This window comes from Leptosomus discolor, chromosome Z (genome assembly GCF_034619465.1).
Source record: "Leptosomus discolor isolate bLepDis1 chromosome Z, bLepDis1.hap2, whole genome shotgun sequence".
NCBI classification, from domain to species: domain Eukaryota; kingdom Metazoa; phylum Chordata; class Aves; order Leptosomiformes; family Leptosomidae; genus Leptosomus; species Leptosomus discolor.
In genome coordinates this window covers 50967592-51111770 of record NC_141419.1, presented here as the reverse complement: position 1 = coordinate 51111770, position 144179 = coordinate 50967592, and the positions used below count along the sequence as shown (strand labels likewise).

The following is a 144179-nucleotide window of genomic DNA, read 5'->3' as shown; positions in this document are numbered from 1 at the left end:
GACATCAACAGATTTTTTTTCAATCATGGCAAGGGACAGATGATTCAATGGAGCAGGAAGTTCCCTTGAGATATATATCGAGCCCATTTGTATGTTACTGTAAGAAAAATGTCATGCTTAATTTCAGCAACCCCTCTTTTACTGCCACGAAGCACAACTAGATTATTTTGATTAGTTTAGCTTGGATATGTAAATCTAATCGTATCACTTGCAGTACTTACTGTCTTTCTTGGGCTCTGATCAATCTGGACCATATTTCTTTGGAAATAATATTTTTAATCTGGTGGGAAAAAACTGCAGAGGCAGAATTAACTGAGAAGGCCAACAGAAGTCAGAATCAAAAAAGGACGCTAGAAGCCTATGCCTTCTCTTTAAAGTATTCATTCTGTGCTCGCATGTCTCTTTTAAAGTAAATGAGGGAAAGAAGAATCAAAAGGGGTTGGTTAATTTGGTTTTCAGGCAACACTCATTAGATATCTGAGCAGCCGAAGAAGAAAATGAGCTAGAGGGACAGAATGTGAATATATATGCCCTATTATCCCTGCAAAGAAAATGTATTTACTGTAATTTACACACAATCCTTACAGGTTGAGTGTTTCCACTGCATTTGCCTTTTTTTTTACATCTTTTTGGGAAAAAAAAAAAGTATTGTGGGAAACCGCAAACTTTTCATCTAGTCTGCAAGCAGAGAAAGAAAGACTAAAGTATGAGGGCGACTAACTAAAAATCATTTACCTTGCCTCAGAAAATCCAATTCCATCAGAGGGGGAAAGAGGAAAAAAAAAGTTTCTGAAGATGCAATCATGAGAAATTGGAGCACTGCAAAAGTCATTGCTAGATAGCAAAGTGCTCTTAATTCCCCTGACCAACTAGATGCTAGACAGTATTAGGTTAAAACTAGCTTTATCTTACCTTGGACACACTGTGACAAACCACAGAAATTAAAAACATGATGTGATTTCTCTGGTGCTGGGAGAAGACCGATACTCACACTTTGATAATTTTTCACAGCAGCATCCACCGAGCTTGTTGCAGTCTGCTTTATTGCTTGAGCAAATTCTGCCAAGTCCTTCAGGATAGCCTATGTGCAAAGCAGAAGCAGAAGAAAACACACTCAGAATGCAATGTGCAGGAAATTTACTTTGATCACTGTTACCTGCTCCCATTCTGTTATCATTTAAAGGAATTGTGGCTGAAAAGTTTAACATAAGTCATAAAAATTAAACACAAAACTGTAGTAAATAAATTTAAGCTGAAAGAGCTGCTAAATACTTAAATCAAGCAAGTAATTTATGTCCATCACTCTTAATCATAGATAAAACCTCAAGATGAACACACATTTTCTCAGTATTTGTTACATTCTCTATTTCAAAATCTTAGTAAATCATGGCAAGGCATTTTATTATCCCAGACATCTTTAACATTTTTCTATCTGTCTATCTATCTATCTATCTACTTATCTAATCCATGCCAACTCAAAAAGAGTTTCAGCTTTCAGAAAAGTCCACAATGGTTACTTTCTGGAAGGAAAAATTCAAATAATTCAAATAAATATGTAGTGTTTCTGCACTGTTATGGTTCAATATTTTGCCATGAGGGTTGGCATAGGAGGAATAATATACAGAGCAAGAAGATTTGCCAAATTTTGGGAAGTAGAGACGATCAATGAAAGATTTGGATTAGTTCCATCAAGGAAGTAAACCGCTGTGTATTTCTTTCTCTTTCTAGCTGCATTCCTTTGGTCCCCAAAACGTCACTTATCGATTATTTATACCAACATATTTTTTATGGGTAGGTATTTGCTGCTTGGATTATAGAGTGAATATACTTTGTGGAGAAAAGGATGTTTGTTTGCACTGCAGACAAAAATATTGATATTAAAAGTCAGTTTACATCTCAGCAGAAGAGTCTGTCGTTGTTCAGTTGTACTGGCAGGGGCTAAGCTTAGATATGAATTAAATATGGATAGTGTTTATTTCTGCCACTGTTAGTAAGTTGGCTGAGAGCCAATACACTACAATCACAATCCTAAAATAAGTTTTGAATGTCAGACTATATTGGTATGATCACATTATAAATCATACTGGTAATTTTTAAAATGTTTTGATGTAACAAGATCTGTGTTAAAATGAGTTTGAAGTATGAGATATCTCAATTTTGTGCTCAGCTGCAAAATGAAAGAACTACATAAATTACAGAGCTGAAGTTTTGTTTGCTATGTTACAATTTAATAGCAACTTGACTGTGAAGCTAATTTTCAAAGTCACCATGCTCCATAATATATAATTAGAATCAATGAACCATAGAATCATAAAATAACTTAGGCCAGAAGGGACCCTCAGAGCTCTTGTATTTCAACCTCCTGCTCAAAGCAGGACAAATCAAATTAGGTTTCTTGTCCAGTTGTGAAGGACAGTCTGAATTTTTGCCTTAAACAAACTGTTTCGCAGTTTTTATGTATATGTCTTGAACAAACCTGTTTTACAGCACAAGTTTTATGTATTGGCCCTAAAACCAGTCTGCTTTGCAGTACAGCCTGCTCCAGGGAAGGAACAAGCCCTGCAAAGGTGAAGCAGTGCTCCGTCCTCGGAGATAAAGAGGGTGGAGAGGTCTCCTTCCTTCAGAAACTTCAGTTGGGGTGATTGATAAAGGGGGGTTTCAGTTGGAGTGGCTACCCAACCTCCCCTACCCAAACGGAAAAGCCCTGCAGAAGAGGGGTGTTTCTGGACTTGGAGAGGTCCATTCCCTTATCTATAGTGGACAAGCCCCCCCCCTGAAGCCCCAAAATGTTGTATACTGCACCTGCGTCCTAATTAACATGAAAAGCAAGAAGAGGAGGGGATAACGTGAACAGGACTCATGAATATTAATAGCAAGGGACAACTAAAATACCAATAATCAAAACACAGGCGTCCACTCACCATCAGACTCATAGATCAGACCAGACCTGCGAGACATCGCTGGACCCCAGGAGTGGTGATATTTCTTTCTTTCTCCTTTCCTCCCTTCCTTCCACTTTTGTTTGTTTGTTTGTTTTCTTCTCTCTCCTTATTATTAGATAGAATTAGGGAAAGCCATACCTTTATCCGATCTGTGAAATATTATTTTATCCGATCGATGAAATACTCTTTTCGCTGAACTGTGAACTATTACTACTATTAAAGTGCGTTGCTGCTGCCATCTACTGACCAAAGAGGGTTATTAACTCGCTATCTTTGCCGAGAAAAGGGTCTCTGCCGTGCAGAGGAAAACCTCTTTTAAAAGGAAGGATACAAAAGATTCACTTACCCCGAAACTCACCGAGTGGGACAGGACACCAGTAGAGCACTTGTATCTACTTGTTCAGTAGGGTGTTGAGCACCTCCAAGGATGGAGACTCAACAATCTCTATGAACAAACTATTCCAGTATATGCTCAGTCACGTGGTAAAAAAAAAAAAAACCACAACAAACCCCAAACAAAACTTTATATCCCCAGTCTTCTCTTCTCCAGGCTAAACAAACAAACAAACAAAAAAATCCTGTTCTCTCAGCCTCTGTTAACATGTCAAGTGTCCCAGCTCCCTGACTATCTTGGTAGCCTTCCACAGGACCTAACTCTAGTATCTGAAAATCTGTGGCAGAAAGTATTTCAAAATGCTGCCATTCAAATAAAGAAATAATTAGGAAAGCAATTACCTCTTCTCCAATTTTTATTCAATAATCTCTTGTGTTCTTGATGATGTCTGAGCAGAGAAAATTAGATAAATTGGCATATAGCCTGTTTATCTTGAATTTGTTTTAGCAGTCCCATTGCAACTACAGATATCAGAAAGAAATGTAAAATATATGTATTTCCAGCTGTGTATAATTTCCTGCATCTGTTTTATGCTTCGCTATGCAATAATGTACACAGTTCAATTAAATAATTCAAAGGGATGGAAGAAGTGAAACAGATGCCAAGTCTTCCTTCTGCTTTCCAGTTCACCTTGCAACAGGCTGTTATGCTACTCCTCTTGACTTCCAGACAGACATAGCAGCACAAACAAATGTATCCAGCATACTTCACATTGCACCTGCAATGCCTGTTGCTTAGGAACAATGAATTACTATATAAACTCAGCAACTTTGTATTACCAAACCACATATTCCGGAGGAAATAAAGCTGAGAAATATCTATAGAATAATTTGTTCCATGTGTATTTTCTTCTTAAAACTAAATCGAGTTTGCTTCCTATATTTACTTTATAATTTTTTATTCTTGACGTATCCTAAAATCATGTTTGGCCACACTATGCCCAGGCCTTTATCTTGAACAGACAGTCAAGCTAATACAGGGCAAGATGCACAAACAGAGAAAATCATTGTCCGTGACAGCACTGCTTTGCCTGTGCCAACCTTGCATTTCTTCTGCCATGAAGTTACGCTTTCCTAGGAGTTGTAAACAGTTTTAAACTCCTGATTACCACTCTCTGACATACTTTTCTTATTCTATCCTCCGTAATTTTACTATCCAGAAAACCAGACAACTATCTTCTCTTCAACTTTTAAGATCGCTAATTAACATTTTAAAGATCAATGCCTGATAATTTTGAACAACTCCACTGTTAAACAAATGCTCTGTGCTATACTTTTTAGATTCACAGCAAGTTTCCACCAAATACAGATTTATTCACATATCACTTAACATATAAATAGCCCTAAGATAAACATCAGATGGAACTCACTGTGCCAAAAAGAAATCTGGCTACTAGAAACCAGTCTGCTGGAGTACAGGGAGTGAAGGATCACAACTATGTATGTATTCCTGGGAAGTCTCAGAGAGCATAATGAATGCACAGCTGGCACCCGGCTCCCCCGAATATCAAGTCAGCAGAAGAAAGATTTCTGTGCAGGATTCACTGATGGCTCTTAAGGTGTCCCCTGAAGGCTGCTGTACCCTATGACTTGTTTTTTCCCCTATTTCCCTATTATCATCATTGTTGAGACTAGTACTGTTAGGCTTTGCCACTAAGATAGGTGAGGTGAAGATTAGGCTAGGAGTCCTGGTTGTGAGTGTGGAACAGATAATGAACACTTCTGTACTGCTAGGATTTGGGCAGCAGCTGTTTCAGTGCTCAAAAACTCTAACACACATCAGCAGACCTTCCTAGAGCTATGAGATAATCTGAGCAGTGTTTTGAAACAAAAGAAAGCAATATGTCCTAGGGAAGAGGTGCATCCCAGAGGGGTATAAGGATCCAGAAAAGTATCATGTATTTTACTTATGGGAGGAATCACCATTCTCGTGTTACAGCAGCTGTCTAGCAATACAAGGACGTGCAAGTGTAGAATGAGTTAAGGTTAATTAAGTGTAGAATGAGTTAAGGTTAATTATAAAGTGATTGCACAGCAGGTGAATGTTCTCAAAAAGAAAAAAAAAATGAGCGCAGAAGTATCCTTATATGCTACTGCTCTGCATTTTGATTAATCACTCGACACCTGAAATGTGAAGTTACAAACGTTGACATAAACTATGCCTTCATAAATTGATAGCTGTATAGGTGAAAGTGAATATACATCATACAACCAATAAAGAAGGCTATGAGGCTTAAAATCTAACATAAGACCTCTAATGACTACCCGAGACACAGTATTTCAGTAAGAAAATATTACTTTTCCTGTCATTTCTGCATTCAAAATTATTTATTTCACCTCCCAGAGTTCTGCTCCACTGAGTCACTGGGTTTTTTTACTTTGGCTTCAAACTTTGCCTCAAACAGTTGTCTCATAAATATATCAATATCATTCCAGTAGCATTCAGTTTAATTTCCACCCACTGACCATGAGAGGCAGAAAACAAAAGTCAGGCAGATAATGGTATGTAATTTTGAGTGCTTCAGTGAGGAATAAATATTGGTTAAAAAGTATTTTGTACAGCATTTTTCTGGAGAGTACAAAGGTCCAGCTGTCATGAATGAGGTGAACTACTTCCAATTAACTACAAGGCAAGTATGTTAAGCAAATCATCAAAGCCCAGGTCAAATGAAAACAAAAGGGAAAATAAGCCACTTAAGACTTCCCCTGAATATCTCAAGCAAAATTGCATAAATTGGCATATGGATTAGCTCAGCAAGGTACACTTGGTTCCCCTGATGCATTGGAGGGATTACGCAGAACTAAGAGCCTGCCTGGAGTGATGTTTTAAAATCTACACAAACCAACCATTTGAAATTGATAAATTGCTTTACTTGTCCTATAACCATCCTTCTTGCATTTGAAGGATAGTAATTGTAATTATAGTCTACCCTCAGATGGTAAAATCAATAGGGGAGGGTTGCTCTGAAACGAAAACATAACACAGCAGGCAAAGGAAACAGCTTTTCCACTGTAGGTCTCAAAGAAATGGAAGCTTCTGTTGGGTCCTCCCCTGCAGCATGATGATTTCCCCTCCACTGCCACGAAAGGACACCACCACCAGGTACTGCAATCATTCCTGTATCACAATTTCCTTTGCAGGAACATTTAGGGAGTTGCAAGAGCTGAAGTTTCAAGCACCTTTGACTAACTTCTTCTGGCACTAAAACAGTGGGACATGCTATTTAAGACGGCCATGCAGGGTGGCCAGGTGAGTGCAAAAGCTGAAATCACATCTGATCTAAGGAGTCACAACTAATATTTCTTCATGTGACAGTTTTTTGAAATTTTTTATCTGTCTGAAACTGAGCTCACAATATATAAAGTAAGGTCCTCAGAAAATGAGAAATTATTTCTATTTCTGTTAAATGTGATTTGGCCACCAGTTTTAAGAAGGAAATTGGCAAGGTAGCAACAGAATCCGATCCTTCACAGGCACAGACAAGAGGTTTAATCATTTCTGCATCAGTGTTTTCTTTACACCTACTACATGCCTTTCAGGTACTAAACTGAACTATGTACAATCATTCCAAGTATCTGTTTTGTTTCCAAAATAAACCTGATGCTTTTATGAACACAGCAGACCTTCAAATCAGATTAAATCAATTAAGGATTTTGTGAGGTAATACACAGTGATGATGAAATGCACAAGCAAATGTGGTCAAAATTAAGTAACAAAACTAATTCAGTCGTTTATTATATTTTCAGAGTTTGCTAGACCTCTCAATCTCTTTTACATGTTTTTGTATGCAAGATGGGTTTTTTTGTGTGGTTTTAAAATAAAATGGAAAAAAATCAAGTGCAATTCTGAAATTTGTCACTTTAGGCAGCATACTAATAAGTTGCAGCCAGCAGTAAAATACTTAGTCTTGTAAAGCAGCCAACACATGCGTGACTGCCAAGCTCCAAATTACTTACGTATGAGTTCAGCTTGGTGGACAATACTGTCAAGCACTCAGACAGGTGCAGAAAATTTATTATGATACTAAGAGTCAAAGCAGATATACATCAGAAAGCTCCACCTACGCCCTCAATCTGTTCCTCCTGAGGGAGGAAGGACAGGTATTTCTTCCCTTAACAAGACAAGCATGCCACAAACATTAACAAGAGAAGTGAATGACATTCAATTATTAAGATCCAATCAATAAAAGGGATAAAAAGTCATCTTGCCCCCTACTGCACTTTCTCCTAAATAAAAAGATACTGTGATTTAAAAAAAAAAAAAAAAAAAAAAAAGGGAGTGGGAGCTGCCTTGTATGCATAAGCAGTTTTTAGAAAATTGCAATGTGAATAGTTTGCACCATATTTTTTTAATAGGCAGCAAAACAACACTTCCCTGGCACAGACCTGTATCCATATGCTGAATTTCAAAATTCTGATCCAAAGTAATAAATCTGGTGCCGAAAAAAATGCTGGAGAAGTATCCAACGTTCCTAAAAGTATTTATTTTTTTACAATTATTTTTTTTTAATTTCCTGAAATAATAAAAAAGATATCAAAATCCAAACTTGGAAAAAACAAAGACCAAAAGGACTGGATGGATTTTCTCAAAGTTACCATGAATGGAAAACAATGCCAGACAGGGTACTATGATACAAAAATGTAACTCTCTTCCTATCAAACAAGCTAAACTATGACACAAGTTAAACTAAATTTAGGTAACAGTTGTAGTACTGGTTTACTATGGTAACATTTATCGCATGATTATGCAATAAGAAAAAAAGTATTACATTAAAAAATATGCCTGGACAATAGTGCATCATCTGCAAGAAACTTTTTTAAGTTAGTGTCTCTTAAAGCCCTTATTAAAATCATGGCTTCATTTGGATCTGGATTTTCTCTCTTGAGTGATCTAAAGAAATAGAACAAAAAATAATGAACAAAGATGATTTAATTTTACTTAATTGTTTAGATTTACCTACATTATTATTCATAAATATTTAATAGATTACTTACCTAGTGAATGGATTGAATGTCAAAATTATTGTTTATTTGGATTTTATTTGATTTGATCTTATTTTATTCACATCCTTACATAATAATGTTATAAACAGTTAGAAAACTACTTACTTTTTCCAAATTCCCATATTTTACTGGCTTGTGTTTGTCTATTATTTGTTTCCTAATAGTACTGAAAAAAGAAACAAATCAATGCTACCTAACAGAGTTCCGAGAGATCCATTAAGGTAAATACTATTCATCTTCCCCTTGGCATCTAAATGTCCTCTTCTTTTGTATTGCGGAAAATTGTAGCTTTTAAAAAAATAATCAGTGGCTGAATTGAAACTTTTTCAGAGATTTTCTTAAGGTTATGTAACCTGCACTGTATGGAGAGATTTACTTGGCCATTGTTAATACAGCTGCTGTCATTCCAAAGTCATAGTGATCTTGCTGAGAAAGTGGTTCACTGCAGAGTTTGTACATTTAAGTCATCTTTGTAAGAGGTTTGCTAGATTCAAACTCTTCAGACTAGAATATCACCTGGGGGGGGGGGGGGGGGGGGCGGGGGGGGGCGGGGCAGGGCAGGGCAGAAAGGAAGACACGGATAATTCTGATTATATTTGAAAGATTTTGTAGATATAGACTTTGTCCATTTACAGAATTTACCCTAAAGGGAATAAAACCTCACATAAGACAGATGTACGTTCTCTAAATACTAGGGTCAAAAAAGAAAACGTATTTAATATTTTCTGAAAAAAAACCCTGATTAATACTTAAACTTGCAAGTCAGTATAAGAAGATATGTGCGCATTTTGGGTTATCATAACTAAAAATCCTGGGTGTCTGAATTGTCAAAAATAGAAGTGAATGTTTCAAAATGCAGCTGTAGAAGACAGTATAGAAAAGGTACAATTAAAATTCAACACAGGACAAAGAAATTTAGACTTCTGGATTTGTATATCTAAATGATATTTACTATATTTTGTGTCCACAGAAAAATGCATTCTCTGAAGAATTAAACCAGTTTATTTTAATAAGTACTTTTAACTTTCAAGAAAATAGTTTAAAAATATATCTAGGAATACTTATAAATTCTCTGACAGCAATACTAAATGTATAAAATTATACATGGAGAAGCGGGAACTAGTTTCAAAACTTCTTGTAATTCATTAATACCATACAACAACATAAACCAATCTTGTTTCCTTTCTGTTTCCTATAGGGCGGCACCCTAGTACTCTGGCATGGAACATGCAGGATGAAGATAGACTACAGCAAAGTATCTGGAATCTTTGAAATGTGAAGATGCATCCACTTAGCGAAAGTGAATGAAAAGCTTGTAGTGAGGGATGTGCTGGATAATGGCATCCTTAACCATACGCAAGCTGTCTGGAAGCTGCAAAGACACTTCTCATGCACTGGTGGTCGAAGTCACACACACTGGGGCATCATTACCCACACGAGTATGCTGTATGTTCATGTTAATGTGATGTGTACACAAACACTCACCATGACAATTTGCACTGCACAATTTGATGATATGTAGACAGGTTGTAGCTTCATATCACAGGGATGTTTAGGGGTACAAGTAAGATTTATCAGACTCTGTAAAACATCTTTAAAAGTAGGAAATTGTAAGACTTCAGAACCTACAAACAAAGTATCAATTAACTAAAACCAATGACAGAAAGTTACTCCCTTTGCCATAAAATCTGGTTGATTTCAATTCAGCACCAAGAAAGGTGCCATGACAGGTGAAATTCTGGAAACAGCAACCACTCTATCTTTCCTCCAGTCCAGCTATTCTTGGCTGCAGTATGTGCATTAGTAATAGCATGACTCCTACTTCCAAATGATATGTCAAAATAAAGAAAAAGTTGACTTTCTTATTCCTTGAGGGAAGGACTGTTCAAGGACTAAATGCTGCTAAAACAGCCAAATGCTTGTTTCTTGAACGGACTGCTTTCCCTCGCAGTAACAATCTCCAGATGAGAAAAGGGTGAGGACAAAACTCATGTGTGGTCCTCACTTGTGTACAACCCACAGGAAATCAGAAGCTTTCTGCTGTGATGATTCCCAACGAAATGAGGCTCAGATACTCCTGGTTATGGCATAATTCTACAGATTTCTTCAGGCCTGTAAGAAGGGATAAAAGATAATATCTACAAAGTTCAGTGAGTAAGATCCTTAATTACAAACAATTAATGCTTATATTGATAAACTCATAATAAAACATAAGGACTAAATGAATACAGAAACTGGAGATTCAGGCCCTCAGGATTGTGGCTTTGTTGTGGATGACAGCACTTCCCTGATGCTCCCCATGTGACATTTACTTTTTGGCTAAATAATAAAAAAAAAAACGGTTTACAGTGGTATCAGCAACCCTGATAATCTTCCAAGTATGAAATTTAGGACGTACATAACTACTTATTTGTTTTAATAGGAAACAGAAAATGAATCCACCTTTTTAACTTCAGTATTCCTAAAGATAATCAGGTGCTGTGCATTCACAGAAATAGCAGTTAAATTCATCAAAGCAGCACTATACCCCAGATTGAGCCAAGCTATTGAAGAAACATCCCATTATCTAAGAACAAGCGCTTTCAGACTGGAAAAGAGAAGGCTCCAGGGACACCTTATAGTGGCCTTCCAGTACCTGAAGGGGTCCTACAAGAAGGCTGAGGAGAGACTTTTTACAAAGGCATGTAGTGGTAGGATGGTTGGAAGCTGGGAAGAGGGCAGGTTTAGACTAAATATAAGGAAAAAGTTCTTCACCCTGGGGTGGCGAGACACTGGAACAGGTTGCCTAAGGAAGTTGTGGATGCTCCATTCCTGGCATTATTCAAGACCAGGTTGGATGGAGCCTTGAGAAACCTGGTGTAGTGGGAGATGTCCCTGCCATGGCAGGAGGGTTGGAATTAGATCATCTTTGAGGTCCCTTCCAACTCAAATCATTCTATGATTCTATGATTCTATGACTTATTTAGGAACTTAGTCAGATTTCTCAATGGCTTTACAGTAGGAACTCAATCAGTTTCAGAAAAAGAAAGCAGAAAAAACTTGGCAGATATGACAGATTTCCTTACTCTCCCAGCAAGTCCAAAACAAAAGCTTGGCTTCTACAGATTTCCCACAATTTTGCAGCCATAGATGGATACCTTGCCACAAAAGATAGCATATTGCTGTGTAATTAAATTATCGGATTTAAAATTGGAGAGCCAGCCATAGACATTGCACTTGAGAACTATTACCATACACAGGGTAGCAGGGAGGAAAGTTTTACAGCTAGGTACTTTATTGCCATAGGTATTATATCAAAATGCTTATATGGAGAACCAGGTTATTCCACTGAGTGAATTCCACTATTTCTGACACTACGGACTTCTCCTATTAAAGAATACACTAACTTTCCCAAAGAATGACAAACTTGCAAAACCTATGGACAGGTGTGTGTACTCATAGTCTAAACAGGACTGCCATTTTCTGGGAAAAACAAACAAAAAAACCCCACTACATTGAAGCAGGTCCCAATCTGTCAGTTAAGGGATGCCTATCAATTTGAGTTTGCAATCCCTATTTCATTCCTTCTGTGTTGTTCAAGAAATTAAGAATGTCAATGATCTGGTCATCATCAAGAATTTCTTCAGTGAAAAGGGAACTAAAATGTTGAGCTGGCCTAGCAGTTACACATGCAAAATCACAGGAATGGCATGCACAGGGGTTCACACAGGTATGGAGCATATGTATATCTGAGAATAGTTCTATACTGAAAACCATCTTCAACTTGAATTTAAATGCCCATATGTACAAACATGACATGACATTTCTTACTCTACATGAGGCTAGTTTTAACAATGCAGTTAACAGACTAGTTAATCTGAAGGTATTTATAAGTTGTTCACCTAATATGACAATGATGCAGGTATCAAAGACTGGACAGATTACATACCTCTATGTAAGTTTAGGACATTTTACATTATTTACTTAAAGGTACAGCTAGCAAAAGTTAGCAGCTGCAATCTCACAGTCTTTGATTACCCTACACAGTTATCACACCTTGTTCATGCCACAAGTCTATGTCATACTAATGGGAACAAACAAACTAAATGGGTACAAGCAGTTACAAACTATAAACAGAAAATATCTACAGCTGTAGCAAATAAAAATTCAACACTGCATTAACTGAACAATAACAAAAATTATAACTAGATCATACAGTATCTAGGGTTATAACCAAACCCATTCTAATGCCATGATTATCCAGACCCAGGTCCCAGTAGTAATGTGGCCACTTTTGCCATTCAAAACTGTTGATGAAGTCCACCTACAGAAATGAAACACCCTGTTATCATGGGAAGGTTTGTACAAGAAAAAACACAATACCTTTTCTGTGAAAAGCCCAGTAATAACACTTCTGGAATGCTTGTCAATAATTATTAGTGCTGTTATACTATCTCTGTGTTATTTAGGAAGATTACTAAGAACGAATCCAGACAGTACATCTCTGGAAATGAAGAAATACATCTTAAGGTAATTTTCTTACTGAATGTAAAATACAGCTTTCTTAAGGTTACCCAAGTTTCAACAGATACAGTCAACCAGAAACATTTGCTGAGTTCATGATTAAAAAATAAAACTGACACATTTCCAATGATATCATAAAACTTACAGAGAATAGTAAAACAAAGCTGCTTGCAATTTTCGTATATTTGGAATGTATAGAAAAAGTATAGAAAAGTAAAAACTGCACATCTAAATATAGTCCCTATAAAGTATATAATAACTGTAAGAAACAGGAGAAAACCAAATAGGCTATTATTATGCAGAGATAGTTCTTTAATAATGTCCTTATTTGGAAGCAAATATCCAGTGCTATAAGAAAACAATTAACTTTGAACATCTGAGCACTTTTTTGTGATGCTCACACACTTTACAAGCCCTTCCCTTACAACAGCTTATACATAATTACATATCCATAGTTGTGGCCTAAACAAAGTTCAGATTACTGATTTTGAGTAATGCTCGCCATTAGAGGCATTAACCACAGTCTCAGGCTTGGCATTGTCAAGACCCATTCCTTTTAGCTCTTCTTTGAAGACCAGCTATGGCAGAAAAATCTGTGGGTTTCAGTGGAGTAAATGCAACTAGAGCAAAAGTTTTTTTTTAAAGCATTTCTATCACATTCTTGGCAAAGCCACACAGAAGAATAACTAGTTCTGATTTTCCTGGAAAAGGTCAAATATTTGAAGACTTTCTGTAGAACTGCCTTTCCAAAATCCACATCAACTTGCAATGGGTTGACCCTGGCTGGACGCCAGGTGCCCACCAAAGCTGCTCTATCACTCCCCCTCCTCTACTGGACAGCAGAGAGAAAAATGTAAGGAAAGGTTCATGGGTCAAGACAAGAACAGGGAGATCACTTAGCAATTACTGTCATAGGCAAATTCAACTTGGGGAGATTAGCTTTATTTATTACCAATCAAATCAAAGCAGGATAATGAGAAATAAAGACAAATCTTAAAAAGACCCTGCCCCCACCCCTCCTTTCTTCCCAGGCTCAACTTCGTCCACGATTTTCTCTACCTCTTCCCCCCACAGTGGTGCAGTGAAACAGGGAATTAGGGTTGCGGTTAGCTCATCACACATTGTCTCTGCTGCTACCTCTTCCCCAGAAGGTAGAACTCCTCACACTCTTCCCCTGCTCCAGGGTGGAGTCTGTCCCATGGGAGACAGTTCTTCATGAACTGCTCCAGTGTGGGTCCTTTCCACATGGTGCACTCCTTCAGGAACATACTGCTGCAGTGTGGGTCCCTCACAGAGTCACAAGTCCTGCTAGCAGATCTCTCCAGTGTGGGCTTCTCCTTCCATGGGTCCACATATCCTGCCAGAAGCCTGCTCCAGCATAGGCTTCTCACAAGATCACAGCCTCCTTTGGGTATCCACCTGCTCCAGCATGGGGTCCTTCATGTGCTGCAGCTGGGTATCTGCTCCACTGTTAACCTCTGTGGGCTGCAGGGAGACAAACTGCATCATCAGGGTCCTCACAATGAGCTGCAGGGGAATCTCTGCTCCAGCACCTGGAGCACCTCCTCCCCCTCCTTCTTCACTGACCTTGCTGTCTGCAAAATTTTTTTCTCACTTATTCTCACTCCTCTCCTCCAGCTGCAATTGCTGCTGTGCAGCTGTCATGATTTGAGCCCACTCGGCCAGCAACAAAGCACCACACAGCCACTTGCTTACCCCTATCCCCTCCTCGGTGGGACAAGGACAAGAAAATATAACTAAAAGTCTTGATGGTCAAAACAAAGGACAGGGAGGGCTCACTCAGAAATTATGGTCATGGGCAAAAACCAGACTTGACTTGGGGATAACAACAGCAATTTAATTTAAACACCACCATCATCAAGGATAATCAGAAATACAACCAGGTCTTAAAAACACTTCCTCCCTAGCAGCAAAGGGGGGCAGGGAATGGGAGTTGCAGTCAGTTCATCACACTGTTGTTTCTGCTGCTCCTTCCTCCTCAATGAGAGGGGTCCTCACACTCCTGCCCTGCTCCAGCACGGGATCACTCCCACGGGCTGCAGTCCTCCCAGTGATACACTGCTCCAGTGCGGACTTCCTCAGAGTCATGGCCTTCTTCAGGTGCAGACATCTGCTCCAGCATGGAGTCCTCCAGGGCTGCAGGTGGGCATCTGCTCCACTGTTAACCGCCATGGGCTGCAGGGGGGTCAGCCTGCCTGCCATCTCACCATGGGCTGCAGGGGAATCTTTGCCCCAGCGCACCTCCTCCCCCTCCTTCTTCACTGACCTGGGTGTCTGCATGGTTGTTTCTCTTGCATCCTTCTCCTCTTCTCTGGTCCAAACAAAGACTCACAAACAAAACTCACAAACAAAAGAACTTGCCTGACAGATGTTCACATATTAAATAGGGTTACTTGCAGAGGCACTGATTGTCTTGGCCTTTGCCAGAGGAGGGTCCAAATTTGAGCCAGGGGGCTTCTAGAAGCCTCTTACAGAAGCCACCTCTGTAGCCTCTTCCGCCGCTACAAGACCTGACCAGACACAAAACCAACACAACAGCTTTTTTTTCCCCCTGCTTAAATATGTTATACCAGAATCGCTACCTCCATCACTGATTGGCTTAGCCTTGGCCAGCAGCAGGTCCACCTTGGAGCTGGATGGCATTCTCTCCATCAGACATAGGGGAAGCTTCTAGCATCTTCTCATAGAAGCCACCCCTGTAGCCCACTGCTACCAAAACTTTACTATGCAAACCAAATACACAAATCTTGCCATCACCTGGAATCAAAGCAGCTCAAGAGCTTTCATATAATGGTGCAACTAAGAATTTCCATAGTGGAGTAAACCCAGAGATATGCTGATATGTGAATATCAGCAGCCTCACAACAAACCAGATCTATATTCTAATATACCTAAATGGAAATATGACTGCCTTCTTTCTAAAAATTAATCTGGAGCTGAAGCATGACACAACACCAAAATTTTAGAAGTTAGAAAAAGCTTATGAAATCAATACATCAAGAATATTTTTTCAAATTCTATCAAATCCTGTAAATGACCACGTGTATCTTCTGAACACTGAGTAAAATCATGATATCACAAGCAGTGTGAGATAGTCAGTATACTTGGTATGAAAGAAGTACAAAAAGAATGATACATCTAAGAAGTTTTTGATACTGGGCTATTTGTATGTCACTGTCCAGTTCTGCATTAAACTGCTACAAACCACCTGCTGAAAACAACATCCACCAAATTTCACTCTGACTCTACTGTGCAGATCCTCTCACACAGACGTATTTTCCTGTTCAATGAATCCTACCCCTACCTAATCTCTTCCTCTTGTTTCCTTGCATTAATTTTTGGTGGGCGGGGGTTTGAGCTGTTTGTTCCTAGTTCAAAAGCCTAATTCCAGGTATGTAAACAGAGTAAGTATTACAATGCCACTTAGGGAGAGTGCCATTTAAAAACAGGTTACAATATTGCAAGCAATGCAGAACTTTACATTCAATTGCTGGCATGCTTAAAACTCTTATGCAAGTTCTTGAAGGACCAAAGACTATGTTCACAATGTAAAAGAAAATGTTGAATAGAAAAAAAAAGTCAGATCTTACCTGAGATGGGTGTCCATGAACAAACCATTCCATCGTTCTGGTCTGATACTCAGCAACAGTACCATTTGTCAGGCATGCAGGAGAACTGTACATTGCTTCTTCCACTTCAGTGAGACAGTTTTCCACATTTTCTTGGGCCTGTAGTCCTTTGCCTAAGTTAACTTAAAATTAAGTTCCAAGTTAGTTAAAAAGAGACATATTTCTGCCTACTTAATACCTTGCGAATGTTGTGCCTTGTTTATTCACTAAAAATAAAAAGTATTAACAACAAAGCCAAATACAATGAACTTCACTGATAAAAAATATTATTCCAAGAGGGTCATAGCGGCCTAAAGACAGAACGCTTCAGTGATAATCTGGAAGTTTGTATTTTACACGTTTGTCACGTTAAGAGTAAGGATGTGACGTTTGCCTGTCAGAGCCCTCTCAGGGACTTTCACTGAAATAGTTTCACAAAGTTGCAAATACAGGTAATTTATTAAGGCGACAGATATAACAAGTACAGAATTGCTGTTGATAAACGCACTTACTGCAATAGCACTAATGTACTATAATAATGCTGGCCAAGTTTTCCTGGATATTCTTTGCCAGGGGTGAAGGCTCAATCCTTAGCAAGAAGGCAGCCCTATCTTGGGTGGAGGAAGAGGAGCACAGCCTGTTGACTGTCCCTTCTAGATCTTCAGTCCCTTTCTCCCGATTTTTACCCCTTATTCTCCTGTTTTTATTCTTTGATTCTTTGTTTCCCCTCCCATGGGCTAATATAGCATGATTTAGGCGGACAGTTGAGTGACATAGTAGTATATGCATAGAATTACACAGGGGTGTTAAATATAATATTAATTTTCTAGATAATTAAGCAAAAGTTTCACTCCAGAGCATCATAGCCTTCAGAGTTTTGTGCTGAAACAGTTTTTCTGCACTCTTTAGCCAAAACAGAGACATATTGCCGTTGCAAGGCTCCCTCTTTCAGCTATTATCTCCCTTCGCAAGATTTGCAGAAGGGAGAAGCAGATACCAGCATTCTTAACCTTTTGCTGTTTTTTTGCCAGATGAACAACTTGCTAAGCTCTTGTCCTTGTTCTGTCCAGGGCATCATAACTTTACAAGCCTAGGATTTCTCCACAACATTTCCAATAGTTTGTCTGTAACTTTCCTTTGTGTTACAATATATGAAGACAGTTTTTATTTTGTTAATATTAACAAATTAACATATTAAAAAGTAAAGCATTCACTTTTAAATTTTTTTTTTTAACCTGAGGTGACATCATTTCAAAAATATCATTCATATTAACTTTCTCCCGCTTTCCTACAGTTTATAGTGCAAATACCAGTCTTGCAATTGAATCTGGACTGCTTGGGGATTAGGAGTTTCCATTAAAATTTCCAGGAGTTCATCATTCAATTAAATATAAGATCTCATTGGTAAATGACAATAATAATAAACATCAGATTAAAAATATAGTGAGATAGAACATTCTCATACTATTTTAAAATGCCACATTTGGAGTAGATTTCAAAATACAATTGTATTCAGTAGTATATTCACGAAGTACTTTTAAACTGCAAATACTGCGTTATACCGAATCACAGTAAGACGTGTGATGCACTACATTTTCCATCTACTGTTGTCAACCAGCAGGTCTTCAGTGTAGTTTTTCACTAGCCTGGAGAAGATGGTGCTCTCACATTGCACATGATCTTTCACCACCGCTACAAAAGCCAATTTGGGAACCCATGAGTAGTCCAGAAGACACTGAGAGGAAATGACGGAAAATGCAAGGGAAACCCAATTTCATGTTCCTGATATTGTACATCAACTCACCATAACCTGCAGGAGCACTGGAAGCAGAGGAAAGATGTCAAAAATACACAGTGTAGAAAGAAAATCAATGGCAATGAGTATAAGGCAAGAAAGAGATGAGACCTGAATATGCATGCAGTCATGCAGGAGCAACCAGAAAGAAGAGGGAAAAAATCAAAATACCATTCGGAAAAGGAACTACATAATGAGATGTGAGATGAGTGAAGTATAGCAAGTCAAATTTTAAAAACAAAGTAGCCAAAAAGATGATTGAAGATGCCTGGTAACCAAATAGAAGTAACAATGAACAGGATATTCTCAGTTGGAAAAAGAACTGTCACAAAAAAAATGCTCTCTGGATTTTTCATCTCTGATTGGCTCAGTCTGAAAGCTTTTACATTTTGTAAAGATAAAAACAGCTGACAATACGTAATATATCTACTGGTATTGATCTGTGAAAGAACTCTGCAATCCAAGTTGATTGTGAAGCAGGTATGTTTATTACAGCTCTGCAGCGCTGGGTGCAGCGAGTGTCAGGTGCCCTAAGGATCCTTGCACCCCGAACTGCTAATTGCCTCCAATTTAAAGCAAAAAAACTTACATACTCACAAGATTGCATCATTGCCTAGTACATATTTATCACTCTGTCCCGCTTCGGATGCAAATTAGATCTCCCCACCCTTGCGCAGGCGCAGTCTTCCTGTGTGATGCACCCATATGTCTGGTATACGCGTATTTGAACATCTTTGCTGATTTTGGTTTACATATGTGTGCGTGATGTACTCATATGTCTGGTATATGCATAATTGAAAATATTTGATCATCTTACATCGACGTTTGTTATCTGAGGGATATTAGTTGTTATTTTATCTATATTGTTAGTGGTGTGTAGTGTTGGTGACCCAGTCCCTGTCTTTGTGTCGCAACTGTAGTAGTGATTGTTAGCTGTGTGTGGTGTTGGTGCCTTAGTTCCTGTCTTTGTGTTGTGTAAATCTTAGAATGGGGAACCGACAAAAAGGAGTTTTGAAAAAGAGCTCTTTGGGCTGCATTTTAGCTTACTGGAAAGATATCGGAGGACCACCTGGAGGGAGTGTGGCTCGTAAAACCTTGATAAAATATTATAATCAGTGGTGGCCTTTATATAAGCTAGATGATGGAGAAAAATGGCCTTTTAATGGAACTTTGAAATATAATACTTTGTCGCAACTCACGTTATTTCTACGCCGAGAAGGAAAATGGGATGAAGTGGTTTATGCAGACATGTTTTTCATTCTGTGAGATCACCCTGAATGGCAAAAGGAATGTGGAATCAATCTAGCACCCCAGGATCCTATGGTTCTGGTGATAGAAAAAGAAAAAAATAAGCAAAATGGAAAATTAAAGAGGTGCTGTTCGGCATGTAGCATTGGACAGAGGTGTTTAAAAATTGGCTTGCAGAATGAAAGACTGGAGGACTATTTGCCTCCGACAGAGAGAGAAAATGATAAGGAAGGAGACACGGGCTCTGCAGGGGGTGAAGGACCAGAGGCGGGGGTCAGAGAAGAAAGTAATATTAAATTTTCTCCCATCGTTACCAGAACTCAGAGTAAAATGGAACCTATTATGCAGGCTCCGTTGAGGCAGCTGATGGGAGTGGAAGGACCTGTCAGAATTAAAGTACCCTTTACTATGGCAGACTTAGACGGATGGTGAATTACTGCTGGGAATTATCGGGATGATCCTGAAAAGTTCGCTAAAGGATTTGAATTGATTATGAAAACCCAGGACCCTGACTGGGAGGATGTGGATGCAATGTTGGATGTGATATTTAGTGAATCAGAGAAACAAATGGTCATGAGGGCAGCTAGAGCTCAAGTATAGGCTCTAATTTTGGCTGGGACTCTGCCGGGAACAGTTACTAATTCCGGCTGGGACCCCAACCAAACGGAAGCCAGGGATTTATTAGTATGATACAGGGAATGGATTGCTTACAGAATAAGAAATGCTGTCCCAAAATCAGTAAATTGGTCTAAATTGTACGAGATAAAACAAGATAAAAAGGAGTCACCCACTGACTTCTTGAATTGGCTAAAGGAAGGAATGCAAAAATACACTCCTTTAGACCCTACCTCTCAAGAGGGCAAAGGTCACTTGATACTTCTCTTTTTGGGACAGCCGGCAGATGATATCCGGAGAAAGTTACAGAAAGTGCAAGGAACAGATGCAAGAGATTTAGAAAAATTGCTGGAGACTGCTTGGCAAGTATATTGGAATAGAGATAGTCAGAAAGAGAGAATAATGAGCAAAACAATTGCTCATGCTACAGTAGCTGCATTACTAACCACAGGAGGTCAGAAACCCCCTTTGAATAACAAAGGAAGAGGAGTTATAAGAAGTGGTGCAAATTCCCCAGCTAGAGCAAATCAACCCCTCTTAAAGGAACAGTGTGCTTATTGTAAGCAAATGGGGCATTGGAAAAAGGAATGCCCAAAATTGGGTAAATCAGTGACTGTTGCCAACATGGAAGATTGATGGGAACCAGGGGAATCCTTCCTAGCGGAACCCTTGGTAAAAATTCAGCTACGGAAAGAAGAGAAACCTGTAGAATTTTTAATAGATACACGTGTCACATTTTCAGTATTAAATCAGACTTTATTACCTGTGAGTAGGCAAACTGTTAATATTGTGGGAGCAACCGGGCAGGTTGAAAAGGCTTTCTTTTTGAAACCACTAAAATTCAAAATTGGGAAAAGTGTAGGGTTTCATAAATTCCTCTACCTGCCTGAAGCCCCTAAATCACTTTTGGGAAGGGACTTACTAGAGCAATTGAATGCTGAAATAAAATTTAATAATGGAGAAATTGAATTTAAAATACCAGAAGAAAACCACATTGAAATCTGAAGTTTGGCTCTCACTGTACCCCAAATTAGAGAAGAAGAAATTATACAAGAAATAAAAGAGCAGGTATACCCAGGAGTATGGGCCTTGGGAATACCTGGAAAGGCTAAAAATGCAGAATTGGTTGTTGTTAAACTCAAAGAAGGAGCACGACCCACAAGAATAAAACAATATCCTTTGAAATTGGAAGACAGACGAGGAGTGAAAAGTATTATAGGAGAATTTGTAAAATTTGGATTATTAATTGAATGCTCCTCAGAGTATAACACTCCTATTCTGCCTGTCAAGAAGCCTGATGGCAAAACCTATCAACTAGTGCAAGACCTGCAGGCAATAAATCAGATAGTTGAAGATTTGCACCTGGTAGTGGCAAACCCATACACCTTATTGACTAATTTAAAAGAAACCTATGAATGGTTCACAGTATTAGATCTGAAAGATGCATTCTTTTGCCTCACCTTGGCCTCCGAAAGCCGCAATTTATTTGCCTTTGAATGGGTAAACCCTGATTCAGGGAGAAAAACCCAATTAACCTGGACAATGTTACTTCAAGAATTTAAAAACAGCCCCACGATCTTTGGAAATCAGCTAGCTAAAGAATTAGAGGCCTAGGAAAGACCTCCAGGAAATGGCATCCTTTTGCAGTATGTAGATGATATTTTGATAGCTATAGAAAAGGATGAAGAATGTAAGGAATGGACTGTGAATTTGATAAATTTCCTTGGACTAAGTGGTTATTGAGTATCGTTGCCCAGATCTTGAAGAAAGAAGTAATCTACCTGGGATTTGTGATTTCTAAAGGACAGAGACAGCTCGGGAATGACCGAAAGGAAGCCATCTGCAGGACCCCAGAACCAACCACGGTAAAAGAGCTACGAACCTTTTTGGGAATGACAGGTTGGTGCCGATTATGGATTTATAATGATGGACTTCTAGTTAAACCCTTGTATGAGCTTTTGAAAAATAGTCAGACAGAGTTAACATGGACAGATGAAGCCAAAAGGTCCTTCAAAGAATTAAAACTAGAATTAATGAGGGCTCCAGCTTTGGGCCTGCCAAACATAACAAAGCCCTTCTGGTTATTTTCATATGAGAGACAAGGAGTAGCTTTGGGAATTTTGGCCCAGAGGCTGGGTCCTTATAAACGAGCAGTAGTGTACTTTTCTAAACAATTGGATGAAGTCAGTAAAGGATGGCCAGGATGCCTTCGGGCAGTGGCCTCCGTGGTTTTGATCATTCAAGAAGCCTGAAAATTTACCTTGGGACAGAAGATGATTGTGCACATTTCCCATGCTGTAACTTCCATTTTGGAACAAAAGGGAGGACACTGGCTCTCGCCATCAAGGTTCCTGAAATATCAAGCAGTCCTGATGGAGTAAGATGATGTAGAAATTGTCACATCTACCATTATTAACCCTGCTTCTTTCCTAAGTGATAAGCAGGAGATGGAGACTGTTGTGCATGACTGCATAGAGACCATCAAGACCGTGTATGCAAGCAGACCTGATTTGAAGGAGGAGCCACTGGAGGAAACTGACCACACTTGGTATACTGACGGAAGTAGTTTTATAAAGAATGGAGTTTGGATGGCGGGGTATGCTGTGACCACCACAGACCAAGTGGTAGAAGCAAAGTTGCTCCCTAAGGGCACATCTGCACAGCAAGCTGAAATAATCGCTCCAGTAAGAGCACTAGAGCTTGCTGAAGGATTCCAGATAAATATTTGGACAGATTCAAAATATGCCTTTGGTGTAGTTCATGCCCATGGAGCTATCTGGAAGGAACGTGGACTTTTGACAGCCCAAGAAAAACATATTAAACATGCTGACCTGATCTTAAGACTTCTGAATGCAGTGCAATTGCCTTTGGAGGCTGCAATTATGCACTGCAAGGGGCATCAAAAGCGTAACACTGCCCAGGAGATGGGCAATAAATTGGCAAATTATGAGGTAACAAGAGTGGCGGAACAAGGTGAGGTATTGAGTTTGATTCCTGAAAAAGCTTTGCCACTACCAGAGTTGGTTGATTACGATGAAAAGGATCTTAGATTAATTAAAGACTTGAAGGCAGAGATTGACTCATCAGGTTGGGCAAAATTAAAAGAGAATAGAATAGTAGTTCCCTTTACGATATTATGGAAACTAGTAAAGACAGAACATGACAAGACTCATTGGGGAGCAGAAGCTTTGTATAATTCCCTTATGAAGCAAATAGTAGCAAGAAATTTGTTTCAAACTGTAAAAACCATGGTTAATAGATGTGAAATATGCTTGAAAAATAATCCAAAGGTAGAAAACCAGGTAAGATTTGGAAGTATTGATAAAGGGAATGTCCCAGGTCAAAACTGGCAGATAGACTTCTCAGAACTCCCTAGAAAAGGGGGGTATAAGTATTTATTAGTATTGTACTGTACAGTACAGTAACTGATACTTTTTCTGCATGGCCTGAAGCTTTCCCTTGCAGAACAAATAAAGCCCAGGAGGTAACAAAAACTCTATTAAAAGAAATTATTCCTAGATTTGGAGTGCCAGAAGTGATCTCCTCTGATAGAGGACCACACTTTGTGTCACAAATAGTTCAACAAGTCAGTAAATTTCTGGAAATTAATTGGAAATTGCATACCGCTTATCGCCCACAAGCAAGTGGACAGGTGGAAAAGATGAATCACTTAATAAAGACACAATTGAGTAAGATTTGCCAGGAAACAAATTTAAGATGGGATCAAGCCCTCCCTATTACATTACTTAGGCTCCGAGTCAAACCAAGAACTAAGGCAAAACTAAGTCCTTTTGAAATTCTATATGGAAGACCATTTCAAACTAGATATCAAGGGCAAGATCTCACCCAAGTAGGAGAGATTAATCTACAACAATATCTGATTGCATTAGGAAAACAATTAGAAAAAGTAAATGGATTAGTAATATCCACCAGAGCATGGGGTTTAGATTCCCCAGTGCATTAGTTTAAACCTGGGGATTGGATTTATGTCAAAAATATTTCAGGTGATCCTCTCGCAGAGAAGTGGAGTGGCCCTTTCCAAGTTCTGCTCACGATCTACACTTCAGTCAAGCTCGAGAAGCACGCTGCCTGGATCCAGTATTCAAGAATTAAAAAGGCACCTGGTGGATCATGGAAGTCGCAACCCACAGGACCCACATCCGTAAGACTGGTCTGAAACAAATATTAATGTTACTGTGCTTTAGTCTTGGGCTGATAAGTGCTTTTACTCCCAGCTGGCCCTTGTGAAGAGAAAGTGACTCTGTTGATGGTCTCAGGTGGATTTGGGGGAGCCACACCGAGATGTCAATTTCTTTTTTTGATAATTGTTCTTTATGGAAACCCTATACTAGAAGTAGTAAATTGACGGGATGGCACGGAATGTCCTTTGCATTATGTTACATTCTGCTAACAATTGCAAATGGACAATCCTGTCTCCCCATGTGTTTGAAATGTTTGTAAAGGTTAATGCTAGATATGTGTGCTTAGTAACTAACAATCAATCAGTAGTCAAAGAATACAACGTAACCACCCCATTCATAGAATGTCTTAAAAATATACGCATCTAACTTGGCATGGACAAACATATTCATTTTTTGCATATACAGAGGAACAAGTAGCAGTGTTTTGGCATTAGGAGAACTTAAAATTGAGTCATGTAAGTTTATCTCTGAGAAAACTGAATGAGATCTTAAATCAATCCCAGGAACTTCAAGAACACATAAAAAAGCGAAATAAAACATTAGCTGAGTCTATCATTAGAACAGTGATAGCTGGGGACAGACTTGTTGGACTATCTAGTCAAATTAAATCCGACACTGCCCATTATTAGTGGGACATCTTTTCAGGATACTCACCCTCTGCAGAAAAGGCATTGAATGTTTTAATTCACCCACTTTTAATATTGCTAGTGTTTGTCATTGTACTAACTGTTGTCACTTGCTTTTTGTGGTGTAAGCTAAAGAGATTGGCTACGAGAGTTTGGGCTTTACCTAAGGTAATGAAGTATGAAAACTTAGAACCTTTGTAAAGGAATTTACAAAGTTTAAAGAAAAGGGTGGAATGAAAGAGCTAAACTCTGACAGTCTCTGGCTTAGGCCTCACTGTGATCTATTTAGTTTTACTTGTGTTTTTGTTTTCCTGAGTTTTTCTTCCCCCACAAGGATGGTTTTAGCGATTTGCTGAGCAAAGTTGGTAAATAGATAACATCTTGCCTGACACCAAGGAGACAAAGCTATCTACAGGTGCCAGACATTAAGGAAACTCCCAGCAAACATCTACATGGCGGCTTGTTACAAGAGGAGGTTGCATCAGAAAAGGGGCCCTGGCTTGTGCTCAAGAAGGAAGATTCAACTAGCATGAGGAAGACTATGAGCAACCACCAGAAGATGAAAAGACCCTAACCCTAAATTTACTGCGCATGCTTGGACCATGTAGATGAATTCCGGGAACTCATCACCATAAGACTGTCCTTCTCAGGAAATCTAATGAATATGTATGATTTTTGTGTATATGAACCGGTGTGTTTTGCTAACCTGTTGGAGCACTCATGGTGGAGCATCCCCAGTGCTGCCCAGCGCTGCAATAAAGAATGCCTGCTTAATAACACTCTGTTGTCATTGAGTTTTCATCTCAGAATCCTTACCCAGCCGCACCTAGCCTCCCACCTCGGTGAGGAGTGTTAGAAAGCAAGCGGGTTTGGAAGCTCCGAATTTTGAATCAGTAATTGAAAAGAGAACCTGATTTTTTTAATTTCTACTATAAAGTGTAAGTTCTATGCCATATTTCTGACAGCTTGATAACTAATACTGGTGGGAGAGTTTATAGTTTAAAAATATTTGCATTTTCCTACATTTTATTATATAGGAAATTTTAGTACCTTTTCCAGTATTTATTCTGTTACTTTTATTTCCAATTGGAGTAAAGGGTGTTGCAAAATTCAGATTACACAGAATCACAGAATGCTAGGGGTTGGAATGGACCTCGAAAGATCATCTACTCCAACCCCCCTGCCAGAGCAGGACCACCTACAGTAGATCACACAGGAACGCATCCAGGCAGGTTTTGAATGTCCCCAGAGAAGAAGACTCTACAACCTCTCTGGGCAGCCTGTTCCAGGGCTCTGTCACCCTCACAGTGAACAAGTTTTTCCTTATGTTAATGTGGAACCTCCTACACTCCAGCTCGCACCTGTTGCCCCTTGTCCTATCATTGGACATCACCGAGAAGAGCCTGGCTCCATCCTCCTGACACTCGCCCTTTATGTATTGATAAACATTAATGAGATTACGCCCAAGTCTCCTCTTCTCCAAGCTAGAGAGACCAAGCTCCCTCAGCCTTTCATCATAAGTGAGATGTTCCACCCCATTAATCATCTATTTTTCACAAAATTGTTTTATTATTCTGAACATAAAGTCTTCGTATGCTTTCCTGTTTGAGGAATTATCTTGCAGAACAGAATATTTTTCTATCTCCAGATGTCTCACGTCACCACTCTCCTATAAAGCACACATTCAAACCACTTACTTTCCAAGAATGCTACACTTGAGAAGCATCTGTACCACAAAGTATTTAGGTCTTCATAATATGAAGTATTTCATACAATCCAGATATCAACCACTGGTGCATTAAGACACTGGATACTTAAAATACTTAGATACTGTAAATAACTAAGCAGGCAAACCTACCTATCAATTCCAACATCTGAAAAGACAACTGCACAATATTTCTGTGCCTCTACAATCAGCACATAGGACAAGTTTCCAGAGCCATTTGCTTGCCAGGTAAGAATCCTTCTTAAGATAAAATTTAAACATGAATAATCCCATCATTATTTCATATAAAGCCAAGAACATGCTTTAAATGATGATTTACTTTCCCCAGATGAATGGGTTTCTTATGACATAGAGCCTAGCTGCAGAACAATATCAGAAAAGACAGTACTCTCTTTTCAGTTATTTCAATCCAGTTGAATTCATGAACTAAGATGAACCCAAGAGCACAAACCTTTTTTTTTTCTTTTCCTGGTAATTTGCTACTCACTGGTGATTGAAAAACAAGAAGAGTTGTTTCTGCCATTCATCTACATGTGTTTTAAGAGGACACATATATCTTGAGGAAGCTATAGTTGCTATTTGAATTGTGCTGTCATCAAGAGCAACCTCAAGAAAGCAGTAAACAGTTCTCAGTTTCATTCCAAGATCCTCAGCCTGTATCAGAAACCAACAAGAAGGAGAAACAGGCCTTTGAATGCTGCTTCCAGGCCTTTGAATGACTCTGCCCAGATGGAAGGAAGTGCCTACAGGTGGCCTGTGCCAGGGTCAGTATGTTCAGGATCGAACTCAGCTTTCTCACACAGGGCTCCTAGCCAGCACACTGCTGCTTCTTTCTTTTAGTGCAAATGTTCCATGCTAGTCACTGCGTTTCTGTTTAATGGAGAAAAATGTCAGATCGTGATAAGCACCATAACTGTTAATGAAACAGTGGGACAACTATGAAAATAAGTTTTGCCTTAAGAAAATATTTTGTCATCATATGGTTATGAGGATCTCCATGAATTTAAATTTTGTATGTGACATTTTTTGTATAAGAAAATTTTTGGTAATGTGTTGTTACTGGATTATGCTATCATGTTATAATTACTGCTGTTACTTTCATCTGTCCTACTTCGAATGACGTTTTTAAGTAAAGCATTTATATACTTGAATATTGTCTGTGGTACCAAAGATAAATACATCTGAAGAATGATAGTGAGGAAGAATAATAAATTCTGCTGCTTTCCAAGAGAATGTTCCACCTAGTTGAGAAAATTATAGGATATCTAAATCTAGTTATAATCTTGAAAAGTTTAGGTTTTACAGATTATATATAAGTAACAAAATCTTTTGATGACTGAAATACTCCCTTTTAATCTAAACTGACACTGAAAAGATTGCTTTTTTTTCCCATTTTCTTTTGTCAGAACACACAGTGGAAAATTACAGCTACTTTTGTTCTCTTTAACTAAGCACCACATTGTTTTCTCATTTGCAAAGCACAGAAATTGCATGTGTCTTGCTTTTGTCCCCTTGCAATAATGTCAATTCACATACAAACTTCTCAATCCAAAACACAACTGTGACTTAGACGTATTATAGGTATTCTGTTGCTCTAGGAAGTGCAAAGAGAAAAAAAAAATTTGCTCTAATTATTAATTCCTAATTAGAGTAACACTGTACAACTACAGACTAAATCTGGACTGTAACAGTGCTTTCTGTAAATTTTCCTCATAACAGCTTCGGGTACGATAACAGAAAGTGGTTCTTTTCATTTTGTTCAGCTATGATAATCATAATATCAATGTAGGATTAATATTTTATGATCCAGAACTGTGAAAACCACAAAGACCAAAACTGAAGATCTCTCTGCTAAAAGTAGCTTTTTGAGTACTGACTCCAGGGAAGCTTTGCCAGAAGCTTTGCCAGATGCTTCCCCAGAAATATCTTGAATTCACTAAGCAAATTTGAAAGCATTGAGCTCAACAAGTCAAGCTAAGGGTAGTGAATTTTTTCAATTTTTTGGCCGGACCCAAAGAGTTGTGGTGAATGGAGTTCAATCCAGTTGGCAGCCGGTCACAACTGGTGTTCCCCAGGGTTCAGTATTGGGGCCATTTCTGTTTAATATCTTTATCAATGATCTGGAGGAGAGGATTGAGTGTTCCCTCAGTGAGTTTACAGGTGACACCAAGCTGGGCAGGAGTGATGATCTGCTTGATGGTAGGAAGGCTCTGCAGAGGGATCTGGACAGGCTGGATGGATGGGCTGAGGCCAATTGCATGAGTTCAACAAGGCCAAGTGCTGGGTCCTGCACTTGGTTCACAACAACCCCATGCAGTGCTACAGGCTTGGAGATGAGTGGCTGGAAAGCTGCCTGGTGGAAAAGGACCCGGGAGTGCTGGTTGACAGCCGGCTGAACATGAGCCAGCAGTGTGCCCAGGTGGCCAAGAAGGCCAATGGCAGCCTGGCCTGTATCAGAAATAGTGTGGCCAGCAGAACAGGGAAGTGATCGTCCTACAATACCCTACCTGAAAACTAACTACCTGAAAGGAGGTTGTAGTGAGGTGGGTGCTGGTCTGAAACGAATGGAAATTAATTGAATGGAATTTTATTCACCAAGAAACAATAGAAATCAATGCAATTATTCATGAAGTAACGTATGACTGACCTGAGCAAGCATACCAAAAGTTGAAGTGAATACTGTATTTATGGTTCTGAGCCAGAGTCTGCAACTCCTGTGCATTCAAATGTTTTTGTTTGAATATCGTATATAACAACAATGTATAAAACTTAAGCTATGTATTTTTTTCAGGGCCTTAAGAAACAGTGAATGTTAACAGTAAACAAATATTTTATTATATATCAAAAATTGAAAGCTACAAGTGGATCAATGATAGACTACAAGGCATGCATGAGTCAGCAGTGTGCCATTTCAGCAGCAAAAATTAACCACATACTGGGCTGTGTTAGCAAGAGTGTAGGCAGCTGTGGAAAGGAAGTGCTTCTTCTGCTCCATTAATGCTTGCAAGACCACATTTGGATGACTGTTTCCAATTTGGGACTCCTCAATACAAGATAAATTTTACATATGGGAGGTAGCCAAGTGGAGGCCAACAGCATGATGGGGCTGGAGCACTCACAACACGTGAGGAAAAGCTGAGAGAACTGGGTTTGTTCAGCCTGGAGAAGAGAAGGCAAAGGGGAGATCTTCTGACTCTCTTCAGCTGCCTAATGGGAAAGTATAAAGTCTTACTGCAGAGTGGCACAGCAAAAACACAAGGACAAGAAGCACAACTGCAAAAAAGAAAATTACAATTACATATTAGGAAAAAAAAATCTTTGTGGCCAGCATAGGGAAACATTGCAATAGCAACCCAGAGAGGCTGCGGACCTCCATCCCTCAAAACTTGGAGAAGTCCCTAAGCAACCTTATCTACCTTCAAAGTTGTCCCCGCTTGGAGTGGGGTACTGGACAGCATTGGACAGTAGGACACGCACTGCATAGATATGTTTTGTCCATTAATTTCCAGCTGTTCAGGCATTGAGCATTTCTGATAGTGTGTGTAGATTTATCACACAGACAGGATGTGTTTGAAATGCTGCATGACATACAGAATCATGATGAAGTGTATGATTCCACTGGGTGAATAACTGATATAAAACCCAAGAAGAGGAGCAGTAAAATCAAAGAAACACAGCTGACACTTTTTGTCAGCACATCACAAAGTGATTTATCTTCAAGAAAGGCAGTAGGGCTGGGAGTGAAAGTGGCTTTCTCTCACAGAGGAAGAGGCAGGAATAGCCTGGGGTCTCCTAAAATAGGGTGCTGAGTATACAGCCAGCCTGATGCCTCCTTATGGTCAGGATGGAATTCAGAGCATGTGTGGTTTGATTTTCTCTGAAAAAGTGATGATAAAAGCACTTTGAAGGATTTGCAGATGGATAAGACTTCACTTTGAGGTATTCCCCACAAGAAGAAAAGCAGTGGTCTGGCCAGGATTCAGGGGAACTGGCTGCCAAGACTATACACTGGCTTTTAATTCCCCCGAATACATGATACTCTGGAGAACTGAATATTCTGAGATAGACTTCCTATCTTTTATACAGATGACGCCTCTAAGCGTACTTTTCTCCCACATAATTTTATCACTCCCATCCAAGCACTTAGATATATATTTAAGAACATAACACCCACATGTGGGAAGGAAGCACCCCTAGGTCCCTTCTTAAGGAAAGGGACAGCAAGGCACAAATAGAGCAAAACTACTCATCCAAAACAGTTAAAAGACCTGTACCCAAGCAAGGATCTGAACAAAGTACTCCAAATTCCTGTTTCAGTGCTTTGACTATACACATTTTCTTGTCCCAGAGACAACATGACAAACAGAAAATAGATGTAGCACAAAGATGCTCTGTATGATATAGAAAACGTTGAGGACATTTTGGAGGCTTACTAGCAACTTTGGCATATTCACTTGAAGTGCACATATTTCCACCCTGGGTTACACTGCTTCCTAGAGAGGTAACAAAAAACAGTTTAAGACAGTTAAGAATTTCCTTCCATATCACCATTCAGATGGGACTAGCCAGACCTAAAGAGCAGTGAGAAAAATAAAAAGAAATAACTGCCAGATAAAGTGAGGCAGATATATTTGTACTGCTGACTGAAATATTTCTGGAATAAGATGCCCATAGCTTGTACCCCGGTTAGCTGTTCTAAAGCCCTCAGACAAGCTTTGCTCCCTTTTGCCAGTACACCAACGCATGCAGCATGGGGAACAAACAGGAAGAGCTAGAGATCTGTGTGCAGTCACAGGGCCATGATCTCACTGCAATTACAGAGACACGGTGGGACAGCTCGCATGACTGGAATGCTGTCATAGATGTTTACGTACTTTTAGGAAAGACAGGCCAGCAAGGTGAGGTGGGGGAGTCACTCTTTATGTGACAGAACAACTGGAATGTACCAAGCTCTCCCTAGGGGGGCATGAAGAATGAGTTGAGAGATTATGGGTAAAACTTAAGGGGCAGGCTACTATGGGTGACATAGTTACAGGTGTTTGCTGCTCACCACTTGATCAGAAGAAGGAAGTCGACATAGCCTTCTATAGCTGAAAGCAGCCTCACAATCACAGGCCCTCGTTCTCATGGGGGACTTCAGCTACCCTGGTATTTGCTGGAAAAGCGACACAGCCAAGCATCCACAGTACGGAGGTTTCTGCAGAGTATTCATGATAAATTTTGAAACAGGTGTTGAAGGAACCAATAAGGAGAGGTGTGCTGCTGGACCTCATACTAACAAACATGGAAGGACTGGTTGGGGACATTAAGGATGGGGGGCAGCCTTAGCTGTAGTGACCATGAGACAGTGGAGTTCAGAATCCTGCATGGAAGAAGCAGGGCAATAAGTAGGATTCCAACCCTAGACTCCAAGAGAGCAAGTTTGGCCTTTTCAAAGACCTACTTGGAGGAGTCCTGAGGGCTACAGTTCTAGAAGGTAGGGGGCCCCAAGAAAGGTGGTTACTATTCAAGCATCACCTCCTCCAAGCTCAAGATTGACACATCCCTGTGAGGAAGAAATCAAGCAAAGGAGGTAGGATGCCTGCTTGGATGAGCAAGGAGCTTCTGGAAAAACTCAAAGGGAAGAAGGATATTTACAGCATGTAGGAAAAGGGACTGGCAACTTGGAAGGAATGTAGGAATGTTGTGAAATATGCAGGTATGCAACAAGGAAGGCTAAGGCCCACTTGGAATTAAATCTGGTAAGGGATGTCAAAGACAACAAGAAGAGCTTCTTCAAATACATTGGTAGCAAAAGGAAGACTAGGGAAAACGTGGGCCTGCTGCTGAATGAGGTGGGTGCCCTGGTGATGGAGGATATGAAGAATGTGTAGTTACTGAATGCCTTCTTTGCTTCAGTCTTCACTGCTAAAGCTGGCCCTCAGGAATATCAGACCCTGGAGGCAGAGGAGGAAGTCCGGAGGAAGGAAGACTTCCCCTTGGCCGAGGGGGATCGAGTTAGGGATCTTTTAGGCAAACTAGACACTCACAGATCCATGGACCCCGATGGGATGCACCCATGAGTGCTGAGGGAGCTGGCAGATGCTGTTTCTAGGCCACTCTCCATCATCTTTGAAAGGTTGTGGAGGACAGGAGAGGTGCCCGAGGACTGGAGGGAAGCCAATCTCGCTCAAATATTTAAAAAGAGCAAGAAGGAGGACACAGGAAACTATAGACCAGTCAGCCTCACCTCCATCCCTGGGAAGGTGACAGAATAGCTCATTCTGGCTGTTACCTCTAATCATGTGGAGGAAAAGAAGATTATCAAGACTTGTCAGCATGGATTCACCATGGGGAAATAATGTTTGACCAATCTGATAGCATTCTATGATGGCATGACTAGCTGGGTGGGTGAGTGAAAAGCAATGGATGTTGCCTCGACTTCAGCAAGGCTTTTGACACTGTCTCCCATCACATCCTCATAGGCAAGCTTAGGAAGTATGAGATAGATGAGTGGACAATGAGGTGGGTTGAGAACTGGCTGAAGGACAGAGCTCAGAGGGTTGTGATCAGTGGTGCTGGGTCTAGTTGGAGGCCTGTGACTAGTGGTGTTCCCCAGGGGTCAGTACTGGGTCCAGTCTCATTCAACAGATTCATCAATGATCTTGATAAAGGGACAGAGCGCACCCTCAGTAAGTTTGCTGATGATACTAAACTGGGAGGAGTGGCTGACACACCAGAAGGCTGTGCTGCCATTCAGCGACACCTGGACAGGCTGGAGAGTTGGGCAGAGATGAATCTAAGGAGGTTCAACAAGAGCAAGTGCAGTGTCCTACACCTGGGGAGGAATAAACCCATGCACCAGTACAGGTTGGAGGTCAACCTGCTGGAGAGCAGCTCTGTGGAGAAGGACCTGGGAGTTGTGGTAGACAAGTTGACCATGAGCCAGCAATGTGCCCTTGTGGCCAAGAAGGCCAATGGTGTCCTGGGGTGCATTAAGAAGAGTGTGGCCAGCAGGTCGAGGGAGGTTATCATCTCCCTCCGCTCTGCCCTGGTGAGGCCATGTCTAGAGTACTGTATCCAGTTCTGGGTCTGGAAACTACTGGAGAGAGTCCAGCAGAAGGCTACAAGGATGATTAGTGGACTGAAGCATCTCCCTGAGGAAAGACTGAGAGACCTGGGGCTCTTTAGCCTGGAGAAGAGAAGACAGAGGGGACGTCACCAAGACTTATAAATATCTAAAGGGTGGGTGTCAAGAGGATGGGGCCAGGCTCTTTTCAGTAGTTCACAGTGACAAGACAAGAAGCAATGGGCACAAACTGGAGCACAGGAAATTCCGCTTCCACATGAGGAAAAACTTCTTTACATTAAGGGTGACAGAGCACTGGAACAGGCTGCCCAGGGAGGTTGTGGAGTCTCCTTCCCTGGAGATATTCAAAACCCACCTGCATGTGGTCCTGTGCAATCTGCTCTAGATGAATGTGCTTTAGCAGAGGAGTTTCACTAGATGATCTCCAGAAGTCCCTTCCAAGCCCTACCATTCTGTGATTCTATGAGTATCAGCTTCTAAAGAACATGGGCAACATCTAGTGCTAGCTGAGGAATACTGCATATTCTGGCATTTTCGTGGATCGCTAAACATCTCAATTGCTCACGATCGATGACTATAAAAGGGTTTCTAGGAAAAAGAGGTCACAACTCAGACCCTCTGGCTACCACAGGACCCTTTACCCCACTAGGTGAGGTGCCAGTCAGCCCATTTTCTCCCCTTTCCTCCCCCGTCATCTGTGACTCAGCTTCTCTAATGACCATCTTTCTCCCACAGTGTGACAGCAAGGTCCTAGGACCAGCAAATGTCTACAAACTTTCTGAAGAGAGTTAGCACTGGCCAGATCACAATCAAGCTGTGGCTGAAAGGGATGTTTATTTCTTTTACTGTGTGGGTTCAGCCTTCTCCTGGTGCTTCAGAACAATCAGTTTCCTAAGATGGTGAGAATCTTTTCCCTTGCCTTGTCTGAGGCTCAAGTACTAACACCTGGGGAGATATTTGGGACCCCAAAACTTTTATCCAGGCCTCAATTCTAGACTAGAATCTATCCTCTCAGCAGTACATTATACTGACCAGTGCTTGTCTGCTGAACCCCAACAATCTGGTCAGGTCATATACCATATTCACTGGTTTTACATCACAGCTTTGTGCACAATTAGGAGAACACAATCTTTACCTTGCTGTTTGTTTCCAAGAGAAAAATTGGTGGGGAGGGAGAAGGCAGGAAGTGCTCAGCTGGCATTATTTCCCCAGACAACAAAATGTGTTGTTATGGCCTGAGACTAACAGGTCCCAAAGTCCAAGACAGACAGATACCTCCAGCTGGCACATCCCACATGCTGCTTATGTGGTGCTTTCACAGCAAAATAGCAATTGTGTGCGTGGCAAATCATAGCTGTATGTCATGCTGAGGAAAATCCCTCAGCTTTTTTGACAGGATCAGAACTCACTCCCTGTCCCTGGAGAGACTTACCCCTGTATCTACTCTGGAAGCCAGGTAGCAGTCACACTCCCAGCAAGCCATAGATGGTTCACAAGCTATGAGTAAGCTACAAATAGAAATCCTCAGATGCTGTCATCGTCTTCCTGTCTCACACCACCTTGATGCAGCCCATTTGGCTTAGTGCAAGGTGCTGGTGGCTACAGCTGCATCAGGAGGTCAGACAAGCTAGTAGCTTCAAGTGTCATGCTTGCCATCGTTACAGCATCACCTTCACTCTGTCCTTCCATGCTGGATTTCCAAAGACAGCAATACAGTTTTGTTTCTTCTTTTTAGCACCATGGACTTGGTTTCAGCAAATTAAGCTTTAAGGTGTGAGTTTGATATATTTTATGACCTGGACTGTGCTCTTGCTGTGATACAAATACAAGTTGCCAACAGAAAAAATCACTTTGTCATTCTTCTTAGAGAATGTCCTGTGCAGTAGTTACTGTAAGGGTATGTGGAAGGTAAGATTGTCTACTGCATTAAGGTTATGTGATCAAGGACCTTTTCTGTGTAAAGGGGATAACAAATAAAAGGGGAAGTGATAAGCAAGAACACATAAAGACACAAACCTGGCAGACAACAGATAAAAGAAATGATGACAAGGACTAAAAATCTCTAGTTACTAATTGATGGACGATTGAAAGAAACTCCCAGGCATAGCTTTGGAGATGGCCACCTGGATTTTGTAACTGATAAGAAAGGGGAAAAACCAGGAATGTGAGTATTTGAGATATTCGAGGCCAGTCTGAGGAACTATGCAAAATTTACAAACGAATGTTTAGCAGAAGGGGATTGGGGAGGAAAAAAGGGAGGAATAGACAGAAAGTGATATAAAAGGGGCTGGTTGCATGTAAAACATTGCTGGTCAGTATGTTTGTCTGACCACACCCTTTGCCTGACCACTGAAGTTGGTCCTATCTTCTTATTAAATCTTTTTTTTAACTACAGTGGGTGGGGGTCTTGGCCACCAGCCACTGGGATGGGAACAGTGTGCATCCCGAAAATCAGTACCTGTGAGGAACTGGGGACAAAGAAGCAGGGTGAGGGGCTCAGTTCCACTGACTGGAGTGGGACCTCAAGTGTGCCTGGCACCAGTTGCTGTCGGGGGAGGGAAGAGGGTCAACCCCAGGGGTGGGGTGTACTCCAGTGGCAAAATTCAAGCTGTACCAGGCAGTGAGCAGCAGGTGCTGGGTCTGGGCAGAGGTACAAGTAGGCAGAGTATCTGTGCTGGTAACTGAGGGGACCCGTGAGTGTGAGGTACCTGTGAGATGAGTGTGTGAGTTCTGGATCTGTTAGCTGGACGAGATGGTGAGTAGGAGACCTGAAGTGCATAGTGTTCAGGATGTGGGTGGTGGATGGACAGAGAGGTGGGCCATGCCAGTACAAGCCACAACTGTGTGTGTACTTATAAACTTGAGGGGTGTGGGGGTGCGGGGAGTGTATATGCTTTCGGTAGTGAACTTCCATCTTTACCAGCTGGAGGAGTGGACTTGGCTGTCTGTGCTTACGTTTTATGTCAGTCCCATATGTGGGTGCTGTTGAAGGCAGTACCTCATCTGTGTTAGTGTGTGACCAGCGGTGTCAGTGTCTTCTGCTTCTGATTCTGTGTGTGTGTGCACCACTGGGATATGAGCCTAGCTTCACTACCGGTTGAACCTGCAAATGGGAAAGCAGCAGCCACTTCCAACAACCTGGGACAGAGACCTCTAGGTCCCTGGACCTGGCTCCAGCTGCCAGGCAGGAGGAATTCCCAGGATCTGGAGCTGCTAGAGGTGGTGGCCACTTACAATGCTGCTTAACATCTGTCTGTGCATTTCAAGGCTAATTTCTAACTCACCTCTTGATCTCCCAATTTGAAGGCTGGCCTCATTGTATCAGAGGATAGAAAATTCACTGAAACATCCTTTATCCTTAATTTGCTAATCCACCAGTCAGTCTGGATTGAACCCTATTTCTTTTGGATATGAGGGGTCATGAAGTAACAGATGCCCCAGAGCCGTCTCACAGCATATGTGCAGCAAGGCAGAAGTGTACAGAGGCCTCTAACACATTATGTTTTTCCACATAAAGAACAGACTGGCTTTAAACATCTCTGGTTCTACAGCACACTTAATCCGAATTAAAAAAAAAAAAAAAAAAAAACAAACAGAACTAATGCATCAAGAATTGCAGTTCCCAAATTGTAAGCATGAAAAAATTTCAAAACACATGTGAGTTTTAATGAAATTCAGGTATAGGAAATTCCAAGTCAGCTTTTGAACACATGACCAGAGGAAGTCACTGAGACTAAAAGAGATAACAAATTCAGTAAAGAATTGGGTATTCAAAGAATATTCAGCTTGTTATTAGCAGCCAGCACTGAAATTTTGGAAAGGGTATTTTTGTTATTTTTTTTAGGCTGTAAACAAATCTCTGTATTGTTGTTCATCATTGACACCTGGTTTCCTGGGTAAATTATTGTGGATTTGTTCATGGTGGTATGCCTAAATGTTTCATGGATTATCAGTTTCTATTCCTGCTGTCTAGGTGTTGAACTCTTGAGACAGAGGTTGTCAGCTCTTCTGTAAACTGCTTTATTTGCCTAATTTCCTTTCTAGATACTGAGTTCTTGGGCTAACCACAGGTGATGTTTTCAGAATTCTCAACACAACTGATTTTCCTCAAATCTAAGTCTCACCATGTAAAACAACCCCTGCATTACACCTGTGTGTACAGGTGTGAGTTTGTATCCTGGAAGCTATATTAGCAAATAATTACCTAGTACGTTTAAAAACTTCATGTTCCTTCCACACAGAACTGAGACCTGGCACCCACGATCAGAAGGTCTCAGAAAACTGTCTTGCCCACTAGCAAACTCCAGGTGGGCTAGTCAATTCCATGTTTATTTAAAACATTCCACTACATTCAAATTAGGCATATGAAATGCATTTCCTGGGATGTTTTCAAAAGTCACATATCAGATGGACAATCACAGGTGTCACTGTGCAGCAGAACATTTATTGCAATGCAACTTGAAAAGACAGGGACTTATTTTCTTCTATTGCTAATCTGAACATAATCAAAAAATCTGCTATCTACCATTTCTTTAGAAAGGGCCACCTCCTTCCACTGAACTCTACACAAATGTTTGTAAGATTATAGTGAATACTCACTAAATTAACAAAAGGGGCTTTAAAACTTCAAAGCTTTGGTTTCTAGAAGGCGGAAGAAGGAGATAAACACTGTATGGGTTTTTTTTTTTTCTTTTTTTTTTTATCTAAAGTGTTCAGTGCAGCATTATCAAGAGCTCTATTTCCCTATTAATCACAGGGCCAGAGCTTTGTTTCTTGAGTATGCCTATACCAACTGCTGCAACTTCACAGAGGGAGCACCTGTTCTCAGTCCTCAAGGACTCTGGCTCCACCAGCAGATAATCAGACCAGCCACAACCTGGCCCACTGTGCTGCACTAATAAGACATACAGCAGGGAAATCATCTTGGACAAGGTTGATATTCCCAGTGCACATCATGTCATGTGCATTAACCCTGAATGATAAGTACTGTGAGTATGCAAGCAACCAGTAAGTATATAGTCATTCAGAGGGCTGATCATCAGTGCAGTATGCCTCTTTCAAGATACTCTGTGTCCTGGTTTGAGCTAAACCAGAAGTAATTCTGTTCAGTGATTTTACTTTTCAATTAAGTCTCTTCTAAGTAACTGCACTTTCTGAAAAACAGCAACATGTTTTTCCAAACAGTGACTGCTTTTAGCAGTGGTAACACTCGATGTTTATAGTTAATACCACGGAATGGTATGCAGAGAGGCTCTTGCTTATACTTGCTCCTGTAAGCAACTAAGGTCACTGCTAAACTCTGTATCCTGTGTTGAGGTGCCAGAAGCTAAATATGGTCAGAGGGATGAGAAAGGTTGCACCTGCAGGGAGGAGCAAGCTGGACAGGTGACCCAAAACTGCCCAACTAAGTATTCCATCCCATGCATACTATATTCAGTATAAAGCTGAGGGATCATGAGGGATAAGTTCTTCTTCTTCAATGGCCAACATCCAAGGCAGACTGTGTCCTTTCTTCTGTCTGCTATCCTGATCCGTGTGCGCCTGAATCCAGCTCCTGCATCCTGTCTGCTGCTGAGACCAGCCTGCGATGGCTTCAGTGCCAGCCCTGCAGTATTAGTGGTGATGTGTTGTCATCAGGGGGGTTAGGTTCGGTATTGGTTTTGTGTATATTCGTATGTATTTTATTATTTTCTTATTAATATTACTTATCTTTTCTTATTATTGTTACTGTTTCATTAAAGCTGTTTTAGTTTTCTTTTCCAATCCATAAGCCTCTCTCCCCTACTCTCTCTCCCTTCCCCTTTAGGGAGGGAGAGGTGTCAATAAAGAGCATCTGTCATTCGTTAGTGGCTGACCCAGTCCTAACCCATGACACTGCCACCACCTGATAACCTCAAACATGTCCCAGGAATGTTTACATGTGGGATCCAATGACTATCAAATACACAGTACAAAAATGGCTGCAGGAAGGTGGCCTTCCAGCAACTGATCACAGCTATACCTGGCAGATGCTGCTCTTTAGTCACGCTCACGCACTGCTTGAGAAACTTTTATATATTCCATGCACCCTAAACAGAGAGGAACTATCTGCCCCCAGTTAACTTCTCAGTGGGTGCACTTGGAGGAGCTATGGCTTCAAATCCCCTCCAGCAGGGAAGGAGCTGAAAACAGGTCTTACCCAGCATTTTAACCCCAGAGCTACCTGAAAGCAAAAAGGCTCTAGCTCTGCTCCTTGTTTTGTGGGGACCCCAGAGGCAGTTCCCATGCTGCACGTCTATAGGTAAAACGCAGGTCCCCTGACCTTCTGCTGGTACTGCCTAAAATTGCACAAACTAATTCTAAGCCAGGGTCGGGGTGGAGAGAGGAGGAGTAGGGAGAACTGAGACAATACACAAATAGTTGCATTTGTCAGAAAACAAAGGTAAAATACTGTTTCTTGTCTTTAGCTGCGTAAACTTACAGTGACTTGAAGGGACAGTGTTAAAATAAACAAAATGAAAGAGATAAAGCACAAAAGACCTGTAGTCACTTGTCACAAGAGCTGTGACAGCGAAGTATTTGTGACAGCAAAGCCACCAACCTGGCTATTCAATTACTTACGCATCTACAGACAAATCACATTTTAAAATGCAAAGCTTCAGCTTTTTCCAGTGTAGGAGGGAATAAACTCTCCATGGGTTTTGTGACCTGAAGAATTAAGTGACTTGAGATAGAGTTTTTAGCCACCATCAAACAGGTTTTGGGGGTGGAGGTTTTCTGAACCATTTGATGCCCAGTTCCCTGGAAACCAAAAGGAAATGGCTGGTTGCCTGAGCACTGGAAAACCTAGCTCTTCGATAAGGTATAGCTGAACACTGCTGGAAATATCCATATGGAAAGACACACAACCCAGAAAGATTCAGGGGACCAAAGGCAGGAGCCTCAACTCTCTATCTAGACCACAGGTATCTTCAGAGCAGTCTTTGGTGTATAAATAATGGATGGCTATTACAATCCTGAAGCACAGGAAACACCCAGCAACACTGTGTGCTTCTGATTTCATTCTGTTGAACCCATTCAGTCTAGCTGTGGCCTGCCTGCAGGCCAGAGTGTTAATATATTGTGATAGAGACATTTTCCAGCCTTTACTGATACATACAGTCTTCTCAATAAGGACAATAAGCACCATAACAGGACTGCGGTCTTGAAAGGTAAATTCATTTCAGCATGAGACCTGACCTGAATAAACCTCACGTGTATTCATTGCTAGTTACAGGACAACAGTCTGGACAAAGCAGAGTAGAAGGGCAGAAAATGATAACCAGTTTCACCATGAATGTAACATGATCACCTTTTCTTTTATTAATTTTCATTGCTTAGATTTTATTTTTTGTGATAAAGGGTAAATGATGTGTTTTGTCCCCATTTTCTAGACAGCAAGCCACTGGAAAAATGTATCTTCTAAAGCACCTTCCTTGGTTATCTAAGTAAGGGATTTCAGCCTCAGTTCTACACACTGACTGCGTCACAGCATTTTAAATGGTGATCAAAACAGGCCATAACAACCCACTGAACTATACCAGCTTGTTATTTATGGAGTAACTGCAGCTTCAACTCTACCAGGAAGGGAACAGGGCAGCCACAAGACTATCCTAGTGTTAGCCAGTGCCTGGCTCTTTTTTCCCCAGTTGAAGAGCATCACATTTTCCCCTGAAGCCTTGTGGCAGAGGGTACAAAAGGAGCACAGGGAAAAAAAAAAAGAAACAAACCACAACCCAAAATACTCAGATTCCTTCATTTCTATTTATTTACTTGCCTCTGTAACGCCTCCACTTTTTCCCTCTAATCTGTTTTAGAAGTGTAATTTTGCTATATGAATAGTTAAAAACCAAAAAACCACCCTCTTTCCAAACTTTTGAAGTGAAAAGAAATGTGAATCACTGAATAAGATTTTTTTGCATTACTCTGTGTTTTTTTTATGCTACTGCACCTTTAAAATAACAAAACCATGCAAGGTCCTTAAGGAGTGGCAGAGGTTAGACTGAAGTAATCCGCACAGTTTATGCATCCCCTCTCACATGGTTATAATTATTGCTTAGGAGGGATGTGTACATTTTTAGACACCGACTAAAGAGCAATAATTTTTTTTTTTCTTTCAGTAATTTTATTTTTCACATCCTAATCTGAAAGAGTTTGAAAGTAAACTAGCTCTGGATCGCCAGATTGCTAAGGGGCATTCACAGTTCACAGAAAAGCTGTGTCAGATAAGAGAACATTACTGTGTATGAAAGCACATTGAGTGAAGTCATGCCTCCTGCAACGCTTTACAAGAAATCCCAGTTGCTAACCAAATATCCTATGAGAAAATAAAGCTTCAATGTGTTAAAAGCAACCAGCAGCAGAAAGGAAAAGCTGTGAAATTGCAGGAGGTAGCTGTTGCAAGGTCAACAAAGTTCCAAATGCATGGTGTTTAATGCCTGGTCCATTTCATCAGCATGTAGAAACAAAGTGCAAGTGCTGACTATCTCAGGAAACAGGAATTTATAAGCAAGCCCTTTTCCCAAGAAGGACGTTTGTCTGCCTCTTTTTCCAAGCTATATACATAAATGTGAAGTTTTATAATAATTAAAAAGCATATACGTCATAATACAGTAGGCCATTAGCCAAGCATAGTCAAGCAACAAATATTCACAAGATTTCACAATACATTGCTGAACATCAGTGATGGTTATAACCTATATCCTCCCATATTACAATTTAATCCAGGGGGTGTGTGGAATTATATTATCAAACCAGTACATTTTGAAGTGGGTATGCTTTTAATTTCTGCTAATAACCCACAAGCATCAGCCTCCCAACAGAGAAAGAGAAGTCTTGACCACAAGGAACACATGGCAAGAGTCCCAACCATCTCACGACAGATCTGTTCACAGAGGATACTGGAGAGATGATTTATGAAAACAATTAAGCAAGGAGGGGAACAGCAAAGTCCACAAGCTGATTAGTACAAAGGAAAAAGAACGGAAAAGGGAGAGCAGGATGCTCAGATATAACAAAGAACGCTTTGTTATAGCACTTAGAGGATGTGAAGGCACCTAGCTCAGGAGACAACAGCCCCTGCACTGAAGAGAGAAGTACCTGAACCTTCACAGTGATTTCTGAATTGAGTCTGCTACTCATCACAAGCCTGACTGAATCTCAGTTATAAGGCAACAAGAGCTACCTCCTCAGCTGCTTGGGAGGGACAGATAGAGGGACAGTGAAGTTTTCCAGGCACATGATGGGAATGCTTGCTTTCCTGATGTGCTGTGGTCCAGAGAAGGATGGTACCTGAGCAGACCTTGTCCATGAGGATGGCTCCTTGGGCTGTTCCAATTCTGACAAACTTTTTTTTGTTCTGGAACCAGGAAGAAACAATTGGATGCAAACCTAGCGCTCCCCAGTGGTCACTGCAAACAGCGGAGTAGCATGTGCTGCTGGAGAAAGGCTCTGCTCTCCATACCAGTCACACTTTCAAGACTGTGGTGTCCCATGGCCAGTTAGCAATGACTGGTCTGAATAAAAAGTGCAGGGAACCTCTAGCTTAGTTCACAGGTATCGCACCAAGCCCATGAGACCCTCAGAAATACTTTGAAAGAATTTGAATACTTTGCACAAAGACCCCCAAAATGCAGTCTTTGTAGGCACACAATCCATCACAGTTTAGGGACATCTCTATTTGCCTGACACAGTCAGGCACTTGGAAACAGGCTACAAAACTAATTACACCACCAGAACTGAATTATCCACAGTGCTACTTCAGGTCTCTGTTATTTCTGAGTGTTTTATAATTCCTATTCTCTCATGCCAGCCTAAGAAAAATGTTGGCGGCTATTCCACTCGACTTGGCTCCCTTCACAGAGGGAAAGCTCAGGAGCAATCATGAAGGAGGGAACAAAGGAAAAAGTCACCTCCGGGTGATTTTACACAGCAGCCTTTGTTTTGTAACAGAGAAAAGAAATGCAAGCTCTGCCTCAGCCCCTTCTCCCAGTGCTTCCAGAGCCCTTTGGACCTGTGCCACACCTTATCATGCACTTCCAAAGGATAGAAAACAGAGGGAGGAGAAGCAATACCAATGCATAGGCTAGCAAGTGGCAGAACACACTCTGACATAATGTTTTTTTGTGGCCTCCTCAGATGCACTGAGTATGTATTCAGTATGTTAGGCCTGCAGTGCATCTTTGTAACTAAGCTATCCCCCATCTGATCTGCTCCCCTCAGGTCACATTCAGGCCAAGGAAAATAGCTCCAAACCCAAGAGGTCTATGACAGCTTACACCAGTGAAAAAGACCAACCAGAGAGAGACAATACAGCACATCACCAGCCTGGCTGCTGTGTAAAGCCAAGGAAGCCAGAATTTATTCGGGACCCTGAGGTCTTGTGGTATTCCCTATAAGAAGGAATATACAATGAGATGGTGCAGTCTTCTACCCCAGCCCAGATATATTTTTGTTCTCCACAGTGCTGCTGCAAACTGCAATATTTAGCCTTTCTTTTCTCTACTTTCCTCAGCAAACTGAGGCTTTGTTCAGGCTCAGTCCTTCTCAAGGGGGACTGAAATTTGAGATCAAGACATGAAAAGCCTGTTAGGAAAGCTGGAACCGTTTGTTCCTCCTCCAATGTGCAGTAGAAGGATGAGAAAAAGAGGAATTTCTTATAGGCAATGAAAAAAGTAGCAAAGCACATGTACATGCATAGGAAGTGAAATCTGAGGGTTTGTTGTCTTCTCACTGGGGCAGCTGAGTGCTGTGTTTCCAAGGTACAAGGCCCAGCAAATTGCCCACCCATGGATGAATCTTATGAGACCTTCCCAGGCAATGAAGCCCTCCTGAGAAGAGAGGGACATGTTGCTTACAAAATGAGTCAGTATGATCATAAGAGGATGTCTTGTAGAAACACAGAAAACCATTCAGCATCACTTCCAAGCTTCCTACAACCAACAGTCATCTGCATGTCCATTTTAAGTAGACAGCGAAGGGCGTAAAATAATTTGGAACATCTGAGAATTTCCATTGAAATCAGTAGAAACCTTGCAAGTTTAATTGTGCAGAAAAGCACTCTCCCAAAGTGAATCTAGCTACAAAATAACAATATATTTGTGATTCGGAAAGCAAGGGAAAACCTGCATCTGTACTTCTCAAATCACCTCTTGAGAATTTCTTATTTTGGAAGCATCCAACAGCATGATTGTGCAGGTTCCCAAGCAATTTCCTTTCTTAAATACACGTTAGTTTGTGCTTACAAGACTTGTCTGGCCATTGGAGGTTCAGGTGTACCCATCTTACAACACCATCAAACAGACAGCAGAAACATTCTGTTCACGATACTGTTTTATTCTATTGTAGAAGGTGATGTCATGAACCTTTATATGTAATCTGGAGCCCCAAAAAGCAAGAACTAAAAGCATGACCAGTAGAGACATAAAATACTAACCTCTCTTTCCCAGCTGTGTTCATATGACCAATATATTCTGTTCTAATAAGTCAGTGGTGTGTAAACCTTCTTACAAGGCATTGAAGGTGAAAAAAATGTAACTTAATTGGGCTCATACAGCTGAAATACAGCTATGTTATAGCGACATTATCATCTCCCCAAATGTTATCCCATGGGATAACATGAAATCATTCTTCTGCAAGAGAAGGATAAATAACACTTTCATTAAAATATCTTCTCCTGTATTGGGCAGGTCAAACCAGTTAATAGTGCTAATGATCCAGATTCAGGAAAAGGATGCAGTTTAAGAACACCCCAAAGAACAGGTGTCCCACTCAGAGTCTTCTGTTTTTGGTTTTTTCACATAAGTTTCTTTTTCGTTTTTTAAGGCAAGAGCCCCGCAGCTTGGCTCCCCCTGTTTCAATGCAGCCCTATCATATGCAAAGTCAAAGTCAGTAGCGGGAGGAAGAGAGAACGGGAAAGCTGGTGAGCACTGCCAGTGTCTGCACGAGCGTGACTAGACTGTCCGTGGCCCTGGGGCTGGGGTTCGACCGTGATGTAGCCATTAATGATGCGGATCCGGGGAGCAGGGTTGGTAGCACTGCAAGGCAAGAGAAGAATATCAGTCCAGACCCAGCCCAGAACTGCCCGATGCCCACAGAGCAGGAGATGGTCAGCCTCTGTACCCCACTGCCAGTCTTCTGGGCTCCTGGGAATGGTCTCTTGTACTGGTTCCATGCTGACCAAAGGACTGTGCCTCCTAATGGCAGAGTGCTGCCTCGTCCCTTCCTCACAGGTGTGGGCAGCTCCTACACCAGCCTGTTATAATCAGGTTTGAATTTTTGAACAGATAATTACTTTTCATTGATAATTAATTGCTTTTAATGAACAATTTAATTGCTTTAATGAATAACTAATGTTTTGTATTAATTTCCTGATTCAATCAATTTACATTATGGTAAGAAATATACAAAACCTCACTTATGCTAAGAGAGAACAGATGCAGGTCTTACGAAGATGGCCAAAGCTAAAGCTGCTGTGGATTGTGAAATTGTACAGGACACAGAACAGGGAGGCAGGGAGACAGCTACAGGGAGTGAAATTGTACATTCTCAGCAAGTTTTCTTATCTTATGTGATGAAACCATAGAAACAGAGGAATGTTACTGTGAAGACTCTCACATCCTCCCCACCCTAATTTGTACATCAGAGATTTTAATCAGTAAAATAACCAAAATAATTCTTATATTAGTATAAGAATATTAATAAAGTCATACAATAGGGTGGACCAATCATTGTAAATGTTAAAATTAATAGCGGGCATAACATGCATGCTTATGTTAAAATATGTTAAAGATCATGACTTTTCAGAAAAAGTATATAAAAATGATGAATTTTTAATATAATTTGGAAGCATATCAGGTGGAGCTATTCCTCGTGCTTCCCAGCGCTGCAATAAAGAAGTGCCGTCTTACCTGCAACTGTGTAGATGTTTGTTGCGATTGCAACCCTCTGTCAACAAGCCCACATGGATGAGGGCACAGCCCAACTAAACTGTGAAGTAGTCTTGAGGGGGAACATGGAAAAGATTGAGGAGGGAGGAGACAGCACTGAAACACCCAGCCTGTACTCAGGTCTATCCAGCCAGCCTGCCCATTGCTCCCATGCAGTCAGTCAGGTGAGTAAGATGACCATATTCCTAGCACCTTTCACCTAAGCAGAAAATATGTAAGAATAACAAAACAAGGTTTGTTGCAGATGAGTGTCACTGCAGCAACACTTGCTGAGCACAGCAGGAGTGAGCCATCTACTTTCAGCTGAATCCGTCTTCTTCAGCCATGCTTCTATACATGCATCTTAGCATGGACCAGACTTGTTCCCTTCCACAGGTTAGGAATTACAAAGGTTTTACATGACATGCTTTAAGATAAGGAAAAGCCACTTCCAGAAATGCATCCTAGAATCCCTGGGAAAAGACCATCACATTCCAGAGTATCTCCCAGCAGCAGTGAGGACTCCGAGATGCTGAACAAGAACGGAGCCAGAGTCTACATGATGCTGAACTCCCATTAAGGCCACAGGGTACTAACACCATACAGGAGCATGAACCAAAGCAATTCTGCCAAGCCTACTACAAGACATTATTAAATCACTAGACCTGCATCTTTCACATTTCCAGGCTCATAGGAGGAAAGCTGTGAATGGCCCACGTATAAGAAACCTGACAGCTTTACCTGTGCCACGGCACCCCGGGGGATGCTTATAGCAAGGCCTGAGACTCCCAGTAAGTCATGGCCTGCATACCTGTGACCTTGAGCCCAGAGGGGCCGCATTTCCGCAGGGACACATCGCGGCTGCGCCACGAGGTGGGGCTGTCGGTTCAGCTCACGCCTGCCCAGGCAGCCCGCAGCGGCACGGACGGCCTGCACACGCGGGTGTCGGGGCGCAGAGAGATGATTCCTCTTTCTCTACAAAGATTAACCTAGAGCATGGGTGGGGACTGTGCATCAATAATAGCTGCCCCTGACACTTGCAGCTTCCCCTTTGCCGTAAGGGTGCAGCAATCTCCCAGGCAACAATAAGCATCACTTGTCTTTCCCAGACTGTCAGCAACCAGCTCCATCTCCACACGTTCAAGCTCTCTGCTATTAAGGACTCGCTCCTAAAAAGAACTTGTCACCTAGCACCTGGGTAAGTTTCTAGCACAAAGGAAGAGTTGATTAGTAGGGGAAGAAAGGAATCATTACAAAAGAAGAAAAGGAAAGGAGGCATTTGCCACTCCCATATTTACACAGTAGTTCCCTAAGCTGTCATCATCAGCTTTGCTTTTATCTCACTATTGCTTTGCAGTACTTGCAATCCAGTATGTAGCCCTAATGTACCTCCAATTTAGTCACTGTAGCACATCTTCCCATCTTCCTTCTTCTTCTGAAGGCACTGATGCTGCAAGTGCATGCTTATCTCGCAATCAGGGTGCCCACTGACTTCACTTAGCTTCACAGGAACGACTGCATGTGAAAAACTGAACATGGCAGCATGCAGGCAGGGTGAGAGCTTGAGATCATAAAGACTCCAAATCATGCCTTAGCACTTCAACTAAATAGACGGTCAACAGAAGCTCAAAAAACCCATTCACAAACAGCTGGTATCAACTACATTAATAGAAAATAAATGATACACTAAAAGACAAAATCAAGTATGATCAATATAAGTATTTCCTGTACCGGTGAACCTTGGACTGTGTGTAGGTCTGTCACTGGGCGTGCAAACCTCCATGTGTATTTGTCTCCCTTTCCCTCCAAACTACTCATATTTAGGCTGAAAGGAGGAAGAGAGAGGGCACAGAACTGCTCTAGAAAAGAGGAAAAGGAGTCTGGTCTAAAAAGTCTTGACAATGGCTGAATTCTTGGAACAGAACAACAGCTGCTGCACCCACTTGCAGCCAGCTTGAACAATGTACTACTCAAAGCAGTGGCACAGCTGGGACCCAGGGATGTCATAGGAGAGGCACAGGAGAACCCTGATATACTCAGAACCTTGGGGAGCAGGAAGAAATATTCCTGAGAGATTTAAAAAAAAAAAAAAAAAGAAGACTGTAGAGGCTTCATTTCAAGAATTGCAGGCTTTTCTCCATCACCCTGACCTGTCTAATTATTTACAGCACCACAAAAATAAAATGCTTTCAACCTGAGTATGGCAGAGATACAGAGACACAAAGTACAAAAGAGAGCAGACTCAGGTCTGTGTGTTGTCTGACACGAGGAAAATACTAAGGTACACATTCAGTCACAGGCGTAAGCACAGATCCCGAGGGAGAAGTTGGCTTTTTTTCTTTTTTTTTTTGCAGGCTGCTGTAGTTCTTGTAGATGAGTAAGTTCTTCTAGATGAAAAGTAGGGAATACGTGTAGACCTCTGCCCCACAACACACTCCATTTCTTATATTAACTCCATCATCTATTAGGCTGTCATCCCCCTTTCGAAATCTCCAGTAATGTCATGGGGCTCACATGCATTTTAAGACCCGAAGAACAGAGAGACAAAATGCTGCGTAAATATTGTCCAAATGTAAGGAGCACATATGCCAAGATATGACAGTTTCCACAGATGCAGCAGCTCTTGGATAAAGGTCTAAGGCTTTGATCTGCACCATCTACCACTGGACCCAGCCTTCTGTGGTAAAAAAAAAGACTACCATATGTTCACAATCCCTCAAGTCCAAATGCAAAATGATCTAGACAAGGCTTCCACTTGTATTATGCCTAATTTTCCACAAACCTAACCATGCAGAAGAAGCTATTTGTCACTAAAAGCACAAGCAGCCTTGAGTAAATGTTTCAGCAAGAATCACAGTGAGGGAGAACATACTCCGGCCCTCAGCATATACTTAGTCCCTGCAGAAGTTTGGCGTACTGAGTCAATCAGAGTAAGTCAAAGTCCAGTTTGCATGACAAACGCTCCCCCTTCCCCAGCCCTTAGCTACCTTTCTTCAAGGCGAACCCAGAGGTCGTTGAACTGTCGAAGTCTTTGTTTCTTCTGGTGCTTCTTCTTCTTCTTTTTGTACTTCCTGTCTACCTTCTCCAGCACATCGATGCCATCAGGGAGCAGCAGGTGTGGCAGGAGCTCTTCCCCCTCCTCCTCCTTCTGGGGGTGCAACAGCAGTGGGAGCTCCTGGGATGTGACATAGGGCCTGTGTGCTGGTGATGACGATGAAATTGCTAACAAGGTTTTGCGGGGTTTTCTGCTGGAAGAAGGAGCAAACACAGATAATATTTGAATGGGCTTTGCAGCAGAATCCTGATACAGATACCATCAAGGCACATATAACACAGGTGTTTCTCCCTGACATACTGGCTTGATGCTTATTTCTCTGCCTTGTATTCTTACCCACTCTTCCTTAAGTCAACATTCTGATCAAAATAGTTCTCTTTAATGAAAAAAGCTTTGGAAAAGAGATAATCTGGAATTGAGGAAAGAGTCTGACTCAGCATGGAATAATTCTTGGGAATAACCTTGCGTGTCTAGAAAGAAAGGAACTGCCCTCAAAGTCAGAGGAGGTCAAACCACACTCTAGTCTGATGTGCTGCTGAACACAGACCAGATTATTCCTTTCAGCAATTCCTGACCAGAGTCAACTAACGTGGGGGGTAGGAGGAAGGTGCAGGGGCAGGACAACTAAGGCACAGTAGCTGAAGGAGCCAGTCCTGGATCAACAACTCTCACTGGTGACGGTAATTAATGAGCTAGTCCACAGACTGTGGTCATGGCTTCAGAAATGTGTCTTGCAAATTATTGTCTTTGAAGGGAATGGCTCAATATACCATTAAGTAATACTTTGGGCCATCTCGTCTGCAGCAACTGGAAGCAGACTAGCTGTTGGCAATGCCAAGCTCACCATTGTCTCAGTTCCTCTTTCATGAAGCCAGATGGTACAGAGCAGTGAATGCATAGCCTTTATAAAACATCAGGCTGGGGGCATGTCTGACACATAACAGACCAAAGCTAAACTCACTATTGTGGCATTGACTTGTAGTGTTACGATTTACTGTCTCTGTGCTGATCTGCAACAGAAGACAACACTGTCCTGCCATTCAGATAAGCACTCCACAAAACAGTGGTTTGAAAGGGCTGTCAGTCAAGTATGGATGTGCCCATGGAGGTGAGAAGGCTGAGCAATCGCAGGTCTCCCACAGCGCAGAATTGAGCTTTGCAGACTTTTACAGTAAGTAATGAGGGAGTAAGAGTCAGGCCTTCACTGTTCTGTCTGCACAGATCCTGTATTAGGCTGGCAGCATTATCTGGAATTTCAAAGCCGCCCCAGCAACTGAGATACTGCAGTGAGACTATGTACATGCACAAACTTTCTCACAAGGAAAATCTTGGAAGCCCAAAGGACCGCTCAGAGCTTTTTCTGTAGGCTTGACTAAGGGCTATGCTGACCCAGCTTCATGCGAAGGTGATATATTGCAGAAATAAACAATCAGCTCCACCCTGATTACTGAAGCTCTGTTTCATTATACTTAGCAAGTAACACCTCAGCTGTACTCCAAGGCAGGCAGCCTGTAGTCTCCTATCCACTCATGGCTTTGCTGGCCCACACTTGTTTGGAATAAAGTGATTCCCCCTCTTTACTCATTCTTGAGCATCTTAGACAAACTCACAAACTCAACCCACTCTGTGGATACACAGAGCACAACACAAATATGTGACTGATCTTTATGTCTACTTCATAAAGAGAAGAGATGCACCAGTTTTCTGTAACAAGACAAAACTGGAGACTGGCTTAGGCTGGAATTCAGAAAGATAACAGACCACAGACCACTGTGCACAAACTTGGCTTCAATCACCGAAGCCTTCCCAGAACTAAAGCACGTTTCCTTTTGGCCTTGCAATGGCATCGCAAGGAGGTCCAGACAGAAGGAGACATATTTCAGTATGGCTGCAGTTTTCAAGCTAGCCCACCACTGTAGGCACATTTCTTAGATGGAGAATAAAAAGGGTCCATCCTGGAGAAGGAAAAATAAAGCTGTGGACTGAAACATAAGGGAGACAGTAGATGGAAAATGAAGATAATTTGATCTTATTTCCTGCAAGGAAAATCACAGACTGATCATGTGGTGAACTTTATGTGACAAGAGACTGATGCAGAATGGGTGTTGGGCTATCAATCTCTTTCAAAATCCTTCTGATTGTCACACTCTCACTTAATCATCTTTGAAGTGTCATGATCCTTCGCCTCTCCTCCGCATCTTCACATCACCCACTCTTTAACTCTTCCTTATAGCGTGACCTCTCAAGTTGTCTCCAGTAACCTGATTCAATCTCTCTGAAGGTCCTGTGCTTATGGTTCCCTTTTCCCCAATTGCTCTTCACTGTGTCTGTTCCTTATTTGTGAAAGTCACAGAGCGGGCACCAACTGTCCCCTGTAGATTAGAGTGCCTTGCTGCCTGTAGCCTCCCCTACCAAACTCATGGCCATACCATGCTGGAACTCAGCACTGCTACAGGCACAGCCAGGCTGACATCCATCCTGCATGGCCAACCATATATTCTGATATCTGCAGCCTCAGAACACTATTAACAACAGACACTTATATACATAAACTCCTTCGCAAACTTGTAATTCTTCCGGGGATGAAATGAACAACCACAGGAAAAGGCACACAGATGCAAAAGTACATCCTTCTTTTCCAAGGCCAGTTCCCTCTCCCAGCACAGCAGCTAAGGGAGGAGTCAGAAAGCACCTTAATTACGGCTGTGATTATGTGATGAATATTTTACAATATATGTATGTAAAAATCAGGAACAACAATTAAAGCCCCAGATAAGACAGTAGGAGCTTGAATGAACTTGTGGCACTATTTATAAACCATCCTTTGCACTGCTGCATGGTTGGAGCACTTATTTTGCCTTCCTCACTTTGATGACACCATGAAGAAGGAGCTGTCCTGCCTCCACACCACTACAGGCATTCACCCCCTTTTCCCCTGCAGATAGGCAGGACACCTCAGACAGCCCTGTCTGCTGGTCAAATTGTGTGTCAGCACCCAGCAATTTGTTTGCCTGTTACAGGAAAACATGCATAATGAACCTTCATCTTTCTGTGCTCCTACACACAGATATCTACAAGATACCTCAGAAGGGACTTTGTTTAGTCAGAGCACAGGAAGCAGTAGACTGCGCTGCTACTACACAACGTCACGTTGCAGGGAGGGGAGACAATTGCAGACTTACTCATCCACTTGTTTTAGGATCACTCAGCCAATATCCCCTAGTGTATCCAACAGCAGAACAGCCATTTGAGTGTGTTGTCTCAGTTCAACCACTTGCCAGTTTTTTACCTTCTCAATTTTGTCCTGTGAAATAGCCCATGGGTACTGACTGGACTGTGTGCAGCACCGCTATCTAGGACAGTAGCTGGATATGGTTTATGTGGGCTGGACTGGGTTTATTGACACAGACTGCCCTGGTATTTGTTTCCAGGACAGCAATCAAGTTAGATGGTTGCTGGAAACCCTCCATCCAGCCCCCAGGACTCTTACATACTCCTGCCATAGCTCCTTCCCGCACCTCAAATGCTCTTCTCCTTCAGAAGTCACCTATTTCTTGAAACTTGTTTTATATTTTTAAATCTGTTTCCAAGTCATCCAGAAACGTTAACACCTTTTCTCAAGAAAACGCTGAAGTGACATCTTCTTTGGCTTCTTCAGCTTTAAATCAACATGGAAGATTCTTTCTCCAGTGGTCCTAATGAAAGGTTTGAGATGCAACCAATGCCAAACTGAGGGCATTCAAAGGTACAAGAGAACTGGCTGGACAACGAACTCCCATAATGTGGTCAGAGAACCGGGTGTGCAGCTACTCTGAATATCTTTGATATCCACCTTCTTGATGGGTGAAGATCTAATCCTCCTTTCCACAGCTGTCTGCCCTTGATTTCCTTACAGCTATACCTTTACACAGCGGTATTGCATTTTGTTTATTCTCAAGTACCTATTAAGCTCTCTTTCTTTAAGCTTGAAGAAGCTGCTATGGCTGTTTTTAGGGATACCTAAGCTAAGAATGTTCCGAGGGAAAAAAAAAAAAAACTAACGCAAAAATATCAGCGCAGGCAGGTTTTTAATTATCCCCATAAACACTGATACACTGGGTTGTCTAGCATGACTTAAGTGTTACAGGATCACTAAGCCTTGTGCTTATGTACAGGGAACTTCTCCATGTCAGACTACCTGCTCATTGGTGGCAACAGGGTTAGCAGTGGCATCCACGTACTCATGGGGATGAATCTTGGCTCAGTTTGCTTCAGCACATATAGTCTAATGATGTATGTTCACATCAAGAATCATAGCAAAAACATGACCTGCCAAGAGTTTGAATCTCATGGTCTGAAAAAGGCGGCAAAAGTGATGCAAAGAGAAAGATGAAGCAACCACAGTATAAGAAAAACATCTGTTATTATTTTGTACCACATCTGTGGAGACCCTGGCACAGACCAAGACTGCACTGTGCCCCCAGTACACAGGGGTGACCATCCTGCCTGAGAGACTCATATAAAAAATGTTGGGAAGGAGGAACAGAGATAGAAGCAGTGAAGGACAGCATGCCTGGCACAGAGGATAAAAAGGAAATGTCCTGGGTTACAGTGTAAAATGTGCCAAAAGGAAAAAAAAAAGTATTCTATTACCATCTTCAGGAGCTGTTGAGACCAGGTGGGGTGGTGCTCCCTGCCTCCTCCCCTCTGGACTATCTCCTGTTACTGGGCACAACAATGCCTTATCGCCTGACCCATCGATAACTCGCTCCTGGGCTATCTCCTGTTAATGGCCCATCAAGGAAACCGCCTCACGGCTCCCCATCCCATTGTGAGATGCTCCGCCCGGGGGGGGGGAAGGAGCCAAGCAGTCCATGCCAAATAAAAAAGGAGATTTTGAACACCCTAGCAGCCTTCTTCCACTGGATTCCCAGAGGAGCTTTTCCCCCCACTGGAGTTCCAGAGGACAAGAGCCACCTACCTACCAGTGGACCTTCGGAGGAAGACCAGACTCTTTTACCTGATCGCTGCTTCCACAGAACTACATCCATCGCTTCAAGAGGACTGCAGCCAGCATCTTATCGGACTGCTACTGCCACCCTAACAGGGTGTCAGGTTGTATTCCTGACTCTGTCAGTGTAAACCAGTGGGTTGTTTGTTTTTTCCCTGCCTCGTGTTTATATATATATATATATACACATTAGTAAAGAACTGTTATTCCTATTCCCCATATCTTTGCCTGAACGCCCGTTAATTTCAAAATTATAATAATTTGGAGGGAAGGGAGTTGCACTTTCCATTTCAAGGGAGGCTCCTGCCTTCCTCCACAGACACCTGTCTTTCAAACCAAGACAGGAAATTACTATAATCACAATCAAACCCTTTTTCCACTCTGGTCTTCTAGCAGTCACTACAAGGAAAAGCGGGGATATCCGGGAGACACAAGAGCACGTTTGGCAAAAGTCTGGAGAAGGGGGAGAAAAAGATTGCAGACCCTAAGCTGGTGGCATGAAGACAAGGAAAAGGGAAGGCAAGAGCACATGTAACCCTCAGAAGAGTGTGGAGGAGGAGATTATTTGGCATTCTGTAGTTACTGAAACCATGGAGATGGATAAAGGCACCCAGTGAGAGATAAAAAGAGGCAGTAAGGGTATATCCCAAAGGACAGCTGCAAGATGAACCCAAACAGTAAGTACCTTGGCTTAAAAACACCGAAGAGAACAATCAGTCAATAGGGACATCTTGCAAAGAGGCTGAGTGGGCTCTGGCTAGTCAGAGTCCAGACAGAGAGAGTAATCAGAAAGAATCCAAAACAGTAGTGGAAAAGGAGGAGATTGTTGTAAGGCAGGGCAGTCAAACACTTAAAAGGGAGGAAGGAGGAACCTGGAAGCCTAATGTGGTATGAGACAGCATCCAGATCTGATGAACCAAGCATGCATACTCTGTGGCTGTTAGGTTTTTATTTTATTACAAAAATCCCCACAAACCAAACCAAGCAAACAAAAACTGCAAAAATCCCCCAAACAAAACACCAAAAAACCAAACCCAAACCAAATAAAATCCTGGTTCCAAACTGGCTCATGGAAGAGAAAAGTAAACTGCTGGGGAGGAGAGAGGGAGCGCAGCTCACTGTTAGGTATAGTTCCAGCTGCCAATACCTCTTCAAGATTTTTTACAAACCCACCCTCTCAATGGCTGCTCAGCTAGATAAAAGCATGCATTACTTGTTGATGGCTTGTCCAGCTGGAGTGTGTTCTACCTCATACCCTTCTCTCCTCAAAACATCAATCACTGTGTTGTTGCCCATGAAGTGACCTGCAGTTAAGAGAAAAATGACATGAGAACTCAACAAGCACAGGGAAACAGAGAGAAGAACAACAAAGTCCTTTCTCATCACAGGAAGCATGCCACACCCAGGGCAGTCAGTGCTTTATCACTCCCCACCAGAATGCACCAGAAACATAGGATCTCAAACAAATGATTGCTGAACTTTCCCAAGGTCACTTCCATTACCACATTCTGCCTTTCTAAAATGCAGATGTGATTGAAATTACTCTGGTTCCGCAGGTTGTTGCATTATCAGGCCACTATGGATTTCTTGGGGCAATAAGAGATGAAGTTGGGAGACACCTGTTCAGGAGCAGCACCGAGTCTACAACTGGTGGTGATGCAAATCAGGTGAGAACCTGACCACAGTGTGTACATAATTTAACATACTCTGGCATCATAACGGCACTACCTGAGATGTTAGTCAACATGATTAACAATTTTTAAATGATTAAGAATCATGAACGGCAGAGAATGGAAAATAGCTCTGAAAGCCAACGACTTAGATCAACCCACTTCATTCCTTCAATACAAGCCACCAGCGACAGAAACTCCACTTCAGTTGTGTTGACAAAAGTTTCGGCAGGACTTAGCTAGCTCTACCCTATTTCTGTGATTTATGTCTCTACCCCCTTTTTCAGACAGATGTGGTGGCTGATCAGCCCATAATTTGGCATCACAGTGAACAAATAACTTACTGAAAAAGGGTGCAGGAGTTATACCTGAAGGACTACATGCTCTGCATGCTGCCTGACTTCCACCATCACTCTAACACTTCATCAGACAAGGCTGCTGAGAAGCAGATGGACAACAGAGGCCTTGCACAGTCCCTCACAGATCTAGGTTTCTTCAAAACATTTTTCATTCAGCCTACATTAATTAAAACAAGCCTTGAACAAATGATTTATTAGAATGCTCCCTTGCTTCTGTAGATGTCAGCAGTGCTAAAACTTATAAATAACTTCAGAAAAACTGTTTTCTGCTAATATTCTTCATAAATACAGAGCAATAAAACCACCAGAATGATTCTAGTATGACGGCATCGTTTGAGCATAGACATTTATCAAGTTTCCCCGAGCGCTTAAGAACACAGAAAGTATAGCTCAAATGAAACTTCTTAACCAAACATTGCAATGCACACCCTCCTCAGCCTAACTTTTACCTTCAGAAACAGTAAAGCTAACATGCCATTATGTGAACCTAATCTAATACTGTTATCTCTTTCCTTGCCAATGGTTCAGTTGCAGATGCAGTTAACTGAGAATTTCCTCATATCAGCAAAAAGACCAGATGTAACAGGGAACAGGAATGACTGCAATTAAAAATTGCAATTGAGTAAAATCAGCCACTGGAAGGCCAGCACTAGGTATATAAGGTGCCAGACCTAATTGCTATCTCCCACCTCTAACACAAAGAAGAAGTATGTGCAAAGGGAAGGGGAACAGGGATTCACTCCTCCTCCCCTGCCTCCAGACTCCAGCAGGGAAAGAGGTGCTTCTGAAGGATGATCTGCCCCTTGTAAGTGAGAGCGAGGTAGGACAACTTAAGACTTTTAGGTAAGTGCCTCTCTATTGATAAGAATAGGGACAGGGTATATAGCAAGTTCAGGCTAGGTATCCACCATCTCATGTGGGCAATGTTGGATAAGCCGAGTTCCATCCTCAGCAGTGAAGAGCAGTGCTAAGCCTCTGAACTCATAGTTTCCTATTCCAAGTCCCTCAGGCAGAAAGGGACAAAACAGAAAGATAAGCAATCAATAGGGCAATCTACAGTGTTAAAATAATTTTCCTCATGCCAGATTAAGAGTTTACACGCATTTCAAGAGTCTCACGCATTTCAAGAGTGAGCTACTGAATAGCTGCTCACATCACACTGTCAAACACACTATTCTTCCTTGATCTTCAGTTACCCTTGCCTGGAGCAGTGACTTAGACTGGTATGTAGGAAATTACTGTAGTACATGGATGAATTCTTTTTAATTTGATGGAGTGATACCTTTTATAGCACAGTCACATGTACAGGCCTTCACAGGGAGCCTTTCATCGTTGCCAATGCAATGAGGTATGTCTGTATGTGAAAGAAAAATGGTATGCTAATATTGTGCAAAACAGAACAGACCAAATGAACAGGTATGAGTAAAACAGATGCATACAAATACAAACAGGCATGTGATATTAGATTTTTCACAAGATGTGATCAATCAGGAGCTGCTCAGGCTAGCTACGTAAAACGATTAGGAAATGTCAGTGTTTGCTATCCAAAAGGTGGGCCACCCATGCTTGACTAGACAGAGCTGGTCTGTGGCCCAGAGGACCTACAGCTCAACCTGAAATAGGTGCAAAACAAAAAAAAGACAGAAGGGTGAGTGTTTGAGGTACAGAACCCCACCAGGAGCCTCTCTAGAGTCAGTACTTTTGTCTCTTTCCTGGGAACCATCACAGAAAGAGCTTGGTGGTGTGTGAGAGGCCTGATCACCAAAAGGAACTGTAAGAAATGTTAAGAAAGATTCACTCTCCAAGGTTTAAGATCAAACAGCTATGCTGCAAGGAAGACTCAGCCCAAAGTCACATGACAGGGAGTAGGTTTCTTTCACCTGTTTTCTGTTTTAGTCTTAACACACTTGAATGCCTCACAAAAGAAAAGCCCTGGTCCCTGTCCCATCAGAAAGCCTGCTCTTTTCTTTCTGTACACAGCCCTGCATTATCCTCACACCACTAGATGAAGAGATGCCTCTGAGAGGTCAACTTACACTGGCAGGGGGTGGGGAGCCATGAATCTCTATTCTTCTGTGTTCAAGCTCAAAGAGAAACTAAGAAGCTGTTGTACGCACCAGCTCAGCCATGCACTCTACTGGAGAGTAAGAAAGACCACGGCCTTTAATCTGCACTGAAAGGAGATGGCAGGGACCACAACAGGCAATATGCTCAAAGAACAATGCTGTTTGACTAACGTTCACTTGCAGACCAGGCCACGCACTTGGACACGCATTGAGCACTCCTGACCTTCCCCAGTAGCAATGCTAATCTTGCAGAAAGCAGGCTACTAATGTTGCCATGAAATCCATGTCTCCCACTTGCAGCTTTTACTAACTGCACACAGAGGTGTTTTCATCTAGTAACTGTACTAAGACTGGGTTTCAGCAGAGGTGCCTGAACCCAAATTTGAGCCACTGCAAGGCTGAAAATTTTCTGCATCTAGCAAAATGGAAAAGAAAATACTGAATAACAGAAGTTCTGTTTCTGTTTTCCTGAATTTTTATTTTTCATATAAAGCAAGATTGTAAGACTGAAGAAAACTATGTTTCTCTCTGAACTTCAACAACATTCACGATTCCAAGCCGATACACAAATTTCCTTGACCATATTTTAGAGTCCTGTAAAATGAAATCCCCAAGCCCACATAATTCTTTGTCTGCTGTGTTTTCCTTAGTAGAAAGATGGCACTTCCCATCTGCCCCAGAAACATGCCAGGACCTCAGCATCTACAAATATCCCAAGACAATGAATCACTGGATGTACACATAAAGAAAAAAAAAAGTTAGGAAACCTGATCTGGACTGCTGACCTCCAAAAAGTGGTGGGAACAGCTACAGCACATGATCATAATAACAGTGTGACCACAAAATGGCACAAACCATTCTAGCCACTAGGGACATCATAAAGCAGGACGTTTATCTCTGACCCGGCTGGGAGTGCTCAGCTATGCTTTTGGAGCCAGAGACTAGATGGGTCACTGAAACAAATATTTTCAAGAATGTTTCAGAAGTACAGATCTTACAATTATTTAGAAACTTCCTGGAAATGCCCAAGGCAATGATCATCTGTTATCATTCTTCTTAGACTGCTTTCAAGAATTATATAGATAAATTCACATAACATGCCCCAGAAGGGCAAACAGGACACCTGTAGGTGACTGGATTAGAGTTACTAGCCTGTTAAAAAGGCACGACATGAGGCTGCTGACTATGCTACCCATGAGCAAAAACCTAAAAACTTCTGCAAAAATTATCACTTAACTGTGAGGCACAAAGAACACCTCATCCCTCTCTATGTGCCTCCCATGGCAGAGTTCTTCACCTACCCTTTTAATAATCTAAGTATCCTCCAACAGCAGTATGTGAGCCAACAAAACCATGGAGAAGGGTTCAAAACTGCCAGTGCTCCCTCAAAGGATGCAAACACAAGCAAAGAAGAATTCCTGGCAGCCTGGAGAGCAGGAACATGCACGGCCCAAGTCAGTCCCACAGGCATCTGCAGTGAAGAGCTGATAGTTCAACGTGTGGCAGATCCAGCCAATGAACGCAGAGTACTGTCTAAAGTACTTTCATTGGATGGAAGCCAAACTGCAAAACAGACACCCTACTCCTCCTACAGGTCCAGATCACTTTAGCATTCATCAGCCCATGAGGTGGACAAATTGATCCTTTTGCCATCAGGTACCTGACGAAGCTAAAATGAGTTCCTGGAAGACACAGTTTTAGAACACAATGACTAGGAATGGAGACACAGAAAGTACGTGTGTGGTACCCCCACAGGCAAGAACCCTTACAGAGGAATTTTCTTCATCCTACTTCATGAAAGCTCCCTGAAAGGAGCTGAAATGAGTGAAACAGAAGCAAACCTGTGGAAAGAAAAGGATGCTTCTCCATATCTCCAAATTTCTACTTAGTTTAACCTTTTTGCAGAAGGACAAGGGACAGGTCATTCTCTGTGAGTGACAGGCAAAGTCCATTTTTCACACATATCACAAAATTACCCTGCTCTGCTCCCATATAGTAGTAAATGAGCAGAGAAAGATAACCCTAACCATGTCTTACTGTCAGAGCTTGGCAAGCCACATTGGAGACAGTCATACCACAGCAAGCACAGAGCGAGCCCTCAGCTTTGTGTAACCAAGTTATTACCAAACTTTGTTTGCAAAAGATCCTGTGCAGAACTGCAGGGGACTTCCTATATGAGCTGACACCGCCAGCAGCGGCAAAGATTCCCAGCTGAGCACCCTTGAAGAAACCTGTACTTGGTGCCCAAAAATCCAGGGGTAAATTTCATGACTTTGCCTACATACACACAGTCATATTTTTAAGTACATGTTGGTATGCAGAACATGGAGTCATTTTAACCCAGTTAGTAAAATCAGAGGAAAAAAAGCCAGACGAAATACTTAATACAATCCAATGCAAAAGAAGGCAAGCAGGTGATGTGATCAACTAAGTTACAGATTAGTTTCATTTAGATGCATGCTTTCTGTATACAGTGTTCAAGAGGGAGACATGGCTTTCAAGCACGAGCACCATGCACCCAGGTTAAGTGAGCTTGCACTTCACTTCTCTCAGAATCAGAGGAAGTCCTGTGCAGTTACACTTGATAATGCAAACAACATCTGGAAAACAGGGCTCCTTGATAAAGTAGATGGGATTCCCAATTTGCCACCCTAGTGAAAACAGTTTCTCAAACAGAAAACATGTAACGCTAAATCTAATAAAATCTTCTTGCTTCTAACAGTATTTCAAGTCAGGAAAAGCTCAGGTACCAGAACACAAATCATAGGACCAAGAGCATAGCGCTCTCACAAATTTAATGCTGCTGGGAGAAGGAAATGATGAAAACTGAAGGGGATGGGGGTGGCCCTAAAGGTAAGTCGGCTGAGGGAGCTGGCGGAAGTCATTGCTAGACCACTCTCCATCATCTTTGGTAAGTCGTGGGGAAGAGGAGAGGTGCCTGAGGGCTGGAGGAAAGCAAATATCACTCCAGTCTTCAAAAAGGGCAAGAAGGAGCACCCAATTAACTACAGAACAGTCAGCATCACCGCCATCCCTGGAAAAGTGATGGAACAACTTATCCTCAGTGCCGTATATAGGTATATCAAGGATAAGAGGGTCATTAGGAGCAGTCAACATGGCTTCACCAAGGGGAAGTCATATTTGACCAACCTGATAGCCTTTTATGAAGACACAACCAGGTGGATAGATGATGCTAGTGCAGTGGATGTGGTTCATCTTGATTTCAGTAAAGCATTTGACACTGTCTCCCACAGCATCCTCGCAGCTAAACTGAGGAAGTGTGGTCTGGATGATCGGGTAGTGAGGTAGATTATGAATTGGTTGAAGGAAAGTCAGAGAGTTCTGGTCAATGGGACAGAGTCTAGTTGGAGGCCTGTACTAGTAAAGTCTCTCAGGAATGAGTACTGGGACCAGTACTATTCAATATATCCGTCAATGATCTGGATGAGGGAATAGGGTGCACTGTCAGCAAGTTTGCTGATGACACAAAACTGGGAGGAGTGGCTGACACACCAGAAGGCTGTGCTGCCATTCAGAGAGACCTGGACAGGCCGGAGAAACTTAATGAAATACAATAAGGGCAAGTGTAGAGTCTTGCATCTGGGAAAGAACAACCTCATGTACCAGTACAGGTTGGGGACTGAGGTATTCGAGAATAGCATAGGGGAAAGGGACCTGGAGGTCCTGGTGGACAGCAGGATGACCATAAGCCAGCAATGTGCCCTCGTGGCCAAGAAAGCCAATAGCATCCTGGGGTGGATTAGAAGGGGTGTGGTCAGTAGGTCGAGAGAGGTTCTCCTCCCCCTCTACTCTGCCCTGGTGAGACTGCCTCTGGAATATTGTGTCCAGTTCTGGGCCCCTCAGTTCAAGAAGGACAGGGAACTGCTTGAAAGAGTCCAGCACAGCGCCACAAAGATGATTAAGGGGGTGGAACATCTCCCTTATGATGAAGGAGCTGAAACAGCTTGGTCTCTTTAGCTTGGAGAAGAGGAGACTGAGGGGTGACCTCATTAATGTTTATAAATACGTAAAGGGCGAGTGTCACGAGGATGCAGCCAGGCTCTTCTTGGTGATGTCCAATGACAGGACAAGGGGCAACAGGTGCAAGTTGGAGCATAGGAGGTTCCACATTAACATAAGGAAAAACTTGTTCACTGTGAGGGTGACAGAGCCCTGGAACAGGCTGCCTGGAGAGGTTGTGGAGTCTCCCTTCTCTGGAGACATTCAAAACCCACCTGTATGCATTCCTCTGTGATCTACTGTAGGTGGTCCTGCTCTGGCAGGGAGGAGTTGGAGTAGATGATCTTTCGAGGTCCCTTCCAACCCCTAGCATTCTGTGATTCTGTGAACTTAAAAGATTCCCCAAATTCACATTAACTGCAGGAGTATAAGGATGTTGCATTACAATACTTGCACATGCATGTAGGTCAAATCGCCTGCAAGCAGCCCTCCGTGCCCTCCAATCTTTTTGAGACTGCAGACTTCCACATGTACTCCTTCCCAAGATTACATGCAAGATGAAATATTAATGAAATATTATTCCATAAACATTGAACTTGAGGCTTTACTCCTCCGAGGCCAGGACAAGTGTTTGTCTTCAAAAAACATTATTTCCTTCAAATCTCTTTTTTAGTACAATATCTTAGTATATCATACTTCACCACTATCAAACCACAGGGGAAAACTTGGTGGGCAGGACTGTGGAACAGTGGCATTCTCTATGCCCAAGAAAATATTTTCACTAGACATGGACAGACTTAAAGAAAGTGCCTCAAAGCTGCATTCATTCAGGAAGAAACAAAAAATAACCTTCCATTGCTTTGCTAATTAACTCACCTATATGGAATTACTAGCATTCATTTTCCACATCTGTTTCTAACGGAATCATGTAAACATGAAATCCTTCTCAAAATAGTTAATGATGAAGGTCTTGCGCAACATGGGAAAAATTCCCTAATTCCACAGAAAAGAACCATATGAACTTACAGTTCCCGTGAGCCAAAATGAAGGGATTTTTCTTGTGAAAGACAAGAGACACTCTTACCTGCCAGGTTCTGTCAAAACCTAGGTCTCCTAAAAGTATGACCTGAGTATTTCTGGTCCCAGAGATTCCCATTTTTACTTTTGGACAAAGTCAAACCTCTTGATTGAAGTCAAGTCAAACCACAGATTGAAGGTAGAAAAAGGTTTTCCACTGATTATAAAGACAAATACATAGCAAAGATAACATATGGAAAAAGTTTACAACCCCATTTTTCTTAACCTGCAAAAACTGAGTTAAAATAAACATCTTCCATTCAGGCAGCCTCAGCCAGTGGGGCTCTATCTGCCCTGGCATTTACCAAGAGTTTTCAACTGTTGAAGCCCTAGGCTCATTAGGCACAGAGACCCTCATGTAGGTGACTATGCTAACAGCCAGCATTACGTTACCAGTAAGGGAAGGAAATACAGTGCTATGTCTGAGCTGCAGTATTCACAGCCACCTCTGCCTCTGGACCTGCTCCCATTCACACAGCTGCTTCCTTTCCAGGAAAAAAAAAAGGTGTTAGACTTAAAATCCCACGAGCTTAAAACGTACATTACAAGATGAAAGTTTTCCTACAGTAGCTGCCCAATAAAGCTAGCAATGGGTAAACCCCAGCACTGACAAGAAGCTGATGGTCAGCAGACTCTCAGTACTTGGGCAGAAATAGCACAAAGCTGTTTGTCCTGGCTGATTTTGACAGTTGCACTAATACCTGGGAACAGAAGTTTCTGCCTCTAATGCAGAAATGCAAAGCTTTCCTCATTTCATGTGTCAGAGATGTCAGGAGGAGTGCCCTTCATGTAAACCCTGGGGCTTTGGATGTAGGTCCTGCCTCTACACAACATTATCTATTCCCTACAGCGGTTGTTGTTCTAGTAAACCCTGCTATTAGCATTCTGCAGACTCAAAGAGGCTACTACAGAAAACAGCCTCAAAGCTGCTGGGTAGTATCTGCCATTCTCAGATTACAGAGGTACAGGCACACCTTCAGGGACTCAGCCTTTCCTCCCACCCAAAGACGCTAAAATGATGCTACATTCCAGAGACAGAAGAAGCAGGCAGGCAATCAGCAGGCCCTTTGTGCCCAGGGAGAAGTCAGGTGGCCCCACAAGACTCATTTAATCTGTGTTATCATTGTTATCTTCCTGCCCCCCCGCCCATTTTTGTCCTCTTCCAGGATCTGCCAAGATTCAGCTTCTGGTGTATTTTTCATTAACTTCCTCATTACACATTTCATATCTTTTATATAAGGCATAGATAAATTTACATTCCCTGTGCACATCCACATCTCCAGTCCCAAGTGTGCTGATGGCAGGTTCAAAGTTTCCCTGCTGGGTTCTGAGTTCCCAATGAATTTCAAGGTCAAATTGATATCCCATTTACCTGGGCTACTTTCACATTCCCATGGCAGATTCTTGTTTGATTTTGTTTTACAGGTATAAACACCTATACAAGATGGACAGAGTCATCCTTGGCTTAGCACTGTTGATTATTTTTACAAACCTGGTGACAGTTCCTTTCTCCAATCTTTTATTTTCCAGATACAATAAACCTTATTCCTCTTGCATAATTTCCCATCCAAAAAATGCCAGATGGAACAGCAAATTTCAAGAAGTAACAGGAAACAGCTCTACGTGGAAACACCACCACTTAACACAGCATTCAGGACAGAGACTCAGCACAATTTCGGTTTCCCCTGGATTTTTTCTTTTTATGACATAAGGGGCAAGGGAAAAGGCATCAGACATGCCTGTGGATCCAATGCACTTGGCACCTAAGAATGACACATAACAGCCCAGTCCCCCACATCCCAAGGACTGACCCAGAGGAGTTGGAGGAAACCATTTGATGGACTGTAGCACTCTGGGGCAACCATAGGTGGTAGCATGTTCTCTCTTTTCTTTGTCTAGGTAGCTAAGACAATAGGTTACCCATCTTCAGCTCAGACAAGGTCAATCATGCTTCTTACGATGATAGCCAAATCCATCTTCTATGTGTTTTTGGATCACGTGTCAACCATGCAAGAGTTAATTTTAGTTTAGCGAGTATCTGTTTACTCATCTGCTGGGAGGAAGATCTGGGGGTCATAGCTGGATTGCTAATTCAGATATTGGTTCATCAGTTTGCTCACAACAATTCTTCTTCCTGGGAAAAGTTGCAGGGGGAAGGGGAGTAAACACTGGGGAAAAAACAGCCAGTCCCTGGAGATTTGAATCCATACAATCTGAGTAATGCTAAACAAATACATTCATTATTTCCTTTAGTGATTATAAGAAATGATAGCTGAACAAGTTTTCACCATCATCCTTCTCTCCTTAGTGTTAATGGTGGCTTGCCACCATCCACTATACTTTAAAGCCTCAGAATGACTCTTTTTTCAGTAGCAGCAAAGAAAAAAGATCTCTGAGAGAAAAAGGAATTTGCCAGTGTTTACAAGATTAAGAGGACAACTTCTGAAGTTGTCACATCAGTCAGCATCTCTCAGTGAAGCCAGTCATTTCATCCAGAGGGATACAAGGCATCTTAGATCCCTCTGTACTTCTCATTCATGAGCTGGCACTTCTGGAGTTTCTTAGCTGTTCAAAGAGGCAGGAGAGACTAGAGGGAATTTAAACCTGGCTCCTAGAAACTCTGGCTTCATCTGAGGCTTTCCCTGTCTTAATAAAGTCAAGATCTCATGCCACTAAGTATGCTTCCTCCTGTGTAAAACGAAAACCCAAACCACACTTCCTTTTTTTTTTTTTTTTTTTTCCCCTCCCTTATTCTTTAGCCCTTCAACAGAAACTGTAAGTAAGCTAAAGCAAACAAGCCATGCTCATCCTGGAATAAAAGTGACCATGCACAAGGCACAAGGAAAGCCCATCTACAGTTGAATCTGGTGAGAAACATCAAGGGAAACAAGGAATGCTTTTACTGATACATCAGCAGTAAAATGTAGACTAGATAAATGTTATCCCAGGGCTGAAGAGGGCAGGAGACCCGATGACAAAGAATACAGAAAAGGCCAAGGTAGTCAGTGATATTATCACTTTCTTTACTAGTAAAATCAACCTTCAGGAATCTCAGATTTCTATGACTAGAGGGAAAGTCCAGGGTTCATCCTGAGTGGTGAAGGACCAGGTTAAGGAACATTCAAACAGTCCAGACATGTACAAGTTCTGACAGGACACTCCCAGAGGAACTGTGCAAGCTTGCCAATGTCACTGTGAGGCCACTCTTTGTTATCTTTAAAAGGTCCTGGCATTGGGAAAGGTCCCTGAGGACTGGAAGAAAGCAAGTATCACTTCTGTCTTCAAGGAGGGCACTAAGAAGGATCTGGGGAACTACAAACTAGTCAGCCACACCCCTAATTCCTGGGGAAGATGATGGAGCAAATTATCCTGTAAAGCATTTTCAAATGTTTTAGGGCTAAGCAGATTATTGAGAGTGGTCAGCATGGATTTATGATGAGGGAATCTTGGCTCATGAAGTTTAAGCAAATCAAGTCCTGCACTGGGGCATGACTGGCTCCAGGCACTATGACAGGCTAGGCACCAACTGTCTGAAGAGCAGCTTGGCAGAAAAGAATGTAGCATCCTGGTGGTCATGAAACTGACCTTGAGACAGCAACATGCCCTTGTGGCAAAGGCAGCCAATGGCCTCATGGGCTGCATTAGGAGGACTGTTGCCAGCAGATTGAGGGAGGCAACATATATCTAGGTCCAGTGTCTAGCTCTGGGCTTCCCAGTTCAAAACAGATGTGGACATACTGGAGAGAAACCAGCAAAGGGCCACAAATATAATTAACAATTAGAGCATCTGTCATACCAGGAGAACCTGAGAGAGCTGGGACTGTTCAGCCTGGAGAAGTCTCAGGGGGGTATAATCGATGTATAAATACCTGACAGGATGCTGTAAAATAGATGGAGAAGAACTTTTCTCAGTGGTGACCCATTAAAGGACAAGAGGCAACGATCACAAATTGATATACAGGAAATCCCACTTAACATAAGAAAAAACTTCTTTACTGTGAGAGTGGTTAACCACTAGAACAGGTTACCCAAAGAGGTTCTGGAGTCTCCATCCTTGCAGATACTCAGTACCCGACCAGGCTTCTCTTAGAAAAACTGCTCTATATGATCCTGTTCTGAGGAAGGAGGTGGACCAGATAATCTCCAGAGGTGCCTGTCAGCCTCAACTATCCCATGATTCTGTGAAAGTTTAGCCAGAAGGCAGCAACCTTGCAAGACCTGTACGAGTGGTAAAACTCTTCACAGCACAGTAGGATAATGCAGGCCTCTCTGTGTCAACATGCACCTCTTAGACAAACCAGAAATTTACAGTGTTATCTACCTGGATGTCTATGGAATCACACGTGCTATCACTTACTTTGGCTTAGCGTTCAGACTCTGAATGCTCCACTTACAGCTCAGAGAAATGAAAAATGCATATAGAAAGAAGATTGCTTGTGAAAGATTATAGCTGGTTTTGCTTCACAAGTTCTTCCATTGGCAACAGGAAGTAGGTCTGGCTTGTAACTCCACTGCTGCCATACAAAAAGGCCTGTCCACAATTAAGATAAAATCCTTACTGAACCTAGTGGAAAGCCACTGGCATTACCATCTCTCTCTTCTCAAACTTTCCTCTAATTCTCTCAAACAGACTTATTTGGGCTTGAAACTTTCCATGTTTGCACTGTGGCCAGAAACAAAGCTTTTTGGATAATTTAATCAAAACCTGTTATTTTTTAGCTCTCCACTTTTGTACAAGCTTAAATTACTTCCAAACAAAAATAGTTCCATAAATGAGCTCTGACTGTGCAATGTTTTCAACAGACTATAGGGGGAATTTGTCTGATCTGTTAAAATGAAGTAAAAGCATAAAATATGCTTGATCTAATGATTAAATATATTACAATCCGAAGTACCACATATAATTCCATGTAAGAAATCAACATCTATAGCCATGCAGCTGTATTAAGACCTCAAAAGATAGGAGCTTTTTTTGCACAATGTTTTACATATCTCTAAACCACATCAATCCACTTGGAATATAACATAAATCATCAGTTTTTTCTGATTTTCCCCCATTTAAAATAAAAATACAAAGAGTAGTTTAAATAACATGAGGGGGTATTTGTAATACCACAGTCACCCAGAAACCATGACCTTGTTTGGATATAATTTATGATAAAAGTGGTTTTTCAGTAGTGTTTGGTTAACGAAAACCAATTAACTTTCCTTACAAAAAGCCTACCCCTTTTAAAAATAAAAAACACAAGGTGAAAAATATCTGGAATGAAACAACTAAAAGTCTTCTCCCCCTTCTAACCTGGAGACCCTTCAATATCCTACTACCATTTTAACACAACCTTGTCCTACAGTTTATCAGCCACTGCTGGAAGATACTTTTTTCACTGCTGGTCAGAAGAGGGAAAACCACAATGCAGTGACGATTCAGTCTCATTCCTATAGCCTTTCTTTTTCTCTTGTTCTTCTACAGCTCATGCTAACCTGGCTTGTGCAAGCACTTTCCTGGAACCCTTTTCCAGTAATTAAGAATAGTACAATGCTCAAGCGACGCTTAAAACTGAACACAAGACATTTGTTCATCTTCACTGCTTGCTGGCATAAAAATAAATCTTCCATATAATTATTTATCACATACAGCAATCTGGATAAGCAAAAGGCTAAATTAGCTTGCTGAAAAACAATAAAAGCCTGCATTCATACTTGTAACGTGCACTTAGAAAACCTCGGAACTGCGTAGAAATGGCTCTATTTTCTGCATTATATCCTGTGATGCTACTTCTCATTTAGACAATGTGAAACAAACAAAAAAAAAATGCCCATGCAGCCAAACAAGTGGATAATGAGGAACTGTGCTGCTAAAGTTGGAGGCCAGCACTGTCCTTTGAGTGTAGCTATTTGGAAGAGCAGATGAGAACAGAGGCCAGACTGGTATCAAAGCCAGAGTGTAATCAGAGACAATTTCAAAGTTGATCTTGAGCGCCAAGAGAATACAGGGAGCCTGTCTGGATTCAAAAGTATAATAGAAAAGCATGAGAAGAGCATGCCTGGTGCTTGGAGATCAAGCCATGAGCATGTAAGCCGCAGATCAAGGGTGTCCATATAGGCTCAAGGCTCCAGGCAGTGCTGCAGTGTAGCAGTGTTAGGTGAATCCTAACTCTGCTCTACTGAAAAAGGCAATCAGGGGACAAAGAAAGGAGCAACTCGGAAAAGGAAAATAAGAGAAAGGAGGAAAGCAAGAATTCAGAAAGCCTGAAAAGGTTTTCATGACTGTCATGAAGGTTGAGAACAAGAGAGATTGCGATGGACAGGGATCTGTCCTGCTCCTGTAGTGCTTCTGGGCTCTGGGGCAGAGCTGTGCACACTAATGACAATGAAGACAGTCTAAAGAGCAAGAAGAGAAGAAAATTGATGGTAGGGGAGACAAATGACACAAAAGCATCTTGAAGACATGTGATTTGTCCAACACAGTTGCTGGGATGCAGGGTTTGTGTGCAAGGAGGGGAAAAAGGCTCTCTTCTCTCAAAGAATCCTGGGACAGGGCAGACTTAGAGTGACACTTGCATCCACACGCGTCCATTTGCATGGGCTGCTCATCGCTTAGTTGTGACCCTGTTACCAGAGCCCCAATATCTGTCACTAGCCCTCCTGACAGAAAACTAGCTACCTGCAACTGACAGAACTGGCACTCAGGGCTGAAATATGCCAGCCACGAACATCAGTCCAGCAGGGACAAGTGCAATCAGAACATCAGCAGTAGAGTATATCAAAGCCCTGGTCTTACAGACAGATGTGACCAAAAGTTACACCTGCATCTGCTTCGCTGTCCTTTGTGACAGGCAGTTGCACAGAGTAGTGATAATGCAGGAAGACAGCACACATTAAAATCTTCATGCATGCCTGAACAGACATTATCCTCCGCCTTTCATTACCTCCTTGCCTTCACACACAGGACCCTTGTAAGTTTGTAATCACAACTCCCTGCTGCAAGTCAGGAGATTCTCACACACTTCTGATAGCAATGGTTTTAGGGTGTTTAAGTTAAATATTTTCCTTGCCTTGTCTAGACCTTACATTCTCACTAAAGCAGTAGCCACTGAGATTGGAAAACATCACAAGGATCCTGACACCAGTTTCAGTTCTCTCCCTTCCCAAGGCCCACATGGTTCACAGCAGAGGGGATGCAATACTTCTCCAGGAATTAGCACCTGTTTTTTCAAACATCAATCTTCACTTCTTCCCTTCTCATGAGCTAGAACAAAGGACAGAAGTCACAGCAAACCAATCTTGTTTACACCCTCCACCCAGCCCTAGTTTGAAGTGTGGGTGTTAACCTCACTTGGGAGTTGGACGTGCTGCTGGATAAGCCTATAGGTTCCTGCTAGCTGCTAAGAGGCAGAAAATGGAGTATATTTTCCCCAGCTGGGCCCAATGCTGTGCTCCAAAACAGTGGCACAATTTCCTTGTAGTTGTGGAAGCGCAGTGAAAGAGGTAAGGAGCTGCTGCAGGAAGAGAAAGGTGAAAGTGTGCTTTGCCTCTCCCATTGCATTTATTGAGCCCCTTAGGTTCACACAATTTGGCATGTTCTTTTGGATGTGTTCTTGAATGGCTTATTCAAGCAGTGGTGCAACCTCTGACTTGCTACCTTTCATCTCAGCTCCCTATTTCTCCTACCTCTCTGCCTTGGTCGGCCAGACCAGAAACACATATGTCTAAGAGCTGTTCCTTTTGTGTATGCATTGTAGTTGGTTCAGTATCTTTGGCTATGCACGTAACAAAGAAGTCTATAATTAATAAATATTGCAATCAATGCATACACCATAAGCTCTTTGCTGACTGAAGAAAAACAGTCTCCTACACTGTAGAAGTCTTCCTATTAGGGTACGACTACCAGGGCAAAGCTGTGTTCTGTGACCACCATGGTAAAAGTATTGACTCTTCTTTAAACTGAGGCAAGTATTTGTAAAAAGCTTCTAATGGACATGGGAAGAATATGTTCAGGTTGAAAGGCACCTTAATCACATACCAGCACCAAATGCAAAGAAGAAACTCTTGTCTGGGTACTCCTCCAGCAGGTCCTTGACCCTCCTGCCCATTCGCTCATTTCGCTTGTAGATGAGCTCCTGACGGAAGTAGCTGTCTATCTCTTGGGCAGTAATGCGTTCATGGGCCAGAAGTGTAGCATTAATGAAATTTGGGACCTAAGGTAGGAAAAAAAAAAGTCTTCATGAAAGGGGCATTTATTGCAAAGGCAGTCATCATGTACAGGTATTTTGTTCCATCACTGAATGGGGCACTTGCCTTGTCCGTCAAGGCACATCCAATAGGACAAAACCCAAAGAAAGCTAAAAAATTACTCAGCACATTTCTAATAATGCATAGTGCTTCATTTCTCTCAACATATAATTTCATAATCCAGCCAGCTGAATTTTTTTTTTGATGCAAAGTCAACAAATACTTTCAGTTTGCCACACTGTAGATCCCAAATCTTGATTGCTTGGCTGAAGAAAGTAAATATTTGCCCTTGGCTATATTTATCTACATACCTCTTCCTTAAATTGCCATAGGTATGACATACCTATAATGATAATTACACTCTTCTAAAAGAGTTCAACTGGTATCAGAGCCCTCAGGCTGTCAAGAATAATCGTGCAATTTGAACTAGTTAACAAAAACATACCCAAACTTTCCAAAAGAAAGAGGACCAGATTTTGTCATAAAGAAAGTATTACTATCTCCAGTTCTGCTGTCCTGAAGGTATCTTTAAAATACTGGCTTCCCTTCCTGGGGCCCCCAGAACAGCTATGGCTGCACATTACCCTGACCTCTTGCTAGTGAAGAGAAATGTGGGTCTGGAGTTGCAGCCATCCTGGCTCCTTGACAAGTAGCTTTGGGCACTGCAGTGACAGACACTGCTAAGGAAAGGGCCTGCAAGCAGTGGTTTCGAGGGAGCAGACCCACTAAGCCAGGTGCTTTCCCTTGCAAGGCTGTGGCAGCTGAAGCGGCCCTGGAGCCACTCAGAGACTATTACCAACTGTTTCCAGGTGGTTCTTAGCCCACAGTGGGTCATCTACTGGGCAAGGATGGGATCAAATACAATTTACAGAGAAGTTCTGCTTAAAAACGTAAGCTGATTGTGTTGTAGACTATTACTGCTTAGCTCCGCTGTAAGGGAGAGTGCTCTGTGGTGGAGCTCCTTATCTAAGTAGAGGCCAGTTCCTCACTTGGAGTCACTCATGTATCGGCAACAGCTGTTCCCTCCAAGGACCTCAAGGCAATGCCAGATGTCTGCAGTCTGTAACACCTCTGCAGTATAGTGATGCTGCATCTGTACGCTCTTAGAGTGCTGGCCTCCTTTGTGAAGCCCTTTGAAATCCATGAATGAAGTGCACTATGTAAGAGCTAAGCAGTGTTAACCACCAGGTTGCCTGCACCTGCAGGCTGAAGGGTGTGCAGGACAGGCAGGTACCAATACGCACACAAAGCTCAGTGCAGGAGAAGCAAGGGTTAGTACAACAGTATTTGGAAATACTCTGCAGCACTGCACTGTGTATATCAAAAGGCCACAGGAAAATGGTTATTCAGCAGGGAAGGTCCAGGTACCAACATCCACTTGTTCATTACTGTGAGGCTAGAGCCTATATTTTCACTGATGTGCACAAATGCCAGGCAGTACATCACGGACAAGAATAGAAGGCCTGATATCTCAGTCTGTGGTTACCTAATCTTAACAGTCCAAATGGACCAAATTGGTCCTGGCTGGGCGTTTTCTCATGGTTTAAAGATCTGAGCATTGCATTCCACTGTGATCCTTAGGAAACCGCCACCATAAACCAAGTCTGTGAGGCCTCAGGTTTTCTTTTCCTTAACATTCAGTCTAAACCTATCTTTTCTTTGTTTCACTCCATTTCTCTTCTTTGCACCTTGCCCACAGTACACAATGATACTGACAGGGGGCATTAAAAAGCTTGCAACTTGCCCAGCCTAACACAAGCATCCAAGTCATAATGGCATTTCTCTGTCGCTATTTGCACAAAAGAGCCTGCTGCTGCTCTCTGTTGGCCTTAAGTTCACTCATACCGAAGCTAGCGTAATTCCACAGGATCCTTCAGAAAATAAAGGATTAACTCACAGAGCTTTGATGCTAAAGCAAACATGGCACTCATCCAAAAGGGAAAGCCAGGTATGCCTTTGCTGTATGTGTGCAGCAAGACAGGAGTAAGGTGGTGCAGACATCTGTGACAGGAGGCGCAGGAAAGCAGACACAGCAGGGAGCCAGCAATGTGCCCTTGGCCCTTAGCTGCAAAGGGCCTGCCTGAGGAGAGACGAGCATGAGTGAGACGGGAGTCAGTGCTACGGGGACATGAGCGTAGTACATGGGCTGCAGTGTCAAGACTCACTTGAGAAGTGTCATGGTTGAAGATGATGGAGCTGAGGTCCCCACAGTTGTAATGCTTGATAAGGTCTTCTGTTGTATAGGGGATCTGGAAACTGCCTGCTCGGAGGCTCTCCTGCTGCAAGAGAGTCTGATTCAAAGCAAAGACCACCTGAGGGAGGGGGAGAGGGAGGAAAAGACAGAGTTCCTGGTGAGTTCTCATCTTGGCCTTTGAGAAGGTCACAGACATACAGCCACCTGCCAGGGGCTCTCTGAAGCTGCTCCTGCTCCAAGGGCACCAGTCCATGTGTCACCAACCCGCGCCTCCTCCAGGTCTGCAGATACTCACACCTCAGGTCCCACAGGCCAGGGGACTGATTCACTACACCTAACTCCAGGAGGTTTTACCCATGATGTAAATAATACAGAAGAAACAAAGGGGCAGACTGAAATAGGGGTAATCTTGCTCCCCTAGATGACAGTTTGTCTGACCACCATAGAGCCCTAGGGCCTGGTGGGCTCCTATCCTCATGGCTTCTCAGCCACTTACCTAAATTAAGCATGGCTTCTCCTTGTTTGCCCTTTCTTCCTCATCCGCAAGGAACATTAACGCTACTGTTTCCTGCTTCGTGTCTCCTTCTCCCACACACTCCATTTATTTCAGGCAGAAATGGCTCTCTGGAGCAGGCCAAGGAAGGATGGCGGCTGCCAGGGGATACAGGCAGCTACCCTCCCCACAGACAAAGTCTGAGGGCAGCGGTCCCACAGCGGCCCAGCACTTTCCCCTGGCTGACTGCCTCCAGAGGCACAGGGGCTGCTGCTGCCTGTGCTCCCTCCTCCTCCTTGGTGTTCACCTGGGAATGCAAACAATCCCATTCCCTTCACCTGGAGCTGAACCAGTGTGGCTGCCACAGCTCCTACCCCCAGGGAGCCCCTCTCTTGACCAGAAAGGGAGAAGACCAGCAGAGGTCTCCTCCAGGTGTTGCTGCTTCCTCACCTCCAGCACAGCATGGCTATCCCAGGGTGGTAGCCTCAGGGCCTGATCCAGAGAGAGATGCCACTCCAGCTGCCTCCCACCTGAGGTAATGCACACCCCATGGGGATCACTGACACTTAAAAGGCACAAGAAAGCAGTTTGGAGCAACACTTGACAGGAGCCTCGGGAGCCAAACAGACACCTCTGTACATGCAGCAGGCAGCCACCAAAACCCAGAAAGGCCAAGTAAGCCAAGGAAGGACTTGGGGCAGAAACTCTCCAGGCTGAGCATGGGACGCCAGTGGGCACATTGGTGGGGCGCAGAGCTGGCTACTTGCCTGCACAGACATCAGCTCTCAGTCAGCATGTGGCAAGTAAAACACTGCCATCTCTCCTGAACACAGCGCTTACTCAAGCTACCGCTGGTTTGCACAACGAGACTAGACAACTGTAACAAGCCTTCCTAATACAATTTTGTTTTTTTTATTTCTAAAAGAAATAAGCTGAGAGATATTGCTGAAGGGTTGAAACACATTTCAAAAGTTATTCTGGAGGGTTATTTTCCAACCTTTGGTGACTCTCTGCAGCCTGATGAGGGCTCTGTGTAATTAACTCTTCCTGGATTTTTGCCTCGAACACAATCAAAAGCACTTTGGAACTGGAGGCATTCACCAACACCATGAAACTCACACATGAGTAAGCATACTGTTAATGTACTGAGATTATGTGAACCAAATCTTGGGATTACTGGATAGGGCAGATGTGGGAACGAATAGGTACAATTTGCCCTCCCTCAGCAAAACAATCCATCTCCTACAGAAAGGTGCAGGTCCCACCAGACTTGAAATCACACTGTCCCCACTACAGCTACAGCTGCCCGTCTGGATGGGGATATTTAACCAAATATGAAAGCACATAATTTAGCATTACTTCTGGAAGGGCGTTCATGAATAGCAACATTTACTCCCATATCACGTTTTTAAAAATAGCAAAAATTCACTTTGTTGGTACAAACTGCACGTGATTAAAAGAAGACCTGCAGGTAGGTAAGTTACATCAAAATAATCAGTGGCCATCTTGCAAAGGACCTCTGTTTAATTTGGAAGTAAATTAAACAAAAACAAATTGAAACCACTTTATGTCTGAACAAAAGTTTGCATGCAGGTTAGGGTTTATTGCACTCCGAAGCCATTGTTTTCCATTTGTTAGGCTTCACTGCCCACACAGAGAAACCCTACTGGATGTTAATGACCACATGATACTCACTGAGAGGCAAGCCAAATCCATGCTGAAAATACGGGATTTCTACAGCCAGCACTGCTAAGTCATGCTGGGAAAATCTCATATATACAATCGATCCAGCCAAAAGCACTTCCACAGGAATGGCTTACTTTCTAAGTTATTTGACCACCATAGCAGCATCCATTTGGTCGATTTACCATTAAAGCAATATGGCCCTTTCTAGACTCTGCAGCCTCTGAAAAAAATGGCCAGACAGTCGCTGTCCACAGAGCAAGAATAAGACCTGTGACGGTCTCCTCAGCTAGTCAGGTAGCTCTGCCTCAATGTAGAGTAAACACATCAAAGAGGCTTTGCAATCTTTACCATTTGATTTTCATCTGAACACAAACCAGTGGAGGGTAACTGGCTTCTGTGAAGAAAACACCAGCCTGCTGTGCGAGACATGAGAGCAAAGCAAATCTTCCTCTCTCCACTGTACTCCTACAGCCTGCACTCCTGCTGTCACTTGCTCTGCATGTTACCCTCTCCTCCCTTGCAGTATGCTTCAGGTGAAACAGACTCATTCTCTCCTCCAAACAGACCTGGCCTGTACCATAGCAACCAGGTCAAGCCACAGAAGCATCTTCCTTCCCTGTACGCATCCACTAGCCATAAGAAACTAGCACACAGTAAACTGCAAACAGCTAAATAAATCTGTCTCAAGAGCACAGTTTAAAATTGCAATGATGGCCTACAGTAACGGAGGATTACTGCACATGTTTACACAGAAACAGGCAACTCACCCCCTTCCCCTTCACATCTCTAGCCTTACTTCTGGCATGACACAAAGCTGTTCTGGTGAGGCAGCTTTGGCAGCTCTCTGGTCTTTGCTACCAGTACCTCTTTCTGGTATGCAGGTGGGAGAGTTGGTACGGGTTATGTGAAGAAATATCAGGATGGCAGCAGCCAAAGGGCTTGCCTGCCCAGCTGGGGAACCATGAAAGACCTTTCACAAAGAGGTGGCTATGTTTCACCTCAAAGAACAAAGTATCCAAGCTCACTGACCAAGACTCCTATACCCATTCTAACCACCGTTGCCTGGGAACAGAGCATCCAGTAGGCTGCCATGGACCCCACAGCCCAGTCAGTGGGTTTGCATGACACTGCATGGGCTGTTTTTCTTTAGCATCGAGGACTGCAGAGGGCTGCTCCCTGCCAGCTCAGACTTTCCCATGAGCAACATCTTTCTCCATTTGGATCTAGACCTGTGCGCAGCATCTGAGAGAGCAGTCACACAAGAACCACCTGCAGCCCACCTAGAGAGGGGACTTTCACCTTGGCATTGTGACGGACAGAGGTGAACTCATCTCCTTTGATGACAGGAGCAGCTCAAGTACCTCTGCACCATTCTCAACCACAGCTCAAGCACTGACAGGAAGAAAACTCAAGATACAACAAATGGGCAGAAATCAAAAAAACCCATCAATGTCCTTAACAATTAGCCTTCCCCAATGAGTTACGGTAACTCATGTCACCAGGCTTTGCATAGCTGGAGGGCAGGAGATGCTATTGCCAAAAATACTCTCCACGTCAGCTGGTCCGAACAAAAGTGGTGACATTTGCTGGAGAAGGATCATGGCATACCAACTGAACAACTACACAGGACTATGATTCGGCATCAGTGTATGTGTAGAGGCTCTTAAAGGAATGTGACAGCTTCTCTCTGTTTCTGTATCGCTCCTGCCTTCATGGGGGAGTTGTAACTTCCCAGCAGAAAGACAAAGGTTTTGGGGGTAAAGAGTGAGGAGCTGTTTGCAGTACCAGGTGTTGCTTAAAGCTGTGTCCTGGTGAGAAGATTATCTTCAGTAAATAGTAACGGATAAATAGTTAGTATCTCAAGAGAAGGAAGATTCCTTAACCTACTACTCTTAAAGGATTTAATTTGCTGAGGTGGGTCTTGCTCAGAGGTTGGTAACTCTTATCTATCATTATTTCTGATGAAAACACTAAACTAGGTGCAAAGTGATACTAAGACCATAACCATCAAACTGCAGATCTGATCCCAGTCTTGTTTACCAGATGTGAGAAGCTGAAGCAAGTTTACAAAGCACAAGAAGCAGGGACCAGATCAGCAGTTGATCTGGAACTGCTATATTTGTTTCATACAAATACTGCTTGCCTTCCTAGCTCCCCATTCAATCCTCTTTTCATTTCTAAGTCCAGAGCTAAGAAGACAACAGAAAAGAAGGAAAGTTGAAGAGAAATATCCAATTTTGCTTATAAATCAAAATCAAGAATTTGTGCTGAGCTGAGCTTTTTTCAACAGGTGGTACAGAAAGTATGCATCTTCTTCCAGGTATCTCTTGCATTGCACTGTTTTACTAATTCCAAAATCTTTCTTGTGATTTCCACAGAAATCACCCCACATTCATCCTCCTTGCAAAACTATTCTTCCTTACTTCACACCTCCCCCCACAGCAACTGTACCCTACTCGGCTCCATTAAGTGTATTCATAGTAGCATCAAAGTATCTCCTGAAAAGATGTATTCGGAGAACAAAAGTAACAAGTTTATTAGAAAGAGATCTTTTTCCTTCCACCTCCCATTTTCACTGTGAACTCTCTGTCTTCCCCCAACCTCCTCCCTTTTTGTACTGTGGAAAAAATCGATTAAGCTCTCCGGTATACATATTGCTGCAAGTCTCATTCTCCTCCTGGAGATTTCTTCAGCTGCCAGGAGACACTTGTCCCCTTTGCCAGCATTGTTGGAGTGGCCTGCTAGGATAAGGGGGTGGAGAAAAGGGGGTTAGAGCCCAGCAGATGCCTTTTTTGTCAAAGACAAGAGACCCCCTGCCATCCTCTTCACTTTTCAGCACTTTGATCCACATTGGATCAAAGTGCTATTCTGCATGTGAAAGGAACCTTGCATTATGCGCCTCAAATTAGCCTATCGCCATCCCGCTAGCCTCCAAGTCTTCTCAACAAAAGCGCTCACATCTGTTCCATCATTTGCCTCATCTTCTGTTTTTTTTTTCCTCTCCGCTCTCAGTTTTTGAGGGCCATTCAGCCCCTTGAATTATAGTCTCAGGGAGCATCTTCCTTGCTCTGGGATCGCTCAGCCGGACAATTTGCTTTCAATTTTCTTAAGGAATAGTAGGCTGCTTTTGGGCCCTTCTCAGCAACTAACTGCATCCATTACATCTTCCATTCAGCCTCTTCAGCCAATTCTTTCCCTCTTCCTCCTCCTTCTCAAAAGTGTGTTTCTCTGCTTGCTCTTCACCTGGAGGAGACCATTGCTTCTTCGAGCCCCAGAACATTACTGCCCCAAATCCAAACGAGTCTCAAATCAAAGGCATTGTGACTATGAAAGTCAATAATCTTTCTTTGTCATGGTAATGGTCCAGCAGGCCAAGTGCTGAGAAGAAAGCGGGATTCCTCACTCCAGTGTGACACAGCTCCTTAGATGCCTGGTGCCCATGCCTCAGCTGCCTTTGAGGCAGAAAGTTGGGACTGTCATTCTCAGAGCCTGGAAACCTGAATCCACCTGCCATGAGGAACCCTGTAAACACGAACCTGCACACACAGGCAGAAGTCTGATTTTGGCAGGGGCTGAGGATACCAATAGGAGATTTAACCCACCATATGCAGCTTTCAGAGGAGCCTAAGTCACTTTCAGGGCTGTTGCATCAGATGAGATGCTCCCTGTGGCCCCTGTAACAAGCTTTTGTAAAGAAGAAAGAAAAAGGAAGCAATTTCTCAAACTTGGACTACTTTTGTGAGAATGATTGGATTCAGTGATTAGAAGAGACAAGTTATCCGAAGGACTCACCCAGAGGACAAAAGACAAACAGTACAGCGCTAAAACAAAAGGAAATGGAAACTATTTTAGGTTACTTATGAGTTACAAATTTCCCACAGACTTTCTTTTATTTATGGCTCTTGTTCTCAAAAGCCAGCACGGCAAGTAGAAGGAGCACCTCTTCTCGAGCACAATCATCCAAGAACTTAGACGACAGTCTGTTTGCCTCAAACTGGACACACAGATGCTGACAGAGATAATGGCAGTGAAGAATTTGATCTTTGGTCTGCTGACAACAAACTCACTCTGGCACATCTGGTGCCAAATTCTTGCAGTGTGTCTTTCCAGAACTGAACAAAAAGACACTCTGAAGTTTTTGGTTGTTATCTGAGATTTGTATTACACACAAGCTAACGCTTCTCCAACTAGGAGCTATAAAAACAAGGGACTTCTAATAATTTATCAGGGACTTTTGAAGCAGAGAATTAATTTATCATCCTCCTCTTGATGCAGGAGGATGACAGATAATGCTGAATCAGCGAACATCGCTTACAGCACTGCTGGAAGAAGTGCAACTCATTTACTGGTATCAGACAGCATTAATATGTAGCCTTTCGTCTGAGCGTTTTACACTGATTTACAGGCTTTTACATTTCCACTGACAGCAGGAGAAATAAACATCCCGCTATATGCTGAATGTGGAATAAGACGAGCAGTGTAAAGATTGTTCACATTTCACAGGTCAGCTTGCAGTTGGACACCTCCATGACCTTGCTGGGACTTGCTCCCATCTTTCTAAAGGGCTAATAGTGTGGCTATGAATCTGCTGCCACACCTCATCCCTGAGAGCTCTCCATCTAAGTGCTCACTGGGGTCCCTCCTCATGCTGCAAGAATGCTTCAAGCTTTCATGAAGTTGCACCTTGTGCAGAAAATCTTTGCTCTGTGCTGGAAACGAAATGGTGATGCATGTTTGCATGTTACTAGAGAACTTCTGGTTTTTTAATTCCATCTTGGTTAAGAATTTTGTAAAGATTAGCAAAGTTTATTTTTAAAGCCTTCACAATGCAAACCTTCATCAGACATGGTTTTACTTCTTCAAACAGAACTAGGGACTAGTCCTTTGTGTAATTTTCAGGTTTCTACAGTTTCGAACCAAAGCTCAAAGCAAAAAAAATGGACTTCCAACACATTACACTTAGAATTCCTGCCTGTCTCCTACCCAGCATTTCTTCAGTTAGCAATGTTCAGCTTGTTTTGGATTAGCATTTGCCACATAGCTCCTAAACTCAGTTCAACATGAAACTTGGGAACAATTAACCAAATGGAAAAGAATTACTAGCAATCCAGATTTCTCTTAGAGCATGCTCACTTTCCAACTTACAGCAGCGTCTGCTATGCTAGTAGTTAGGATTTCTTTCTTTTGCATAATTATTTATTTTACATGACACTTAACACAGCTATCTCAAGATTGTATTAAAAGAGAAACAGAGTTGCCAAGAGAAAAATCTGAAACTAGGCTTCCTTGGGCTGAGACTGTCTGTAGTTTTAAAATTCAATACCTGCAATTAATGTTTTGTTTGTTTGTTTTCTTTCTTAAAAAAATTAAATCATCTACTAAAATACGAGTTGCTTTAATCCTCTTCCTTCTTTTCTACTGGATGCTCTTAAATTTAGTGGAAGCAAAACTAAAATATTGAGGTTAAAGCAAACTTTCTTTTTATCTTTTAAACACCTTTACAGGAAAAATCCCTTAGAAAGGAAACAATTTGGCTTTTTAAACTGTAGAAATGATGAAAAAATGTAGAAATAATGAAGACGTCATTGTGTCTGCCATTGTAAGGAGTAAGCTAGTCACACAGTCAAAGCCCAACCTATCTCCACAGTCTCAAGGACAACATTTAGCAGTATATTTCATCTTCCTAAAACAGTCACTGAAACTAAACAAATTTGGTATCGACAACCCGGGATTTGGCCTCCAGTTTTCTTTCACTCAACCACATATACTCTTTGGAGTGCTGCTAGATGAAAGAAAAAGTCTTACAGGTCCCCTCTTGCCTGCATTGATTGTTTTTTCACTTGTCCTCTAACACTGGCCGTGCATAACTTAGGACTAAACTTGATAGCAGTTTGGAAGATTGCTAGAAGTAGCAATGCAGAATACTGAAGTTTGAAATAATTCTCACCAGTTCTTGTGCACTTTTTTTTTGGTGGAATGGAATAATTCAGAGGAGAAACTTTTCATTGGCTTGAGTGCTTCCCCATCTTCCAAAAAAATTATGTCCATTACTTGCATAATTTACATAAGCATGAGCAAATCAAGACTATAAAGTTAATAAACAATTTAGCGTTGCAATGTGATGAACAAGCTCAGACAATTGTCGTATGCCTTCTGGTAACCATGCAACAAGATACTTTGGATTTTCTTGAAGTTCTGTCAGCTGGGAAAGCATGTTCCAAACAAGACACTTAGCATTGATAAAACATTTTTCCACTCAACAGAACAATTAGGCCAGGACTCTGGCTGCTGTTCCAAACAGAACAACAATTTCGAACCAGTGTTTACGTCAAAAGCAACTTAGTGCATCTTTAAGAGAAGCTTCTGGCTTCCAAATGGAGCACAGCAGAGCAAGATGACCTTTTCAAGGTACAGGGGTGAAAGGGAGAGTTTATATTAGTGTTAGACTTGCCAAGAAAAGCCTCAAACAAGAACTGCTGAAATCATCCCATTTCAGGCAGATCAGAGGCTGGAAGTTTTGAAACACAGCCTAAAGCTGCGCTCGTCATAGTAACTGTGAGCTCAGACGCATAGAAAAATCAGTGTATCCCAAGGCAGGGTGGGAATTTAGAAGCTACCAGCTGTGCTGTGCAAATCCCCAAGAGGATGTTCCTGGAATGAGCCAGCTGGTTCCACTGCATGACAGCATCTCGCCTTGCCTCCCTGTCTGTCCATATTAGGGCATGACCAGTGGTCCCACTTTAGCCAACGTACCAAGCTGCCTTTGTGGAAAACCATAAAATACTCTGATCTTCAGATCCATGAAAACCAAGCTGCTGCCAATGCAATCAGGGAACTGCTAGCATTTGACATTTCTGAAAGATAGGCTGTTTATTGTAAAAAGTATCTGGGTTTTCTGTTTTGGTTTTCTCTTTAAGTTTTGCTCTTGAAAGGGATTGCTGCATGCCAACAAGGACCCCCCAGGAATTTTAAGTGACTCTCCAAGTTAAACTGATTCACAAGAAATCTCACAGATCAGATAAGCTACTGCTCTCAAAGTATGGAAGATTTTAACGTGTGGACTTCTGTGACAGTTCCAATGCATCCAAATCATAGAATCACAGAATCATAGAATGAAACGCATACAAAGAGCCATAAAATGCCAAGTGCCAGTTTAGGGAAGTGATCCTGCCTCAGTACTCCACACTGGTGAGGCTGCACCTCAAATACAGTGTGCAGTTTTGGGTCCCTCATTACAAGAAAGACACTGAGGTGCTGGAGCGTGTATAGAGAAGGACAATGAAGCTGGTGAAGGGGCTACAGAACAGGTCTTATGAGGAGAGGCGAAGGGAACCGGGGTTGCTTAGTCTGGAGAAGAGGAGGCTGAGGGGAGACCTTATCGCTCTCTACAACTACCTGAAAGTAGGTTGTAGTGAGCTGGGTGTCGGTCTCTTCTCCCAAGTAACTAGTGATACAACAAGAGGAAATGGCCTTAAGCTGCGCCAGGGGAAGTTTAGATTGGACATTAGGGAAAATTTCTTTACTGAACGAGTAGTCAAATATTGGAACAGGCTGCCCAGGGGACTGATGGAGTCACCATCCCTGGAGACGTTCAAAAAACATGTTGATGTGGCACTTGTAGACATGGTTTAGTGGGCATGGTGGTATTAGGTCAACGGTTGGACTTGATGATCTTAGAGGTCTATTCCAACCTAACGATTCTATGATTCAATGCATCCAAACGCATATGAAAGGGTTCTTATTTCTCCTGCTGACTTGGGTTACAGTGTAAAATGTGCCAAAAGGAAAAAAAAAAAAAAAAATTCTATTATCATCATCAGGAGCTGTTGAGACCAGGTGGGGCGGTGCTCCCTGCCTCCCCCCTCTGGACTATCTCCTGTTACTGGGCACAACAATGCCTTATCGCCTGACCCATCGATAACTCGCTCCTGGACTATCTCCTGTCAATGGCCCATCAAGGAACTGCCTCACGACTCCCCATCCCATTGTGAGATGCTCCGCCCGGGGGGAAGGAGCCAAGCAGTCCATGCCAAATAAAAACTGAGATCTAACACCCTAGCAGCCTTCTTCCACTGGATTCCCAGAGGAGCTTTTCCCCCTACTGGAGTTCCAGAGGACAAGAGCTACCTACCTACCACTGGACCTTCGGAGGAAGACCAGACCCTTTTACCAGACTGCTGCTTCCACAGAACTACATCCATCGCTTCAGGAGGACTGCAGCCAGCATCTTATCGGACTGCTACTGCCACCCTAACAGGGTGTCAGGTTGTATTCCTGACTCTGTCAGTGTAAACCAGTGGGTTGTTTGTTTTTTTCCCTGCCTTGTGTTATATATATATATATATATTAGTAAAGAACTGTTATTCCTATTCCCCATATCTTTGCCTGAACGCCCGTTAATTTCAAAATTATAATAATTTGGAGAGAAGGGGGTTGCACTTTCCATTTCAAGGGAGGCTCCTGCCTTCCTCCACAGACACCTGTCTTTCAAACCAAGACACCTGCTAACTCCAAGACAACAAGACTTTATTTCTTAATCATCTCAGTGAACAGAGTAGACAGCAATCCCAAGAATGAGCTAGTCTGGTCTTTTTTAGAGCTTTTGAGCCCTAGATAGTCAAATAATTTTGTTAAAGGCCAGGGCAGGTCACCTTCCCCACCAGCAGTTCCAGCACACAGTCACACACACTTACTGTCAGGGTAAGTGTCCTGGATAAACATTTGCTCAAGGTCCCCTGAAAAAAACCAGAGCTATCTGCCAAGAGCTCATCATTTTCACAAAGTCACCAGGATTACAGAAGTCTCACTGTTAAGATTAAAATGGCCTAAGATAAGCAGGAAAGCTCTGGGGTGTGATGAAATGTGGTGGTAAAAAAAAAAGAACAAAGCATGGCAGGATTTATCTCACAGGCATGTTATACTTTGGCCTTGGAAGGGAATACCTGGGCTACAGAGGGCTATGCTTTTTCAGAAGTTACGTGGAAAAGCTGCAATGCAACTGGCAGCAATTCAACCAGCAACTCCATGTATGGAAAAATGTAATATATTGGATTAAGGTCTGTAACTTTCAGCACCAAAACAAAAAGCTCTGGTGAGCTCAGAAGTCTGCAAAAGATTTTAAAGGCATAATGTGATGTGAACCACCATTCTCCCAATACGGTTTTGGAAATATTGTACAACAGCAGTTGCTTGGTGAATATCTGCTAAAACTGTGACAGAAACAAAACAATAAGCAAGCAGTCAGGGCAACAAAATTCAACTGGCTGAACTGTTCATCCTCCCCAAGCTGGGTAAATTCTGACAAGCTGTACTTTTAGACCAACAGGATCTTTCCTAGGGAGTCCCAAATGATTTAATTCCATCTCTTGGACAACAAGCCCTCAAGAAGGCCTGTACAGCACAGGTATGAGGCTTGCACTCCAAAAAGTCTAGTCTGAAAACTTAAGTTTGAATGAGAACACACCATATACAAAGTCTTGGGTTAAGATACATTACTACTATCCACCCCAAATATCTGCAGAAGGATGCCTCCATCCTGCATCATTACACATTTAGACATAGTTACTAATGTGTATCTTCTCTATGTCAGGCAGCATCTACTGGAACTCCTTATGCTCGTGCCTCTTCAGTTAAAATCTGAGATGCAGGTCCACAAGCCATGTGTTGATGCACTGTTGTGACACTGGATTAAGGATAAAAGCGTTCAGATTACCTCACTCTGGATTGTGACACAGAATAGATAACAAAAAGAAGCTATTCATCCCTTCAAATACACTACATATGCCTCCCATAAAGCTCCTCCAGGGCTTTTTAAAAATATTCATATACATGGAAGGATTAAAATGCTACCCCAAAATCATATACAAGGAAAATAAAGTTGGCATCGAGAAACTTTCATCAAAATCCAACAGACAGAAGAAACAATCTGTCACATTCATGAAATCCTACAAATCCTTCCTTTTATCATCTTGGGAAAAATGCTGCCCTGTTGGTATTTCTGATCAGTCCTCATCTTTAACCTTTCTAACTAGAAGCAATTCTTGAGATAAAGTTACCTCCTTAGAACAGGACATGTGGTATTTGCTGCCCCACAATGTGTGATTCCCAAAGAAGGAAGCAACACTCTTTTACCACAGCCATTAGCAGCGAGGGACCCCACTGGCTTGTGTTGCAGCTCAACGGTAGCTCAACACAGCACTTCTCAAAGACTACACACACCTGTATGCCACAACACACAGTGTATCCTTAATGTTGATGTGCTTTTCCACCACACCCTATCAGAACTCTGTTTCCAAATTGGTGCTCATTCACCCTTCAAAGCAACCCTCCAAACCTTCCCTTCCTTTCCAGTAGCTACACTTTTCCCAGGGGCATTAGCTTGCTTTTTTACACGAACTCACCTTTAGGGTTTTTTGCCTCTGTACACATGAGCAGGACAGAGAACTCACTGAAGACAGAGAAATGTCAGAATTACCTATTTCCTAATTTTTCCACACAGAGCAGCATTTCAGATTGGAAGAGATGCCCACAAGAGTCCTGATGGTGTAGGAACCTTCCTAGACATTGCCCTAAGAACACTTATCCAAAATCACTCATCAACTAATACAAGACATGAGCAGCTCTCGATGATGCCAGTTTTCCAGGCTCTGCACCATTTATTATTAAATACAACTAAACACAAAACCTACCAGGACAACAGAATTTCCTGTTCAGAACATGTCATACTTATTATGTTGTTAAACACAGTTGGCTGAGAAGTAAATTCACATCAAACAAACATTTTGTAAGGGTATCTTACATAGAAGAACTTCTGTTCGTGACAGATAAAAAAAGGAATGAAATCACCAACCCTCAGAACAGAATTTCAAACCCTTGTATAAATCCAAAAAATTGAAATGGGTCAAAGCTCCAGGACCTGCTGAGCAATTTGGAATTAATGCAAAAAGGAAATTTAAGTTTCCCAAGAGGTTTCAGAAACCCCTGGTAGTTTTGCACATCAACCCCACTGTGATCTACGTGAGCCCAGTGGAGAACTATAAACACACATGAGTTCCAAGGATAGAGGATTGTCCTGGTTTTGCTGGGATAGATTTAATTTTTTTCCTAGTAGCTGGTACAGAGCTGTGTTTTGGATTTAGTATGACAATCACGTTGATAACACACTAATGGTTTTAGTTGTTGCTAAGCAGTATTAATACTAAGTCAAGGATTTTTGAACTTCTCACACCCAGCAAGAAGGCTGGAGGGGCACAAGAAGTTGGGAGGGGACACAGTCAGACAGCTGACCAAAACTGGCTAAAGGAATATTTGACACCTATGATGTCACGCCCAGTATATAAACTGTTGGGAGTTGGCTGGGGGGTGAGGGAGCAATCACTGCTTGGGGATTGGGTGGGATTGGTCAGTGGGTGATGAGCAACTGCATTGTGCATCATTTGTCTTTCTTGGGTTTTGTATCTCTCTCTTTTTGTTATCTTCCTTTTAAGCACGTTTATTATTATTATTATTATTGATATTGTTGTTGTTATTATTTCAATTATTAAACTGTTCTTATCTCAAGCCACAAGTTTTACTCGTTTTTGATTCTCCTCCCCATCCCACCAAGTGCAGGGACAGGGGAGAAGCGAGAGAGCATCTGGATGGTGCTTAGCTGCTGGCTGGGGTTAAACCACGACAAGGACATTAAAGCCTTTTGTCATGTGCATGCACACTACTGTCCAAAACATTCAGTCCTAATGTTCAGCTACAGTCTTCCAGCTGAGCAGTGCTGCAAATTAAGTGTAACACTTGCTAGCCACTCATTTCATTGTTTCTACTCTCCTTCTTGCACTCAGAAATAGTATTTCACACTGCATGAGTACATTGAGCTGGTTCTGATACATCGGCTGAAGCTCCTCTTCCTGCTGCCCAGACCTTAGCTTTATATAAATTCCCTTCCTTTACCATTCCAAGCCCTCTCTTCCACAGTTAATCTTCCCCTTCTGCTTGTTTGTGTATGACCTGCTGACATTTACCTTGACTGCGTGACTATCCCAATAAGCCCCAGAGTCAGTGAAGACTGGCTGGAGACCTGACAAGCTCAGCCGGGACTCACTCAATTCAATGCTCACAGTTTTTTGCTTTTTCAAAGAGGGTGAGAAGGGCAGGGTCCATTCCTGATGGTCACAGGCTCAGTGCTCGACCTCATATGCTAATTGCTCACATTTGCTTTTTATACTGAGGCTGTCCATATTTCCCAGACTCAATGGCAACAGGTGTCAAAGTTTCAGTTTCAAATTCAGCTTGCAATGGTAATTTATCAGATTCTTCTAACATGACATTATTGATGCTCTGCCAGGTGACAAAAAGCATTGAGGAAGGAAGTGCTTCCACAACCAACCTTAAATGGTGAGAGTGACATCCAAGGGAGACAACTCACTCCCTTAGTATATCCTCTAGTCAGTGTCAAAGCTTAGTACCAAACACAGAACCCAAATCCTTTGCAGCCTCTAGTGCAAGCCCCTTATACAATCTCTTCCAGGAGAAGTTTCACGTAAAGTAGACAGCACTGCTACCTGACAGGTGTCCTGCTTGTCCAACGTGCACACCAGGAAAATATGACTTTACAAACATAAAATAGCAGCACCACTGGTTAGGAGGTGCAAACCCAACTCATATATGTCCCTGAACATTTCAAACCCAGTAAAACAAAACTTGAAGGCTTTACACCCTGGCAAATAACTCTTTCATTCTTTATCTTTGGTTATGGAAACTGACATGCCATCCCAGCTCTGGGACATGGGACTTCACCCAAGTTCTCTTTTTGCAAGAAAGACAGTCAAATAAGTGTCAATTCAAATCATAATTCCCTTCTGAGCCTGTGAGCTAGAGATACCCAGCCTCTGCTGGGACTGTATCACCCCTCTGCAGAGGCCCTTAAAAAATACTACTAGCCCTTTATTTTGTATCCATGAAGGAACAGACAATTTCACTTACGGTCCATTTAAGCCAGACCCATGTTTTTAGCTTACTCAGCAATCACATAATTCTGCTCCATAAGCTGTCAAACTTTTGTCAGCACAATCTTTTATCTTGAGCGACCTTATGCTGGCCACTGGGCCAACCCTCAGTACATTGTGTCAAGGATGTATTTAGTGCAGCTCAGTGTTTATTTAAATTGTGGTCAGACAGACCAGTCATCCAAGGACATCAGATAGTACTCCATGAAATGACTGCACATTTTAAAAGCCACCACCAAAAAACAGACCCAAGCAATTATGAAATAAAAATAATTAACAATTTAAGCCTAGCATAATTTTTCTCTGTGGATGGAATCATTGCAACAGCACTGCACAAGATGGTCTGCAATTCTCCACCACCAGAAAGGGCTAATTCAATTTCAGTTTAAAACAGCTGAAAAAGACTGTGATAAGTGCTGCCATGTTTGACCTTTTGTTACATTTCAAAACAGTTTTAATTCAAACTTTCTGCTTAACCATTTCCAAGGATGTAACTTTTATCTTGTTAAAAGCTGTTTTTTACTACATTTACTTAGTCTAGTTTTCTTGGGTCTCACTTGTCCTCCACAAATCTTCGAAAACAATGGCTAGCAGTTCATGATATCCTGTGCTAGTTCCTTTAGAAGCCTCAGCTGGCTACGTGTCATCTGGTACTGCTGGTTTTGAAACAGTTGGTTTTACCAGGTATCATCTCACCCTCCCCTAATGAATAACTTGCAGGTTAAACCAACATCAGTCCTGTTGTTTTCCTGATGGTTTTTAACATCACATCAAACATCACCGGTTTTTAACTAAAATATTTGCTTGCTTCAGCCTTTCTGCCATCCTCAGTTACTCCAAAGCTGTTCTTTCAAGAGCTTCTTTCTTTACATTTTTCTTTCCTACGTCTACAGACTTTGCTCCCCTGCTGCAAAATGGTGTAATGAATATTTCTGCATCACAAGGGACTTTACATCAGTGCAGATCTGCTGGTGGAGAACTCTCAAAAAATGTGGCCACAAGAAAATCCATTTTAAAAACATTTCTTGCTTCTGCCCACTCCATTTTCTTAGCACAATCTTTAGACTAAATGGCTTTATCTAACCTAGAAGCAAATTCTTCATTTAACAAGTCAAGTAAAAAGTGCTGGATTTAAATAAGCACAAATCCGTACAGTCAATTTCCTTCATCTGGAAGGGTACATAAGCAACAAAGCATCAGCTGCAGCAATAACTGTTTTGGTTAAACTCAGAAAGTCCTCTGAAACTTCTCCATGGTTTTGAGTGGCAGCTAGACATTTACAGGCTACTCAAGGGGGGTGGGAGGGGGCAACATAAGGGAAGTCCCACATCTGCTTCTGTAAAGTTTTTTTTACAGTCTTTTAAATTCCTAACTGCTGACACAACTAAATACCTCTGCTTTTGTCATAAGGGCCTTCATCCTCAGTCCTGTTCTCTCTAAAAGACTCCTAACGGAGAATGGAATGTCTTTCAAAGGTGTTAGCAAGCACTACAGCTAACACACAAAAGAAGCCTTTGCAGAAAGCACACACTCTAGAGGAGAAAAAACCCCAAACAACCGAAATGCTACCGTCAGGTTCTCTTTTCACAAAGGGTGACCGGACAGATACACCAAGCCTGCTCAAACAACTTAGCAAGAACTACAAGAAACTTGGACCATGGGCTGGCTGCTGGCACTAATGCTTCTAACTGCAAAAGTCCTCGTCCTCCTCCTGGGCAGATGTGAAATATCACGATCTCAGACACACTGCTACAGTTGTTTAGGACAGAGGACCCAAAATATCTGCTGTTCCTCTTTCCATATAGCAATGCATGCCAAACACAAACTTTAGCTAGAATGCACATACCACCCTGTGCTACTAGCCACAGCTGTACCACAGCTTGGGGATTCCATAGTCACACACTGCATGTGACCTGTGCAGCACTGCAAAAAGTCAAATACTGTGATCTAAGCACCCTGTCCAGGATCACTGCACAAACTAGTACAGCTGAGTGCACTAAAAAAATCATAAACCTTCCACACTTCATTTTATTCTTGATACATTCTAATGCTATTTAATAAGTATTTCCTATCCAGCAAAAGCTTATGGAATTTACTACATTAATGGAATTAATGTAGAATTACAATTCATTTGCGACATTTCTGACAAATCTGGGTCTCAAGTCTGTCACATCTCTTGAGCTTCAAACCAAAAGGGCACTGAAATCAAAGGACTTTACAAACAGGCAGTATGTTTAAGCAAGGTAATTCATGAGGTCTTCCCAGGACAGAGGCCTTCACTGCAAACTGAATGTGCCTTTCTGTAATAGGCTAAGGAGCTCAAAAGAACAAAACTGATTGTGAACTCCTGCCTCTCTATCTCAGTATATCGGAGATTTATTATGACAAATACATTTTTGGGCGTTCTTGTTGTTGTTGTTTTCAATTCCAAGGTCAAAAAGGTCCTCAGAACTTCTATGGAAATAGAGCAATATTTCACAACAATTATGGTAAAATGAAAGGATAATCTCAGTTGGATCTAATGAAAATATGGGAAGAAAAAAATCGAAATCCATACACAAGCACATGTGAAGAATTATCAGGCAGGTAGCAGTACTATCACACAGGATCTATGGGCAGCAGTGAACCAGAAAATTTGAGTCAACAACATGACGCTTTTGCAAAAGGCAGTTTCCAGGAGTGTAATATGCAAATGCTGGGAATTAATTAACCTGTCCTATCCAGCCCTGTTGAGACCTCTGCCAGACTCTTGCATCCAGTTTTGGACACTGCTGAGACAAAGACAAATTCAGAGTCAAGAGGAGACAAGGAAAACTGTTCAGAGGTTTGGAAACATAAGCTACAGGAAAGTATGAAGAAACTGACTTAATTCAGAAAAGAGAAGCCCAAGGAATGACACAGGCATCACCACAGTTCACTCTGCCTACAAAAGGCGATTAACAAAGGAAAAGGCCATCAAGTTGTGGTCCACAGCTTGGGGATGACAAGAAGACATCAGTTCACCTTGCAACAGCAAGTGTTTTAGGTTCAGGGCGAAGCTAAGACAGGAAGAAATAAAGCAGGATTAGCCAGGATCACTGCATAGTCTCCACCACTGGATTTAAGATTCCATTAGGCTCATTTCCCAGACACCATTTAGCTGTACTTCTGCCTTGGGACAAGGAGATGAATTAGGTTTCTGCAGCTTCAGCAAGTTTTTTAGCTGTCATAACCAAATGCTCACATGCTACAAGTAACTGCTTCTTCAGATAAGACAACAATAACTGGAGACAGAGAGACATACTGCTGTTAGAAAATGACGAGTGTGCTCAGCAGAGCCTGGATGCAGAGCACACCTGGTCCTCCTGTCATCGAGCTCCCACCACACCTTGTAACTCCCTGTGAGCCACTCAAATGGTTTCCCTGACAGACATGAGGTTAAGGCTCCTGGCTGTCTCCTGTCTTCGTGACCCAGTGTATATTGGATGCCTTGATGTGACCTGCTAATGTTTTCCACTGTACATTTCTGTGTTGCAACGCATGTATGACAGTTTTTCAGCCTTTGAAGCCTAAACCATCATCTGCTCACCATCATCCTCAGGCTATATTCTTAAGGAAAAGATGCTCAAATAATGACTCATTTCAGACAGTAAAGTAAAATGTTAGGTACTACCTGTGTCCAGCCAATCGAAGGAAGCAAGTTCTGTTTTTATAAACCATATTATAGAAAGCACAAACAAAAACCAGCAAAGTGTCTCAAACTCACATTTCCTACTATAGTAATACTAAATCAATTGTTCAAGTCCATCTCCATTTTGAACTGACATAATACTTGAGGACTTTCTCTTTTTAAAATGTTTGTTGCCTTATTTTCCCAGTTATCTCTGCAACGTGCAATGTGCCCCATCTTCTAGGCCTGGCTACTTTGCCCAGTAGAAGCAAGAAACTTTCTTGTTTCAAGTGATACCAGAATATTAGATCTTTCAAGCACTTGAAAACAGTACTAAAACGAAGCCAACAGTCAGCCATTTTGACAGATAGATTGCTCCCATCTCTAGTCTTTTTTATATATTTGTGTCTCCCTATCTAAAAAGTTGCAGATGCTGCTGTAATACGAAACTGAAATTGGCTAAAGAACAGAATATTGTATGCACAATAATTAATTAAGAGCCATCTAGTATGGGGGAAATAAACACATGCAGAGAGAAAGTCAGTGTCCAAAATAATAAGATAATTTTCCCAAAGATTAATTTCTGAGGAGACAGGCTATAGAAAAGTGTATTTTCCCTGGTAAATTCTTTAAACTCTGTAAACCCACAAGATCTGAAATGTTTCTGTTTATTACATGACAGAATAATTTTGTCTGGGAGACTGTCTACATAGTGGTTGTTAGCATTTTCTCTGGATCATGACACCTGATGACAATAAAATCATTCACATCATCTGAGCTCAGTACCAACTGAAGGGGTCTGCAAACCAGCTCAATCAGGTATTTTAATAACAGCCAACTGCAGACAGTTAATTGATCCTTCAAGTTCCATTTTATAAATTAATTAAATAAATCTGTTTACTTACAACCTGCTTAACATAGCAAGTGTCATTGTAAAATTTGCTGCAACTTTGTTACTCAGAAACCATTCATGCATACCCACAGAGCTCACAGACCAGTTAACTTGTTCCTATGGTGCAGAGAGATTCACAATATACTTCTAGCAAGCAGAAAAGATTGCTGAAAGTGTGACTGCAGTCAAGGGACTGCATTGGTCTCTGCCACACATGGGTCCCATCCATAAGTCTTTACTGCAGTGGGAAAAAAAAAAACCAAACCAACAACAAAAAACCCCAAACCAAAAAAACAAGTATCTCAAGAAAAGTTACTTTTTCCCAGTACTCCATCCCTTCCTGGCATATCACCTCTCTGCCAAACCCTGCCTCTTAACTCTGTGTCTTTCTCAGATTCTCTTCACACATCTGACCTCCCATCATGCTGCTGCTTCACCTTAGCATGCTTGTGTGCACACACATGCTCCACTTGAACACGAAAGTGTACCACAAAGGGAAGTCTGAATGCCGTCACACAGCAGTGTTACAGAGCAGCTGTGGCTGCTCCCCAGCACCAGATGGCTCCAACAGTGATTGATACAGTGCATTCACATTCCCTCTGAGACTCAGACATGGTAGGCAATGCATCCAGCCCTGACAGCTAGTCCTAATGCTGCTGTGGCAGAACAGCAGCTGCAAGACTTCACCCACGCTAACAAGATTACACTTAAACACACATATACAAAAAGCCACAACTGCAGCAGCATCAGCAGCACCTGAAGCTCCATCCCAAGCACAGGTTGCTTGAGGTTTTTACTTGGAGACAGCTGAAAAGCAGGATGAGAATGTGCGCACTATGAAGTGCCTGGATGCCATGTGGCGTGGAACCTGGGCAGGAGTAACAGTAACCTACATTTTGCCATGCTGCCACAAAGCCGGCTCCCACACACAAGCAGCTTGGTGGCCAGAAGCTTGACACTGTCAGCAGCAAGCAGCAGGCTGCAGGAGCAAAGGTTCCTGCTGGAGGGGACTAGCAGGAGAGGCTGCAGAGCAGAGGGAAAAAGGCAAGCTTAAATCTTGGTAGCACATGGGATTTGCCACCAAAGTGTTGCAGTATGTCGAGTCTTACCACATGTGCATGTTTCCCTTGACTGGAATGGCATCAGCTGCTCTTACCTTCGCCTGAATGATAAAAGTTCACATAATTATGGGAGAGAGAAGCAGACAAAAAAGGATTCTGTGCCATAGCATTTACATAGACCTCAAATTCTCCACAAAATTGCTTGCAACTTCCAGGTGTATCTAGAAGTCTTCTTTCTGCATAGACAAACTTCACATTGCCTTCCTCAGAACTGACTTTCAGAGCAATTCACAGGTAGACAATTCTAATCATTCCCTACTGGCCTTAGGAAAACAATGACTCGAAAGCACAGAGGAAATTTGCATTCAATAGTCAGATCTTTTAATGACTGCCAAGATAGCAAGCAAACAGGTGCTTTGGGAAACGCTGGGCAGAAGGAAATCAAAGCTATTAGAGTTGCAGAACAAGCCCAGGAAGTCAGCACAAGGCATATCCACCGGCTTTCTGAAAGTCATAGTGAGGTTTTTCAAAACTGGTTTTGTAAAGTCACCCTATGCTTAAGCTTCTGTATATAAACAGACTGCATTTCAAAAATCCTGTGCCTCTTTCAGCCCAAATTCAAATCATTGGGAGTCAGTACCTCTAAAACAAAGTTTAACTTTTACAAATATAATGGGACAACAATTTAAAAATAAGTAATTTTGGAGCTACCAAAAGGATTTTCAGCTAAGTCAAAGTCCTTTTAGGTCTCCAGTTCTCATAAAATTGAGATTACAGCCACACACTGCAATTCAAAACAGAGAGCCTTCCATAGAAAATTCTAATGGAAAAAGAAAGCCTTTCACACGAACTTTTACTTGTAACATTAAAAGCCATAGCTAAGGAAACACAATTCCTTGGCCTGGGGCTATGAACAATCCAGTGGGGAGGGATAATAAGCATCAGCTACCAGGACTCTGCTGAAGGACAATTTAAGCTGCCCAACACAAGGACATGGCTTATCTTCCCCAATCCAGGCTCGCTCCTGGGCTATTTCCTGTAAGGACAATGCCACATCATAACAAAAAGCATGAACTGTACGTATGAAAGGTTCAAATTTCCCTTGATCCGTGTTACACCAAACCCATCTTTTCAGAGAGCCAAAAAAAAAACACCCCACCACCCAGGATCACTGGAAGATGTTTGTCTTTATCGATCCTGCTGTAAGCATAATCCGTGGAAAAGATACTCAGCAAAGCACTTGGAAAGCAAGCCACGACCTTCACCTCTGCTCTAGGCCAGAAAGGATGCTGACACTTTTCCTTTGCATCCTTGTTACATAGCAACACAGCTGAGAGCAAAGCCAAATCAACAAGAAGCAAAGAGTCTTCTCACGCCCAGAAATCTGAGCAGATACACTGCACTTTCCTAACAGCTGGAAAAAAATACTTGTTCACAGCTCCTTCTGCAGAGACACTGATAATGGGGCTGTCACAACACAGGCAAAGTAATTGTGAGGAGATTCAGACCTAACATCCTCTTAAAAATTGTGTCACTGAAAAGAACAAGGGCGCTTTAAACAGCTCCTTCAAAATCCAGTACTACACAGATTTTGGTCTATCCTAGACAGTCCTAATGAGCAAAGATTTTCAGATGTAAACAGAGGATGCAGGAGTCCAAATGACATTGAGACTAACAGGACTTCTTCTTCTAATCCACTTAGCACTTTCCAAAATCTGCTTAAGCCAACATGTATTTACTTATCTGGCAAACATTACATCCAGGAACAAAGGGTGTGTTCTGCCTTCACACTGACAGAATCCTACAGAAAAATGTACAGCAATTTCAGAAGCACTTCCAAGTTACTTCTCACGTGACTTTTGCACTGATCTGCCAGAACACGTCAAATGCTCCTCTCTTCAGCTTTGCACATGCTACAGCACCAGCAGTCACTGGACATCACTCCCTCCACAAAGCACAAACTCACTAATGTGACCCACAGGCTTGAACTAGAAGTTACCATGACCCAGCGCCACTCATTTAACCGTGAGAGACAAAGTACTCAGGAAGGTTTGGTTCAGGCCATAGAGAAGCATCTGCCAGAACCCTCCCTAAACTGAAAGGACTTACCCTCCTGCTATTTTTCAACATTCCCATTGGTGACAGAAGTGCGATATACTGTTCCAGTCTCCAAAATAATCCAATTTACACCAATCAGAACCCTGAAAATAGAGAAGTCCTGAGACATCATTTTCCCTCCCCTCCTGAAGTATAAATAGAGGGTCACTCTGGTGCAGCACTATGCTCTAAAGTAATTATGTTTTAGAAAATAATCTTCTCAAACATAGACACAGAGCCATCAGGCTGGCTGAGCTGCTGGGGAAAGCACAGCCCTCCCTTGCGCTTGGCTGTTGGTCTAGTCTCTCCTCCCCTCCCAGCTCAGGAAGTGGAGGTGGTTTAGGTTTCGCCTCTCTGGAGTGGTTTTTCTCCCCTTCACGCACAAAATAAGGGCACAAGGCCGCCTTTTCTTGTGCCATTTAAAGCATGCAGGCACCTGTGGCATTAATTAACTTCTTCCTACACCAGATAACCCAGGCATTCAAGTCATCGCCTCCAGAAAAAAAAAAAAAGCACATTATATCCTAAAAGCAGTGACTAAAGTTGAAGCTGTTTCAAGACCATGCTACATAGGCAGTCTGCACTTCCTCCATTCTATTAAAGGAATCTGTAACACCTGGTAGGAACCTCAGCTCCTTCCTCCGCAGGAAGGAGCAGTAAGATTGCCTGATTTAAGACTCCTTCATCTGTAGGAGATCCTGAATTTATTTCACAGCAGTATAGAAGACTTGGCTTGAAGCGCCGAATACGCCCATCTCTGATCTAATCCTGGCTTTCCTTGTTTCGCAGGTGATTTCCCTAGATATCCGCTCAAACCTCTCAGAGGGGAAGAAGCTAAACGGACACGAGGGTGACTCGCAAGGCAAAAAGCAAGGGGGAGGAGGAGCTCCGCTACACCCATATTCTGAACAGGGTGCTCCCGCCTGACATCTGGGTGCTGGCCTGGGCCCCCGTGGAGCCTGATTTCAGTGCCCACTTCAGCTGCCTCAACAGAACCTACCAGTATTTCTTCCCCTGCACCGACCTGGACGTGGCCCTCATGGACACCACAGCCCAGAGGTACGTGGGGACCCACGATTTCCATAACCTGTGTATAATGGATGTCGCCAATGGGGGGCGTCTACTTCCAGAGAACGATCCCCAGTGCTGGAGTGACACGGGTGGAGAGAAGAGGAGGAGAAAGCAGGCTGCCTGATCCCTTTTGCCTGTGTCCATTCAAAGTGACAGGACAGGTGTTCCTCTACATAATAATCTAATTCCTGACAAGACAATCTTGTTCCTGCTAGAGAAACAGACATCTATTAAGAGGCAAAACACAACAAACAGATTTTACAGCTGGGTCTCCGCAACGTTGGGCCACTGTAAATCCTAATAACATCTGTGCTAAAATTAAACAAACATAAATTAACAAAATCAACCTTCACATTCATTTAACAGGAAAACATTTTTTAAAATAGAAAACATCATGAACAAGAACAGCATCACCTGAGGCTAACTGGCACATTAACAGAATAGTGGAACAAGCAAGCAAAACAACCCTATTCTGGTGTTTCCTTTTCTCCTAAGCAATTATTTGGTTCTTGCTTCCAGAACAGATTTTGTGCCCATCCACAAAAGCTCATCTGTAGTAATCACAATGTATGTTTTCTACTTTACAACATTCCAAAAAGGCATTCTTAAGCTCCTGAAAGAAAACATTTGAAATCTATTTTATTAATGTAGCTTCACTGCATGTGAAAAATCTAGACTTATTTGGGGACTAAGTCCACCTTCATTCAAAGCAGTCAGACTACTTCACACATCTTCCTCAGCTTGCTTCGCAGCAACAACCCCACTTTGACCTCTCTCAAAGGCTACTGAAATGGCTTGTAACTACTCAGGAAACTGGATTCTCAAGCTAGGAAAGGATCAGCTTCTCAGGAGTCCTTAAAAAAAGTGAACCTAGAGTGTGACTAAAGGATGGGGACAAGCTTTTGGAAAGCCAGCAGGAGGAGTGGCATGCTACCACCCACTCTGTTCCTGTGAACTCTTTTGCTAGTGTCATTTCCAAGTACTGGAACAGTGTATTCATTGCAACATCTTCAGAACAGCTCTGCACATCATTGTTAATCCTGACAAGGAACCAAAGACACAGAAGAAGCAGGAAAGCAGTGTCAGGGCTCAGAAGTAAAGCCAGGTCTTCCTATTAGAAAGCTGGAAACTTATAAGATATAAACAGTAAGACAACAGGTTCTTTTTCCATCACATACGATGCCATGGCATCCTTCAAAGGAAAATAATGTTTTTGCCAAAGAACCCAAGTAACAGTCCTAGAAACTGTCTCTTTTGACAGGTTTGGATTTTTTTCAAACTGAGGACTCCCTGACCTTTTGACAAAACTTTCAGTAGAAAAGAGTCCGCCTCAAACCCTCAGAGTGAACCTAGTCAAAGCCCAGTACAGAACTGCCAGAGCCACAGTGCTGCCACCAAGCTGGCCCACAAAACAGGCATGGGTGAGATGTGGAGGCCACTACACCATGTTGTCATACTGAACAAGATACATGGAAGTCTGCAGGGGCACAACAGCATCTGCTTCCCCTCTAACCTACAGGACCTGTTTGCAGAAACTTGCCTCCAGCCACCATTTCCTTCTCCTGATTACCAAAGCCTGCCTCTACTCTAGACCTTGTCTTGCAAGCTTGCAAGCTTTGCTTGGCACACTTGTACACGTCCTCTGGGCTCAGCTTCCTTTCATTTTTATCTGGTGGTAACTCTCTGGTATGTATCAGAAGTAGTCACTCTGAGGAGACAAACACAGAGAGAGGTAAGGGAGAAGAGACCACACAACCAGATGTTCTGACACCTAGAGCATGTGTTTATAGAGCATGTGATCCCTCCTCTGCCACTTCATATACCCCAGTCCTACAACAGCATAGATACTACTCTATGCTCTTCTCTTTTCAAGGGAAGATGCATTTTGCATAGTTAGGGCACTTGCAAAACATGCTACATTCCAGTGTGGGGCCCAGGCCAGCATACATTATATGTTAGCAGTAAAGCTGGATATGTCAGCATGCTGTTCCTCTGAACCTGTTACAGTGAGCTAATTATCCAGTAGCATTTGTTGCACTTCAATTCAATCCTTCACAGGACTGCATCTCATTCAACCTTCCCTCCCATCTAGACAAGGATGAGATGCTAGCCTGGCCTCGGCTGGATGCACCAGCTGTGCTATGAGCTCGCCTACTGCTCAGAGTTCAAAGTGTACTTGCTGCTTTTGTGCAACCACACTGCGTCCCAGCTGCCTAGTGAAATGCTACACTGCTTGCCTGCAGCAGAAAAAGTAAAAGTTAGAAAACAGCAACCTTAGAGGATATTAAACCCGTAAGACATTCAAGAAGAGGCCAACACTTATTTAATTTGGCTGCCCTGACTCACATGCTTTCACCTGTTTGAACAGGTAACACTGTTTATCAGCAGCCACAAAAATTACATCACAAGGAAGATGGTTGAACGGAAACTCTTCTCTTGTAGACACAGTCCCAAACCAGCTCCTTTGCCTCGTCTGGTTTCTGATTTCTAGTGAAGTTTTCCACTTCTAGTTTGAAAGATTAATGAAGACAACAGCTGAAGGGCTCAGCCTGTTACACACCTTGATTCTCCTGTAGAAGATATGATCTATTTTAACAGTACACCACTGATAAGAGTATATCTGGCTCTTCCTCTCATCCCTTCTTCCTTCCTTGCTCCTGACTGCATTTTCCTGCATGCATTTTTCACCATGCTGTCTGTGTCACCACTGGACGCTTCTCTGGTTTATAAGCCACTGAGAGTGGCTCTTGACAAAAGCATCAACAGGGCTGGATGGTTGCAAGGTTTTCTGAGTAATCCAATCCCTGAACTTGGGAATGACAAGCCAGCAAGGACTTCAAGGCCATAACTGCTAGACTACCCTGCAACCCAGTGGTACACTGCATCCCACAGTTGCCTGCTGTGCCCACATACCATCTTCTGCCTGTGACCTCCTCTCAGGAGTTCTACTCCAGCTAAAAAATCCAGTACACGTTTTGCACCTCCAAACCCAGAGTGCTCTTGATATGTGGCTCCAGAAAGGTTATCTGTTCTTGTCTGGCTAACATGGGCTATCTTCCTCTATTTCTTATTGCAAGTCAGTGAAACAAAGCAATTCCTTCATCTCTGCGACTGCCTGGTCAGCATCTTCTCTGTGCTAGCCAAGTTCAGCAGAACACCTGTAACACATTCACCATCCCTCAGCAATAATGTACCTCTAGCTCAAGAAGTCTCTATGCCTCTGATGCCCAGAAATCGAGAGATCACACAGGTGGAAGTAAATTTATGCATGCTGTGTTTCTTATGCTTATTCCCTAAGTACCCCATGGGTGCAATCTAGCTGGAACCATGATCCCTAATGTTTATAGTTAAGCAATGAATGCAAAGCTGTCATTAAAGAGTCAGGCTGAGCTGTGACAGTCCATGAATTTCACGTTTCACTCCTCACTGGAAAGAACACAAGTGAATAAAATTTGTCTCGTTGCACAGCTTGCAGTTGTAAATGGTCCTAGCCCAGGAGAGGTGAACTGATCTGCAAAGCGGAACAGGAGCATCCCTTGTCACACCTGATTAGATGGAGCGCAGAACTGCACATTAAATTCACAGAGTCCACAGACTAGCAGGCTGCAAATCAGGGACAGCCAGACAAATTGTTTCAGCACAAAACAAGAGAATGAAAAGGTGAGAAAGACTTTTGCTAACTACATAGTAAGAGGACTCTCTGCTATCATAGGCCACACTGCTAATAATTATCTATGCAACACTAGGCGATCTTTGGCACACTTCTCCAGTCCACTTGCTCTACAGTATTATAGGCTTACATTCAAACACAAACGATAATGGGCTATCCCCGTGTCTGCTTCTGCTGTATGCCGCACCCCTGTCTCCCAACACCACAACCAGACTGCTGCTTCCCAACACACACCTCTCTTCATTAACTGAATCTACAAAGCTCTGCCTAGCTACAGATTAGCACAGGGAGCCATTGGCTAGCGAAGCCACGTGGTGTCCTCACTGTCTCACTAGGACAAGATGTGAGACTCTCTATGGTGGCCCTCAAAAGACCTGGACATCTGAAAACTTGAAGGGATATATGAAAAGTGATGGAGAATATTCAAGCATCTATGTCATAAGCTGTACCCTGGGTCTTTAATTCTGCAGTTAAGCATTGCTTTCTCTAGTTGCCACTCCATTTGCCAGATGATGCACAGCACAAGGGACTCACCTCTACATCTCAGTAGCAAAGCCTGGTGTAAGCCAAGACCAGACAACTTGAAAAGCCTTGGAGTCAAATTCTGCAAGGTTACACATTGCTTGAAAATCAGATAAAGCCAGTATGAACAGACATGTATGAAGAGCTCTCCACTCCACTGGACATGCTAAGTGACTGCCACCGGCATAGCCTGGAAAAGTAGAGAGGAAAGCAGTGATGCCAAAACTAGGAGCTGGTTTCTTGTGCTTTTTTCCCTGCACACTCTCTCACTTACTCGATGACTCTGTCTCTGAGGCTTAGCAGTCTCTGTCCTTGAGAAATCTGATTTTGGCCTTCTCCACCGCAGGACCAAATATTTCACAACCCATCTTCCCATGGCTGCTCGTGCTGTGCAGCTTTGAAGCCTAACCCAGCAATCCCTTTGCTGTTTGACTCATGCTGGGACAGAGCTGTTTCCTACTACAGTTCTGCTGCTCCTCAATAAATAAGATGGCATGTGACTAAAAATAAGATCATCTTCCTGGTAGGAGCTAAGGCTGAGAAACAGGTTGGCTTCAGGCACCACTATCTGAAACCTTAGAGGTGTTACCCGATTTTCATTCCTGTGAGTCTTAGCAACAAGGTAATTTTCCCCCGCCACTCTTATTAGAAATCATAGCAGAGCTAAGGGACAAGTGGTTCTACTCAAATCAGTCTGAGGCAAGCACCGTTTCTGTCATCATTAAAAGTAAATGCAGCACAGCTTTCAGAAAGATGCTTTCCCAAAGCATTAACGCTCAGCTATGAAAGTTCATCAATTAAATCCTCTGCTGGAACCTTCTGTGGCCGAGATAAAGTTCTTGTTATCATCTAACTAATCTGCAATTACTCTTTTCTAGGGACTGAAGTGGATGCAGAAAAACATCTCGGCCAGAGTAAAAGCATTAGAAACAGAGTATGTTATCTACAGGATGTTTGAAAGCCCCGCATAATACTTACAATACAAGGTGAAGACTCTTGTATTGGTGGGTCTCCAGGTTTCCATTGCATGACCTGTGGCTAGACCCTGGATGCTAAACTGGCTAGCTTCTAGGGGAGCCAGGCTGGATTAAGCAGCAGTGGGAACAGAAAACAAACTGGAGTTCAAGCACATCAGCAGTGCCAAAGCACACGCTCACGGTCTAGCAGTGTAGAGACAGGTACCTGCAAGCAGTAATGCTGGGGCTGAAAAGGATGTTGCTCAATGAGGTGTGAGATCCCAGTTTCAAAGCAGATGTTCCTCCTAATTCAGTAGTGCTGCAGCTCTGCCTGGCATACGTGGCACAAGAAGGAGGAAGGATGGAAGAATGGAAAGAAGGTGCTCTTTATCAAAACCCTACAGACAGGCTCTGAACAGAAGCATCGTGTTGTCCTCTGGGACAAAAAGGCAATGGGGAAAACCTCTGGTTCACTGTGGCAGTCCTTGAGAAAAGTAAGTGAGCACCAGGAACCTCAGGTGGGGAGCAAATGCAGAGGAAATGCAGAAACACCAGAGCAACTGCCTTGTTCCCAGCCTTGCAACAAGTTATATTTTTGCTCCTTCCACCACATAGAATTTGATAGATGTCTGTGCAGCTCCCACCACTGTAGACCCCAGGAAGCTCTTTAACCCGCTGTGGAATAGCATTGTCTATGTACAGCACATGCCCTGGTGAACCCATTTCATCTGCTCATGCTTTGTCTTCCATTTCCCAGCTGGAAGAAAGATCACTCCTTTTCACCTTACAAGGGACCACCAGTGAGTGGAAACCTAAGCCTTATCCCACCCCTCCCTGCATCCTCTTGATGCCTCCCTGCAGCTATGGCTGTGCAACCTGTAGAACACACAGATGTATGAATCCAGACAGGAACACAGTCCTGCCTGAAGTGCATTTTCAATGTAGTAACAAGATCATAGCAGATGGGCAGTTGGACTGGCAGGAATCTGGGCTTCCTTCTCGGTCATCTCCTGGCAGGTAGGACCACCACCTGGTGCATGCATGCTGCAAGCAGAAGCACAGCAGGGAGACCCGCTGTCTCCAGCTCTGCACCCATCTGCCAGGATGTCACACGTGCTTGCACCCAATGCTGGAGGTGGACACCTCCAACAGACACTGACTCCCAGGAGGTCTGAGGCAATCCAGCAGAGAGCTGAAGCATCTTAGTGTGAGCAGTGATACTCTTGCAGAGCTAATGCCTGTCACTCAAAGGTCCAGGAAAGTTTGCCTTAATGGTTGCCTTTGTTTTTAAAGAGAACCCTGGTGGAGGCCAAAGTGCTTGCTTGCTTGCTTAAGAGTCAGTCTTCAGGCACTCCACCATTTTGCATTAGACATGTGTAACTGTCTGTCTTGGGAATAAAAGTGTCTGTGTATTCCAGGAAAAAAGAAATAGAAGGAAAAAAAAAAAAAACACCAAAATTCTAGCCCCATGTTGATACTAAACTGGAAAAAGGAGACAGGTCAGAATGCAGTTAAAACTCAGTTCTAGCTCTGCCCCTTTGTGCTTATTCAATAAAAGGGCACGAGCCCAGTGTTTAGGCAGTGTGGAAAGTGACAGCAGCAGGATTGTTAATTTTCCCCATAGCAGCCCCCACCGTGCTGTGCTTTGTAGTGGTAGCTAGAAAGGTGTTGATAACACATCAATGTTTTGACTACTGCTGAGCAGGGCTCCCATAGCATCAAGGCTGTCCCTGCAACATTGCCACCCCCCACCACCAGCAGGGCAAGATCTTGGGAGGGGACATAGCCAGGACAGCTGACCAAAGGGATACTCCTTACCAAATGATGTCTGTTCAGCAACATAAGCTAGGTGAAAAGAGGAGGAGGGGACGACATTCATTTTTATGTCTGTCTTCCGAGCAACCACTACTCGTACTGAAGCCCTACTGATAGGGGGCCATATAGAAAATATACTTTCTAACCAAAGATATATCGAAAATCTACATAGAAAATGCTAAAACTATTAAAACCTGCTTTCCCAGAACTAACATGCATGCAAGTAGGCAATTAATTACTAACCCCTGCAAATGGCCTGAGAAGGAGGACCGGAATGCTGGAGAAAGAAGCTGATAAGGGGAAATAGAAGAGACAAAACCAAGGATGTAATTCATGGTTCAAAGGTGTCAAAGGCGGGAGGAGATAAGGGCTAACGAGGGCTAGCTGACATCCATCTTCAAACAATAACAAAAGGGAGGTAGCCAGATGTGCACTCAAGGACAGACCAGGCCGAAACCGGTCTGGGACTGCAAGCTCAGCCAAATTAGAGATTTCAGGGGAGAGGTGAAAAGCACACAGTGAGGAAGACCTACAGCCTTCATCCCTGAAGACCCTGTTCACGACAACCTGGAGGGACTGCGCAAGCGCACCAAGGAGGGCCCAAGGCGGAGATTATGGAAATGGAGTGACCGGAAGGAACTGCATTTTCGGGGGTAGATCATGAATATGTATAGGTGTCTCTGGAATATGTAGTGTTTTAATTGTATAAATACCGGACAAGCAGCCACAATGGGCATGCACGTTTGTGATGGAGCGATCCCCCGTGCATCTGCGCGCAATAAACATACCTACTTTATAACCTTTCAGGTTGTAAAGTTTTTTTCCGCACGTCACTACTTCCTGCGAAGTGGCTGGACATCACCTGCTGAGGGGAAGTAGAGAATAAAATCTTTTGTTTTCCTTTGCTTCCACACGCAGCCTTTGCCTTTGCTTTATTAAACTGCCCTTATCTTGACTCACATGCCTGTTATATTTTCTCTCCCCTGCCCAGCTGAGGAGGGGAGTGATGGAGTGGCTTTGGCAGGCACCTGGCATCCAGCCAGGGTCAACCCACCACAGTGCCACAGTACCAGGGTGTCAGGCAAGCCAGACCTGACTGAGTTTCTAGAAAACCAAGCCCTGGACACAGGATGAAAGTGCAGAATGACAGCCCAAGGCAGAGACTGGGAGTAACTCAAATCTCCATCCTTTTCCCTCTCTCCTACTCCTGCTGCACACACGCCTTGGGGACTGCTGCTGTGCATAAAACCATGTGAGTGCAAAGTAACATTTCATTTAGTTTCTGCATTAGCAGCAAAGTCTCCCCTAGACTGCATTTATGTTAAGATGGCGAGAAAGGAAGAAGAAAACACACGGCAAGGGAAAGCAGAACTGAGTGTACTGTGTTTTTCTTAATGCTATATCTGAGGCTCTTGACCACACAAACCGGAGAAGGAGTGAAGTTTTAGGGACAGCAGGGAACAGCTGATTGACCTGAAACAGCAGGAAGAAGGAGGGTCACTTGCAAAAGTTTCCTAACGAGCTGAGATCATTTGGGCTGGTTCTAGGCCATGAAATGCCACCATTCAGATCCCATTCAACACTCAGGCACCATATGCGTGGGTACCCACATAAGACTCAAAAAAAAAAAAAGAGCACTGAGTGTGAAAAACCCTGCAACATTACACAACAGAAATGTATGTAACATGCTAGAATCAGGGAACTGGTGCTCTTCCTGGCTGGGACACATCTCAGTAAAGGGTTGTGCAGGGAGGGATAAAAAGTGAAGGTCAGCCCCATCACTTGTACAGAGGAGCAGCTGTAAACTCCATGTATACCAGCTGTGTTTTCCAGAGAGAAGTACTCTCCATGAAGCCAGTGGGTCCCATATTTGTACAGAGATCTAACATCAGAATCTATTCCTAGGACTCTTCCTATTTCTTCTAAAGGGACTGAAGCAGAAACTTGCTGACATCTGCAGGAGATCCTTTCCCGACTTACATAAGTTTTGCACCAAGCAGCAGCATCTGACTTTACACAAAATCCATTAAGACTATGGCGGTACCTTTCCAATTTCCACAATCTATCTGCTTCACACTTGGCCAACTTGGTCTGCATGCAGAGGGAGCTCTTTGACAGGCTCCGAGCTTCACCAAGGTTAGTCACAGAGAAGAAAAAGGAAAATAGCACCACTGGCTAGGGTAGCTTCCCTGTAAAACTTAGAATAGGTCTGAAGCAGCTCACTTTCTGTCTGTCTACACAGAAACTTTCAGGGACTGCCCAAGAGCCGCAGCACTTCTTTTTCACAGTCTTTCCTAAGCCAAACCTGTTCTGGCTTGGGGGACACAGTCTGGACCCACCACACCGGCTCTACATCTCACGGCAAACCCCCTTACTTAGGATAATCTAGCACCATGCAGCAACTCTACAGCCACTTGATCATTTTCTACAGATGTGGACAAACAAGCTCTCAAGATCTCCAGTACTTAAGAGGAAGAACAGAAAAATACGATGCACATAGGATCACAACTGTGCAGGCTAGGTAGACACCATCAAGTCATCACTATCACTCCACTGCATCACCCAGGAACCTGCTTTATGCCTGAACACAATCCTGCATCCATTCCAAACCACAGCACTGAGCTCAGCAAAGAGCCTGCAGGGCGGCTCCTTCCAGAGAGACATCACTGGCAGAAGGATATATAGAAACCCCAATTATGGACCAGAACACACCTCTCAAAGACAATGGTGTCTGTAAACACCTCTGTTTCTCCTGTCTCACAGTCACACAGCCTCTGATTCACTTAGGTTCTGAGCTGCCAAAGGATGCAATTCCTCTAAATTTTAGATGTCTGCTTAGCATGTGCACAATCACACACGATGGCACTGTAGAAGAAAACCGTGCCTTCTCTTGAGGACTTTCCCCAGTGAGCTCTGACTTCTGGAAGTTATGAAAACATTATGTCCCAGCAGTCACAGACAATGGGCTGCTATGCAAGTGAGCTGGCTTCTCCAATCCACCACCACAGGGAATGAATACATTCAAGACAGGTCTTCAAAACACCGTGATGGCCTTGAAATTCTACCAGACTGAAAACTGCCTGAGCAGGGCAATGCATTGGCCAGGCTCCCATTCCTCCCTGAACATGGAGAGGACAGAAGGGACATTGCAACCTATCCATGATGCTATCTATAACAGTGGCAACACATTGACATTTTGGAAACAGTTTTGCAACACCACTAATGAGGTCCAACTCTTGCTTTGGCCAGCTGGCCAGGATTCAGTGCAGACCGAAGAATCCAGCCCGGAAATTTTAGCTCTTAATGTCAAACCGGACTAGCCTAAAATAACAACCAAATTTTAGGCAAAGGAAACTGGATTATTCACAGAATGTTAGGGGTTGGAAGGGACCTCGAAAGATCATCTACTCCAACCCCCCTGCCAGAGCAGGACCACCTAAAGTAGGTCACACAGGAACGCATCCAGGTGGGTTTTGAATGTCTCCAGAGAAGGGAGACTCTACAACCTCTCCAGACAGCCTGTTCCAGGACTCTGTCACCCTCACAGTGAACAAGTTTTTCCTTATGTTAATGTGGAATCTCCTATGCTCCAACTTGCACCTGTTGCCCCTTGTCCTACCATTGGACATCACCAAGAAGCTGGCTCCATCCTCCTGACACTCACCCTTTATGTATTTATAAACATTAATGATGTCACCCCTCAGTCTCCTCCAAGCTAAAGAGACCAAGCTGTCTCAGCCTTTCATCATAAGTGAGATGTTCCATCCCCTTAATCATCTTTGTGGCACTGTGCTGGACTCTTTCAAGCAGTTCCCTGTCCTTCTTGAATTGAGGGGCCCAGAACTGGACACAATATTCCAGAGGCAGTCTCACCAGGGCAGAGTAGAGGGGGAGGAGAACCTCTCTCGACCTACTGACCACACCCCTTCTAATCCACCCCAGGATGCTATTGGCCTTCTTGGCCACGAGGGCACATTTCTGGCTCATGGTCATCCTGCTGTCCACCAGGACCCCCAGGTCCCTTTCCCCTACGCTATTCTCGAAGAGCTCAGTCCCCAGCCTATACTGGTACATGAGGTTCTTTCCCAGATGCAAGACTCTACACTTGCCCTTGTTGTATTCCATTAAGTTTCTCCCTGCCCAGCTCTCCAGCCTGTCCAGGTCTCTCTGAATGGCAGCACAGCCTTCTGGTGTGTCAGCCACTCCTCCCAGTTTTGTGTCATCAGCAAACTTGCTGACAGTGCACTCTGTTCCCTCATCCAGATCATTGACGGATATATTGAATAGTACTGGTCCCAGTACTCATTCCTGAGAGACTCTACTAGATATAAGTCTCCAACTAGACTCTGTCCCATTGATCACAACTCTCTGACTTTCCTTCAACCGATTCACAATCTACCTCACTACTCAAACACCCAGACAACACTTCCTCAGTTTCGCTGCGAGGATGCTAGATGTGTTACAGTAACAATGCCACTGTGCAGACATGCTGTAGCTTTCCCAGACAGCATGACCAAAAGAAGCAACTTGTTACCAGCATCGCTGATGCCTCAGTTTCCCACCTGTATACACCACAGGCTCCCTGCCACTGTGCTGTCCCAGCAACTACTGCAAAAACACTGTTCTGGGGACCAATTCAAGCCATCTTCACAGGAGCACCCAGGACAGTGTCTTGTGTTCAAGGATAGCCTTGGGCTAATGGGACCTGGGAACACAAGTGCTTGTCAAATCTCTTCATCCACCTGGTATTCTGTGTGCTCAGTGCCACAAGTCAATGGCAAGTCAATGGAGCCAATGGCAGGGGCTTTTGTCACTTACCAAAATCCAAGCCCTCCACTTGACAGCACAGGGTATGGCAAGGGCTTTTGTGAACATGGGGGGAGCAGTGCCATGCTGTACACTTGCATAGCAGGGTGCTCAGCGCCCACCAGCCATGCATCCCCACAGAAGCTACATCCTAGGGATCATCCTCTGCCCTGCTCCAGGAAAGGATGGCAGTCCCTGCCCTTTACAGTCTCCTTGGACAGATGTAAAGCACAGAGGTTAAGGTGGGGTCTTAGTGAGATGAAGGAGGCTGAAGGACTCACTCCTGACTAGCCTGAGCAGGAATGTGGCTTCCAGGCATCATTATGGCTTCATGGTCCCACATAATTCCTTGTTAAGCAGGTAAACAAAGCCCAGAAGAGCTCACACCTGCTCCTTAGGGATCTTCCTCTGCAGGTATTGCAGCACTGAATGCAGGCCTACACGCCTTTTCATCCTTTTCACATATACACACACATTTGGCTGATTCCTGTAGGCATCTGGAACTGGCTAGCAAAGGCCTCCAGTACCTCAGTAGACCCCTCTGCTTGGTGGTGTTTCACTGCTCTTAAAAGCTCAGCCCATTTGCAGAGGATGTGCAGAAGAAAGCACACAGCTTTGACCTGCAGCTACACCCCCACTGCTGTCTGCCCCCATCACAGTACGTCTATTTTAGAATAATTTCTTGTCCTATGTCTAGTTGTCAAAAAAAAAGTCTGGTTTCAGATTAGCATAAAGAAAGTCACATTGGCACTCACAACAACCTTACAAAGCTTCAATATGGTCTACAGAAAAGATCTACAATAAAAAAAAAAAGAATCTGGAAACTGCTTGAAACTGCTTGTCTAGCCTTAATTGCAGATGTCTAAATGCCCCAAATTGGTATTTTATAAGACAGAACAAAATGTACATTGATTCCATGCATGAATCAGCAGCCTTTTAACACTACCTAGCAATCTTTTCTCTTTCAGAAAGCTATTCAGTGTCAATTTAAAGCCTGAATTATGGCAACTCCACCAGGTCCTAAGGAAATTTGTTCAACTGGCAAACTGCCTTCACTAGAAAGCAATTATATTGATTCTGATACTGTGTATCCTCAGCAGCTAGGCCACTGGACTTGGGGCTTTGCTGTATTGTCCTCTTCCTCAGACAGTACCTGAGCACGCTCATGAAATGACTGATCAGTTTCTCTACAACCAACTTCGTACACCAAGTTTCTTTACTCTCCTGTTGTACAGGCATGGTCTTCAGGTCCCAAATTAATTGTGTAGCTCTTTTCTGACCTTGCTTCAATTTTTCAATGCTCTCTGAAGTGCTGACACAAGGACTAGGCAGTGTTCCTGCACTGGGCTCTCCAGTACACTCCTCCCCTGTTCCTAGCGCTCACCCTCTTGGACAGTACTGCTTGGCAGTTATGTTAGTTAGTTATCTTCCAAGCCCTTTGCACTACCAGTGTATTCCAGATAAGGCCTCCAGCCTTGCTAGCTTGACCTCCATGCTTTGCTCTTACATGTACAGCCTTGCATTTAACAATACTAGATGAGCTTCCCAGGTGACTCGGCTCAGTTCCCACAACTGACCCATTGTTTACCTCCCCTCCATCTGCAGGATCTCCATGTTTGTGCAAACAATTATTTGTTATTTACACCACTGACAAAGCCACTGCACAATGCAGGGCCAGGAACAGATACCCTCAGAACTTCTACATGAGCATCTTCTAGCTTTTTTCCTCCCTGGTGAGGGATGACTCTCCATCTGTAGCCATTTTATGAGAATGATCATTCCCCTGGACTGTTTACAAGAAGCCACTTTGATTCTGTCTAATGTGTATCCGAGTACCACCAGGAACAAAGTCAGAAGCCTTCAAATCTATGCATAATTATGTCAACATGAAAACTTTTATCACCAAAAACCATACTCTTATCAAGAAGTGGATCACTTTTGTCTGACAAGGCCAGTTTCCTATTAAAGGGAAACTGGCTAGCATCATCCTGCCTTCTCTCAGCTCTTTACCAGCTGCAGAACCCATCAGCCTTTTTAGGCTTTGAGCAAACTGAAGTTTGGGTAACCTGTCAACCTACCCACTCATTGTCCCAGAATAATGCTGATAAGAGTAGGTTTTTTCCACTCCCCTGAAGTTTTACGAGTGCCTGTATTAATGATTCAAAGAGCTCCTTGACTTAGTCTCTAAATATTCTGGATCATAAGTTAATCATTGTTAATGTTTTGTACATTTAAAAACACTGGCATTTAACAGTTTTTCCCTAATTACTGGAAGCAATTTCTTACTGGAACAGAAAGTGTTCCCTTATGACCAAGCTATGAATACTGTCTTCTCCCTTCCAAACACCAAGAAACAGTTACCAGTTATTTCTGCCTTTTCTTTTTCATAAGCAACAATTTTGCAACCCTGTTCAGTATGGAGCTTGTACCACTGCTAGGATTCCATGAATCCCTGACACATTTAAAGAATCCCTTCTTATTGTTCCAAACCCGAGGCCCAAAGGCCCTTCATTGGTACCCTTCAGTTCTCTGAACAATTGCCTGCATTTCCTTGCAGATTACTTGTCCATGTAGTTTCCTCTATTTTTCCATTCATTGTATTTTGGGGTTTTTATTGCTGCTTTCATCCCCTCTGTTAATCAAAACAGCATTTTTTAACTAAAGAATTCATCTTTGCAAATGCAGAACTGTGGTTTCTCAGAGACCTAATATAGGATTCTTGAACAACTTCCAATTATCATTCAACATTTTTATGCTTAAGTTCTTCCTACCACTTTATTTGACCTATAATTATTTTCAGTTTGGGGAAACTGGGCCCCCTTAAAGGTCCAATCATACATATTATTGGTTGGGACTATATATTCCCTTTTCACATAGCAAATTAAGTTCAGTCTCAATTACTCATATCTAAGCAAACATTCTTTTCAGTTCAGTGATTAATTCATTTTTGTTAACCTGAATGAGGTCTGGAATTGCATTACTCCAAGCCAGCTGTGGTATCTTCTAGATAAAGCGTTACGCTTATGTGTTTTAGGTAAATAGGTTTCTTCCAGTGCTGCAAAAGCATACCTGAAATACCTAAAAGGAAGTGTAATTTTTCTTTTTCTTCTCCCATGGCAGAATTTCAAGGAGCTGCTCACCCAGGCATTGTGCAATACTGATAACAAGTACTTCTGTTCCCTGTGTTGATGATCAGCTACAACTTGGAGCTTTCCATGTCTTCTTTTGACTTACCAACCACTTCACAGCAAATAAAAAGATACGTGGTGTTACCCTCTCTTCTTTCTCCGTTTCATCCTTCCTAGAAAGCATGGCTGTAGCTACTTTATTTTTAAACATTCCAAACATGCAACTCATCCCACCCAACTCCAGCTGCAACAATAGCCCATTTGCCTTAATAAACAGGCCTTATAAATTCACACAGGGATGAAACTTGTGATCAGATTACCCTAACCTAACAAGTTACTGTACACTTGCTGAGCAGCAGAGACTGTCCAGGAGCCCAGACTTAGGCCATACTGTATGAATTGTTTCAGCAGTAATGCCTCTATCAGCAGCTCCCAACCACTCCTTACATGCCTGCATTTTGCAGTGCGAAGCCTTTGTGCTGGTGCTTGGGAAACTGGAAATGCAGTGGCCAGTGCAATTTTTGAAACACTCAAGCCATCACAGAGCACAGACTAGTGAGGCTGGGAGCAAACACCCAGACTGGGAGGAATGGGTCTGCTTAGTCACCTCTCACCAAAGCAAGACTGAAAGGTACACTACTACCTGTCTACCAGGTACCCACCATGGCCTCAAGGAGAGTATAGCTATACCTCAACCTCAGGATGTCTGCAACTGCTTGCATATAGAAATCTCAACCCTAAAAATCCCCAGAGACCATTTTACCTGACAAATCAAAAGTGACAGGACTTTAATTCCTCTCTCAAAGAGCTACAGAGGAATTTGGCATGTTTACACTTTGGGGGATACCCTGAAACTCCATGGGCAGGAATTTGCCCAGACATACATGGAAGTCAGGGGGAGTTCTTATATAATCATAGGTATAGGATATCACAAAGCTGAGGTTAGTCAACACACACAGGTGGTCACACTGCTGCACATTCCCAGCAGAACAGGTTGCTTTGGCCAGAGTAAGGTAAGAGCTTCAAAACTGAGCTCAGAACACCAGCAGCAAACCTCTGTCTGTCTAGGACGGGCTAAGGGCATGTCTTCCCTGCTGGGACAGCCCTGGTCAAGCAGGCTAGCACACACAGTGTCAAGCCTTCCTGAAGCTGCACAGCCCTGAGATGTCTAGTGAAAGACCTGGAAGAGATAGTTTTGTGCTGATCCTGTGCAACTGTGGAAAGCTACGCTGCTTTAGCCTCCTTTACCATTGGATTCTGACACAACTTACCTGCCCTTCTGGGTGCATGGCAGAGGGGTAACTGTAGGAAGAGACAAGTGGATTTTGAGCCCCTGAGGCATTTAGCCAGCTCCCCCCTGCAAAACAAGTAGAAAAGAAGCCCAAAGCAATAACAAAACCTGCTTTTCACCCCATTTCTTCAGGTGTACCAGGGAGCCAGGACCCAATGGTCTCATGAAAGATTTGCAGGTGGAGAGGCAGGAGGATGCTTAGGACAATATTCAGATGAAAGTTCAAATTTTCTCAGCAGTTAAAATGTTTAAGCAGTTAAAAATCTTTAAGTAGTTAATCCAGGACCCCCAGCAAAGGTAAAGCTTTTACTTGAAATAACTGAAAATTTGGCCTACACTGAATCAGAGGAATCCAGGGCTGTAGCATCAGTAGCAGGGTCCTCAACAATACCCTGTGCTGGAACACATCCAGCAGCATACCACTGCAGGGCTGCAGCTCTCCCGCTAGTTCAGGGCTTCTGGTGTTATTTATGTAATCAGTTCCCACAAGAAGTCCGAACACTTTCTCTGAGCTTGCAGGAAGCTCTTTGAAATGTCACAAGGTGCCAGAAAAGCAAAGCCAGGGAGCTGTAGTGATGCTGTCCCATGCTGCCTTGCCTCAAGTGTGAGTGAAAATAGGCTTGAGCCATGCTTGGAGCAGGCTCCTTTGCTCAGCCAAGTGGAGCACACCACGAAACCCATCCCCTCAGTGGGGGTAGGATGGCTCATCCTGTGTGACATCCCAGTAAGCCCACAAGGGCCACTTCTGAAGGGTGGAAGGGGCTAACCACACTTGGGGTGCTCTCAAGACAGTGACAAGGTATGACACTCTCCCCATAAGCCAAGCGTCTCCATGGGGTCTCACTATGGTTACTGCAAGTGCCAGTGTGAGAATTACCTCACCATCAGACATACTCAGCAAAGGCAGCCAGCACCTCAGCTTTTACCTTTGGGAGAGAGGAACATCCATAGGATGATGCTTGCTATCTGGATCAAGTAGCACCTGCTAGCTTAGCTGCAGCAAAATCAGCCAGATTTTATGCACAGTTGCAAACCTTTGACAGCCCGATGGTCCATAAAGATGTATAAATATTTTTCCCAAATGATACTGTTTGGAAGACATGAGGGAAGTGGGACACACTGATAAATTATAAATCATCCAAACAGAAATTAAGGGTTTGAGTAAATAAGATGAAAATCAGACTCCAGCATCAAGTCCACTGACGATGCAGCTTTCTCTGAGACAAGAACCGTGCTCAGAAAGCAAAACAGGTTAACACAAAAACATGAAAAAGCTGCCATTAAAAAAAAAACAACCAAAAACTAAAATATTTGCTAGAATGTTCCCGTAATGGGTGTACCAGACCCTTCATGTAAGTCAAGTCTGAAATAGTGTATCTTTTGTTGCCAAAAATTAGAGTTCTCGCCAAAGCTAGCAATCCTGCTAACCTTGTTAAGAGCAGAGTAAAGAGACTGAGAAATGCACAAGGCCAGCTACCTAAATCTTCCCTTAGATAGTTACATGACAGGAGTGTGATCACAGTAAACTGCAGGTTAAACACTGTTACACATTTGGTTTTAATTCACAGGATTGTTCTGAAGTTTCACAGATAGATCTCTTCATAAACTTCACCCCGGTTTCAGACTGCACCACCAACTGCTCCCCGTGCACTTGTCTGCTCACATTTGACCTCTGCATGCTCAAAAAAGATAAGTCGCATGAAAACAAAGGAAATGTGGACACCTGAGCGCTCCAGCAGCAACCTGTCAAGCTTAGGTCAGTTGACCTGTTCCTTATCAACTTCCAAGCCCACCTCCTGTTCCCAGTGAGCCAATGGAGCTTGAAAGCTGTTGTGTCTGAGCACCAACTTTTACTGCCACTTGTCTCACGTCAAGCCTCCAAGCATCCTCTAGTACAGACTGTATGCTCCAGGGGACTGGACAGATGCACTGTAACCTGGGCCGTAACCCAGACTGCAGGTGCTGCATGCAGGATCATCACACATGTCAGGGTCAGGCTTTGGAAGGAAAAGGGCTGTTGCACACCCAGGCGCACCATCTCATCTGGCAACCCAGCAGGAAAAGTTGCTGCTTTTCAAGGGCACAGCACGGGCAGGGGCGACAGCAACATTAACCCAGAAGCCCAGCCTGCCCTGACATCTCTCCCAAACGCGAGTGAGAGGAAAGAGACCGGGCAGTCAGCTATCAGCACTCTCAGCAGGCCCTGGCACCAGGCAAGTCACACACAGGACACCAAGCCAGGCCCAGGTAGATGCACACGCTCTGTCCCCACCGGCACCACTGGCATAGCTCAGCATCTCCAGAAAGAAGCAAGGTCCTTTGTTTCAGCTGCTTACTTCAGCCATCCCTCTGGGAGATACAGCCTTAGTTAGGTTTCAAGAATGATCTTCTCACACTTGCCCAGTGGGGCAGAAGCTCAGCACCCTATCTCCAATGATGGCAGAGCACCTACAGAGCGGCTGTTCCCCTGGCAGCTGCCTTCAATTCAAGCTGTCAGGGGCTGAGGGACATCTTGATCCAGAGATGGCACCTGGGACACGTATGAGACTCCCTGATGTGACTATCCTCCATCCATCTGTCTAATCCCTTTGAAACTGTTCCAACACCTTGGTGTGTGAGCATCCTCCTTCATCCAGGCATGCTGGAAATGAATGATGTTTTGTATGGACGTGCACCTAAGCCTGCTGCCTGATAATAATTTTATTGAGGGACCCAATCTTTCCTCCGTTATCAAAAACAATAAAGAATTGTTCCTGCTGCTCCCTTTTTGCAATAGGCCAGATAAAGCAACAGACATCTTAAAATTTTGTTTCGGCCTCCTCATCCTACTTGCAATCAACCTTTCTAACTAGCTAATAAAAGCCTTCATGAAGATTATAGGAAACAATTATAGGATTATAGAAAATTGCAGGTCAACAAGGATAATGGAAACCATACCCTTTCCAAAAATCCTGATAGCTTTTTGTGAGCTTTCAAGTTTACTTGGTAAAGGCAATAGCATCAGTGAACAGACTTCTGAATAGAGCGTATGGCAGTAGGAATTTAGAGAAATACAAAACCAATACACCACATACTGAAGACACAAGAAATAGAAATAGTAGTTAGCAGACCTGAAAATGTAAATGCAGATGAGAAAACTGTGTAAGCTACTGAAAACCTCTACAGGGGAAGTTCTTGCCATACAACATTCAACATACGTGTCAAGAACCCAGAGGGCAAAAAAAAGCCAACAAACCCCAACTCTACCATTAATGGATTTCGCAGACAAAATGAAGGTCAGGGGAGCAAAATAATTACAGGAAGACAGCAGAGGTGCTGTGTAATCTGGATCTCTTGTTAAAACAAATATTTCCTGCTGTCTTGCAGTTCATCTTGGCCACAGAGCAGTTACTGGAGCACAAGGGTAACACTCTCTTTCCCAGGAAGCAGTGAGAGCAAAAAGAACTTTGAATCTCCCAAACACGAGCTCTCAGAAAACCACTGTGCCCGAAAGAACCACAGACATACTCAGATGCACAAGGCAAGATAAGAACAGTGACAATACCCCTGTGCCAAGCACACACGACTGCCATGACACAAGATAGATGCTGCTAGGCCTGGGAAGACCTGATGAAATAGTTAACACACAGAAAACATGCCCCACTGGGAAAGGCTCAATGGGTTCCCTTTGCTTCATTTAACAAAAATATTAAAGGACAAACTGATTACAGTTGCAGTACCCACACAAGGTAGAGAAATTTGATAGCAGAGGTTCTTTGGTGGAATACAAACCCTCTCAAAATCAAACAGATGAAAGCTGAAGCTGGGCTGTACTCTCGGTATGAATGTTTCTGGGTTTGTGAAGAAAACAACATTAAACAGAATCAGTCTTTGCAACCACTGCCATGGGACAGAAACCCTGTCACTGGGATGCAGGAGCCAAGCGGGACACCCATTGACCTGGCAACCCAGTCTAGGCCAAAAAGGAATTGTCCTACAGCTGCTGGACAGGAGGGTGACAGCAGTGCAGTCCAGTTCTTAGACTGGAAAAGAAGTGGTCTTCCACAACACCGCAGGTATGTGCCTGTAGGGTGTCTAGGCCAGTTGCAACCTTGCTGTTCAGAGTAAAAGCTGGCAGCTACAGTTCCATTGCTCTTCAGGTTTAGTAACAGCCAACAAGTAATGAGCCCTCATGATCAGGTGTCAGATGAGCCACAGTGTCAGGCCACTGTGACTGATCACCATAATTCTGCACCAAGACCCGAGAATGTGCAGACCAAACCTTAGCAGAGGCACCCCACAGCCAGATCAGCTGAATAAGCCGAGCCCACATGCCCTCCCTGCTCCATGCTCCTCACTGTTGGTTAAGGTACTCTAAAAAGCATCCAGCCCAGAGCTTCTGTGTGCCCTCTTGAGTGGCCTCCAATGCCCAGGACACCTCCCAGGCCTCTGTCAGGGCTATGCTCCTCTGCAGCAACAGTACTTTCACCAAACACTAGAGGATCTCAAGTGTCACAGAGTGTGTCTGCCAACAAGCCCATCACCCTAGCGCTGACTTATCAGAGGAGAGCAGGATAATGCAGTCACAAGCGCTCTCAGAGCAATGTACACAATCCATCACCCAGCCCTCGCTAGCTGGGTAAAGAGGGAAATGTATTGGTATGCTCACATTGTAACACTGGCAGCCAGTCACAGGCAAGGGGCCATCTGTGGGAGTTGCAAGGAGAGATGAAGCCACTTTTACTGCCTCACATCTTCTGTTTCTGCTGTGTAACATGCTGAGCAAAAGGTCTTTTTAAGGGGAAAATTCAGCTAGTTGACAGGCACACAGAATGCAAATGCAAGGAGCTTATCATGGCACATGTGACCAGTGCAAACCAGTGCCACAGCAAAATTTGGAGTTTGGGATTTCAAAGTCTTACCGCAGAGTCCAGGCTGCTTGAAATGTCTCCACCCTTCTGAATGCAGAGACAGCAGATCAGCAACCGAATTCCCCTTTTACTCTGACTGAGGGAAGAACCCTGAACTCCCCAGGTAGTTAATAAGATCTTAATTAAACTTTAATTATGACAATAGAAATGTGAAGCCTTAGCTATTTTGGTTCCCACCAGACAGTCCATTCCCTATTCCTGATGTCTAGACATGGAGGGCTGCAGGTGTGTCTACACACAAACTGAAAACAAAAACAAATCTAGGTCACAGACTCCAGCAGCCAAAGATGCAAATAGAATCAATTCAGTTGTTTCAGCTCCAGTTCACGTGCAGAATACCCTGATGTTCCCATCACCTGAGAAGGGAGGGCTGTTCCTGACACATAAACCTTGAAGTTACATCCTCAGGGCAGAAGATGCAATCATGTTACCGCAAGTAATGTCCCGTCCAACTTGTTCAGCTGCGAGAGCTCTGCTCCTATGTTAGCTCTTTCCTCAAGCAACTGCTCTTTGCTTTGCTCCAAGTTTAGATCCAAACTACTCCTTGCAGAGCTCCCATCATGTGCCTCTCCTTGCTCTTTCTTTCTCTGAAGTTCCCTGTTACTGATGTTGTCAAAGGTGAACCTGATCCAAGGTCTTGTGAATAGAAACACTGCCAGAACTGACCTCATCACTCCAGAGATTAAAGACAAACACTATAACTGATCAACTCAATTTAGCAAAAAAGCCCTTTGTTTCAAATGAGGAGACCAGCACAATTCTCTCCAATTTCACTTCGTATCTTTGGGGCTTAGTTTCAAGCCATCACTGCTGATTCACTCACTTCCTTAGAAGGGGAAAAAACCCCAAAACAACAAACAGCCCCCCTCCACACGTAACAAGGCAGTGGTGTCTTGCCTTCCTACTTTCCCCATAGATGTGGACTGCTCCTAAATTAGAGTTTTATACTAGGAGCTATTAAGGGTGGCCCTTTTACCCAAGTGGGTACATAGACAAAGCAAGAAAAATTATTATGTTGTTACATCAAGACGATTGTATTTTCTAAGCAGGAGTCTACAGCTCTCACAGACTCTCAGTCACCTGTTTGTGGTCCAGAACTTCAAAGAGCTGGGAACTCTCTTCTTTAGAGAAAAACAGGAATCTCTCAAGCACTTTGTTGCTTGCAGAGGTTGCTCTTTGAGTAGAAACATGAACAATTAGTGTCCTAATTAACATGAAATGATCAGTCCTAGAAGCCTTTGCTTCATTCTCCATCTGCAACTCACTGTATGAGGAAGTGGCTGAAAGAAGCAAAAAACTTTCACTTGAAAGCTCAGTCCCAGAGCTGGAGCCAGTATTTCAGGAGTAGTCAGTCCTTAGTGGCTCCCTGCTTTCTATTGCCACCCAAGCAGCTTTGAAGACTACTTTTGAAGATGCAGCCATGTATTCAGATGCTCAGGTAGGAACAAAGTGCAAGACACAGGAAAGCCATGTGGGCAAAACAATTCTCAAATCAAGAACAGCTAACAGGTAGAGTCTTCCATCAAGTGTCCCAAGCTTGGAGAAGCCAAACTGGCCAGGGTTTTGGCTAGGAAGTGATGGCTGGACGGTGTTTACATGCTTAAGTCTCGGTCCACGCAAAGGGTAGATACCAGTCCAAACTTCTTGTGTTAAAGCTCAAACCAGTCTGTGAGAAACACAGCCTGGACACCACATGAGCATGCCAAAGCACAGCCCATTTACAAGTGCATGGCACAGTACAGGCCAAGGCCAGCTCATTTTCTGAGCCAATACCAAACTGATGTTCATAATACTACCGCTGCAGCCAACAGAAAAGCTGCACCAGGTTTAGGCTGAGGCATAAATGCCCCCAATCCAGCAAACATGTAAGCACATGCAAAATTTGAAATGAACAGTTGGGAAGTCTGAGGGACTGACTCCAGTGCTGGAAGTCATCAGTGGCAGATAACGTATAGCTACAAAGCCTTTTATCTTCTAGAAGGATGCTGCTAGGATAATGAGACCTGCATCGTTAACAGGGTATCGCAACAAAACAGGCACTACCCATGAAAGAAGGTGTGGTAGGAGAAAAAAGTCTTTAAGACAAACTAGGATAGAAACAGCATGAAACAGGAAAATAAACACTCTGACTCTGGTATGGAGACAGACTATTCTTTTCCTACTCCCTAAAGTTGCATAGATCTTGGAACAAGAGGACTGAGCAGACAGTGAAGTACAATCTGGTGTACACATCATTGTGTACAATATAGAAATGATACATTTATGGCCTGGCTATGTGGGCAGGCAACGTGAGTTGAGCAAGAACAGAGAGATCTGGCAGGTAAATTAAGAGTCATAAAACAAAAGATAAAGAGGAAACTGGAACAAATACAGCCAAAGAAAAAGAGCCCCATGACAGACAGTGTTGTATGTGTGCAGGTTTTTGTTTATTTTTTTTCCTCTATCTCCTCACAAGGAGAAGAAAGAAGTCTCTAGCTTGAGTTTGTCTGCACTTTGCAGTTATTAAGCATTGTGCAACTCCATAGAGACAATCAAACTGTTCCAGACCTTCACCTGCAATAACATACCCATACCAACCAGGCCTTGTCCAATAGTATGGATCAAAACAGGGACCTAGCTACTAACTACGTATGGCTTGTAAGCAGCCTGGGAGTCCTCCTCACCTCATAGTACAACCATGTCATTAAGTGAAAGAAGGAGCAAACTCTATGCAGAAACAAACGGAGAGCACCAAACTTGCTCCTTTACAAAGTAAATTATCCCTCTGTGACACTGCTGCAACAAAAAAAAAAAAAAAGCAAAGCATTTCTTGCACAGGATTATACCATTTCTTATGCTTTTGTGTCCCCATTTTCCCCAGCAGAGCTTTGTAAGTTGTCCCTGTGTGTTCACTCACTTGAACGGCAGACACAGAAACAGTCTGATACTGGGGGTTCCCAGACAGCAGCACAATTCCAAAGAAAACAATTTTCAAAGAGCCTATTTCAAAGTCTTTGTTGGGTTTATATTAAACACATAATTAATTGAACTGCCTGAGCAAACTGAGAGGAAATCAAAAATGTACCGAATTACCAACCATGACAGTTCGTAAGTCAGGTTCTGAAACAACCACAAAATGGGCTTAGAAACATAAAAATCATCTGCCTCCGGTTCTCCTTTTCCTCAAGTTGCCTATACTAGAAATCTAGTAGTGGGCAGAAGTGAGGGTGTGAATTTGCAGTGCAGTAGCTGCTCTAGACCTGCTCCCACAATGGACGGCATGCTCCCTTCCCCTAGAAGTGAGCAGCTGCAGGAGGAGCCGCAGCTTGCATGATAGGCATGCACATCTCCACCCACCGTGGGGTACCGTGGGGTATTACAGGCTGCGATTTTCCCATCTAGCACTGTTTTTCCTGCAGTTCTGGTTACCCTGACCCCCACAGCTGGTCTCTCACAATAAATGTCACCAGGTTAGGCAACTCTGGATGTTGCATCTCCATGTCCCCAACCCATGCAGCTTCCCAGTTCACCTGCAAAACTGCAGAGCAACAGCCACTCTTCAAAGAAAGCTGTCTGAAGGCCTACAGTGTCAACAGTTTCACGAGCTTAATAGGGACACTTCTCAGCCTTCCTACCACTTTCTTACAAGCAAGTGGAGAAAGCACTTGGTCCCCACCCCTTCCCTACTATCATACTAAACCAGAGACGCATGTCAGAAAAAGAAAAACACTGTCAATGTTAATAAAGCCTCAACTAGATGAGAAGTGGAGGAGGTGGGACCTCCCAGCCAATTCCCACGGTGGCTGTGAGCAAACAGCACCAGCACAAGGATTCAAAGCACTGTTAAGCAAAAGACTGGAGATGTAAATGAGGGTACCCAGCTCCAAACAAGGAAAGAGAGAAGTGCAGATGCCCTGCCTGCAGTTAAGGACTGCACAAGTAATGAATCCTGGGCCACCATGCTATTCTCTGCACCATGGTGCCCTGCCAAGATTGGCCAGTGTAGCAGCACTTCTGACATCTGCCCAGAACTACTGTCCCTGTCCTTGCTGGGCAGCACCTCCCCTTCTGCTCCGTCTCTTCCAGCATGGGAAACTCTGCATCAGTGACAGGACAGGCTTCAGGATGCAGGGGAAAGGGCCAGGCATCAGTTGAAACTCCCCAGCCTTGTGGCCAAAGGCTCTCCCACCTTGGGCTACCAGAGCATGCTACAACAGCAGGTGGTCTCACCTATTCCTAAGCAAATGCCACTTCCTCTCTCCAAACTAGCACCTCCCTGCAGCAAAGATACCCAAGGCCAGAGAGCAATCTTATGCCTACTTGTCATCCCACCAGGCAGGTAGAGACAGCTGCTCCCTGGTGTATTTAGTTCAGAGAGGAAAGCCCATGACTTCCCCTTCCAACACAGGGACAACACAGAAGTTGTTCTACTTGCCTGCTGTGACACTGCAGGAACAACAGCAACAAACTCCAGCTGGTTTGCAAACACAAAGGCACTTGCACAAGGGCCTGCACTAGCCTGTGAAGCTCCCTGCAGGAAGCTGTGCTGTGCTGATCCTCAGCCAGTCTCAAAGGAAGGAAAAAAAAAACCAAACCCCAAACAAAAACACTTTTCCCAATGCAGAGGATGGGCCTCTATTTCTGAGGGCACCGAGAGGTCCACTGGGATACTTTTCCAAACAGCACTTACTTCTCAGTTTTACCCACAGTACCTGTGCTTCCCCCAAGTGATCACACCTTTCTTTTTAACTAGCCATTATAAAAGCAAGTTTAGACACAGAGCCCCACCCTGCCGTGGGGTCCCACAGGGCAGCCCAGTCAGGGACAGAGAGCAAACGCCCAAAGGTTCAGTGTGTCAATGCTGCCCAGGGAAGAGGACAAGGACCTCCCCAGGCCAGGTCTAAACCAATTCAGGACACAGCCTGTACTCCTACAGCTAGCAAACTCTCCTGAGGACACAGGCAAAGGCAGGGGCTGCAGGGAGCAAATGCAAGTCTCTGAGTAGAGAGCACTTACCCCACGCCCCAGCCTGCGCTCTTGATGCTGCAATACCCACCCAAGCAGCCAGCCTGGCACCCTGCGCACCACTCATCTCACCTGGGAGAAGTTCAGCCCATTGAGCGGGTGGCACTGCTCCTCTACTTTCTCCACAGCACCCGTTTGCTTCCTTAGCCGCTCCGCTTCCTGGGCCAGGTACAGATCCAGGACGGGCACGCCTCGTGACTTGATGTCTACCTCTGTCAAGGAGTTCACCATCAGCATCACCCATACTGGCCTCTTCCGCTCCCAGTTGCCAGCAATGGCATTGAAAAGGTAGTCTGCATACAGCCCTTTGCCCCGCTGGTCTGGAGTCATCCAGGATGGCATCATGAGCTTGACATACTCCAGGTGCCGCTTGAGCCGATGGTAGATGTCGTGAGGCAGCACATCCTGGAGGTTCTCCCCCTGTGGCAGGAGCTGGCAGCTGGTGAGAGCTGAGATGGTGTAAGGGTCAGTGAGATCCAGCTCAAAGTACACGATGTGGCTCTGCTGGAAGGCCTTCTTGGAGTTCTCTGGAATGAAATCCCAGACACGTGTATATGGTACATGGATGGTGCCAAAAAAGTAAGACGGGGGATCTCTCTTGATGGTCCACAGGAAAGAGTTCAGCTCATTTTGCTGGGGGAGAGGGAGACACAGCTGAGTAAGTACAGACATTTACGCTGGGCCACTGCAGCACAGGCCTTAAGGAAAACATGGTGCCAAGCCAGCAGGTCACCTGGCTCAGCAGTTTGCCAGCACAGACTTTTCCTAAAATGGCTTTGCTCACACAGAGTCCTCTTAGACCATCCTTTTTCTCAGGTCTTGAGGTCAATACTCAGTTTTCATTAACTCAAAACACAAGAAGATAGGCTTTGGCTTTTCTCCTTTTTCTTCTCAACAGTAACACCACCCAGCTCACTACCCAGGTGTCTGCCAAAACCAGCAGCAGAGCACAGCCCAGGTAGGTCATGCTCCAGGCAAGACGCTTATCCAACTTCCACCTTTTATCTAGCCAAAAGTGGGCATCACCTTGCTGAAGCAAAGCAGGACAGCAGGGTTTCAATCACTTTCACCTTGATACCTTTCACTTCAGCACAGCAAGGCACCTTTCATCAAAGGCACTGCTGTGACTCTTACAGGGTGCCACAGCATCTTGGGAGAACTTTTTGCTCTTGAGACACCAAATAAACAAGTAACAGATAACAAAGCTGGCAAGCAGACTTGCTGGAGCAGGTAGAAATACAGTTTTACAGGGATGTAGCACATGCCAGACAGACACACAGACAAGACACCTCACAGCCCAGTTCTCTTTCTTAAGCAGCAGAGAAGCACGTGCTACACCTTGGAAAATAAGGGAAGAAATTCTGTAGGCCGAACTTGGCTTGTGGTTCCAGGGCATATTATTTTAAACACAGAAAAGGAAAAAGTTTCTTTCTTTAGATTAGCTTTTAAAGTCTCCCAAAAACCACAGCCAGCAGGAAGTCAGAATCAGATTTTAAATTTGTTCTGCTGCAAAATATGCCTCAGCATCCCCAGGAATACCAGAGTAGTGGGCTGTTCTCAAGCCCTAAGAAATCCCGCAGCACAGAACAGCAGATGGGGCAACATGGATTCTGCTTGGAATCTGTCAAGTCACTTTACACCAGCAGCAGGCATGACCTCCATTACCTACAGCATGCAACCCACTAGTGCAGTGGTACTTATTGGAAGATGGACACAAATATCTTCTATCTGGCTGTGCAGACAGGAAGAGGTAGCTTTTGCATGTGTAAGTAAGAAGACAGACTTTCAAATGCCCTCAAACACCTAGTCAGCCCTCAACCAGCTGATAACTCTAACCTCAGCTCTGAGGCTAAGTGTGCATGTGTGCTGATCTAAGAAGCCTGTGTGACTGCCAAATGTAGAACAGCCTGCTTAGAGGAATTCATTGGAAGCACATTGCAATGATTTCTAACATTGAAGACCCAGGGTCAGAAAGGTTAACCTGCAATGGCTCATTCCAGAAAACCTTCTCCAGCAGCTCTCTACATCAAACTCAGACCACAGATCAGGCAGCACTCCAGCAAAGTGCTACCACCAGTCCAGCTTACCAGCATGGACCGACAAGCCAACCATACTCCAAAGTGCTCTCTGGACACTTCTGCAGCACATCAGGAGTCTGAAGGATACCTCAGACCTTGGCAACACCATGCTCCAACTACGGATCCTATAGGACAGTCCTGAAATGCACTCCTGAATTACAGACCATAAAAACTCTCCTGAAGACCATGGGAAGAAGTGAGAACAAACATGCTGCAGCGACAAGAGGTCAAGAAGATACAGGGCGACAGGTGAGTACAAATCTGTTATATACCCATGAAGAACATAGGAAAACGAATATGCAAAGTAAAACAAGAAGGAAAACAACACAGGGTTCCCTCCTGTCAGTAGTCAGGAGGGAAAAATCGAAGGACACACTGCTGTGGTGAGAAATTAACCGGAAGCTGTTGTCAGCCAGCAAAGAGGGAGGACCAGAAGTGCTGCTTTCTGTCTATAAGCAAGCAAAGAGACAGAAAAGGCACCTGGGACTGACACGAGTCTGGGAGGCCAAAACTCCTTCACTTCATACAAGTCTGATCATGTACACAGCAGTGCACAAGAACAGCCATGACTGCAAGGAATCATAAGGAACAAGTGGTCACCAGCCAGCTTAAAACTTCATTTCAGCTCCTGAATAAACCCAGCGAGAAGGCTCAGACTCAGATGAATGGTATCAGGCTCTAACACAGATCATCAGCACTGCTCTAAACCACTGCACACAGCTCAGCTAGAAAGGTGTTTGGCATGGCACTACCACATTTTTTGCTCTGCACATCCCCCTGGCTTTCACAATTGAATGCTGAAAGCAGAGCAATACTGGTAGTTATTAGTGGTATCACTGATGAAATCACACAGGTCTTCAGGCACAGAGTAAATATAGTCTTCCTTTAAAGAGCCTGCAGCACAGGCATAAGAAAGCAAACTGAGACCTAGCAAAACTTCTCACACAATCCTAGAGACTGAGACCTTACAAAGTAGAGCAGCTGGACACTTCTATCTAGCACTTCCACTCCAACTGGAGCAGTCATGAACTTGGCAACCCACCCCAAGCACCATACAGACCTCCCTTCTCAGAACTGCTTGGAGCCAGGGGTCAGAGAACAGGCCTCAGTTTCCCACCATTGATGGGAAACCTTCCCAGACCCTGCAGAGCCAGTTTCCAGGCACCAGCAGTTGGGTATCATCACCACACAATGCTACAACAGAAGCTCACAAAGCTCACTTTCCCTCCAAAAGGTGGCATTACAGCCGCTCGGGACTTGCTAGTGCCTCACATTCCTTTGGTATCTACTTTTCCCTCAGGAGGTGGAGACTGGAGTCCCAGGACTGCTCTGCCTCCACATCAGACCCTTGCAAACAGCCTGCTACTGCTTTGTGTGATAAGAGATCGGGCAAAGTCCTTGTGTGCCTCAGCAGGTCTGTGCTTCCCCTGCTGTACCTTCTGGCACTCTCATGTCCCTGTGCACTGCCTGGAGCTCACGCATGTTTCACTGCAGCTTCTAAGAGAGAAAAGCAAGGGCTTAATCTCTCCCCAAGACCATAAAATGGGAGCCATTAAACAATGCTCTAGGTGGCTGTGAGATAGCACAGCAGTGCCGAGGCTTGTTCAGCATCGCAGTATACACTGTCGCTGGCAATGCCTCTCTCTCACTTCAGTTCCCTGAGACCATGTAGTAGATAAAGATGCTACAATGCAATTTTCCTTTGCAGTAGGATCCTTCTATACAACTCTTCCATTAGAAACAGGTCCTTTAAAACCAGCATAAATTGCAGTCAAAGTTATGTCCTGGAGGCTTAAGAGAGCTGGGTGGTAATTTCACCTTCAGCACCGTAACAAAAAGTCAGGTTCACATATAGACCAACATGCGTATTTCTGCCTCCACTGTCCAGTTTATGGGTGGTACTCAATGCACTACTCATGATGGGAAAAACCAGGAGCAAGAGGAAAAAATGGAGAGGCAGCCAAAGGAAGAGAGCAGCAGTCCCACATGAGAATACAGGCCTCCCAATTTGCTGCCACACCAAGATCTGAGGCAGCCTCACACTAGCCATACCACATCTCCTCTGAGCCTCAAGTTTAACCCCCCACTACATAGTCCCAGATCAAGGTATTTCTGAACACTTAGCACTATGGCACTGTGCCTTCTCCCCTACCCAACCTCCCCACATGAAAAACATCTGGCTGTGAACTGATTCAGGATATAAGGCCAGCCAAAAAATTGCTTGGGGAAAAAAAAAAAAAAAAAAAAAAAAGAGAGAGAGAAAGGCTTTTCCCCAGACAGCAGTGGAATGAGGGAGAAGAAGGAGCTGCTTAAGCTGACACTGTCACACAGACAACACACTGGGACCTGTGGGATTCCCTAACATGAGGCTGGGAAAGCCTCCCTTCCCAACCAGGGCTGCACAGGGGACAAACACCACTGCCTGCTATGAGATGCAGTGGGGGCACATAAGACCAGAGAACACTTCCCCAAAATGAGGGGATAACAGTGTCAGACATTGCAGAAATCCTGGAAAACCATGATGTATATCAAGGGTTTTACCTCAGCAGCTGAGGAAGGGTCTAGGCAAAACCAAAAAAACATTTAAGAAAAGGAGAAAAGTGATGTATTGCAGATCAGTAGCGGAAACTAAAGGATGCTAGTCCCATATCCCAACACCTGCCCTCTAATCACATAGCTGGTTATCCACAGGTGGCACTGGGAACTCCCATGACCTCCTGCCCTCCTCCTGTCTGCTTCAGCAGAACAAAGGCTCCAACCAAGAGGTACTTTCATCATCTTTCCAATAGGTTTCTTCTTTTAATACTTTAAAAAACCCCAAGGCTCAGATCCTGTTCATTTTAACAGCAGCTTGCTTTTCCAGCAGTATTTACAGGTCCACCACAGGGTGCAATCTGTAGTCCTCAAATACACAAATACTACTGCATTTATCAGACATCATGCATCATTTCAGGTGAGGCAGCAATGATTCTGCTGGAAAAGTGGTGCCAAAGAGGATCAGAGACATCTTTCTTCTGAGAAACTAGCTCAAATTGGGCTAAATAATGCATTGACTGTCAAGTGTAAAATTACAGTAAACATCCAGAAAATAATGCAGCAAAAACCAGGAGAAACAAACAATGCAGCTACTGTCAGCACTCTGAACGTCTAGAAGAGCATGGGAGTTTAAAAAAAAAAACCAAAAAAATTCAACAGGGAAGTCTGCGGTGATAGGAGGGCAGAGGCTCAGAGGGGAAGGAAAACTGCTGTCCAAAGACTAAGAAATTGGATGTGAACTCCAGACATAGCAAACTTACACCTGCTTACACCTTACACTGATGCTTCCATCTACATTGCTTCTGCTTCCTTCCATCTTCTGTCCATCTCATCTATGTAGACAACAAATTTTCCAGCACAAAGTGTGCAAGTTGCTATGCAGGTAGGTGCCCTCTGTGGCTTCAGCATCTTTCAAGACCCCTAACTCTCATACTCACCACCTGCTCCCACAGCCACATCTTCCAAACCTCAACCCAGGATTGCACTGTTTCTCAATGCACAGTATTCTGTTAATTTTTTTTTTTGCTTGCTACAGAATACAGAGCACATCACATGCAATACCTCACCCAAGCAGGCAGCCCTATAACTCTCCTTATATGGCTTTCTCCCTCCCTCTTATCTATCCCGGTGTCTTATCTTGTCATGTTCGTTTATACTTAATTGAAGATTGTGCCTTTACTCATCACATAAAGTGCACCATGCACCTATGGTAATGCACACAGAAAGGACAGGCACATTTTTAATAGTCATTCCCTTGAGCTTTTGCCCACTTGCATTACTGACACTCTCAAATTCAGCTTGACTGTAAAGCAGAACTTGCCTGGGGATAAACACTGCACTGGCTACAACTATTAAAAGAACATAATTTCAGTCTCCATTTGCCAGAAATGAAAAATAAAAATCAATTTTTTAACTAAAAAGCAAAGGCTTGAGAACAGACAGATTACTTGTTCTGCTGAAGTGCATATATGAGGAAAAGTAGCCACTTAAATTAATTGCCCTCCTACCAGGAACAATGCATCATAAAGTACTAACCAGCTTCAAGCATTCTGCTTTAATCCCTGCATTTTGTCTTTAAATTTACCAGTACACACCAATGTTAAGCAAAAAGAAAGCACCAGCAGACCACATTACTTAGTAACTGGAATATAACCCAAAGGATTCCAGCATATTTTAGATGAACTGTTTTCAAAAAGCCTTTCTTTTTTCCCACTAAAAAAAAAAGAATGATAGGCACATTATTGGTTGCAGCTTTAACTATAATTTAGAGTAATGATGAGAAAACTCTCTAAAGTATTGTATGTTCATTCCTTAAAATAGCAGCTTCTCTCTTTCAGGAACTGATGCATGTATTTCTTTCATGACAGAAGCTTTAGGCCACCTGACAAAAAGAAGAAAGGTATACCTGTAATCTAGAGAGGCAAGAAAAGGGAACCCATAAAGAATCAGGATAAAAACAAACAAAAAAGCCTCCCCTGATGATGCAGGGACAAGGAGCAATATTTTTTCCCAAAGGGTTGGTGTAAATATTCATAAGGATACACTCAACAGCTTTGCAAATAAGGCAGAGGCTGCAATTCCTAGACAGTGTGGTTACCACCACTGTCCTAAGGACCCTGGGAAACAGTCTGCCAATACCAGAACTACAGGTGGTCTTACATTTTAATGACAGAGTAATCAGCAGATAACGAGATACCATTAACACATTTCACCTCCAGTTTTGATCGTAACTGGTAGAAGTCCAGTCAATGCCTCCTGTGCAAAAATCCTTGAGGGTCCCACCAAATCAGTAAGACTTTTGCTGCTCATGCTGTCAGGGGCTGTCCCCTTCCTTCTACTTGCTCTACTTGTTCCTTGCAGCAGATTCACGCCAGCCCGCACCTCTTACACTTCATGCCCTCAAGGGGAAGGGGGCACCACACCAGAAGCTTGACCTGGCTTTATGGCAGTGTCGCAGCTGGCCATCTATAAATGCAGTTGCAAAACTGGTTCCAGGCACAAACAAATTGGTAAGGCACAGTCCCCCAAGGTAGGGTTAAGCTCTGTCTAATCCAAGCTCAGGCAGACACCTCCAAGTGAAGCACATGTAGCTTGGCATATGGTGGAACCAGCACTGCCCTAAATGCTAGGGGGAGGTATCAGCCTCTACGGCTTCAGGAAGGCCAGCATGCTCAGCTGGAGGCAGCAAAGCTCCTAGACCAGGGGCTACATACAGGTGCATCTGCAGGTAAAAGAGAGGTCACAAAACAGACTTTCACAGTTGCAAAGCTTTCCCACACCTACCCTGAAGTGAGCCCGCTGTGGCTTTGGCACCTTCCTAGTGCAGCACCTTTAAGGACCATGCTGAAGGAAGTAACACTGCCTGGGGCAGGAGATAGACACAAATGGCTAGACACACATCCCAGGAATGTCTCAGGAGCACAGCACCTCCAGTCAGGCTGCTTCCAGGTCCAAGCAGATGCCAACACACAGCATGGATGGTCTGTTAACACTAACACACACTAAGTTCAGGAGGGTTTTTCAAACTAAACGGTTTTTGCTAACGTTTATCTCAGAAACTTCACCGAGAACTGCTTTTTCTCAGTGTGTGACTTTTAATGGAAGTGACACCCCGCTTACAAGCTTCACACTGGCCAGAACATCACCCCTAACTTGCAGTAGGGGCCCTCAGCTGCGCTTATCGGCAACCTGAGCCAGGTCAGCCCACGCTGCTCCTGGTTACTACAGCCTGGCTGATAAGGTTAGAGGACAAGCAAAACCTAATGCTGCTTACAACCGTGTTTCCACTTTTGGGGAATAGCCGTTTACTGGTCCGAACCTGCTCTACCGCACTCGGCGTTCAGCAGCAAGGTAAGGGGGCTGCCTCCAGCGAGGGTTGCTGGCACCAAGTCACTCGACGCGAGTCCGTCTTGTCGCGAGCGGCGTAGCTCGTCCCCCACAGCGCAGACAAAAGGTCCTGACGGGGCTCAGTCCGGGGTCTTCCTCCTCCATCATCACCCAACAGTAGTCGTCCCACCTGGCACACCGCCCCGCCCCGCTCCCGCCAGCCACCCGCGCCCGGGCGGCCGCTGCCCGAGCTCCGCACCCCGCGCCCGCCGTAGTCTAGGCTAAGCCGCGGCCGGGGAGGCCCCGCGTACCTCGCCATCTCACCGCCACCCCTCAAGGGAAAGGGACCGCCGCGCCGTGTCACCCACCCCGCCCCGCGCAACTCCAGCGGGCTGCGGCAGGCCCCGCGCTACCGGCGCTTGCGGACGCTGCGACGCGGCGCGCCAAACCCCGCACCGGCGCTTACCTTTCCGCGGAGCGGGCAGGCGCTGGCGGGGCCGTGGCTCTGCCGCGCTCTGGCCAGCAGGAGGAGAGAGCCCTGCAGCAGGCAGAGCCAGCCGGGGTGCACCATCCCACCTCGCTCCCGCACTTCGCACAATTTGGGGACGGCTTCCCGGTTCTTTTTCTTTCTTTTTTCCCTCCTCTCCTGCTGCTTCCACACCTCCCTTTTTTTCTTTTGTTTTTAATTCCAACCCTTTCGCCTTTTTTTTTTTTCCTCCCTCCCCTCCCTTTTTTTTTTTGCCGGTCGACCCAATCCTGAAGTCCTACAGGAGCGGCCCCGTCCCCTGGCCAAGCCCTCCAGCCACTGCCCCCTCCTCTTAAAGGGTCTCGTCCCGGGAGGGGGGGCGTGGGGGGAGGAAGGGGAGGGCGCGGGGCCCGCCACACCGGGGGCGGGCGGTGGGACGGCAGCGGGGGGGTTCCACCGGCCCCGCCGCGCGTAGCGGCGAGGCCCCGGCCTGGTCCTGGGGGGGTGGGGGGGGGGGGGGGGGGGGGGGGGGTTGGGGGGTTGGGCGCCCGCGTTACCCGCCTCTGCAGACCCCGCCGCGCCCGGGGCCCGAAGGGAGCGCGACGCCCCCCTCCCTGCCCGGCCCCTGCCCCGCCCCGCCTGCCCCGTGCCTCAGCGGGTCCTGCCCTGCCCTGCCCTGCCCTGCCCTGCCCTGCCCTGCCCTGCCCTGCCTTTCCTTGCCTTGCCTGTCTGTCCTTCCGTGCTCCTGCCTGCCCACTGCCCTGCCTGCCGGACTCTGCCCAGCGTGCAGCTCTCCTGGAGTGAACACAAATTCTTCCCAAGTCTCTTTATTGTCCGTCAACTTCAAGTTGAGGAACTGTTTTGACTCATTCTTGTCTTGTTTCAGGATGCCTGTACCAAAATTGTATGTCTAGTGTGCTTTGCAGTGTGGTCTATTTAAAATCAAAAATGCACTGAAAAACGCATCACCATCTCTGATTGTAAAACTCAGCTATATTTGATGAGGAGACCAGTATTTAAAACCTCACAAAAGTACGTATTGCTATTAATCAGAGTCTTAAAAATATTGAGCAAAGCCAAAAATATGCCAGGTTTTAGTTCAGTGCAAATTGAAAGAATAAACTTTCAAAAGCCTCGAAATAGTCACAAGAGTATCTTCCTGGTAATTCTAATATGGCATGTGTAACTCACATATAGCAAAAGTGTTAGCATTTTTAGGTCTTAGGCTAAGAAAACATTTAAAGTTAAAATACTAACTCTCCATTGCCCACCATGGTGTAAGGTGCTATTGATGGTACATTCCATCCTGCACCATCCCCAGTTGTTTTAATCAGAACTTCCAAACATAGAAGAAGCCAAAATGTGTTGAAGCTGTAAATGAAAAGACTTAAATGAAGCCTAAAGGAAGGGAAAAAAAAGTTATGCCACTCTATGAACCAGCATGTGCTTGTTCAAGTAGCAGAATAAGATGTTGCTCTTAATGCAGGCCTTTCTCCACAATGAATTCCTCCACCTTTTCTCAGCATTCAGTAATAGTGTTTTTACCGTTTAGTAGTCGCTGTTATGCTCACTGTCCTCTTGGGATGAGTGGGGATGCTTCTGACTTTCTTTTAACAGCTAGTGGACCTGACCTACCCCTCGGCTGGGTACACTGGATGCACAAAGGTGGTCTTAAAAGACTACTTTAATTTTTTTATAATGTTGACCATTTCTTATGAAGCTGTGTGCGTGAAAATACCATGCACAAAGCAACAGGCAAGCTGCAGACCAACAGTTTCAGGTTTTTTTAGACTCAGATAGTCATTGTTTCTTTAGCTTTACCCTTTTCTTACTTTTAAACTCATCTTTTGAATCCCAGAGATCCAAATCTCTGTCCCTGAGGTTAAATTCTGGTTCGGAGTCCATGGCAAACTGCCCACCAACTCAAAGAAAATGAAGGTGCCATTCTTTACTTTTGCTAGGAGAGACTAGTTTTGTGGTGCAAAGTAGCTGGCCCAGAAGAAGGTAGACAGAGCCAGACCCCTTCGTCGTCTTGCCTTCTGTTATGTGCATTACTGTATTTTGGAATAGTGTGGATTTGGATGAGGAGAATGATACTGGTAATATATGAAATGCATCTTCTCTTTTTAGGTGATGCCAGCCATTTAGAACAAAAAGCATTATCTAAAAAAGAATGTGGCATTTATGCGATATGTAGTAGTTAGAATCCCTAACTATTTTAATTATTGTTTCTTTTTTACAGCAGGGGAAAATACTATCTGCAGTTTGCCAGTGCTCCAGATATCCTTATAGCTATCAGAGCAAGTGGCAAGGATGGGACTTATTTCTTCATCAACCCCTCAAAAAAAAAAAAACAACGCAATTTGTCACTGAGTATTCAAATAGTGAGTTTGTCCACCAGTCAGATGCAGTTAAGCAACTTTTCCAAACAAACATCACTACTACCAGCCAGATGTAAAACATACTAACAACATTTCCTGCCTTGGAATGCAGCAAGCCAGACCCACATTTGGTCATATATATTTCTGGGCGTGGAAGCCAGATAGCATTCATACAATACATAGAACAAGCTATGGAGGATAAGAATAAATCTTTCATGGCACAGAGGTGTGCTGCCAGACCGATTAGGTACCTTCTCTGTGACCATTTTTAGTTGCTTTTGGTTCTAAAGTAGCAAAATACATAACAACACTTTCTGAAACATGCAGCTTACAGGCATACAGGCAATGCAGATTAAGACCCTGCTTGGCTTTGTTTTTGAATTGGTGGGAAATGCATTCTTTGTGGTGAATTGCTAATGAAAGTAGGGAACAAGGAAGGACAAAGGGAACGTTTTATAGAGACTTTCAAAGTAATTTATACTTTCACTGCAACATTTCAGTAGAAAGCCACGTCCTAGGCCTATTAACAGAAACCTAAGAGATAAACCCAACATTTTTCTTTAATAAACTTCTGTCTGTAGAGTGGCTGGATTTATACCAGTCCTTTGCAGAATTATTTGAATAGGACTTCGGCATGTGCTTAAGGCTAAGCATGTGCTTATGTACATTACACAGAAAGGGTACATTGAAGCATGCATTTAAATGCTTTTCCAAACCAGGGCCTTAGACCACAGAGAGTCTGTGACCTGAGTTGTCTTCTTGCTTGTTAATTCAAGGTAACTGAAGGGGCAGGCTCCACAGCCGTGTCTTTTAAAACAGCAGTTTAAGCAGCTGTCATGCACAGGCAGTTGCTTACATTCACATCCCACACTTTTAGATGTGCCTACAGTTAGGGCCAAGTAGTGACCTGGGCTGTGTGTAAAAAGTAGCTACTTCTCTTTTTTTGTCAGCTGATGTTTGACTTAAGTCAGTTTCTCAGGCCATAGGAGCAGTTCTATGGAAATGGTTGAGAGGCTGTCAGAGGTGTAAGTCTCCTCAGGTGGGTGTTACTGCTGACAGATCTGCAGAAGGTCACAGTCCAGAACTCCCGCACATGCTAATTTGGCAGATGGCACTGCATGTACAGTGCATGTGCTCCTGACAGACCTCCAGCTTGTACATGTGCCTTTGCTACCTAACATTAACCCAGAACGGGAAAGAAAGCCACCTCGTCCAGCTAAACACAACAAGCCTTGAGTGAAAGAAATTGCCACAAAAGAAATTTGCATAGACTTCAAGACAGAATTATATTCACACTCTGTTAATAGGCTGGTCAGCTGTGATTCACTCACTATCTAACATGGTTCATCTGGTTTTGAATTCAACATAGATTTTGAACACCATGAAAATTAAGCATGAGGTTTTCTCACCATTTAAAATTATGAAATAGATATCATAAAGCAGATAATAAAGGAGGCAAAGAAGCTTTCTTCATCAAGTTGAGAAAAAGTAATGTAGTTTATCTACATTTGGAAGGAAGTTTGCTTAGAAGGATTGATGTGGACTTCAGAGTTTCAGGAACACAGAGCCCCAATTATGCCTCTAGATAAAAAGGGTTAGTGAACTTTGTAGTATGTTACCGTATGAAAGTGTTAGGTCAGCTGTAAGGGAAATATGGGGAATATATTACAAAGTTAAGTGGTTACATGTAATTATTAAGCATAGTTAGCCAGAAGCTATAAGTAAAGAGTAAAGAGTGGAATTCTGTTTCTTAAATGCATGTTAATAATAGTAATCTCGATTTGAATGGAGAGAGAAAGCTAAATAAAAATAAATCTCTTAGGCATTGAAAGGAGGTGAAGAGAAAGCACACGACCAGAACAGGGAGCTCTGAATTTCTCTAGGCCGCAGGAATTTATAAATAAAGGAGACGATCATTTTGAAGTCAGTCTGTTAAAGGACAGCTTACAAATCCCTTTCACCAATCTGAAAGGATTCTTTGTAAGAGTGCAATCAAAGCCGAAACTGTTTAAAAGGTGAGAATAAAGTGCTAATGAAATAGTAAATATAGTATGAATTATTCACCTATCAATTCATAATGTTAGGAGGAAAAAATGCAAAGGATTGTCAAAATAAATATTATTAATGCATTATTTTATTAAGTTTAGTAAATAGTGACTCCATATCTCATGCAGATAGAAAGTATCTTGAGGTGTTTTAAAAGGGTGGCTGAGTCACGTTATCATCATACTGCAACTGGAGAAGCAGAAACAGGGCACAGGTCCATGGTGAACCTCAAGCAGTCCGAGTGAAATTAACTTATTTTCTCCACCAAAAGCGATTTTCCAGCCCGATTAGCTCACCCTCTCACCTAGTGCTTTGGTGTTCTTCTGCATTGAGCAGGGCTGTGTCATGAAATTGCATGCTGGACAGTAAGCACGTTGTCCGAACCTGTTCTGCAGGGCTGGAAGGGGAACGTAGGGCCCTGAAAGCTAGTCCATCTGTCTCTCTCTGGAAACTGTAACCTCATTGCTAACCTATACATGGCCCTTAGCCCCACTCTCTGAAAAACAGCCACTTAGGTGTTGGAAAGGAGGGATGCAACAGTCCCTCTTCTCTTCCCACTTCCTTCTCAGCTGGGCTGGAGGAAAGATGCAGGAGCAATCAGTCTTGGAAACACAGGTGGATTCTGGTCCTGTGCATATAGACATCCATCTAGAGAGCAGCTGGAAAGTCTGAGCCCCCCACGGGGGGATCCACAGTGTATAAACCCTTCAGTTTACATAGGTAGATTTCTGACGTCTTCCAGGAAGTACCAGGACAACTTCACGGTAGAAGAACTGAAGAAAATCTAAAATGGGTAGAAAAGCATTGAATCCAGCTTGTCCATTAAATCAGCATGATTTTTTTTTTTTTTAGGATGTCTTTAGCGGAGAAAAGCTATCCTGATTTTTTAGCAGCTGTAATTAAAGATTTCCACAAAGAGGGGAGGAATTTTCCAAGAGAAAACACTTATTTTGTCCTGGTTTTCTAACTGGCTCTTAGAAAACATTAGCAAAGTTCTCAGGGTTGAAGACACAGTGTAGGCAACTTCCTAACTTATTACAGAATGTTGCTTAGGAGTGTGTAAGGTTTTTGTAAAAACAGATAACTACATTGTGAACATCTCCCTGAAGTTACTAAGGCAGAAAGAGACCCACAGAGTGCACCATTGAAGTGAAGCTCCAGCACAAGAGAATCCGCATAGTTTTAATACCAACTTCAGTGGGGCTGGATTTTTCCTCGGGGTGGTGGAGCTCAGATCAGGCATTTGTGACACCACTGCCAACCCATTCAGACCTGATTTCTGAGAAGCAGTTGAATGTGTCCTTGCACAACAGTAAGCCACTGGTGACCCTGCTGGGTTGTTTGCTATGCAGACCTGCACACCAAATGACCATCACTGCCTCGAGGCGTTTAAAGCTTAGATCCTGTGAAGATTTACATAGACAGTTTGCTTCATGCACTGCAAAACATCCCAGGAAAATTAAAGAAACAGCATACTGAAAGTGGTTCATACAATTTTGGGTTAACCTTGAGCTCTCTCAAGAGACCACATAGCTGGATATAAGCCTGTTTGTTAGTGATCACCCTTTACTCAACTGTAGAGATTCTTCTTTCTTGCCAGCCCATCAGTTCAGCTGAGCCGAAATTAAGTTTCTATTCTTGCTCTGTTTTCATTGGTAATTTTCTTTTAGTCAGCACTTGCTTTGCTCTCAGTGAACTGGGAATTTTCTTTCTCCCCACTAAATATTGAAGAAAATTACTCAGTTTCTCATCAGAATTAAAAAAAAAATAAAATAAAATAAAAGCCAATCTATGTGCTTTCTACTTGTTCCAAGAAATGGCACAACTCTAGATCGGCAATTTTTAATGCTGAATTTATTTGGTGAAACAGAATTTTGGGTTGGGAAAGGGGGGCTAATAGCTGCCCTTTTGTCACAGCTTTGCACAACAGGTAAGCTCAAGGAGCTGGAAGAATGTCCAACCCTTAGCAGGTAGGGTTACCATTTCTGCTGGAAATGCTGTGTAACTTTTTTAGTTGGTCTGGATCTGATTTGCATTCTCTCCACTGAGAGCTCTGTCCAGGACTTTAGTGATCTCAGGGTTACTCCCTAAATCCTCTGTTAAAGATGTGCTATACAGGCCAAATTAGCACTTCTGCACCCACTATGATGACATAAAACAAATTTTGTCATCATTGTGGTGTATTTCAAGTAAGTGAGTTGCCAGGGATGTGAAAGAGGCAGGAGTGTGTTCAAGATTCAGACCATGAGCATTCTTGATTGCATGCTTAACTTGAAGCCAATGGACGGTACCACAGCTGAACCATATCTCCTCTTTGAGGCTGAAAGCTAGACAAACACCCTGTTGTGCAGAAAATAAACCCAAACCAGAACAATCAAAGGAAGCTGAGCCCTCCATTGCTCAAGGTGGTTGATACTGAATACGCGTAAAACCATTTATGAGGGAAGTTCCTGGGGAGACAATTCTTCCCCAAGGATATCTCCCCATCATGTGAAGGTGAAAGAGCTGGTACCGAGCCACTTGCACCATGCCATTAGCAAGCCAGGACCTGGGACCAAACCATTAGCAATCCAGCCCATTCTTCCCTGGACCCCACGCCTATGCACTAAAGCTAATCCATCCTGTTTCTTTGTCTTGCAATGATGGTAAAGCCTCCTATGCCATGACTATCTGCAACTATTTTAAACCAAAGCCTCATTTTTTTAAACCTCAGAGGCATTTGCTAGGATGAGCCATGAGCTTTCACACTTCATGGTGAGATTCTGGATAGAAAAGCCTAATTCTGATATATGAAGCAGAAAGACCTGTGGACTACATCTAGCCTCCCTTCAGCCAGACAGGGACACTTATCCCTTAGCTGGAAAATGCAAGGTCCAAAGCAGGACTACCATGAATCTCCCAGGCCTCTTCATCTCCACAGCTGAGAAGTAGTTGAGATAGCTGCTACTCCCTTCTTCTCCTCAGGCCACAGGGTTGGCTTTTGTCAGTGACAGAAGCCCACCCACAGGCTTGCTTAACTGCTTTCTTGAAACTGCTCTTAAAGGGTCAGAGCTACTTTCCTGACTCAGACTGCACAGGGTTGCGGCCCAACTGCATACCCATGCACAGGCAAGACATGCACAAGATACTGAGGGGGATTGTAAAAAGTACTCAACATTGACTCCAGTCTTCTTTCTCTGCAGATAAAGGGATTTGGGATGTATTGTTCTTTGCCCCTGCACTTCTTATTCATAAAGACACTCTGACCAGAAGATGGCATCATGATTTCTGTGGGTGCATCCTAAAGGGTAGGACCATACATTTCGTAGACTGGTCTTTTTCCCTTATCCATCTTCACGAGATTCAGGCCACTTTAGCAGGCTTCAGGCCTGTAGTTGCCCAATATCTGTTAGACATTATGAACGATCTGCCCCTGGGTCCTCCTGCTCGATAACTGCCAGCATCACAGGCCAATAGCGGGAAAATGCACAAAGCATGCAGACTGGTACCAAGCATTCCGTGCTGTGTGAGCCAGCTCTCATAGCTCAGCACGGAAGGCGGAAAGGCCATACACTCAAATAAAACCAGCTAGGTTCAGCACAGGAAGCAATCCTGCCCAGTTTTACTAGAAGAAATAAGGGAGGTACTAGGTTTTTCTGCACTGTAACTTCCTGGTGCTGTATGACTGAATTATAAATGCCACACAGTTCAGTATAGAGCATCAAGAAAAGTTACTTTAAATCCAGTTAGACAACGTTTCTTTCCTTTGCTCTTTTCTTGATCATGGCTCTTTCTATTGTGAAGCAATATGACAACAAAGCAAGAATGATGTGTATCTAGATGTGTCAGGATGTCTCTGGAGAGGTACATCAGTGAAATGAAGTGACATTCATGCAACTGAAGTGGACAGAAAATGTTTTAATATCAACAATACAGAGACTGTGTTCTAAAGATAGCAAGACTTTAGGGAGAAATGGCATCAAAGCCAATAGCATTTCCTAACTGTCTAAAAATTCAGTAAATTATTTTCAGCTGAATACCAAGTCTTGTGGGATATATCCTGGTCATTCTCAAGTCAGAAGATCGGGTAGATGAGGAAGTGAGGGCAGAAAGAAGTTGCATTATTTCTCCAAATGTTTGACTGAAAATAAGTCATTAAAACTGAACAAAATTTTCGTTACCTATCATGCAAAGCTGGGCCTCTAAAAGCCGTATACAGGCTGGAGTAGGGAACTACTACTCCCTACTCCAGCCTGTATATGGCTTTTGCCTGAATGAGAATTCAGGCAAATGCACCCTAGCAGAACTTCAGTTCCTGACAAGGAAAGGTGAAAGAGCCCAACATACCCATCCTGCATTTTGGGACTAGGGTGCAAGAGTTTTTCTGCATGTGATAAAACCTGTGGTGCCAGAACATAGCTTTGTTCACCACATTTTACCCCTTGACTGCGGTGCACACTGGTTCAGCAGCCTTACTGCATCTGCTGTGCCTCCAGTCTTTGCATTGCCTTGTTATCTTTTGCATCACCCACGTGATCGCTTTCCTGGACTTACCTGGCAAAGAAGTTTTTTTCTGTCTGTTTGCACTTAGCACACCTCCAAGACACTCTGCTAATAAGGACTTCCTCTCATAACCTCTTGCTCCTTCATCCTGCCTGGCAATGATGCCAGAACACCAAATCAGGCTTGGCAGGGCTTGCAAATTTGGACTCACTGCCTTGCACACACCACAAAATCACTTCTAGTCCCAGGCTGGCCACATGTGGCCCCCTGAAGTGACTACTCACTGATAAGGTTTAGCTGCAGACTGACTCAACCACAATGGATACTGGAGCACCAATTATGTATGGAAAGCATTTTCCTTACTTCGTCAAGTAAGGAAACTATGCTTACATCAAGTCAACATTTTCATCTAAGATAATCACTTTTAAAAAACATCATTGCTTAAGGGACAGACCTCTGACTGGGGTTGGCAGGTAGGGCACAGAGGGTGAGGCTAGTACCTTGGGAAGGGAGCAGGGAAGATGCTACCACTCTGGTTTTGATAGTTAATCCTAGGTGTGTCAGAAGAGCAAAAAGTGACTGTGTCCCCCCTCATCCCCATGAAAAATTCATCTGCAAGGTGGTGATGTTAGAAATACAAGAGTTAACTCAGCAGTAACAATTCCAGGGCTGTACTAAAAATCATCCTGCAAGGAAAATCCCTCCACTTGGTCATCAGAAGCAGCTGATAGGTCTGCTGTGGAGACCACGATGAGGCTTAGTTTTGCCAGGACATGTTCTTCCTGTGCTGGCACTGGACAAGCTCCCAGACAGTTCTAAAAATGGCCTGCAGGCTGTAACCCTAAACGCAGGGAGGAGATCACGCATCCTCACAAAGCTTGCCCCTGGTTCCCCATAAATTACAGAGAGATCTTCAGTAAAGGCTGGAGGGCTGACTATCTGTTTTTCCTTCGGAGCCTGAGCCTATGTTGATTCATGACACTTTCGTGAGACAGCAGCAGTGCGTGGGCCCTTGCAGATATTAAAAGCAGCGCGGGACCCCTCCTAAGTGAACAGGGGTGTTAATCCTTGTCCAAATGCAGCAGAGGAAACGGAATAATTTACACCCCACTTCCTGGGATTCTCACCGTTGCTCCTGGGGACAGAATTACACTTTGTCACTTCCTGCCTGCAGGTAAGTAATTTTTAATACTGGCTTTAATGCACATTTCTCACTCCCCAGCACCTACCCAGAGGTCAGTTTCTTGCCAGACTCCAGCAGATTTCCATGGGCCTGCTCTCTCTGATCCCCTTCAAGAAAATGTGCAATGTAAGGAAGGAGACTTAGTGTGGGTTTGCCCCTTGTAAAGCAGTGTCTGCACACCCAAGAGCAGGCTTTGGTCTCCAGAAGCATTTTCACAATAACTTATCCCACCCGTCTGTTCTCACACATGTGTTTTGGTTTCTGAAGGCAGGTCTTGTTGCAGATAGTGAAAAGCTGAGGCAACGAGTATTTGCAAACTGCCTGATTGTTTCACCTTGCTATAAGCAACAGAGCACACCCTGTGAAAGAAGTTGAATCATATTTTTACTGTTCGTGTTTTTAGAAAAGTTGAGGGATGCAGCTCAACACATTGGTGTTCAAGTTTGCTTGAAAGCTACAGGGGTTTAGGGTTCTTGATACACAGTGTGTTGAATATACTATTATATGTAGTGTTATGCTGAGATAAAGTTAGTTCAAGGGCTGGTAGGGCTGCAAAGCTCAATACTGCTGCATATGCAGGGAGCAGGTTGTGTGGCGTGTCCATGTGGCACTGTGCTGAAGCAGCTATGCTACTTCTGCACCTACTTCTGTGATTCACGCTCTGGTTTGGTGGCCAGGGCCATGGAGCTACACTGAGTGAGGATGAAAAGTGCCCCAAGGTAAAGCGTTGCAATCAAGCATGCTGATATATCTATGGCAGCCACCACTGGCTCACGAACATTATTATTCAGTGTTGGCAAAAGCAGAACCTGGAGTTTAGAACTAAAACTTATTTTATGGTAGGTGCCTTACAAACCTAAGAGAGACAAGCTGCCCTCAAAACTGGGGAGCCTGACAGAAAGGATAGGAATATTTTCTTGGAGCTTTAGGATTGGATCCAAGACCTGTTTCTGATTACATGATAACTTACTGTTCCTATAGTAAACTCAATAAAATATTGGCAAGAAAAAGAATGTTCTGGTTACAGCCGATAGTAAGAAATATACAGAAACTGTACTAGTTTCATCTTAAGTTCCAGAAACCAAGTGATGTTTCCCCAGCTAACTAGCTTGAAAGCCTGTGCACCTATACATTTACCTTTTATCCTAGCTGCATCACCAGATGTGATAAAAACTGCATCACCTCTGCTTGCAATTACTGCACTTGAAAACAACATTGCTGAATTACTGCCTGATCCCAATCTATACTGAGGTCTTTCTCAAATAGAGTAGCTTCAACTTACATTAAGATGTCCTCTTAAACTGATTACACAAAGACACGAGGACAACTCAGT

General features: G+C 43.4%; 1 protein-coding gene across 1 annotated transcript; it reads right to left on the bottom strand.

The window, feature by feature from the left end:
* Positions 1-45624: 45624 nt before the first annotated feature.
* On the bottom strand, positions 45625-132859 carry TRABD2A (TraB domain containing 2A). The gene is made up of 7 exons (XM_086480001.1): positions 132755-132859; positions 124421-124981; positions 74271-74417; positions 71897-72071; positions 55955-56045; positions 49684-49944; positions 45625-45805 (listed from the first exon to the last, which is right to left on the bottom strand). Exons 1-7 carry the CDS (start codon positions 132857-132859, stop codon positions 45625-45627), a joined length of 1521 nt encoding a protein of 506 aa, XP_086336127.1.
* Between the last annotated feature and the right edge of the window lie 11320 nt (positions 132860-144179).

What these genes read in the sequence shown, in the direction of transcription:
- TRABD2A (XM_086480001.1), bottom strand. Translation starts at nt 132,859, where the DNA reads ATGGTGCACCCCGGCTGGCTCTGCCTGCTGCAGGGCTCTCTCCTCCTG. An exon ending in ATGGGCTGAACTTCTCCCAG is followed by an intron (nt 74,418 to 124,420) that starts GTGAGATGAGTG and finishes CCCCTCCCTCAG; the next exon opens with GTGGTCTTTGCTTTGAATCA. An exon ending in TGGGTTCGCCTTGAAGAAAG is followed by an intron (nt 45,806 to 49,683) that starts GTAGCTAAGGGC and finishes CTTGCCTTGCAG; the next exon opens with TGCTACCAACCCTGCTCCCC.